The following is a 142,359-nucleotide window of genomic DNA, read 5'->3' on the forward strand; positions in this document are numbered from 1 at the left end:
TGACACCACAAGCTGACGAAACCTTATTGATCTACATCGCTGCAACCAACCGTGTCGTTAGTACTGCCATCATCGTTGAACAAGAAGAAGCCAGGCATGCCTATAAAGTTCAATGCCCTATCTACTTCATCAGTGAAGTCCTAAACTAGTCTAAGGCTCGGTATCCATAGGTCTAGAAGCTGTTGTATGCTATCCTTATTACGTCCAGGAAGCTCCGCCATTACTTTGAGACATATCATGTAGCAGTTTTTACTAAGTATCCACTGGGCGACATCCTCCATAATAAGGAAGCCAATGGTCGTATCATTAAATGGGTGGTAGAGCTCGACACGTACTCCATTGATTTCAGAGGCCGTCAGACAATAAAATCTCAAGTGCTCGTCGATTTCATCGCCGAATGGACCGACATGCAAGCTCCTGTCTCAGCCGACCGACCTAGGCACTAGGTCATGTACTTCGATGGCTCCCTCAACCTTGACGGTGCTAGGGCAGGTATTTTTTTTATTTCTCCATCAGGGGATCACCTTCGATATGTCCTCCGAATTCATTTTCTAGCCTCCAGTAACGCTGCTGAGTACGAAGCTTGTCTCCATGGTCTTCGTATTACCGTCGAACTTGGTGTTAAACGCCTCTTGGTATATGATGACTCCACACTAGTCATTAATTAGGTCAACAAAGATTGGTCTTGTACTAGTGACAAGATGGATGCTTACTGCTCGGAAATCAGAAAGTTGGAGGGCAAATTCTACGGTATTGAATACCACCACGTCGTACGAGATCAGAACCAAGCATTTGACCAGCTATCCAAGCTAGGGTCAACTAGAGTTGAGGTCCTGGCCAGTGTCTTTGTCTAGGATCTTCAAACTCCATCCATTAAGTAGGAGCAACCAGTTCATGAATCTTCCCCTTTCAAGCAATTGATCCTGATAATTCCCGCGCCGAGCAGTGATTGGCGATAGCCTTTTATCATGTACTTGACCACTATAGATGTACCGGCTAACAAGACTGAGATGGAACACCTAATTTGCCACAACAAGCATTACGTGCTAGTCGATGGCAAGCTAATGTGGAAGAATGCAAAGGAGGAATTGCTTCAGAAGTGCATACTCAGGAAGGAGTGGCATTGCTTCAAGAAATCCATGCTGGATCCTATGACAACCACGCAGCCTCTAGAAGTCTAGTCGGCAAAGCTTTCCGAGCAGGTTTCTATTGGCCATCAGCAGTCGCAGACGCCAAAACGCTTGTCCGACGGTGCGAGGGATGCCAATTTTGTGCCAAATAGATCCACGTTCCAGCTCATGCTCTGTAGACGATTCTCGCCACTTGGCCATTCGCATGCTGGGGACTGGACATGATTGGGCCATTCAAGAATGCCCCCGGTGGATTCTGATGGGTTTATGTCGCTATTGACAAATTCTCCAAGTGGATCGAGTACAAGCTGCTTGTCTAGTCTACAACAAAGAAAGCAGCGAAGCTCTTCAACGACATCATCCATAGGTTTGGGCTATCGAACAATATCATCACCGACCTTGGTTCTACATTTACCAGTAGCGACTTCTAGGATTTCTACGAGGATCGGTGCATATCCATTAAATATGTATCGGTTGCGCACCCCAGGGCTAATGGCTAGGTTGAGTGAGCGAACGGCATGATTTTAGACACCCTGAAGAAGAGGTTATATGAGAAGGATCAGAAACATCTGGGCAAATGGCTCAAAGAACTACCAGCTGTGGTCTAGGGACTAAGGACCCAACCTAGTCGCAACACCAGAGTCTCCCCCAATTTCTTGGTGTTTGGATTAGAGGCCGTGTTACCCACCGATGTCGCTTTTCGAGCACCAAGGATAGAGAACTATGATGAAGAGAACAACGATTAGGCACGACAAGACAATGTCAACCGACTTGAGGAAGAACGCTTTGTCATAAGTGTTTGGACAGCCATGTTCCTGGACAGTCTACGTAAATACTTCAACCGCAATATCTAGGAGCGATCCTTCACGGTCGGCGACATGGTACTCCGTAGGAAACAGAAGACCGACGGGATGCACAAGCTATCTTCACCTTGGGAGGGTCCATACATTGTCAAGGCTATGACCCAACCAGGATCCTATAGACTCTACGATCAAGACAGCGTAGACATCCCTAACTCCCAGCACATCAAACACCTCAGGCGTTTCTATCCTTGAGACGTCCTACTAAGATATGTACCCCTTATGTATTTATGCATTTCAATAATGATTTTCTCCATGATGTTTTCTCCATTTGTTGTTTTCTTTGTAATTTTCCTCCAATTATCTTTTGTTTTTCTCCATGCTAAACATCTTTAAGATGATGCATTCTATCACCATTCGATTCACCGACCAACCACACTTTCATTCGTTTTATCTAGTAGTAGTCCTATTCTTGATTTAGCACCTAAACATGCATGGGCAGTAGCGCTCTGCGTCACAGGTGGTCAACAGCAGCTCCTCGGTGATGCCTATATTCCTAAGCGTGCATAGGAGCTAAGCTCTTTATGCCATGGGGTGTGGGATAGCCAGGGCTGATAACAAGATAAAGGACTAACAATGCATTGTTAATACTAAATATTAACACTTTATACGTACTAAACACTAAAGTTTCATTTACAACTGCTCGGCATAATGCCGACAAGCCTGTTACATTCTAAGTTGTCTTGGTCATTGCTAGCATCGCCGAATAGATCCATGCCGTTCGCCAGTTTGATCGCCGAATTGGACACCTCCTCCTCCAGCACAGTGATTTGCTCGTCGCTCAGATTTAGGGCAAAACCACCGTCGATTCGTTTGAGCTTCACCAGGGGGTAGACTGACCGGACAACCGCCAGTGCATGGCCCACGATAGAACAAGCGATGCCATGAGCATAGTGCTTGAAGTTCTCCAACGCCGACTTGCACCTTTCCATGATGATGTCCAGCCGTGGCGCTCTGTTGGGCTCCAGCACTTCTTGGTCCATGAGATCCAGCACGAGTTTTACCCCATTGGAGATGGTCTTCAACTTTTCTTTACTAGCCTCCAGCCAGAGCTCGAAGTCACGGAACTATGCCTGACTATTGGTTCGGATCACTGCAGATAAGAAGGGCAATCATCTTAAACATGTTTCTCATAGCAAGAGGGGTATTGACATAAGGAATAACTTACTGTTTAGTTCTTTGGTGAGATGTTTTTTCACCATCAGAGCTTCATCTCTTTCTTTCTCTGCTAGCGCTTTGGCTTCATGCGCTAGCAGAGCTTGGGTCTCCACCTCCACCTTGGCATCACGTGCCAGGCATGCTTCGATCTCTGCCCGCTTCTTCGCTTCATCAAGCTCTACACCAATGAAAGATTACTACCAGCATGGGTGAATTGAGGATATGAAAGCAATACACCATGGGGCCTAAGGCCTTACTTTTCTCCCGGTCTACGCCATCGCCTAGCTGATTCATTAGCTCCTAGTTCTTGTGGCAGAACCACCCGAAATAACATGTTTTCATAGGTGCTCGTCTTCCACTAGACACTAAGCACCTCGAAAGGGAGCTATATCGGACAGTTCCGTCGAGCACACCCCAAGGGAGAACTCAGAAATCCACATTTTTTGTCAGGATCATAAATGAGAGAATAAATCTTACAGCATTCTTAAGTCATTTCTTACAACACTTTATTACAGTACCAGAATATTACCTCAATTTATTATAACACCGAAATATAATAATGTTATCAGAGTTACAGAGGAAGCAGGATTAATTTAATAACATTGTGGGGCATTAACATAGTAGACATTTTTATACAAGAGATGCTAGTAGATTTTACATCTTTTCTTATAAAAACCTTTTGTGAGGGTTATAAATAAACACTACGGTCGTAGCGTGAAAGGAATCCTCTCTGAGCCCACCAGGAGGTTTTCACACACAAGAGTCAGCTCTAAGTATCCTTCGATCACCTGCAACAGGGGAATAAAACCCTGAGTACTTGTACTCAGCAAGACTTACCCGATATGAGGAAAATAAAAGACTCCAAGGATATGCAAGGCTATCTGGATTGTGGGTTATTGCATCCGCGGAAGCATTACTAAACACGTGTCCCTATATTCAATTTTATTAGCAGTCATTATTAGTTCATTAACTAATCATTCTATGTAAGCACCTATGCTACTTTCAAGCAGGTGGTAAGCAATCAGAACCATTTTATTACCTTTCAAGTTCTAGTTCTTACTACGGTGCTATACTATAGCCAAGTCGTACTGTCTCACAGAAACGACGAATCGTGAATCAATGTATCCCAGCTGGGTACCCCAAAACACATGCCCCGTTTGTACCCCAGACACAAACAAGACCAACCAATTCCACTCCTATCATGGGGTCTAGGTCCCCGTCCAAACTTGGACTCCAAGCCCCCACACTTGAGACCCGGTCTCAGTATGGTGCTTACACCTCCACCTTTCCCCGCCTCCAATCAGTCGGTCCAAAAAGATCCGAAACCCACGACAAGAGCGTAACGAGCCTTCCCGCTCCCATAAGCAAGTATGTGCTTAGGATAATAAGTCTGTGACCTGACTACCATCCACAGCAATGAACGGTCCTCAATCGACTAGGCGGAACAAGTGCAATTCGAGCCTCGCTCGAATGCCTAACCAAGTCTAGATCCAAAGTACCATTCTGCCCGGTCTTCAATTATCATTCATATATATTCCATGTGACAGTAATATAATAACAACAATAATATCTTTCGTATCTCTCGCGAGTGACAGGTAATCACTCGACTTCTACCGCATCCTATAGCATAGCAATCTACACGATCCTGGCATACTAGTAGGACTCATAGGATAAGGATATATATATATGCAAGTGGTTTTCATGCAACTCCTTAAAACTTAATGCACAAGCATAAGATAAAGTGTAGAATAATAGGGGTTATGCACCGGGGCTTGCCTGGATAAGATATAACCAAAAGTTAGCATTCCATCATAGGGACACGATCATTAAGGCATCATTTTTTCTGCTACTTCAGTCGACTCCATGATCCATCGTTGTTCCTATTATGATATACGTGGATGCAACGTAGAAAACGTAATTAACCAACGACAACTGCAACTCTTAAAATACGATTACACTCCGCAAGCTAACGAGCTAGCTTTAATGACTAATGTACTAGTCTATGTATCCATGTTGTCGAATAAGGCATTGTTTCCCAACAAGTGTTTTAGTTCTACAATCCCAAGGTGTTTCGGCATTTTACTGATTAAATATATATTTTCAAACTAGGGCTCATTTAGCTACCTTAGAAAACTAATTATTATAGAGCTACAAAAATTACAGTGAGCAACTAATAATATTAGGAATTTACTGTGAAAATTTTAGAGCCAACACTATCACCAATTTATCACAAAAATTCCTTTAAGTTTATATCTTAACAACATTAAGCATCTTAAATTAATTAGATAACTCCTAAAAATATTATAAAACTACGTGAACAAAGTATACTAGCAGATAGATCATGATTTTAGGAACCTAAGAAAATTGGTTTCATAATTTTTGGTTAACTACACAATTTTATACTGAATTTACAAGTTTACCTTAGAAACTAAATTAAAATTGCATTAGAAAAAGAAAAGGGCCGGCAGCAACCCATTCTGGCCCAGCGCGGGTCGCGTGTGCGCCATGACAACCCAGCACGGCCCAAGGCCGGGGGCGCTCGCGTGCATTAGCCATTTTGTAGAAAAGCCCCTGAGCTTTCAGATATTAATACGACTACTATGCGCACTATTCCTACCATCAGTAACTTTGCAACCAAACCCTCAGATGTTTTTCCCTTTACCACGAGGAGGTCCCTGGGATCCCCGCGCGTGCTGGCGCGGTGGCTGACGGCACAAGGAGGTTACATTGGGCAAACTAGGCTCTCCACGACGGAATTAAGGGACCGACCACCATCTACATCTAAACGTGCAAGGATGGGTGGCGGTTTGGGACTCGGAGGTGCACTATCGCGGGCTGCAGCGGTGAGCGGCTATCCACAGTGGTGGCACGACTGTTCCGGCGAGCCTACGTATGCTCGGTAGAGTAGAAGTGGTGGATAAGCATCAATGGCTCACCGTGGTGTACGCCCTACTAACAGTTGAAGCAGGGGAGCGCTACGACGGTCTAGCCACGTGCGATCAAGCGAGGCGGCGGTGCTCTACGATGGACACTGGAGCGTCACCCCACCGACGATGAGCACCCTGGCCAAAATAACGCGAGCAACAGATGGAAGGAGTCATGGCGAACTCAGGGTTATGAGCAATTGAACTGTTACCACTCCTACGGGCCTTACCCCCAACCCTCTGGTCACGGTGGCGCACATGATTGGCGGCAAGCAAAATCCGAGATTGGCCGTGACCAGACCACCGCTAGACCCGATGAGAGTGGGGCATCTAATTAACTTCCTCTGATTCTCTCTGACGCAAGGAATTGAGCTGGGAAGCTTTGAGTTGGTTATTATGAAGGGAAGAGGATGGCGCATCGCCCCTGCTACCTCATGCGACATGGCCCCATCAGAAGTAACCCGGCCATGACCCAACATGGTACGACAACACGAGGACATGGCCACATGAGCGAGGGCAATAGGCACATTGGATAGTGCTAGATGGAGCCAAGAGCTGTGCCAGCACATGGGGCACTTGAATGCGGTAGCCAGGCCCGAGCGGCTCACCGGCGTCGGCTAGTGGAACAAGAGGAATCAGTGAGGCATCACCATCACCCTGAAACTAGGGTCGGCTAACCCAGACATGACGGGTGGTGGCACAGGCTCACAGTAGGTCAGACATAGGGTAGGGCGACTGCCACATCAACATGGTGATAATGGCCACGACCTTGGCTCGACCCCGCGCGTGGCTCAGTGGACACGGTGGCGCACGCATGCTGCGATAGTAGGGCACACAGCAACCGTATTGCGATGATGCCTCACCATGCAACCGCGCAGTGGCTGCACTGGCATAGCGCTGTGGCAACCCTCTAGCATGGCACAGCGGTGCATGCAGCAGCGCGGTAGCGAGGTGGGACAGCATCGCGATGGCTAGCAGCTACTGGGCAAAGACAGTGGCCTGCTGGGCCGGCCTTGGCCAACCCATGGCCAGACCGACTAATCGCGGAATGTGGCTAGCCGCACGAGGTGACCATGCGCCCGAGCCAAGCATATGACGTGCATGAATTTTAAAGCGAAGCAAAGGATGCCGATCATCTCAACCAAAGTTCAACCAATCCTACTAACCTAAAGTCGACACTACCAGCTAGCTAGCGGAGCAATCGCCATGACTCAAGAGCAACCAGAGAGGGAGACAGAAGGATGCTAACTTGGGTTCATCGCTGGAGTGCCGGTTCATGAATAGGGCGCCAACAACATAGTTAACAACGCGTTCCAACAAAGTTTGGGCAATTTTTATGAGAGCAACGTGACATCCAACACAACTTTGACCTAAGCCATGCTTAAGCACTCGCTTTGATGCAATCAACAATACCAAAACATGTAGCTAGTGTTTAAATATTTTTGTTAGAAATTAAATGTCGAAATAGCATTGTCTTACTACTTTTCCATACTTAGAAAAGTAAAGGATTCAATTCAAACTAACAACCATTAACACTTTTGTTACAATTTTGAAAAGGCCTAAACCCTATTAATTGTTACCAACAAGTATTTCATGCAATAGTCCACACCTTATACTAACCCGTAGGAGCAAAATATTTAAGCAACATTTAACTATTTTGCTCAATATAATTTGCCAAAAATGGTATTTTACACAATAGTTCAAGTGTTTGCCGACTTAACGAAAAGAGCTTATCTTAACGTCAAATTTGATTTTTGAGCTCCCAAAACACTAGTTAATAACATCTATTTTCCAAAAGTTAAAGTTGCCTTTCCATCAACTAAACTTGTACTTCAATTTTTATTTTAGTACTAAATACAAGTTATGTTTGATCCTTGTTCATAGAAATTGTTTTCCACCTCACGTGTGTTATAAATTTTTAAAACCCGAAAACTTATTAAGCTAATCCTTCTTGGTCCTAAATTTTGGTGCTAAGCAAGCTCGTAACACCAGGGGTGTTACAGTTCTCGCTTGCAACTTCTCCTGGTCGGCCTGCGCTTCAGCGAGCATCTTCTCCAGAGTCTCCATAGACTCACACAGCCTCTGGTTCTCAGCAATTGATGCAGCCACCTGCTTCAGCTGGCGTGCACGGTTCTCGGAGATCTTCATTAGTTCCTGTGGCAAACAACAGTTAATTCGCGTAATCTCCAACTTCAATTGGTCGTGCCTAAAAGGATCAAGATGCCCAAGAGGGGGGTAAATTGGGCTAATTCTAAATTTTTTGCTATAATTAAATCCTACGGTTAGCCCAATTAACCCCGTGTGCCTAGAAAAGTGTTTCTATCAATCTAACGCACAAAGGACTTGCAACCTATGTTCCAAACTTACTCTAGCATGGCAATTCTATGAATATAAAAACAAGTATTGAATTGTTCAAAGTAAATACTCAAAGTAATTGCTCAAAGTAAATAGAGAGAGAGGAACGCGGCGATGTTTTGCCGAAGTATCGGAGAGTCGCCACTCCCCACTAGTCCTCGTTGGAGCACCTGCGCAAGGGTGTAGATCCCCCTTGATCTGCGCAAGGATCAAGTGCTCTCTACGGGTTGATTCTTCGACACTCCGTCGTGGCGAATCACCTAAAACCGCTCACAACTTGAGTTGGGTCACCCACAAGCTCCGCCTGGTGATCACCAAACTCCCAATCACCACCAAGCCGTCTAGGTGATGGCAATCACCAAGAGTAACAAACACGAACTCTCACTTGACCACTCGAAGCCTAATGAGAATGGTGGATGCACACTTTGCTACTCTTGATTCACTAATGAGGCTACTCTCTTGGATTCTCAAATCTCAATCACCTCACTAGGACCTTGCTCTTCTTGGCACTCACAAACATGTTTCTCAGCTATTGGAATGAGCAAAAGTAACTCCACACACGAGTGGAGCTTCTATTTATAAGACAGCCTAAAAACGAACCGTTAAGTGCTTCTATGGGGTGACCGGACGCTTCGGTCATGTTGACCGGACGCTCCGATCAGTTCAACACGCACACCAATGTTAAAGTGTTGACCGGACGCTGACAGGGTCCGGTCACCACTGATCGGATGTGTCCGATCGCATTAAACCCTCACTGGATGCTTACTGTACTCGACCGGACGCTGAACCCTTAGGGTCCGGTCAGTACTGACCGGACGTGTCCGGTCGTAGATTTCCTTCTCTGGAACCTTCCTAGAGTTGACCGGATGCTGCCTCTCAATGTCCGGTCACTTGGCCACTCCAGTGTCCGGTCGCACCGAACGCAATCACCTTGGTCAAATGAACTGACCGGACCCTACGGCCAGCGTCCGGTCGCACCGGAGCCAGCATCTAGTCAGCATTTGATCCTCCATTCACTTCCAACTCTTATGTGAATGAAGTTTGCTCCATAGGATCATAGGGTTGTTGTGGAGCTACCTAGTGCTAGTTTTAATAAGTGTGCACCACACCTAACTCACTAGACTCACCTAGGTCAAGCTACCCATCCATACCCCCCTTAATAGTACGGCCAAAGGAAAAACAAAGTCCTAAACTACTCTAGTGTCTCTCCAACTCCAATCGACACTTAGAACTAGTCATCCTTAACCTTGTCGTCCATCCTTTGAAAACCGAAATGATTTCCATCGTAGGGGCATGACCACCTCGATTGCCCAATCGATCCCCATAACCATGACCTAACTTAATTGCCTCTGCAAAACACACGTTAGTCATAGTAATCTTGTATTGTCATTAATCATCGAAATCCAACTAGGGGCCTAGATGCTTTCAATCTCCCCCTTTTTGGTGATTGATGACAATACCACCTCGAGTATGTGAAAGAGTGAGGTTTTTGACATGCTTGGTTCATATAAGCTTTTGTCAATAAGAACAAAAGAGTTAGGCAAGCTTATATGACCCAAGCCAACACAATGTACTCAAAGGATATGAATTAAGAATGAGTACAAGTAACAACTCATTTGCATTGGAGTATAAGCGTAGAAGCAAAGCAAATGAGCATGACACAAGTGATATGACATATAAATAATCCAAAATAGAGAGCACACATGTCATATATCACAATCACATGGATATCACTATCACATAGACATAGTTTAATTCATGAAGGTAAACACACGAATGCATAATAGTAATAGTGTATCACACAAATAAAGCTCCAAATGTATATAATAAGCTAATAATAGATAACTAGCTCCCCCTAAATGTCGCTCCCCCTAAGTCTACATACTCGAACCCTCTCCCCCTTTGGCGTCAAACACCAAAACCTAAGGGTCGGTCGATGGGGCTGTAGCGGATGAGTCGAGCGCTGAGGTACGCGGAGCAAGCTGAAACTGGGCGCCATCATCATCTGACCCTAAGCTCTGGAGTGACTGACCCTCTGTGGCTAGAAGCGCAGTCTGGGTCTGAGCTGGGGCATGTGCTGCCTATGATGCTGCTAGTATATCTGTCGTAGGATCTGAAGATGCGACAGACGAAGGGAGCCTCTGAGTAGTCATGATGACTGGAGCTACTGTAGAAGGACCAGCGGCATGCATATGTGGTGGTGTAGGCATGCCTGTCAACTCGCTAAAAGATGCTCCAAGACCCCTGGAGACTGACGTGTCAGGCACAAATAGTGAGGGTGACTAATCCGGTGTGAAGCCCGTATGATATAGTGTGAACTATGGGGCTACCACTGGCGAGGATAACCACTAGGACACCTGTACAGTGGGAGAAGTAAACGGAGCTAAAGGCTGTCCCTGACTCTGAAGCCCACTGGGCTGTACTACTAGAGTCGTCGTAGTGGTGGCAGGCTGAGCAAGCTGGGGTGGAGGCTGTGACTGTGGAGCCCCAAGTGCCATTACTACATGCTGCATGAATCCCATGAGCTGCTGCTGCATGAGTAACTGCTACTGATGCATCTGCTACTGCTACTGCTGGAGGACCTGCTGCTATCGCTAAAACTCATCCTGACGAGCCTGAAACTGTGCAAAGTTTGTAGCGGTCTCCTGAGCCTATCTAGCCTAATCCTGCTGCATTCGCTCAAGAATAGCAATCAAAGCGGGGTCGGTCTACGGTGTAGGTGGAGCAAAGCTAGAACTACCGGCCTCTACATCATGTCTACATGGATGCATCTGAGGAATAGGTAGGTAGTCGTCATCTGAACTGTCACTAGACTCGCTCCTCTCCTGCTGAGCCTCAAGCTACTCCTCCTCAGTAGCGGCTATGCCTCTGATAATTTCATCCTGCTGAGCTGCGGACTCTAGTACATCTGGATGACGGCGAGGCTGAGTGGGTGCCTGTGGTGTGCTATGCCTGATCCTCTGTGCCATGTTATAACCTGGAAACTCTGTGGTGGCACCTCTGTACTCTGCAACCATCTCAGGTGTCCTAACCTACACACACTTGAGAATGAGGAATGTGATCCAATGTGCATATGGAAGCTGCCTGCGACCCTTGAAGCCCTCAGCTATAGTATCCTCCATCTCTGATAGAAAGAGGTCCCAAATATCAAACATTGTCTGCTGCATCAGGGCATTGAGAAGCCAAAGCTGGAGGTGAGTCAAACCCTCTCTGTATCCCAACCTGGGAAGTAGTGTCCTCCTGATGATAGCCTCTAGAACTCTAGCTGTAGGAGTAAGGTCACGAGGGTTCCTCCTTGACCCCTCACCAAAGGGCTCCTTGAAGCAATGGTGCATAAGATCTGTAGGGGGCACCATACCACCATGAGGGCGCCTAGGAGGCTCTTGCTGTCCATAACATACCTCATGTAACCTGACAGGCTGCTCCTGTAGCCTCAGTATCTCCCTAGCCCTATGATTCATCACCCTATAGTCTCTGCCTTTGAATGCAAAGTGTACAAAGTTATGGTGCAGGTCAACATAAAGTAAAGCATAGAACTGTCGAACCCAAGATGGCACATATACTCCTGTCTGGCCAATTAGATCTATCAGCCCCGACAAATATGATAAGTAGGGGCGGATATGCTCTCCGGCTGCTGCCATAATAGTCTCAATACTGTAGACTCTCTGAGATCGAAAGACTACCCCACTGTTCAGATATGCATTGTAGAAGTCTTCCTGGAGCAATGTATAGAAACCCTCTGCTGCTCTCTCATCCCTCCTCGGAGGAAACCACACCTCAAACTCTACAAACCTCAGCTGTCGGACCTGCTTGGCCGTGGCGGCCCTCAAGTCAAGGTGGGTCACTGGAGGCGGACTCTGTGGTCTACGCAGTGGGCGAGATCCCCTCCGCTGAGTCGGTGGCCTGGGTGAGACTAGAACATGGGAATGACCAGAGCGGCGTGGCAGTGGCTGGGGTGCCTGCTCAGTCTCCTCGACCTACTGGCCCTCCTCACCCTCCTAAGGCTACTGTGACTGCTGTCCCTTCTGTGTCTCTTGAGCTGGCTGCAGCTTTGCTGGTGGGGGCTGCTGCTGTGATTCCTCCTGTGACTCCCCCTGAGGCTAAGGATCCACAACAGGAAGACGTCGTCCTGCCATCATGACAGTCCCAGCTAGACTACCATGAAGATGCTCAATCTGCTCAAGTCTGCCCTGTGCGTCTGGTGCCAGATGATCTGCAATGACAACTCCACTATAGGCACCTCCTCTCTTAGCATGCTCTGCGGCCTCAGCAACTGTTGCTGCTCTTGTTGTCTCTGCATTAGGGTACTTGCACTTCTTGGATACAACCTGCTTTGTCGCCTTGCCTTTAGGTCCTACAGGCTGGTGAGGCAGGGGCCTCCGATCATCATCTCCTGGACCACCTCCAACATTCTTGGTGCGAGCCATCTGATCTGACAAGAAAAAACTGCCACTGACAAGATCAACTATCCACTGACACTTTCAAGGCTTGGCCTCGATCCATACTCACGAGCTTGGCTCCGAGTTGACTGTCAACTGCTACTGACACCTCAACGACAATGACTCACTGCACCATGGAATAGAAGGATATACAAGTAAATACGATATATCTAATAGATGCGAAAACCTATGAGAGCAAGCAATGTAGGTATGAAATTGAAGCGACGAGCTTTCTACCTAACGAAACCGGCGATCCGAGAAGAGACATCACGCGAGGAACCCACGAATCAGCACGGCGAAGTTAGGGTTAAGCGAAGCACTAGATCGACAGTAGAGATGCGGTTAGGGTTGCTGCGCTGAAGCTAGGCAGTGCGAGGAACCGGCAGTAGGGCCTTACCGGCGCTGGATGGACGACGCTGTAGAGGAGGCACGGCGGCACGACGATTGTGCAGGTGAAGCAGACGGCGCGTGGAGTTCCACGAGAGGCAGGGTGCGGTGGTGTGCGAGAGCGGTGGCTGCGGCGGTGTGGTGACTGCTGGAGCGGAGGAGCTATCGTGGTGGTGCAGAATGGCGGCTAGGGCTCGGGACTTGGTGGTGGATGAATAGGTCAGCATAGGTACTGCTCGCACGATTAAATAGGTCCCCCGACGCAACCGAGAAGGAAAGGAGAAAAGAGATTGAAAGTCGCACGAGATCTAATGACTGGACACTCTGGTGGTAGCGACCGGACGCTACCACCCAGCGTCCGGTTGATTCCAGAGAGGTCCAATTCCTCTGGAATCACGACCGGACGCGTCCGGTGGTCTATGACCGGACGCAGCCAGAGTCCGGTTAGATGCCTTTAATGCCATTTAGATCGACCGGATGCTGGAATCCTTCCTGACCGGACGCTCAAACACAGAGTCCGGTCACTCCTTCAGCTTCTGTTCACCTCCTGTGAACTGACCGGACGCTGGACTGCAGAGTTCGGTGTAGTGTCCGGTCACTCTTTTACAGCAAATCTTTAATGTTCCTCCACGCTGCCTGTTCCCAATCAAGTCTCAACTTGAATAAGATCCAAATAAACACTAATTGGGACTGATATGAGTGACCTCTCTCAAACCCTCATATTTTTCAGAATATTTTGTCTTAGGCTATAATTCTTTTTAAGAAAATAGGCAATAAGAGGGCAAATGGAACAAACCGTCAAAACAACATTCATTCATATGCAATACTTGTAAGTAAATCTAGTTGCTTGTCAAGTTTGATCCAAGGTTAAGCTTCTTCACACGCTTTTCGGCGGTTATCTTAACCATGTTAGACAAGCCCTATATGCATTACCAAAAATTAAACATGTTGTAAATTACAATGAATGCAAGGGACAACACAAGCTCAATTTTTAGTGAAGTTACTAAAATCAAGTACATTGAGCTCATTCTGCAATTTACAAAATGTAGCCTCGTCTAGCGGTTTAGTGAAGATATCCGCTAATTGATCTTCGGTTCTCACACCTTCTAGTGATATATCATTTTTAGCAATATGATCTTTTAGAAAGTGATGGCGGATATCTATGTGCTTGGTGCGAGAGTGTTGAACCGGATTGTTTGCAAGTTTTACCGCACTTTTATTGTCGCACAAGAGAGGTACCTTTTCTAGAACTACACCATAGTCTAGCAAAGTTTGTTTCATGTATAATATTTGTGCACAACAAGCACCCGCGACAATATATTCCGCTTCGGCGGTGGACAAAGCCACACTATTTTGCTTCTTAGAGGACCAAGACACAAGTGATCTACCAAGCAAATGGCACCCTCCGGATGTGCTCTTTCTATCAACTTTGCAACCGGCATAATCCGAATCAGAATAGCCAACTAATTTAAATATAGCTCCTTTGGGATACCAAAGGCCAATGCTTGGTGTGTGCTTAAGATACCTAAGGATTCTTTTTACGGCAATTAAATGTGTTTCCTTAGGACTAGCTTAAAATCTAGCACACATACACACACTAAACATGATGTCGGGCCTAGATGCTGTTAAATATAACAAGCTACCAATCATGGAACGGTAGAGAGTTTGATCAACCGGGTTACCTCCCTCATCTAGGTCGAGATGTTCATTGGTAGGCATTGGTGTCTTGATTGGCTTACATTCATCCATCTTGAATCTCTTGAGAAGATCTTTTGTGTATTTCTCTTGAGAGATGAAGATGCCTTCTTTCATTTGCTTGACTTGAAAACCAAGAAAGAATATAAGCTCACCAATCATGGACATCTCGAACTCCTTTGACATCAATTCACCAAATTCTTTGCATGAGTCTTCATTTGATGATCCAAAGATGGTATCATCAACATATACTTGACAAATGAAGATATGCCCATCAAGCTTCTTAGTGAATAGTGTGGTATCGACCTTCTCAATGGTGAAGCCCTTCTCAATGAGAAAATCCCGAAGGCGCTCATACCAAGCTCTTGGGGCTTGCTTAAGCCCATATAGTGCCTTGGACAACCTATAAACATGATTAGGATATCTAGGGTCTTCAAACCCGGGAGGTTGATCAACATAGACTAGTTCATTAATAAAGCCATTTAAGAATGCACTTTTCACATCCATTTGATATAGTCTCATTTCATGATGTGATGTATATGCAAGTAGGATACGGATGGCTTCTAATCTTGCAACCGGTGCAAAGGTCTCTCCAAAATCCAAACCTTCAACTTGAGAGAACCACTTTGCAACTAGTCTTGCCTTGTTCCTCACAACAACACCTTGATCATCTTGCTTGTTGCGGAACACCCACTTTGTTCCAATGACTCTTGCACCATTTGGTCGCTCTTCAAGAGTCCAAACTTCATTGCGTGTGAAGTTGTTCAACTCTTCATGCATGGCATTGATCCAATCCGGATCTTTAAGAGCTTCTTCTACCTTGGTAGGCTCATAGCAAGAGACAAAAGAGTGATGAGCAATAAATGAAGCAAGTTTTTGAGATCAAGTCATTACACCCTTTGATGGACTCCCTATGATGAGATCTTGTGGATGATCTTGTAGGAGAGGTGTATTTCTTCTATTGACCACTTGAGGAGGTGGTTGTGGAGCATCAACATCTTGTGCTTGTACCACCATTTGCTCATGGGAGATATGAGTATCTTCATTTTCTACTCTCCCATCTTTTTCACCATCTTGTGGCACACTTGATGAAGAGGGTTGATTAATGACTTGTACATCATCTTTTGGCTTAATGTCTCCCACCGGAATATTCTTCATAGCCTCCCTCAATGGTTCATCACCTACATCATCAAGATTCTCATGTGCTCCTTAGGAGCTGTTAGATTCATCAAATTCCACATCATATGTTTCTTCAACCAAGCCGGTGGCATGATTAAATACTCTATATGCTTTAGACTTTGATGAGTAACCAACAAGAAAACCAATATCACAACGTCTTTGGAACTTCCCTAGGTGTTGCCGCTTCTTGTAGATGTAGCATTTGCAACCAAACACCCTAAAGAAAGAGACGTCCGCCTTCTTTCTATTGAGCAACTCATAAGGTGTCTTGCCAAGGAACTTTTGAAGGAATAGGCGGTTTGATGCATAGCATGCGGTGTTGATTGCTTCCGCCCATAGAGCTTCGGGAGTGTTGTACTCATCTAGCATTGTCCTTGCAAGAGTGATCAAAGTCCGGTTCTTCCTCTCAACTACACCATTTTGTTGAGGAGTATAAGTTGCGGAGACTTCATGCTTGATCCCAACTTTATCACAATAAGCTTCAATGTTTGTGTTGTCAAATTCTTTTTCATTGTCACTTCTTATCTTCTTGAGCTTCACTTCAAATTCATTTTGAGCTCTCTTGGCAAACTTCTTGAAGCAAGATGCAACTTCAGATTTGTCATGAAGGAAGAATACCCATGTATACCTTGAATAGTCATCAATAATCACAAGACAATAAAGATTCCCTCCCAAACTCTTGTATGTTGTTGGTCCAAATAAATCCATATGTAGGAGTTCTAGCACTTTTGTGGTTGACATGAAAGCTTTTGTTGGATGGGTATTTGCAATTTGCTTGCCGGCTTGACATGCACTACAAAGCTTGTCCTTCTCAAACTTCACATCCTTCAACCCTCTCACCAAATCATTCTTCATTAGCTTCTTGAGTGAACTCATACCAACATGAGCAAGTCTTCTATGCCATAGCCACCCAAGTGTTGTTTTGGTGAATAGGCAAGTCTTCAAATTTGCATCTTCGGAGGTGAAGTCCACTAGATATAAGTTGTTGTATCTAAATCTATTGAATATCACTTGATTATCATCTACCTTGGATACAACAACCTCCTTCTCAGTGAACAAGCATTGAAAGACAAGATTACACAATTGTCCAACGGATAGCAAGTTGAAGCTCAATGATGCAACATATAGCACATTGGAGATGGAATGATCATTTGATATTGCCACTTTGCCCAATCCTTTAACCTTGCCCTTTGAGTTATCTCCAAATGTTATTTTCTCTTGTCCATCTACCTCTTCATCTAGTGAGGTGAACATACGAGGATCACCAGTCATATGTTGAGTGCAACCACTATCAATAACCCAATGACTTCTACCAGTCTTGTAGTTCACCTACACACAAGAGATTCAAGCTTTAGGAACCCAAACTTATTGAGGGCCCTTCACCTTCTCAACAAGTGACTTAGCCACCCAAATCTTCTTAGGCCTATTCTTGTTAGGGGGTCCTAAGAACATGACTTTCATCTTTCCACTAGAATCCTTTCTAAGCATGTAGTGAGCATTGAAGGTAAAGGATCTAGCATGCTTGGGCAAGGGTTGTGGCGGTGGAGTTTGGCACTCATGAGCAAAGTGGCATTCTTGTCCACACTCAAAACATCTCTTTGGCTTTGGCTTTGGCTTTAATTGTTGTTGTTGAACTTGAGCCTTCTTCTTCTCTACACTTGCCACATATCCAATGCCACTTCTATCCATCTTCATGATGGTGTTCATGATTAGCTCACTTTGGAGATGCTTGCCTCTTGCAAACTTGCTCAATCCCTGAAAGCTCTAGTTTGGTTTTGGTTAATTGATGAAACCCTAAGTGCTAACCTAGTTTATCAAGATGATTATGAGATAGGTAGCACTACTCCAAGTGATGAAGCAATAACGAAGATCATGACAAATGCTTGAACTTGGAAAAGAAGAAAGAGAAAAACAAAAGGCTCAAGGCAAAGGTATAAAATGTAGGAGCCATTTTGTTTTAGTGATCAAGACACTTAGTGAGTGTGATCACATTTAGGATAGATAGCCGTACTATTAAGAGGAGTGTAACTCGTATCGAAATGCGGTTATCAAAGTGCCACTAGATGCTCTAACTCATTGCATATGCATTTAGGATCTAGTGGAGTGCTAACACCCTTGAAAATATTTGTGAAAATATGCTAACACATGTGCACAAGGTGTTTGCAGGGTTGAGATGGGTTTGGGTCCCTCTCTCCCTCCCGCTGAGGGTGCCAGCATCATTTCGACCAACTCCATTTCAACTCTAACTTCTTCACCCTTGCTCAAATGTGCCAACCACCAAGAATTTTGCATCCGGCGCAATAGAAAATAGACATTTCATTTTTCCAAAAGCGCCGAATCTCGCCTCGGCGCTTTTGGAAAAATGAAATGTCTATTTTCTATTGCGCCGGATGCAAAATTCTTGGTGGTTGGCACATTTGAGCAAGGGTGAAGAAGTTAGAGTTGAAATGGAGTTGGTCGAAATGATGCTGGCGTCGGTCTACTGACCGGACGCTGGGTCACTCAGCGACCGGACGCTGAAAGGCTACGTCCGGTCGAGCTGTCAGACGGCACAGTGGGTAGGGTTAAGCACCGGACACTGGTCTGCGTTCGGTCAAGGTGGACCGGACGCGTCCGGTTGAAAAAACATGCCTCGGGGAGCTTACTGGAAACGACCGGACGCTGGGGCTTCAGCGTCCGGTCAGTTTTGACCGGAGCGTCCGGTCAGTTTTGACCGGAGCGTCCGGTCAGCTTCGTAGCCGTTGAAATCTGACGAACAACATTTGAAGCTGGTGACGCGTGGCGTCCATCGGGCGACCGGACGCTGAGGGCCAGCGTCCGGTCGGTATGACCGGAGCGTCCGGTCAGAGCGTGTTTTGCCCAGTGAAGGGGTACAACGGCTCTATTTGATGGAGGCTCTATTTATAGCCCCATGGCCAGCTCAAGGGACATCTCTTGCACATTTTCATTGACATAACAACCTTGTGAGCTTAGCCAAAGTTCTCCCACTCATCTCCATCATTGATCCATCATCATTGTGAGATTGGGAGAGAATCCAAGTGCATTGCTTGAGTGATTGCATCTAGTGGCACTTGGTATTCGTGTTGCGCTGCGGATTTCGCTTGTTTCTCTTGGTGGTTGCCACCACCTAGACGGTTGGAGCAGCGGTGAAGGATCGGCACGAGTTGGTGATTGTTCGTGGCCGCCTTCGGTGATTGTGAGGGGAGTTGTACCTTCCCCGGTGGAGCGCCGAAAGGTAACTCTAGTAAATTGCTCGTGTCATTGAGTTACCTCACTTGTGGGTCGGTTCTTGCGGTGTCCAATCGTGTGGACGAGGTTTGTGAAACACCTCTTAGCCGCCGAACCACCAAGTGTTGGTCGACACAACGGGGACGTAGCGTGTTGGCAAGCACGTGAACCTCGGGAGAAAATCGATTGTCTCTCTTCTTTGTCATTCTCCTGGTGATTGGCTATATATTCATCTTGTGATTGGTTCATCCCCTACACGTCGGTATAATCACTCTACTCACTCATTTACATTCTTGCAAACTAGTTGATACAAGCTCTTTAGTGTAATTAGAATTGAGAGCTTGCTTTATTATTTACATTCATCTAGTTGAGCTCTTTAGAGTAGCAAGGTTGAGAGCTCTTAGTGAGTAATTACATAGCTAGTTTGTGTGCCTAAGTATTCATTGCAGCTAGAATTGTTGGATAGGTGGCTTGCAACCCTTGTAGAGCTAGAGCAAGTTTGCATTACGCTATTTGTCATACTAATCAAATTGCTCTAGTTGATTTGTAGTTTTTTTAAATAGGCTATTCACCCCCCCTCTAGCCATATTAGGACCTTTCAATCCCATCTTGAGATGCTCTTTCTCCATCTTGAGCTTCTTGTTCTCTTCCTTGAGAACGTCATTGTTCTTCTCTTCCTTGAGCTTCTTGTTCTCTTCTTTGAGCTTCTCATTCTCAAGGATCAACTCTTCATCATGATCAAGATTTTCTAGCACAATGGTGTTGTGGCTTTTCATCTCTTCAAGATCTTTCATGAGCTTTTCATTTGCATTCTTGAGCTTGACATATTCATCATAGTTATTGCACTCAACCACTTTCTTGCCTTTGCCACTAGATCCTTGCTCAATGCTCTCATTAATTAAATCATCACATGATGTAGCTATATCAATCTTAACAACATGGTTAGTAGCATCATGTGGCTCATTTGGTAAAAATTCTTGAGCAATAACAAGGGTATCATGATTGATATTAAGAGTAGTGTATTCATCTTTTAGCTTGTTGTGGCTAGTGATGAGCTCATTGTGCACCCACTCAAGTTTATCATGTTTATCTCTAAGCTCTTTCTTAGAAGATTTGAGCTCCTTGAGTTTGGATGATATAGCATCATTTGTTTCTTTAAGCTCAACATTAGCATTTTCCAATGTATCGCATTTAGCTAAGAGTGAATCATTTTTAGCATCAAGCATTTCATTTTTTGCTCTACTTTTTCTAATGATCTTAGTGTATTTTCTTAGTATTTTGACAAGATCATCATATGAAGGTGAATCATCATCATCACTATCGCTATCATCATCACTAGCTTGCTCATCATCACTACTATCATCATTATTAGTTACCTTGTGTTCACCCTTGGCCATAAGGCATAGGTGTGTAGAGGATGATGGCAATGGTGGCGGTGTAGATGAAAGATCAATAGCAATGGCGGCCACCTTCTCATCTTCACTATCATCATCGGATGATCCACTAGATGAATCAATGTCCGTGAGCCAATCACCGACGATGTAGGCCTTTCCACTCTTCTTCTTCTTGTGGAAGTCCCTCTTTTTGCCATCTCTCTTCTTGTATGGCTTGTTCTTTTTCTTCTCATCTTCATCTTCATTGCTTGAGTAATCTTTCTTGTCCTTGTTCTTGTTCTTGAACTTGTCTTTCTTGGGCTTTGTGCATTAATGAGCTAGATGGCCAAGTTCTCCACAATTGTAGCAATCCATCTCGGAGATTGGCTTTCTTCTTGAGCTTGTGAAGAACTTCTTCTTCTTGCCATCGAACTTGATGCCACTCTTGTTGAGCTTCTTTAGCATCTTGGTGGTCTTCTTCACCATGAGAGCAAGGCTTTCATCATCAACTTCATCTTCACTTGAGCTTTCATACTCAAGTCTTGCCTTGCCCTTCTCTTGGCTAGCTTTGAATGCTAAGTCTTTGTCTTTCTTCTTGGTAGAGGATGGGCCATCTTATGGCGTGATGTGCATTTACATTTCATGAGCATTGATCTTTCCCAAGATTTGTGTCGGTGTAGCGGCAGAAAGATCACCTTGATGTAGTATGGTCACAATATGCACATATTTGTCAATGGGGAGGACACTCAAGATTTTTCTCACAACGTCGGATGGTGACATTTGAGTAAGTCCAAGCCCATTGACTTCCTCTACAAGAACATTCAAATGTGAATACATCTCATTAGCACTTTCTTTGGGAAGCATCTCAAATGAATTTAGCTTTTTAATCACAAGATGATAGCGTTCCTCACGCTCACTCTTGGTTCCCTCATGGAGCGCATAAACGTCCGACCATAGTGCATGGGCGTCTTTGTGGTTCCTCACGTGGTTGAACACATCTTTGCAAAGGCCTCTAAAGATGGTGTTTCGAGCCTTTGCATTCCACTTTTCATAATTAACCTCATCGCCTTGTAGGTTAGTAGCATCCCGAGGTTTTGGAAAGCCTTGTGAGGCGGCTCTAAGTATTCCAACGTCTAGAGCTTCTAAGTATGCCTCCATGCGGATTTTCCAATATGGAAAGTCATCTCCCTCAAAGATAGGAGGAGGTCCATCCCCGTGAGACATCTTGCTCTAAGCGATTAAGCTTAAAAACGTGAGCACAAGGCTTTGATACCAATTGAAAGGATCAAGATGCTCAAGAGGGTGGGTGAATTGGGCAAATTCTAAATTTTCTTGCTATAATTAAATCCTATGGTTAGCCCAATTAACCCCATGTGCCTAGAAAAGTGTTTCTATCAATCTAACACACAAAGGACTTGCAACCTATGTTCCAAACTTACTCTAGCATGGCAATTCTATGAATGTAAAAACAAGTATTGAATTGCTCAAAGTAAATGCTCAAAGTAATTGCTCAAAGTAAATAGAGAGAGGAACGTGGCGATGTTTTGCCGAGGTATCGGAGAGTCGCCACTCCCCACTAGTCCTCGTTGGAGCACCCACGCAAGTGTGTAGCTCCCCCTTGATCCGCGCAAGGATCAAGTGCTCTCTATGGGTTGATTCTTCGACACTCCGTCGCGGCGAATCACCCAAAACCGCTCACAACTTGAGTTGGGTCACCCACAAGCTCCGCCGGGTGATCACCAAGCTCCCAATCACCACCAAGCCATCTAGGTGATGGTGATCACCAAGAGTAACAAGCACGAACTCTCACTTGACCACTCGAAGCCTAATGAGAACGGTAGATGCACACTTTGCTACTCTTGATTCACTAATGAGGCTACTCTCTTGGATTCTCAAATCTCAATCACCTCACTAGGACCTTGCTCTTCTTGGCACTCACAAACGTGTTTCTCAGCTGTTGGAATGAGCAAAAGTAACTCCACACACGAGTGGAGCTTCTATTTATAAGACAGCCTAAAAAACGAACCGTTAAGTGCTTCTATGGGGTGACCGGACGCTCCGATCAGTTCAACCCGCACACCATTTTGTTAAACTGGTCGGCACTTCATTTTTGTTGATCTGATTACCAGTTAAACTGGTCGGGTTACCAGTCAAACTGGTCGGCACTTCATTTTGTTGATTGGATTACCAGTTAAACTGGTCGGATTACCAAATTAACTGTCTGACTAAAAGTTAAACTGCTCGGACCTACTCAAGACGGCGTTGCTCAGCGGATACAAGGCGCTCGGGGACTAGCTGTGGGGGTATAACCCCAGGTACCCACGGCAATGGACATGGGTCGCACCACCAGGGGAGGTCCATCCCATAAGATCAATGCCTATGGTGATCGGCTCTGGTCGACGTGCACCGCAAGGCAATCAACAGACATCTTGACGATGAAGGAAGATATGTTCGGATATGATAGATATCGTATCATAAAGCCGAATAGATGTAGACCTAAATTGGCATGTAACCCTACCTTCCAGACTATATAAGACGGGTAGGGACCCCCTCGAATGCATCTCATATTCAATACAATCCACCAAAGACACATGGCGTAGGGTATTACATCGATCAGACGGCTTAAACCTGTCTAAATCATTGTCTCTGTGCTCGTGTCACCATCCGGTTCCTATTACGCGCACCTCCACCGATCATCTACTATCGTGGGTATACCCCTCGATAAACTGCCGACTAGATTTCGTCGAGGTGGCCCTACCAGCAATCATGCAAAACGAGCGAGCCGAAAACATTGCCAACGTCACTTAGGCCATGCACTTAGGCCCATGGTTTAAGATTTTTAGAAATTCATCATTAAAAAAATCTTTACCCTATCACCACGAGGGATCCGGTTGCTTTCAGAATTTAGGTGATACTCCTAAGTTTAATCACTGATTTGTAGGACACAATAAAAAAATGTAACCTATTCAATACAGATAAAATTCTCTTTGAGATTGCCCTATAAACAACTTGGACAGTGACGGGTGATAGTTAGGACGAATAAATAGGGGCCATGGCCACCTCTGATTTCGATTGTTTATTTATAGAGTAATAAATGCTAACTGAGATCAATGTTACCTGATCTGAGACCATGCAACAGGGGCCATGACACCGACTCGATGATAGATCAAGAAGGGTACCTGTGGCATGGACCGATTCGATTCGAGCATTGTTCATGAATGAGTGGCTCTCGCGTCTTGAGAAGGACGTGGAGAATTTCGTCTTTTAATTATTATTGTTAGAGACGCCGCTTTACAGTGTACTATTTAGAATCTGTTCACGTGCGTACCTACAAACACTCGCCCCAACCACTCTCGGCTCCAAATCCAAAGATCACTTTCACGTCCCTGTAGTCCGTAGGCCGTAGATAGGGATATTTGGATATTGGCAAAACCAAACCGATCGAGCTCTGTATATAGACGAAAAAGGCTGCTTGACCTACTAAACATGAAAAGGGTATTTGAACAAATTTTGTAGCCAAACTAAACATGCCTTTACCTACTTCTTGAAAAAGACGTACATGCATGAAGAGGTTATTTGAACAAATTTTGTACCCAAACTAAACATGCCTTTATTGTTACTCTTGGAAAATTAAAGGGACCAAAAGCAACCAAGAGACTCTTTCGATAAAAAACAAAATCCTCCAATAGCTTTGTCGGGTACCTTAGAACGGGGTATCCCAAGCAAACATCAAACGGGTCGCTGAAATCCCATCTAAAAAATAAAGCTAGAAGGTAAGCCGTGGGCCTCTCACCCGCCACGACCGAGCCCACTGGGCCCTCCTCCACCTCGCCTCGAGCCTTGAGCAGGAGGTCCCGGCATCCTGGAACAAACTCCGCCTCGCGCGAGGCTCCCCAGGGTAGGCCTCGGCAGGGGGCGCCGTCTCCGTCTCGCCCGAGGCTCTCCAGGGAAGGCCTCGGCAGGGGGTACATTCTCCGTATCACGCGAGGCGTCTCGCGCGAGGCCTCGGCAAGGAGCCCGATCTCCGTCTCGCGCGAGGCCCCAGCCTCCGTGTCGCTCGAGGTCGGGTCGCCCGCAGCCCGTCACCCCCCGCCTCGACCGACCCTCCAGACAACGTGTCATGTCCCATTAATGCTTCAACCACTCCCGCAATCTCAGCCGGACGACGGCTCAACGCCACAGGATGGCCGACGCGACCCGAGGTCGCATCAGCGCCATGCCGGCCGGGACAGGACACGGCAGGGATTACCAGCCACTGTGTCCAAACGCTGTATCCACGATCAGCGCCATACCGGCTGGGACAGGGCACGGCGGGGATTACCGGCCACTGTGTCCTAACGCTGTATCCACGATCAGCGCCCACCGGCTGGGACAGGGTACGGCGGGGATTACCGGCCACTGTGCCCTAACACTGTACCCACGATCAGCCGCCCACTCGAGGCCTCGGCACTGTACACCAAGGTCTCGGCTATCTTGGGGTTCATGCCTGCCGAGACCCCTCCACCACGGTGCAGCCTCGACACCGACCAAGTCTCGGCCTCGCGCACAGTCCGACCACAGTGGCTTGCACGTCCACCACCGCACCCACTCCGAGGCAGTCTCGGGGTTCCCACGACGCACAAGATCTGATGGGACGGCCACGCCGCCCCAGTGCTCCAAGGACAGACCACTCCGACGGCCACAGCACCACAGGAACAGGCTACAGGGCCTGGACACGCCGCCTCTGTTCACATGGCGCCGTATAGTTAGCTCATGTACCGTCCTAGTCCTCCCTTAGGCTATAAAAGGAGAGGACTTGGGCTGTTTTAGGGAGGGAGACCTGGGAACACCCACGCACACACGCACACTCCTGCCGTCTGAGAGCAACGTCTCAAGCGGCCCGCACGACACCCTGCCGAGACCTGGGACTAGCTCCCTCTCTCCATTAGCTTGTAACCCCCTACTACGAGCACCTCGGTGCAAGGAATACGAGATCGATCTCTCAGACTGGACGTAGGGCCTCGATTGCCTGAACCAGTATAAACCTTGTGTCTCTTTGCATCACCATCCGGAATCGGGAGCACGCAGAACAAATTCACTGGTTGGTTGAGGACCCCCCGGTCCGAAACGCCGACAGTTGGCGCGCCAGGTAGGGGCTGCTGCGTGTCGATTTCGTCATCCCAGCAGGTTCCGGATGGCAGACCCCATACGACCATTGCGTCTCGGCACCGTGGTTTGGTTCGGGAGCCTAGAGTTCATGTCTCTAGAGCATGAGTACGACATGGTGCTCCTCACTCCTCGAGCCCCACTGTCCGACGATGAAGTTACGCCCCGGCAGCCCAGGCGTAGGCGGCGTCTGGGCGGCCGCTCTCGCCGCGCTCGCCAAGCACAGCACGAACAAGGCCACCCCGACGCTACGCGAATCCGGGGCGACATGCCACCCCCCGCCGATATCCTACGACCAGCTATTGGCATAGGGTCCCTGGCTGGGGACCTGTCTAGCCTGAGCTTGGACAAAGGAAAGTTGTCTGAGGCACGCGGTGATGCCCAGTCATCAAGCTCCGCTCCACCACTCCCTGAAGAGTCGACCCCGGCGGGGCAGAATCTGGCGACGGCACCGTCCCCATACCCCTTTGGGTTAAGAAATGCCGCCGCCTCTTACACCTACGCTTACACTGCCGCTCACGAGCATCCCTCGGAACACCGCCAGCGCTTTGCTCTCGACCTGAGCACCCACTCCGACTCCTCAGACGAGGACGAGGCGTGGCCCGGGGTGGATTTCTCCGGACTCCACAACCCTGAGGCTTTGCGCCAGTTCTTGGCCGCAAGCGACTACTGCTTTGGCTACTCCGACTCCGACGACGAAGGCACCTACGACCCCACTCGCGAGTGTTTTCACGTCGGGCTCGGGATACCGAGGGCGGGCGAAGAGGACGAGGGGGGCAGGTAGCCGTTCCCCGCTCCGCCCCGGCACGGGCGTTGCTACACCTCCACGCACCGTCCTGCTGGCCGCACGAAATGAGAATGTCGCCCTTGCGCGACCTCAGCGCCCAGACCTAGAACAGCTCTGTGAGCTCTAGGCCAAGGTCGAGCAAGACCAACTCCTTCTGCAGCAGCTTCGAGACTCTCTCGAACAGGAACAGCGAGGTCGCGGCAAAGGCAAGGGAGCCCGACGGAGGGCCCTCGACGTGCATCACCGCATCCATAACGACGAAGGGAGTGAGCAACCCCCGGTCTTCAATTGCGCTAGCCAGAACGTCGCGGCTGCGGCAATGTTGGTTCGCGCAATGCCCGAGCCTTCTACCACGGAGGGGCGGCGGGTCCGCGGCGAGCTCTGAGATCTCCTAGAGACCGTCGCGGTTCAGCAGGCCGAAAGTTCCGCCTCCCGACGGCACGGGGGCGTCTCGAACCTGCCCGCGGCACCGCCTCGGCAGGATAGGGAAGCCTCGGCTCGTCCCGAACCTGCTCGAGCACCGATAGCCCACAAGGTTCCCATGCTTCTTGACCGCCTCGACAATCGACACGAGGTGCAGGGAGACCACGAGGTGGTCGGCCGACGACGATGCCACGACGGTGAGGGGCCCGCCCGAGGCTACCATGTGCACCGAGGTGGCCGCTATGATAGCGAGGAAGACCGCAGTCCTTCTCCTAAGCCTCCTGGCCCTCGAGTCTTTAGCAGAGCTATCCGTGTCGCCCAGTTCCCGACCCGTTTTCGGCAACCAGCCAACCTCGCGAAATACAACGGAGAGACCAACCCCGAACTCTGGCTTGCCGACTACCACCTGGCCTGCCAGCTAGGTGGCGTGGATGATGACCTGCTCATCATTCGTAACCTCCCCATGCTCTTGTTAGACTCGGCGCGAGCCTGGCTCGAGCACCTCCCTCCCTCACAAATCCACGACTGGCGCGACTTGGTTAGGGTCTTTGTTGGGAATTTCCAGGGCACATACGTACATCCCAGAAACTCCTGGGACCTTAAGAGTTGCCGCCAGAAACTAGGCGAGTCTCTCCGAGATTTCATCCGGTGCTTCTCCAAGCAGTGCACCGAGCTGCCCAGCGTCAGCGACTCGGAGATCATCCAGGCCTTCCTCTCCAGCACCACCTGCCGGGACCTGGTGCGGGAGCTAGGTCGGAACGTGCCACGCACCGCTGCTGCGCTCCTCGACATCACCACCAACTTCGCCTCGGGCGAGGAGGCCGTCGGTGCCATCTTCCCCGACAGCGACGCCAAGGGAAAACGGAGGGACGAGGCCCCCAACGCCTCGGCCTCCCACCTCCCTAAGAAAAAGAAAAAGGGGCGCCTAGGGAAGCAGGAGGTCATGGAGGCTGATCTGGTCGGGGCCGTAGAACGCAAGAATCCCCGAGGCCCCAAAGGCCCTAGGCCTTTCGACGACATGCTCAAGAAACCATGCCCTTATCACCAAGGCCCGGTCAAGCACGCCCTCGAGGATTGTTCCATGCTGCGACGTTACTACGCTAGGCTCGGGCTCCCCGACGACGACGCCAAGCAGAAGGGCACCGGCGACCGGGACGAGGACAAGGACGATGGGTTCCCCGAGGTACGCAACGCCTTCATGATCTTCGGCGGACCCTCGGCATGCCTTACGGCATGGCAGCGCAAGAGGGAACACCGAGAAGTCTTCTCGGTCAAGGTAGCCACCCCTAGTACCTTGACTGGTCTCGAGAGGCGATCACCTTCGATCGAGATGACCACCCTGACCGTGTTCCGAATCCCGAGCAGTACCCGCTGGTTGTCGACCGATCATCGGCAACACCCAACTCTCCAAGGTGTTGATGGACGGAGGCAGCGGCCTCAACATCCTCTACGCCAACACCCTAGAGCTCTTGGAGATCGACCGGTCGAGGCTCTGAGGCGATGTCGCACCCTTCCACGGCATCGTGCCAGGGAAGCGCACGCGACCCCTCGGGCGCATCGACCTTCCTGTCTGCTTTGGCACCCCCTCCAACTACCACAAGGAAGTCCTCACCTTCGAGGTAGTCGGGTTCGGGGGAGCCTACCACGCCATTCTGGGGCGGTCGTGCTACGCCAAGTTCATGGCAGTGCCCAACTATACCTACCTCAAGCTCAAGATGCTAGGCCCTAGTGGTGTCATCACGATTGAGTCCACGTACGAACATGCATACGACTACGACGTTGAATGCATCGAGTACGCCGAGGCTCTTGTGGAGGCCGAGACCCTCATCGCCCACCTCGACCAACTCAATGGCGAGGTGCCTAACTCCAAGCGTCGCGCGGGGGCGTTCGAGCCCACGGAAACCATCAAACTCATCCTAGTCGACCCCGCCTGCCCCGACGACCGGGCGCTGAGGATCAGTGCCACCCTCGACATCAAATAGGAAGCCGTGCTCATCGACTTTCTCCATGCGAATGCCGACATATTTGCATGGAGTCCCTCGGACATGCCAGGCATACCGAGGGAAGTCGCCGAGCATGCCTTGGATGTTCGAGCTGGCTCTAGACCGGTGAGGCAACGCCTGCGCCGCTTCGACGAGGAAAAGCGTAGGGCCATCGGTGAGGAGGTGCAGAAACTGCTGGCGGCCGGGTTCATCAAGGAAGTATCCCACCCGGAGTGGTTGGCTAACCCCGTGTTAGTTAGGAAGAAAAGTGGGAAATGGATAAGGATGGCAACGGATCGGGTTTGGTGCGGATATCCGCGGGTTTCGGGTTCTGCGGGTTCGGGTTTGGGGATGGTTTTTCACCCACGGTTTTCGGGTTCGGGGCCCCGAAACCAATCGGGTTCGGTTTCGGGTTTGGTTTCCCACCCGTGGATATCCAGTGGATATCCGAAATAAATCATTTGGAATTAAAACTCATGTTTTATAATATACTAATAATAATTTATTTACTTAGATTGTTAAATTTATTTAAAGTTGACTCATGAAAATATTTATTATTTGTTGCCTCTTGTTTATACATGTGAATATGTGTATATATATCCACGGGTTTCGGGTATCCATTCGGGTTTCGGGTATCCGTTCAGGTTTCAGGTATCCGCGGGTTTGGTTTTGGTGATGGATTTCCACCCGAATCGGTTTTCGGGGCGGATTCGGGTTTCGATTTTGGGTTTCGGTTTTGGGTGCACGGAGACTCCACCCGATCCGAACCCGACCCGTTGCCATCCCTAGAAATGGAGGATGTGTGTAGACTATACCGGTTTGAACAAAGCCTGTCCGAAAGTCCCCTTCCCATTACCCCGAATCGATCAGATCATTGACTCCACTGCGGGATGCGAAACCCTGTCTTTCCTTGATGCGTATTCTGGTTACCATCAAATCAAGATGAAAGAGTCCGACCAGCTCACGACTTCTTTCATCACACCATTCGGCATGTACTGCTATGTGACGATGCCCTTCGGCCTCAGAAACGCCGGTGCCACGTACCAGCGGTGCATGACCTAGGTCTTTGGCAACAACATTGGGCGGACCGTCGAGGCCTATGTAGACGACATCGTGGTCAAGACCAGAAAGGCCGAGGGTCTCGTCGACGACTTGACAATAACCTTCAAATGCCTTAGAGAAAAGGGCATCAAGCTCAATCCCGAGAAGTGTGTGTTCGGGGTTCCCCGAGGCATGCTCTTGGGATTCATAGTCTCGGAACGCGGCATCAAAGCCAACCTAGAGAAGGTCTCAGCCATAACCAGCATGGGACCAATCAGGGACCTCAAGGGAGTACAGAGGGTCATGGGATGCCTTGCGGCCCTGAGCCGATTCATCTCACGCCTCAGCAAAAAAGGTTTGCCTCTGTACCGACTCTTGAGAAAATCCGAGCATTTTTCCTGGACTTCCGAGGCCGAAGAAGCCCTCGACAGACTCAAAGCACAGCTCATGAATCCTCCCATCCTGATACCCCCGGCCATGGACGAGACCCTCTTGCTCTACATCACCGCAATGACCCAAGTGGTCAGCGCCGCCGTAGTGGTAGAGAGGCAGGAAGAGGGGCACACTCTGCCCACCCAACGACCTGTTTACTTCATCAGCGAGGTGCTCTCTGAGACCAAAGCACGCTACCCCCACGTCTAGAAGCTGGTCTACGCCGTGGTCCTGGCCCGGCGCAAACTGCATCACTACTTTGAGTTGCACCCAGTAACTATGGTATCATCTTTCCCCCTGGGCGAAATAGTTCATAACCAGGAGGCCTCGGGCAGGATAGCCAAATGGGCTATCGAGCTTATGGGGGAAACCTTGACCTTTGCGCCTCGAAAGACGATCAAGTCTTAGGTCTTGGCCGATTTCGTGGCTGAATGGACAGATACCCAACTGCCACCCACTCAAATTCAGACGGAATACTGGACCTTGTACTTCGATGGATCCCTGATGAAGACCGGGGCAGGCGCGGGTCTGCTCTTCATTTCACCCCTTGGAGTACACATGCGCTACATGGTGCGGCTCCACTTCGCCGCCTCCAACAACGTGGCCGAATACGAGGCCCTCGTCAATGGCTTACAAGTCGCCATCGAACTTGGGGCACGACGCCTCGACGTCTGAGGCGACTCGTGGCTCATCATAGATCAAGTGATGAAGGAGTCAAACTGCCTCGACCCCAAAATGGAGGCTCACTGCAAGCTGGTACGATGCCTAGAAGACAAGTTCGACGGTCTCGAGCTAAATCACGTCGCGCGGAAGTACAACGAGGCCGCCGACGAGCTGGCAAAGATGGCCTCAGCACGGGTCCCGGTCCCCCCGAACGTCTTCGCCAAAGACCTCCACAAACCTTCCATTGGATACACCTCGGCAACAGAGGAGGGCCCACCTATGGAACCCGCGGCGAAGCTCGACGCCCTCTCTGCTGCCGAGACCCCCTCGACCAAGCCCGAGGTCATGGAAGTCAACGCTGAGCCTCCACGGACTGATCAGGACGCGGATTGGCGAGTCCCGTTCCTCGATTGGCTCGATCGGGGGAGCTTCCTGATGACAAAACCAAAGCACGACGGCTTGCGCGGCGAGCCAAGACCTACGCCCTCTACAACGGCGAATTGTACAGGCGAAGTCCCTCAGGTGTCCTCCAACGGTGTATCAGCTCCGAAGCAGGCCAAGCCCTACTTTGGGACTTGCATGCGGGCGCCTGTGGGCACCATGCGGCGCCTCGGACGCTCGTAGGGAACGCTTTTCGCTAAGGGTTCTACTGGCCGACGGCAGTCGCTGACGCTACCAAGCTGGTACACTCCTGCGAAGGATGCTAGTACTATGCCCGGCAGACACATCTCCCGACCCTGGCCCTGCAAACCATCCCCATCACCTGGCCATTCGCCGTATGGGGTCTCGACATGGTCGGGCCTCTGCAAAAGGCCCCCGGGGGCTTCACCCATCTATTGGTATCAATCGACAAGTTCTCCAAATGGATCAAGGCTCGTCTGATCAATCGAATCAAATCCGAGCAGGCGGTGCTATTCTTCACTGACATCATCCACAGGTTTGGGGTCCCCAACACCATCATCACCGACAACGGGACGCAGTTCACCGGCAAAAGGTTCCTGACATTTTGCGACGACCACCACATCCGTGTGGCCTAGTCGGCCATAGGACACCCAAGGACCAACGGCCAAGTAGAGCGTGCCAACGGCATGATCCTACAAGGCCTCAAGCCAAGGATTCACAACCGATTGAAAAAGTTTGGCAAAAAATGGCTCGCCGAGCTCCCGTCGGTCATCTGGAACCTGAGGAACACTCCAAGCCGAGCCACGGGATTCACGCCTTTCTTCCTAGTCTATGGGGCCGAGGCCATCCTCCCCACCGACTTGGAATATGGTTCCCCGAGGCTGCAAGCCTATAATGAACAAAGTAACCGCACCACCCGAGAGGATGCCCTTGATCAACTGGAGGAAGCCCGAGACGTCGCGCTACTACACTCGGCCAAATACCAGCAGAGCCTGCGGCACTATCAGGCCCGACGCGTCCGAGGCCGAAACTTGAAGGTAGGCGACCTGGTGTTGAGGCTAGCACAGAGCAACAAGGGTCGCCACAAGCTGACCCCGCCATGGGAAGGACCGTACATCATTGCCCGAGTGCTGAAGCCCGGGACCTACAAACTGGCCAACGAGAAGGGCGAAGTCTTCACCAACGCTTGGAACATAGAACAGCTACGTCGCTTTTATCCCTAAATTTCCAAGCATTGTATATATCATTTCTCGAAGTACAATTAAAAAGCGTTCTTTAGTTCGTCTAACTTTTCAAGAAACCCCTCGAGCCCATCGTAGGCCTCGGCAATACAGTAACATGGCAAGGGAAACTCGGTTCTGCCTCGGCAGAACCAAGCCTCCCTCGGCGGCTAGATAGGGGACCCCTCCCTAGGCGTCCCCTAGGTCCCATGCACCATTCTTCAGTTGTTTTTCGCAAAAAATCCTACGCCAAGTCCCTAGCAGGCTCTGACGAATTAGTTGTAAAAACCCCTCGGACCAAGGTCTGTTTCCTAAGCAAGAGGCCGGTAGAGTCGTGAGACGGCCTACGCCTCCGGGCTACGGCACTCCCTCACTACCTCTCGCTCAAGGGACGGCTTAGGCCCCAAGGGGGTGTTTTGCAAACGAAATTCGATCAGGAGCGACAGAGGGCAGAGGCTCAGAAACATAAGAAAAACAACTAGGAAACACAAGTACTTCAAAAGCAAAGGCCTCGACGGCCACAAGCGTTACGATACAAAAAATAACCCCTATTCTATTTTTACATAGCCCCCGGGGCCCAGATCAAGGCTCAGGGCCTTCAGCGTCGGCGGATGGTAGGGGAGGAACCACCTCCTCTTCGAAGAGCGTCGCCAGCGCCATGCCAAGGCCTTCCACCGCCTCCATCAGCTTCACCACCGCCGTGTCGGCCTCCTCGTCATCATCAGGCAGAACATAACCATCACTGATGGCCGGGAGGTCAACGCTAAGGTAGTGAGAGGAGATGACGGCCAGCGCTCGCTTGACACCCGTGTGCAGTGCCCCTCGGAGCCGCTCGCGCATCTGGCTGCTCAGCGCAATCAAGCGGCTCCCAAGGGAGCTACCTGATTGAACCCCCTCGACCTCCAAGGCCTCGCAGGCGGAAAGGGTAGCACGCTTCAGCGCCTCATGCTCCCCGATCTCAGTCTCGAGCACCGTCTGCACCGCGCTGGAAGCCTCGGCGGCCCGAATGATCTCCGCCTCCGACTCTGCACCGCGGAAAATGGAATGAAGTCAAGCGAGAGAAAGGACAACCTAAGTTGGGGACAGAAGCCCACGGAGCTCACCCTTGGCCTTCTGCTCCCAGCGACGGGTCTCGGCCTGACAGGCCTCGGCCTTCTCCTTCAACTGTTGGGCCTCGAACCTAGAGGCCTCGGCCAGCCTGCAAGCTTCACTTCCCAGCTCTGCGTCATACAAGGAAGTCAGGGAGCAAACATAAGGAAAAGGAAACAAAACAAGGGGACGGGAACTCACCCTCGACCGTCCCCTTCAAAACCATAGCCTCGATTTGCGAGGCCTCAACCGCAGCGAGGGCCTCGTTCAGTGCGCCTTTGGTCAGCCGGTGCGCACTCTCCTCTGCCCCCAGCTACCCGGCGAGGGCCTTGCCCGAGGCCGTCGCCTCTTCGGCCCGGGACCTGAAGGCATCCCGATCGCTGACCGTGCGGGTAAGCTCCTCCTCCAGCTCCTTGACCCGCGCCGCCAAAGGGGCGAGCTGCACCTGGACCGCAGCCGCCTCGACCTTCGCGTCGGCACAGCGAAGGCGGAGGTCCTCCACCTCCACGCTTCGTGCCGACAGAAGCTCGTTAGCATCGGCAAGAAGGCCCGTCTGTCGGTGAAGCTGGTCCCAGACGCCCCTCTCCCGCCGGAGAAAGACCGACTTCCCAAGCGACCGGGTCTCGAGCTCCTGGGGAAGCAGAGCGAGGGTCATTGGTCGCAACAAAATCAGGAAAGTAAATGTCGCACGAGAAAGGAAAACACGAACCTAGGCGACTCCGGGCAGTTCGTCGGCCACCACGGACAGCGCCGTCCGTAGCGACCGCTCCGCCAGCTGGCGGTACTGCTCGAAGGTGTTCTAGTGCCCACCCTCGGCCGCGTCCTCAAGGGCAAACAGAGGCTCCCCCTCAGGGTCATCCCGGCTCCACCACAATACCTGCGGGTGATCCCACCCGCGAGGCTTGGGCCGGACCCGCACGAGGGCCGAGCTTCCCTCGTCCAAAAGTGGCGCTGGCTGCTCCACGGCATCGGTCTCCACGGCGTCGACCACCTCCCGTGCCCGGGAAGTATCGTCGGAGGAGATCGGATAGACCAACGGCGGGCCCTGAACCAAGGGCACCACCGAGGCAGCCGCCGCCTGCATCTCCGCCTCCTGCACAGACAGCCTCACTGCCATCACGACGGTCTTGGCGACCTCGGGGGCTCCGGCCTCTGCAATTACGGCCTCGGCGGTCTCGGGGGCTCTGGCCTCCGCCATCGTGGCCTCGGCAGACGCAGAGACACCGAGCGCGGCCACCGTGGTCTCGGCGGTCGCAGGCGCCGTAGCCTCCATCGCCTCAGCCTCAGAGACCCCGGGGGCCTCGGCAACGAAGGGCATGCCGGCCCTATCTGACTCATGAGTCTCGCCCCCACGAGGCGGAAGCGCTCCCTCCCTCGTCTGTGTAGGGGCCGCCTCGGCAGCCCCTCCTTGGGCGGCCGGCCCCTTTGGGTCGACCCTCGCCGACGCCGCGCCGCGTTGGATAGCGGCTTGTGCCTCCGCCACCCAGTGTGCGGAGGAGCCGGGGCTCACCTTAAGCGCCTTAAGGGGCGCCAAGGGGAGGTCGTCCGCAGGCCGCTTCCGACTAAGGAAAATTAACCTACAGGGTCAGCACAAAACTAAAAAAGCGACTGAAAAACACCATGACCCTGCCAAGAATACACTTGCCTTGATCAGGGCGGCCCCCGCTTCGCCACGGCAAACCTCATCCTCAGCGGCGGAGGCGGCGACAGAGGTGTCGCCTCCGTATCCATCGACGCTGGTCGGTCTTCAGCGGACCCCGGCGCCCCTTTGATCCCCTGTAGGGGCGGTGGCGTCGCCTCCACCGCCACTCGCTCCACCACAGCCGCCGAGCCTACCGGGCTAACGGCGCGTTTGCCTAACGCCCGCGCCTCGGACGTGTCGGCCTCGGCCCTGGAGCGGGCAACCGCCGGCCCCGGGTCTGCTTCTCCTCCCCTTCCCGGGGGTGCCGGGCTGCTTGCCGACACCCCGAGCGCCACCTCCACGACATCAGGAAGGTGGTCCAGGGGACCTCGCCCTCCCTCGACCTTGTCGTCCCCGTCTGAGGCCTCCATCGACAACGACGTCGACGGGGATTCCTCCAGCGGAAGACCGTCCTTCCGTTGTTGACAGCGGCGCTTATCCAGCTCCTCGCGCGCGAGGATGTGCTTCGTGCGCTTCGCCGCCTTGGCGTCCTTTCGCCTCTTCTGCGCATCGGCGTGAGCGTGGTTGACCGCCCGCCGCCCCACGTCCTCGGGAACGGGCGGTGGAGAGGAGCGCACATCCCTCATCCCCTGAAGGAACGACAAACGCACATAAGGGGACAAGGGGTAAGGGGAGACTGAGGAGGTTCAGAGGCTACAGCGGCGCACGACTTACCAGCGAAAGGAACCCCCGCGACGGCCGCATCGCGATAGGGGTCAAGTTGCCGCCCCTCAGCTTCGCCTCTACCGTCTCCCCCACCCGACGAAGAATCTCCTCCTCGGAAAGGGCGGAGGAGGACATCCGGGTGCCCTCAATGGGCTCACCCGGCTTCATCTCGAACAGCCGCCGCCGCCGAGCCATCAGCGGCAGCACCCTCCAGCGGTGGAACGCGGCCACAACCACAGCCACGGTGAGGCCATGGCCCCGCAGCCTCGCCAGCCCCTCCAGGAGCGGCTCCAGCTTGGGCTGGTCGACCTTCGGGACGCCCCACTTCCACTTCTCCGGGCAACTCCCCACAATCCGCCCGGTGTAGGGGGGAAGCCCTCCGTCGTCGTTACAAAGGTAAAACCAACTCGTGTACCACCGACGGTTAGAGGTGTAGGCGGTCCTGACGCACTTGGAGAGTGCAGCCTCTGGCCCTCGCCGCCTTCCTCTTACCCGACGTGCCCGTCGGCTTTGTAGTATGCCCCGCCCGGAACAGATGGAGCCACAACTCCCAATGGGGAGTGATCCCTAAATACCCCTCGCAAACGGCAACAAAGATAGCCGCCTGAGCGATGGAGTTGGGATTAAAATTGTGGAGCTCCACGCCATAGTAGTGCATGAGCGCCCGCATGAACCGGTCCGCCGGGACGCCGAGGCCGCGCTCGTGGAAGGAGACGAAGCTTACGACGTAGCCATCGCGAGGCCTCGGCTCCGGCTCGCCGTATGGAGCAATCCACTCTGGCCTAGTGGAGTCAGTCACCGGGCGGAGGAGCCCACCGTCGACAAGCGACTGGAGCATCCCCTTGGTGATGTCCGACGGGTCCCAGGGGTCCGCCTCGACAACAACGATGTCACCGGTCATGGGTGCGATGGAGGAATCAGGTGCGGCGGTGAGTCTTTTCTCTCCCTCCCACGCTCTCGCTTTTTTCTCGCTTCGTCCCTAGGCTCGCTCTTCCTCCTCTCCTTCTCGGCACTCGCTGCTCTAGCGACGGCTCGACGGGGGCGGCGCTAATGCAGGCAAGGTAAGACGAGGAGGGGCAAAACTCCCCGAGTATTTATGCAGGGAGGAGGCAAAACGAGCGGGCGATGAAATCGGGGAAGTTTCCCCCCAATCCGGCGCGGTTAACCACGAGCCGATTTCACCGGCCCACGCGCCCACGTCTCCCGCATTAAATGCAAGGACGGTTACGTCCCATCCACCACGCCACGCTCGGCCACTACGGCAGCAGGTATCGTTTCGACTCCCAATGAAATTGCCTCAAAAGGCGCACCGCCCGTACCGGGCCAATAGGGAAGATATTCCCTGCGGCCTATTCCTTTCGTATGAAGGAATCCGGCTCTGAACCTATTACGATCTAGGGGTTCGAAGGCTGGGCCCCAAAGGGTTTCGACAACCGCCCCAGGATAACAGAGTCAGGGACGACCGCGGGCGAGCCCATATGGGGCCGAGGCCCAAGCAAGCGAAACACTTGGGACGCCCAAAGTTGTGTCCGAGACCGGAGGAAAGTCTCCGAATGGGATCCCACCGTAGGGAGGCACCGAACCACCGAGGCCTAGCGAACGGCCTCGGCACCCACTAGAGACATCCACTGGTACTCTTGGAGTGTGTCTCTGGACCGCTAGCCGTCCCCTAGCGAACGGGGTACGGGCCTCCACTCGGACTACCCGATAACAGCTCACCGGAAGTGCCACCGCTCGTGCCCATCGAGGGTAGCGAGGCACATTCCACCCATCCTTCCGAGCGAAAAGGAAGCGCGAGGGTCGCACAAAAAGTCAGGGGAGTCCCTGACGGCCCTCTCACCCGGTGCAGAGGCTAGGGGGCTCTTCCTGCAAATACGTCGAGACCCCACAACTCGGACCCATGCCCAAAAGGGGCCTCGGCAAACAAACCCTCACGCGCGAGGGGCGTATAAAAAGTCAGGGGAACTCCCGACGGCCCTCTCGCTCTGCGCAGAGGCTAGGGACTCTTCCTGCAGCCTTGCTGAGACCAGAATGGGCTCGGCAAACAAACCCTCCGTTCGAACGAAAAGGATACGTGAGGGGCGAATGAAAAAGTCAGGGGACCCCGACCGTCCTCTTGCTCCAGGCGGAGGCTCGGGGGCTCCTCTTGCACCCAAAAACCAAGACAAACGGTTCAAAGCCATGCTAGAGGTTTCATTACAAAACACGATAAAGGGCACCGAGCCCGTTACGGTCCAGGGGTTCGAAGGCTGGGCCTCCAAGAGGTTTCGACAGCCGCCCCAGGGCAACAGAGTCAGGGACGACTTCGGGGCGAGCCTACGAATGGCCCAGGCCCGAACGAACAGTCGCTTGGGGCGTCCTAAGTCGTGTCCGAGACCGGCAGGAAAGTATCCGAATGGGATCCCACCGTAGGGAGGCACCGAGCCACCGAGGCCCAGCGAACGGCCTCGGCACCCACTAGATAAATCCTCCGATACTTTTGGAGTGCGTCTCTGGACCGCTAGCCGTCCCCTAGCGAACGGGGCTCGGGCCTCCACTCGGACTACCCGATAACAGCTCACCGAAAGTGTCCACGCTCGCGCCCATCGAGGGTAGCCTGGCACATTCCACCCCTCCTTCCGAGCGAAAGGAAGCGTGAGGGACATACCCAAAGTCAGGGGGACCCCTGACGAACCTCTCGCTCCGTGCGAAGGCTAGAGGGCTTCTTTTTTTCTGCAGCCACGCCGAGACCCCCGCAACCCGAACTTACGCTTATGGGCTCGGCAAATGCAATAAGAACTAATCGCTCAAACGCGAAAATGGAGAAAGCCCCTGGAGGAGTAACTTCACTCCTCCAGGGGCTCGGGGGTTACACCCGGCGGGTGCGCTCGCGCGCACCCACTGGAACCTCAAAAAACAAACCAATTCCTACGGAGCAGGCATAAACCTAGCCTCGACAAACCCTCAGGGAGAGTGCACGCACTCACCCCGAGGCTCGGGAGCTACTGTCGGGTACCTTAGAACGGGGTACCCAAGCAAACATCAAACGGGTCGCTGAAATCCCATCTAAAAAATAAAGCTAGAAGGTAAGCCGTGGGCCCCTCACCCGCCACGACCGAGCCCACTGGGCCCTCCTCCACCTCGTCTCGAGCCTTGAGCAGGAGGTCCCGACATCCTGAAACAAACTCCGCCTCGCGCCATGGCCACCTCTGATTTCGATTGTTTATTTATAGAGTAATAAATGCTAACTGAGATCAATGTTACCTGATCTGAGACCATGCAACAGGGGCCATGACACCGACTCGATGATAGATCAAGAAGGGTACCTGTGGCATGGACCGATTCGATTCGAGCATTGTTCATGAATGAGTGGCTCTCGCGTCTTGAGAAGGACGTGGAGAATTTCGTCTTTTAATTATTATTGTTAGAGACGCCGCTTTACAGTGTACTATTTAGAATCTGTTCACGTGCGTACCTACAAACACTCGCCCCAACCACTCTCGGCTCCAAATCCAAAGATCACTTTCACGTCCCTGTAGTCCGTAGGCCGTAGATAGGGATATTTGGATATTGGCAAAACCAAACCGATCGAGCTCTGTATATAGACGAAAAAGGCTGCTTGACCTACTAAACATGAAAAGGGTATTTGAACAAATTTTGTAGCCAAACTAAACATGCCTTTACCTACTTCTTGAAAAAGACGTACATGCATGAAGAGGTTATTTGAACAAATTTTGTACCCAAACTAAACATGCCTTTATTGTTACTCTTGGAAAATTAAAGGGACCAAAAGCAACCAAGAGACTCTTTCGATAAAAAACAAAATCCTCCAATAGCTTTGTCGGGTACCTTAGAACGGGGTATCCCAAGCAAACATCAAACGGGTCGCTGAAATCCCATCTAAAAAATAAAGCTAGAAGGTAAGCCGTGGGCCTCTCACCCGCCACGACCGAGCCCACTGGGCCCTCCTCCACCTCGCCTCGAGCCTTGAGCAGGAGGTCCCGGCATCCTGGAACAAACTCCACCTCGCGCGAGGCTCCCCAGGGTAGGCCTCGGCAGGGGGCGCCGTCTCCGTCTCGCCCGAGGCTCTCCAGGGAAGGCCTCGGCAGGGGGTACATTCTCCGTATCGCGCGAGGCGTCTCGCGCGAGGCCTCGGCAAGGAGCCCGATCTCCGTCTCGCGCGAGGCCCCAGCCTCCATGTCGCTCGAGGTCGGGTCGCCCGCAGCCCGTCACCCCCCCGCCTCGACCGACCCTCCAGACAACGTGTCATGTCCCATTAATGCTTCAACCACTCCCGCAATCTCAGCCGGACGATGGCTCAACACCACAGGATGGCCGACGCGACCCGAGGTCGCATCAGCGCCATGCCGGCCGGGACAGGACACGGCAGGGATTACCAGCCACTGTGTCCAAACGCTGTATCCACGATCAGCGCCATACCGGCTGGCACAGGGCACGGCGGGGATTACCGGCCACTGTGTCCTAACGCTGTATCCACGATCAGCGCCCACCGGCTGGGACAGGGTACGGCGGGGATTACCGGCCACTGTGCCCTAACACTGTACCCACGATCAGCCGCCCACTCGAGGCCTCGGCACTGTACACCAAGGTCTCGGCTATCTTGGGGTTCGTGCCTGCCGAGACCCCTCCACCACGGTGCAGCCTCGACACCGACCAAGTCTCGGCCTCGCGCGCAGTCCGACCATAGTGGCTTGCACGTCCACCGCCGCACCCACTCCGAGGCAGTCCCGGGGCTCCCACGACGCACAGGATCTGATGGGACGTCCACACCGCCCCAGTGCTCCAAGGACGGACCACTCGGACGGCCACACCACCACAGGAACAGGCTACAGGGCCCGGACACGCCGCCTCTGTTCACATGGCGCCGTATAGTTAGCTCATGTACCGTCCTAGTCCTCCCTTAGGCTATAAAAGGAGAGGACTTGGGCTGTTTTAGGGGGGGAAAGACCTGGGAACACCCACGCACACACGCACACTCCTGCCGCCTGAGAGCAACGTCTCAAGCGGCCCGCACGACACCCTGCCGGGACCTGGGACCAGCTCCCTCTCTCCTTTAGCTTGTAACCCCCTACTACGAGCACCTCGGTGCAAGGAATACGAGATCGATCTCTCAAACTGGACATAGGGCCTCGATTGCCTGAACCAGTATAAACCTTGTGTCTCTTTGCATCACCATCCGGAATCGGGAGCACGCAGAACAAATTCACTGGTTGGTTGAGGACCCCCCGGTCCGAAACGCCGACAAGCTTCTTTATTTGGTTATATCCAAATATAGTCATCTTCTATTCCGGATTTTATAGCTAAAGATAGAAAACGAGAATTATTCTCTAGAGTGCACACAAGATATAGAAAATTCATTGGAGAGTGAAAAGATATAGAAAGTGATTTTTATACAAATCGCTCTCCAAATGATGATATCCATCCTTGAGAGAAATGTCAGTATCTTGGAGCAACCGCGCCACACACTTATAAATGTTAGACAAATCTAGGTATTGCATGGTAATCTTGTTTCTCTTCTTTGTTTTTGAAGAGATCTCCGATCTCGTGGTAAGGCTGGACAAAAAACCTTGTGACTTGTTCACTCGCTTGGCTCATTCCTTTTTTCTATTGACCTAAGCTAACAATTAAGTTTATTAAATGAGCTATCTCAAGATGGCCTTCTAATCATGAGCTAAACGAGCCATGCACTACTATATACTCAGTCACCCTAAACAAGCAACAGTTAGGTAGAACTTCTCTCTGGCTCTCTGGCTCCTCTTCTGGAGGAGTCCTACCAAAAACGTTTAGTAGAAGTTGTTTAGAGCCGATTTCCAGTGAAAAAAAGATGGCTTCTCCAAAACGGTTTTGGCTTGGAGAATAAATAGTACACAAAAAGTTGGTTTGGAGCCGTTTCTCCAAGCCGTTTGGAGCCGTTTTTCCAGAGGAACCCTCTCAAACAACAGGCTTCTTGTTATGATATATGCATGTTATTGAAGTCTACAAATGACTGTATGCTATGCATTGTATTTACTTACTCTATCCATCCCAAATAAATCAACTTCTAAAGTTTGTCTTAAGTCAGTTTATTTTAAGTCCAACAAAATTAGAAAAAAAATCAATATTTATGATACCAAATTAATATCTTTAGATACTATGAGATATATTTTCATAGAGTGTGCTTATTTGGTGTCATAGACATCTGTACTTTTTCTATAACTCAACCTACTTTTAAAAAGTTGACTTAATACAACTCTAAAAGTTAATTTATTTGATTTTTTTTGCTTGATTTTACATAGAGAAGGTTAGTAGTACAGCTTATTATGTGTTGGTTTTAGTAGTTGCTAACGTGATGATGACTCAAATAAGCTGAGCTGAGCTAAAGTTTTAGCTTATCTTTTTAATGAGCCGAGCTATCATTATAATTAACTTAACATGTCGAGCTAGCTCATTATCCATCCTCAGCTAGCTAGTCTATTAATTGTCGAGTCCACCTCTTCCTGGAGCTCGTGGGGTTGTCCTTGTTTTATGACACATTGGCTGCAACAGCATGCATGCAAATTGCAGTACCATCCATATCCATCCATGAACACGATCGAAGATCGCCAAAACATAACAATAGCATGCAGGTACTCGACGAGATGTGAATCGTGGATGCATGTCTCAGTTTGGCATAAGTCTTCTTAACTTCGCGAGTTCGACTCATTATAACATACCAACTAATAATAATGTGGCAGCTCGTGCAGTAGCAATGTCGAACGATCCTTTTTGCCCGTGAAACCAACTTTTTTTCATTTTGGGTTCACCCTCACCGGCTCCTGCCCCTCGAGCCTGTCTAACGATCCTTTAATACCAGCCGACTAAATAAAAGTTGCAGCGGCAGTGTTGAGGCCACCGATCCACCTCTCTCCTAGCACTAGCAGCAATGGCGGTGGAGATCCTCGAGTCCTGCATGGTGAAACCCAGCGACGCGGCGACGACGACGCCCTTGCACGTGGTCTGGCTCTCCAACCTCGACCTGCTCGTGGCCAGGAGCCACACGCCCACCGTCTACGTGTACCGGCGGCCCAGTCCTGACGTCCCGGGCTTCTTCTCGCCGGACGTCCTCAAGGCCGCCCTGTCCAAGGCGCTCGTCCCCTTCTACCCCCTCGCCGGCCGGCTCGGGCAGGACGGCGCCGGCCGCCCGGAGATCCACTGCACCGGCGAGGGCGCGCTCCTCGTCACCGCACGCGCCGACGCTACCCTCCAGGACCTCGCCGCCGCCGGCGGGTTCGCCCCGTCGGATGAGCTGCGGCAGATGCTTGTCCCCTCGGCTGCCGACGGCGAAGACCGCGCCGGCATCTTGGCCATGTTCCAGGTCACGTCGCGCCGTGATGATTTGATCAGTCAGACCGCACGTACTTACTAGTAGTAGTACTTTGTACGGACATGCAGCGCTAGCTGACGCTTGTTGCGTCTGCCTACGTATACGCAGGTGACGTCGTTCAAGTGCGGCGGGGTGTGCGTGGGCGCGGCGATCCACCACACGGCGGCAGACGGCCTCGCGGCGCTCGACTTCGTCAACACGTGGGCCGCCATCGCGAGCAAGGGCGTCGACGAGGCCGCGCCGCGCCCATGGCTGGACCGCACGGTCCTCCGCGCGCGCTCCCCTCCCGACGTGCGCTTCGACCACAGCGAGTACGCCCGGCGCCGCGGCGGCGGTCCAAAGACAGCGAGGGTCCCGTTCGACTCCGCCATCCTGCCCATGTCCAAGACCCAGCTGGACGCTCTCAAGGCCGGCGGTGGCCAAGGCAATAAGAAGGTATCCACGTTCAAGGCCGTGGTCGCCCACGTGTGGCGGTGCGCGTGCATGGCGCGCGGGCTGGCGGAAGACGACGACACCCGCCTGTACATAACCGCCGACGCGCGCTCTCGCGTCCGCCCGCCGCTCCCGGCAGGGTACCTCGGCAACGCCATCTTCCGCGCGTCAGCGGTGGCCAAAGCGGGCGACGTCGTCTCGGAGCCGCTCGACGCCGTCGCGGGCAGGGTGTCCGGCGCCACCGCCCGGCTGGACGACGAGTACGTGCGGTCGCTGGTGGACTGCCTGGAGCAGGTGGTGAGCGACGCGGCGGGGCTGCGCAAGGGGGAGTGGGTCATGCCGGAGACCGACCTGTGGGTGATAAGCTGGCAGGGGCTGCCCATCTACGACGCCGACTTCGGCTGGGGCCGGCCGGCGTTCATGGGACGCGCGTGCCTCCAGTTCAGCGGCCTCGTGTACCTCGTCCCCGGCCCGGACGGCGACGGCCGCCTCGACGTTGTCGTGGCCATGGAGCCCAAGAGCCTGGCCAGGTTCAAGGAGCTGTTCTATGAGCTCATCAAGGGTGCAGGTGTTCCGTGCATGGCCGAATAACATGAAGTTCTGTTGTACAACATCTCTGGCAAAATAAAGAGATAGAATGCAGCTCTATTGTACGTAGTAGTTTTCTACTGGATCAGTTCTATGAGCTCAAGTGCTAGCTATAGCCGCATAAGCTGCTGTCTTTGTGCAGGTGCAATGCAACTCCTGAAATTGGTTCCTTGGTGTTCATGCTGATGTTCGCCGGACTTTTCCTTGCAATGCATTGCGTTTCTACTTTTTTACTGTACTACTGTACTCTATCATGCAACGGTACGGTATGCTATCATGCGTCATGTCAGCGTCCAGAGCTGGTTTGGACCCGTTTATAGACCTAGATGACGCCCGAAGCAAAGCTCATAGACCCAGAATTGATATTTTAAAAGTAGAGGGACCTAAATAACACTCCTTGCCAAGTTGAACAACCGCTCGTGAATTTTCCTCTTTAAGATTAAGGAATAAAAGTGTTCTGGCTTTCAACATCTAACAAGTGAATGATAGTACTACCTCCATCCCCGAAAGAATGCAATTCTAGTACAGTGTCACGTTTTAGTACCTTAAGTTTGATCAATTATAGATAAAAAGTATACATGTTTATAATACCAAATAAATACCATCAGATTAATTACGAAATGCATTTCCATAATAAATTAATTTAAAGACATAACTGTGAATATTACTTACTAAAAACTTGGTCAAACGTGAACCACTTTCCATGGCACGTAATCCATAATTACATTCTTTTTAGGACGGAGGTACTAGCTCCGTTCCATTTTATTTGGCGCATATATCAAGATTCAAACTTTAAAAAGTTGACCAATGATTAGACTAATAATTTTTTATTATTATAATACAAACTTTATATGATTAGATTTGTAAGGAATTATACTATCCAATGATTATAAGTTTATAAGCATAAATAATATAATATAAAGCAAATGAATGGTCAAAAGTGTAATCTAGGAGACCATGTCATTCTAACTCGTGTCAGATAAAATGGAACGGAGAGAGTAGTGCTTAGCCGTCCAATACAAGTATCTCAGCTACTAAACCAATCTCGTTAAAAATGAGAAAAACACACCGAAACAAAGCTCAATAATGCGCCGACTAAACCACTGTGAAAAAACTTGATCTTCAATCTTATTTTGGTATATCTCCGCTCAACCGAAGACGTCACCGTGACCTCCATCAGACGACATCCTTCTTCCTTCCTTCGTTTTCGGTCTCTCTGTGGTGATCACGTGCCCACGATGCATGCATAATGCACTGCTGCTGTGCTAGTACTGCAGCATTAGGCAAAAGTAGGAGACCGAAAAGGTGAGTGGGGTGGGGGGTGGTTGCAACTTTATTCCTTTTTTCATGACACTCTCCTGTGGCCCTGTCCGAACAATGTAATCCTTGTTTTTTAAGAAATCAATTGACTTAAAATTTGACTAAAATTATATAAAAATTTACTAACAATTATACTACAAAATAAATACCGTTAAATTAATTACAAAAATATATTCGTAATAAACTTATTTAGAGATATAAATATTAATATTATTTATTATAAATGATTGCATTCATTATTTTATGGACAGAAAATATCGACAACGATTATTTTGATTTGATTGGCTGAACTTTATTTTAAAAGAAGCATAAGATTCAGGTACGATTTGCAGAAGTCAGGCGAGTGGCAGACAGATCAAAGGAGAGAGGGACGCTAAAAAGGAGCAAGAAGACAAAAACACACACAAGGGCACCACGGAGGCTAACCCTCCCAGTCATTCTAGTACGAATAAAGTGATTCATATGGATTAAAAAAAATATTGAGATTACTATTCACATAATATAAACTATCATTACTCGTAGTTTGCAAAAAAAAATTTTTTTTCTTTCATCATATTCATACCTCATCTTTATTTTCTCCTCCTCTTATTTTTTTAGCATGGATCATCTTTTCTCTCCCTAAGCTTATGTAACTTCTATAAGCCACCGTAACGAGTATAGAGCATCTATTTTTTTATCCGATTTTACTTGGCACTTGGGACTACTAGTAAAAAAAAATTAGGAAAGCCTTAGCTAATTGCATGATGACAAAGCTACGTAAGGAAGAAAAGGCTCCACGCTTTCAGACTAATAGCCACGATGCTATGAGAAATCGATAATGTAAGCCTCGGGTCGGGTCATAACATTATTACACAGAACAATGCTCGGTAGAATGTTGGTTCGCATCGTCATGAGGACATGAGGTGATATAGCATAAGTTTTTTAGAATCTACTCCACCTGTGACTAGTCTAAAGACGCGGAGGAGTCAAAACCGGTGACCTAAAAATAGTGGCTTTATCATTCCCTAATTTATTTTAACGAAGAGAGATATAAAAATGATTCTTTCTGGCCTGTTTAAAACGGTATATATGACAATTGATTATAATCTTATCAGGATTGTCTAACAAGTTGTGGTCCAAAAAATATAAGCACGAAATATCAGGGTGTTTGACAATCTTAATTATTATAACAACACTAAGTGTAAAAAGACCTTTATGTCATTCTTCTTCCTCAAACCACAGTTTGTTTCCTCCACCACCAGGGTTGCGTGGCTTTTATATGTATGTCATTAAAAAAGTTTGTAATTATACATAAGTCATTAAAAAAATTGACCGTACACGAGTGCTATCGTTCTGAACTTCTTTGCTCTCCAAGCCATTCCGTCGATATTCTGTTCGTTTTCACCGTTTGAGAGTCCTGACAAGTGGATCAGGTCAGTCAAAACGTCCATAATACCCCACTCATCCCTATCCTCTCTCTCTCTCAAACTCTCTCTCTCTCTCTTCTCGTGCGTGCGGGGCGGAGCTCGCTCGCGCCCGCGCCCGTGGCGGCTGGCCGAGGCCGAGCTCGCCCCCGCGTGCCCGCGACGGCCGGGGTGGAGCTCGCCCGCGCCCGCGGCGGCTGGCCGGGGCCGAGATCGCCCCCGCGCGCCCGCGACGGCCGGGGCGGAACTCGCCCACGCCCGCGCCCGTGGCGGCTGGCCGGGGGCGGAGCTCGCCCGTGCCCACGCTCGCGGCGGCCGGGGCTAGGCTGACGGCGGCACGGAGCAGCGGCGCCAAGGCGGTCACCGCGGCCGTGAGCTCGCGCGCGTTAGCCTGGATGAGATGGCGTTGTGGTCGGAGTGGAGCTGCCCCCCGCGCGGCTGCCCCCCGAACACGGCGACGACGCCGACGGCGGCGGCCACCTTGAGGATGGCCGCGACCAGAGCGGCCACCATCAGCAGCACCGCCATCTCCTTCTTGGCTGCGGCGGCGCGGGAGGCGCGCCTGCACGTCGCCTGGGCGCGGAGCGCGCGGCGGCACAGCGCGGCGGGCACGCCCACGGCCGCGAGCACGAGCGCTGACGGAGGGGATGGCGGCTGTGAGCTCGAGCGCGAGCTCCGACGAGCGGGGCTCTACCGACCGCAAGCGCGAGGGGAAGCCGGGCGTGGACGAGGACGTTGCTGCCGGAGGGGATGGTGGCCGCGAGCGTGAGCGCGAGGCCGGACGTGGACGACGCTGCCACTGCCAGAGGGGATAGGCAGCCGCGAGCGCGAGCGCGAGGCCGGGCGTGGACGCCGCCGCCACTGACGGAGGGGATGGCGGCCGCGAGCTCTGTCGATCGCGAACGTGAGCGCGGGCGCGAGCTCCGCCGAGCGCGGACGCGAACGCGAGCACGAGCGTGAGCTCCGCCGGCCTCGGACGCGAGCGCGAGCGGTGTGGACTAAAGAAGCAAGAGGATAGGACGAGAGAAAGGGTATTTTGGACCTTTATACTGACTGGACCCACATGTAACGGTGAAAAACGAACAAAACACCGACGAAATAGCTTGGAGAGCAAAGAAGTTCAAAACGATAGCACTCGTGTGTGATCAATTTTTTTAATGACTTATATATAATTACAAACTTTTTTAATAGCATACATGTAAAAGCCTCGGGTCTCCTCCACTCTTTCGACTCCTATGTCATGCCCTTTAGAGCACCGCTCCTCCATCGACACCGCAACAGTTTGCTAGGCCCCGACTGCAGCACTGCCTTCCATGCCCCACCACTGCCACGGAGTGAAAGGGCGAGCATGGAGAGGACGGGCGGGCGGGCGAGCGGCTGCTGGCCCCGGCGCCGCCTTCCGCGCTTCGGGCCCTGGCTCGGCGGATCCCCTGCACTGGTTTAGAGAGCACTAAGGAGGGCCGGCTGACCGCGCACAGAGAGGATGGGCGGGCAAGCGAGTGCGGAGGGGCGGCAAGAGGAGGAAAAATCTCTGCGGTGGAAGAAAACGCGAGAGTGTACTGAAATGCCGATTCTTTTCATCGTTGCGGTCCAAACAATCGAGAAATAATCATGCGTTTGGGTGAGATTCTCACTGATGTTGATCTAGAATCCGTTTATAATAAAAAAAACAAACAGGGCCTATCTTTTGCTCTTTGATTGTAGCATCTATAGGTCCAGAGGACAAGAGCATCATGACAGCGATGCTATATTTAAGAATTATTAGTCTCATCCTTGTGACTGAAGACTTTAGAATTCCTAGGCTTCCATGTGTTCCACGGGACATAATAAGTATATTTAGAAAAGCGAATAATCCCAGCCTCTATAGCATACACCAGTGAACTCTTACAAAGTTTTTTCAGCATAATTGTTAATTATCAAATAAAGGGAAAGAGCACATTGTAGAAGGAAAATTATAAGCAAAGTCCATGGGACGCAAGTTAGCACAGCACTCTTGATCGTAGGGTCCTCCTTATCGTGTACAATACAAGACACAAAAAGATGCAAGCAATGTTTCAGCAACACCAAGATCTCCTTTCGCCATGGGGAGGCAAACATCCTCCTTGCTAGTACTTTACAGTTTACGCTGTCCACCTCAACGCAGCTTTCTTCAGCAGTGAACAACAAGCTTTTTTCACCAGTCAACAACATGATCATGGCAAGCTTTTCTCATCCTTGTGACTGAAGACTTCGGAATTCCTACACTTCCATATGTAGTGAACACTCGTTGTTTCTTTTTTTCACAAGGGCATATATGCATACAGAAGCAGAGAACTCATGGCAAGCTTTTCTCATCCTTGTGACTGAAGACTTCGGAATTCCTACACTTCCATATGTTCGACAGGGGACTCAAGTTTTTAGGAAAGCGAATAATTCCGGCCCTCTATAGCGCACAGCTAAGTTTTAAGGGGTGTTTGGTTTGGTTTGGTTTGCGCTGCTAAACTTTAGTCTTTTCTAAATGGTTTAGTCATATTTAGTCACTCCAGAGTTGCTAGAGAGGACTAAAGTCTATTTAGCCCCATTTAGTCATAGTGTTTGGATAAAAAGTGACTAAATAGGACTAGATTTAGGAGCTCCTAGCTGAACCAAACACCCCTTACTAGGATTTTTCGATATAAGTGCTAATTATATTAAATAAAGAGAAGAGCACCAAGGAAAATTATAAGGAAAGTCCACGGGACGCAAGTTAGCACAACACTCTTGGCCTAGCTCGTTTGGTTAGTAAGGATTCATTTCCAGTCAAACAGGTCCTTCGACAATTTATACTACACGGAAACCGTTGCGGACGTGGAACGGCCCGTTCCTGCCTAACCGAATGGGACCTTAACGAGCGTTTGTACTCAATCTATGTAGGTGGAGTAACCACAGAGAAAAATATATTACTTTTTTTGCAGGTACATATGGTTACTCAAAATTTTGTTGAAGCAACAAAGTTACCATCTTCACAAACACTGGATCAAGTGTTCTTTTGTGTGTGTGGGGTGTGGGGGTGGGTGGGGGGAGGGGGGGGGGGGGGGGGGGGGGTGGTGGCGGTCACGGTCATCTTAGATGAAGGGAGAGGAGTGGCCCACGTTCATCAAAGCTCACGAGTAGCACTGTAGCAGACTGGGTCAATGAAACATCTAGGTAAGAGTGACTGACTGACTGACTACGTGAGGAACCCAGGAGGACACTACACTAGCGACATAGGTGTCCGGTTTCAAAGTATCTGGCGCCGGAAAAATAATATGATCCATTATTAATAAGGTGTGAGAGCCACACCGAATAATGAACAGTGAATAATGAAGATCAGCCCAGAAGTGAGAAGACAGCCATGCATGCTCTGAAGTTATCTGCTGACGTGATCAAAAAAAGAGCCGATCTCAGTACCGTATATGAATCAGCTAATATCGAACCTTACGCAATCGATTCTTTGATGACACAATTCTAGAAGTTTTGAGTTCCCGTGTTCTTCTCAAATTTTGGTGTAAACAGATGCCTCCAATTTTAGGATAAAAATAATTTTATTCCAAAATTTCATTCATCTGTTCACCGCGTTGCAACCACTTATTCCGAAACAAACGCGTGACTCCTTGACTTTTCGGGCCGAACTCTATATAACATCCAGCAATATCATCTTCAATCCACCCGGCCGATTTACTTCCCCCTTCTTCTTCGAACAAACCCTATCAACCAAAGCCGCCACCACCAGAGCTCCAACTCTAGCAGTTTCTCCCTTCTGCTCGGGCTGCTTTTCAAGTCACTCTTCTGCTACCCTTTCTCAGATTCATATCTATCCCAACTACAATGGTGACCAGCGACTACATCCCTGAGGTATGTCTCGAAATTTCCTCTTCTCAACTATCAGTTGCTGCTCTGTATTTCCTTTTCCTTAAGTTAATCTCATCTGACTTTCTAGGAAATGAAAAATAAAATTTTGATTCCTTCGTCTGTCATTCCAAATGCTTATTACCTTGGACCCATAGGAGATACTAATCCTTCGGATTTTATTAATTAAGAAATCAATCAAATTCCCTTCAGACAGTCCTTGGTAAATTTATCTTCTTGGAACACCAAAATTCCCTTCAGGAATTGGCCCAAAATACCCAAGGAATGGAGGGACTGGTTCCGAAGAGTGTCAGACAAAAAAGGCGGAGATTGGAAAGTTTACGATTTAAGCCAATGCCTAACACTTTCACTGTTTGGGATGGAAAGGAATGATTCACTCCTAATTGCTGCTTCTTACTTCTGGTCCAACACCTTGAACGCTTTCATCTTTGGTCACGATCCAATGACTATTACCTTAACCGATGTTCATATGTTGACTGGCCTTAGAATAACAGGACCAATGCAGCCATATGAACTCTTAGGTGCTGGGTCGAAGAAGCTAGCCAAAATATCGGACTGCACAAGATGGGCAAGCTATATCCAGAACCACATTGGGAATGAATCAACTGTTAGCGGAAAAGAACATATGGCTTTTCTAAGCATGTGGCTAGAAAGATTCATATTCTGCGGGTCATCTTGTGGTCCGACTTACAACCACAAACTCTTGGCAGAGCATCTAGCAGTAGGCGCTGATATCCTCTTGGAAAATATTTGTTAGGATCAGCTTATCACTTGATGCACCAGGTGACTGCCCAACTGCTGAAGAATGAAGAAGTGAACACAATCAGCGGCCCTTGGTGGTTAATAAAAATGTGGTTAAATCTGTATATGCATAGGATTGTGAAGCCAAATCTCCAAAATTTGAGTTTTCCCTCCTCCAACTTTGATGAGGAATACAAAGGCAAAGAAGGAAGAACTCGCTAGTGTATAAACTATGGTGAAGCTGCATCGGTCATAACAATTGTTATCGATGTGGGCCACATCTTCAAAAAGTTTTATAGAGGGTTTAATGTAGATATTCTGACCTGGCTACCCTATGATGAAGATAAAGACAATGAGTTGGTCTTTCCATTCAAATTTTGATTTGAATCAGGCTGCTAAGACGAAACGACAGCATCTTCAATTCTTTCATCAAACCTTGTGTTCTACCAGCCGAATTTCGTCATGGCCACGGCAAAATGTCCACAGGTTCTTTTCTTCCAGACAACCTTCCAACCTATGAGTTTTACAACCCTTCTTTCGTAGCTCATCAATTTGGTCTTGGTCAACTGCCCCCGGCTATTTTTTAAAGATATACTGAAACCAAGAGAAGACATCAGTGAGGCAATGGAAGCTTCCAGAGTCTTCCAGTTAGGATCAAATCTTCCTTCCCTTTATCTACATGAATGGACCAAAGCCACCTTCACTTTAAATTTATATGATTCTTGGTGGCAAGAATGGCACTCCTATCTCTTTTGTAGGCCAGTCCATCCTAACTGCATAGCTCTAGATGCAGATTTCGCTTCTGACAGTGAGACAACTAATTAACTCTTTTCTTCCACAAAGATCATCTACTAAAGTCCCTCTATCAACTCATCTAACAGAACTCCCTTGCAGGATGTTGAATTCAATCCCCCAAATATAGACAGAAAAGGGCATGCCATAGAATATTATCCACCATGTCCAATCTCAAGAATGGGATCAACTACACCCACACTGAAGAAACTGATGAAAACCAAAGTTGCCCCTACAATTGTAACATATCAATCTTCAAAACGCAAAGCAACCCAAGGGGTAACCTAGAAAACCATTACTGGCAAAAGACTTCGCAGAACGAAACCATCAACTGCTCAGGTAAAACAATTCATCCCCTTCCCAAAATGATATTCAATTTCTAATTTCGATTCATTCCTCACAGTTATCAACCATTGCATTCCAATCTGCTTTGGGTGCTGAACTATTATCATTACGATTGAAACAACTAATGCTTCCAAAACAGTAGAAATGATAATCCTTCCACTTCACCTACTGATGATGTCAAGGTATCTCCTCAAAATTCTTGATTTTTCATTCAATTTTCATCTCTCCCTAACCATCTCACCTCATTAGACACTACCTAAGGAAATATCCACGCAAGAACAGAAAATTGACAGTCCATCAGTCGAAGGCGACCCTATTGATGTTAACACCCAGACTATCAATTCCCCAGTTCAGCAAACAATCGATGGTAAGAAAATCATATATTTATTTATCCTTCTGCAACAAACATGAATTAAAAAAATTTTCTTGATGTTTGTAGATACCAGTGTTGAAAGTTTAAAACCGATTCAACCAGATACCATTGGTGCATCATCAGTTGTTCCTTCTCCTCAGATAGAAACTACCCCAGAAAAGGTATTGTATCTCCTCATTCTTCTTATTTTCAAACAACTTGTTATTTCTTAACAAAATTCTTCCTTACCTACCTACAGGCACTTAACTCTCTAGCTCTGAGCTACTCTTTCAATTTTGAAGAGTATATAGATGAAGATGAAATCAACTCATCAGCCATCTCCTCCAAAGAAACTTTGTCAGAGGAGATAAAAAATCAGCTAAAAACATGCTGCCAATGCTAAAAAAGAATATAGCCGATTTGGTCCAGGATATAGATCCGATCAGAAGAACTTTCCTAGCCATTAAGGATAACTTGCCTTCAAATCTTGCTGAGGTTCTAACACCTTTGTTCAACATTGAGGATCAAGCTCCAAGAGTGAAAAGCGCTCAGAGAAACCTAGCTGATCATGAAGCTTTATTGGCCAAGAAGAACTCCAACAAATAAGAGGCTAAAGAGCTGGCACAGCTAATCGATAACTTGAAGAATTCCTCCCTTAGGATCGAACCAGAGCTTAACCAACTAAAAGCCAAGCGTGTAGAACTCGAGAAGGAACTAGAGAACATGAAGGTTGCCATCGATTGCCATGAGTCCAATCTGACTCAAATACCTAATGCCATTAAACAGAAGAAACAGGAAATGCTAACCAAGGTCAAAGAAGGTAAAGCCATCCGCAGCAACCTCAACAACATCCCTAGATCAGCCGAAGAAGACAAGCAACAAATCACAGAAGTCGATGCTATCTGGCTAAAAGCATTGAAAGTAATTCAGGATGTTCTAAACTTGTAATCTGCATACCAACATTTATAACATATATTTTGTCTGGAACCAATGACAACCATATTTCCATTGATCTATTGTATCTCTTATCTCGGCTAAAGAGTTGATTTGAAAATACTTGATTCTAGACCTCTGACTTTAATCTAATTAAGTCTGAAAACATAGCCTCCACTAAGAAAACTCCTCAATCTTCCATCCTTAGTTATCAACGCCGTATTCTCTTCGGCATTAGTGAGGTGGTGCTTCACCTTCTATTAATTGCGGTTACCTTTTGCACATCCTGAGATATCTACTACCTTGCTTCATGGCTATAAATACCACCCAAAGGCTCCGACCTCCAACACATCTACACTTGCAACTGCTTCTATTCTCTCGCAATCTTTCCATCTTCACAAAACCTGTTGTGGTTCCCTTTTCTCCTCTTTTAGATCTAACCAAACCCTATGGCTGGCGAGGACAACCGGGGCAAGCATGCGGCAGCGGAGGTCCCGAAGGAGAACCTACCAATGAGCCAGTGCCTCTGCCGTATGAGGTAAGATCGACATCTTCTGCTCATGGCAATGAATTTTTCTAACTTGTTTATATGTTCGTCTTAAATGATAGCCTCCGACCACTTCCTCCCAGGACCGACGAGCCTTTTGTCGCCGCATCTACAGCTACCGCACCAGACTTGTCATTGGACTCCTCTGACTCCTACAACGGCGATGATGCCCAGCGTTTCCTCCAGGAGTGGAGGGCGGCCAAGGACCGTTACTCGGAGGCAACTCGGGAGAATGGTCAGCTTGAGAGCTGCCTCGAGGCCTATCAAGCCGCCCTCCTCACCGCCGAGGAAGAGGCCAACGCCATCCGAGCATGGTTGGTAAAATCCGACGCCACAGTGATGGGTAAGATGATCTTCAAGAAAACCCTTATTTCAATTTCCACTATCTTTGTCTTGATAGCCCCTTTATTTCTGTGATTGCCAGCCCTAACGGTGATGTTGGATAACCTCCAACTAGCGACGAACACGGCTACAGTGGCCATCAATGCCCGGGGACCTCTCCTCAACAACTGCCTGCATGATGTTCCGGCACGTGTCTAGGAAATCACCCTCCATGGCATTCACCACGACGCAGCGGTGGCCCTGGCCGCGGCGCAAGTCCAGACCGGGCATGACCTTCGCACCATGGAGCCAGGCTTCCCGTTGGTCGATGATCTCGACATGCATGAAGACTTGATCGAGGACTTCGACGATGACACAGCGGCCATTGTGGACATCACCTCAGCTCAGGACGTTATAAATAAAGTTTTTGAGTAATTTGTACTAGGAACAAACTATGAATAAAGTCCTACCTTCTTCATGAAGTCGTCTTTGAGACTGGCATAATGTTATGAGGATTGTCTTTGTGCCTGTTTTTGCTCTATAGGCAATACATATTGTATCGGCTTTTACCTCTCTGGGTTAATTTTTGAACTAAAGGCGATACCTTTCTGGTACCGGCTATTAGAGCCGACGACTAAAAAATTGGCTATCAAGTATTAACCTAGATGCTAGGATAATACTTCTTTAGATATTTTCCATTTATCACTCTATCAAATTCTTCTCTCCCTTCTAGCATTTCCAAAATGTAAGCATTGCCAAGCGCACAACGACTAATCCAGTAAGGACCTTCCCAATTAGGTGACCATTTACCAAACTTGTCCTTAGACCCAATCGGCAATTTTACTTTCTAGACTAATTCTCCTTCACCAAACTGCTTATTCTTGACCTTTTTGTTATAATGCCTTGCAACCCTTAACTTATTGGCTTCAATATTCTCAAGAGCACGCAGCCGATGATAACTTAAGTCCTCTAAATCGCCCTTCATTAGATTCTTGTAAACTTCGGCTATCAAATCATTCTGTAATATAACACATCTTGATCCACTCTAGATTTCCCAAGGAAGAACTGTATTATGTCTATATACTAACTCATAGGTGATGATTTAATCGACCCATGGCAAGCCATCATGTATGCCTACAATGCCTCATTGAGTGTTAAGTACCACTTCCTTGGTTGCTCCTCAATTTTCTTATTAATCAATTTAATCATAATTTCATTAGACACCTCTACCTGGCCATTAGCCTGAGTATAGTAAGGAGAAGAATTTAATAACTTAATTCTCATACTGGCAGCAAAATCTCTAAACTCTTCTAATGTGAACATTGTCCCCTAATCAGTAGTAATAATTTGAGGAATTCCAAAATGATAATAATATGTTCCTTGACAAAATCAACCATATTCTTTGAGGTTACTGTCTTCAAAGGAATTGCCTCAACCCACTTAGTAAAGTAATCTGTTGCTAGCAATATAAACTTATGTCCTTTACTTGAAGGTGGAAAAATCTGGCCAATTAAATCAATTCCTCAACCTTGAAATGGCCATGATTTAATTATTGGATTCATGGCCAATGTAGGTGATTTCTGAACATTACTAGATTTAGAATATTAGAACCAAAATAAAATATTCTTTTCTTTGCTCCTTTCTGTAGATCTTGGATGTATAACCAAAACCAAATATACGAGGCCAAATATGCTAATTGGCCGCACATGCATGAGTATCCCTAATAGCCAATCATACAAGTCTGGTGATCACATTTCTCCAAAATTAAATGATATTTCCAGGTCGGCTCACAAATGTTCCTCAATCAATAGATATTTTCTTGTTTTTGACACCAAGGGCTAATTCTTTCTATTCCTAGGTAAGCTTACCAAATTTTGGTGTCAACAGACAGTAAAGAGGGAGTGGTATCGCACCCCCGTGGAGCCCCCAAGCGACCCAGGCTGAGAGTGCTCTGGCTGGGGTGCTATAGGAGCAAGTTTTAAATAGAAATGAGCGGTAAAACCAAGCTTAGGGAAAGAAACGACATAACTGTTCGATGTTCCATGTGTTGGTGAGAACGTTGTCATTGTCGTCCTTCAGCCAGTAGGCGCCCAGTCGGATCACCTCAGCCACCGTGTATGGTCCTTCCCATGGTAGAGAGAGCTTGTGCTTGTCCTTGGTTGACTGGGTCCTCTGGAGTATGAGATTACCGACCTCGAGGGTCCTCCCCCTAATTTTTCTCTTATGGTACCTGCGGAGAGTTTGCTGGTAATGAGCAGAGCGGATGACGACCGTCTCACAAGCCTCCTTGAGCAAGTCGACTGTGTCCTACTGAGCCTCCATGGCTCGGTCTTGGTCAAAGGCCCTCACTCTTAGGGCACCGTGATCGAGGTCAAATGGCAACACAGCTACAGCTCCGTACACCAGGAAGAAAGGGGTGAACCCCATGGATCGGCTTGGAGTCGTTCTTAGGCTCAAGAGGACTGTCGGGACCTCTGCAACCCATCGCCCGGCATACTTTTTGAGTCAGTCAAAAATGTAGGGCTTGAGTCCTTGGAGGACCATGCCATTGGCCCGTTTGACCTGACTGTTAGTACGCTGGTGTCCGATGGAGGCCCAATCGATCCTGATGCCATATCCATCACAAAAGTCTAGGAACTTCTTACCGGTGAAGTTGGTTCCATAGTCGGTGATGATACAGTTAGGAATACCAAACCGATAGATGATGTCGAGGAAGAACTTGACCACCTCTTTTGAGCGAATGTTGGTGGTGCGCTTTGCCTCGATCCACTTGGTGAACTTGTCCACCGCCACGAGTAGGTGAGTGAAGCCACCTGGGGCCTTTTTGAGGGGCCCAAACATGTAGAGTCCCTAGACCTCGAATGGCCAGGTGGTAGGGATGGTTTGTAGCTCTTGTGCTGGCAAGTGAGTTTGCCGAGCGTAGAGCTGGCATCCTTCACACCTATGGACAACCTTCTCTGCGTCTCGAAGTGCAGTGGGCTAGTAGAAACCTTAGTGAAAGTCTTTCTCGACCAGTGACCTTGGGGCCGTGTGATGTTCGTAGATTCCAGCATGGACCTCGAGGAGGAGTTGTTTCCCCTAGTCGGTCGGTATGCACTTCATGAGTACTCCCGATGGACTTCGCTTGTAAAGTTCCTCACCAATGGCAACGAACGTCTTGGCGCGTCGAGCGACTTGTTGTGCTTCAGTCTTTTCTAGTGGGATGACTTCTTCGAGGATGTAGGTGAGCAGCGGTTCTCTCTAGTTGGCCAAATCGAGCGCCATCACGGTGGTGTCGCCTATCGACGTTGCGATAGGAATGTCAGGGCCTGAGCCCCCAAGCGCCTGGTCGGGGTCGGATCATGTCGGAGCGGTGGAGCCCCTAAGCGCTCGGTCGAGGTTGAGCCACAACGAAGTCAGATCCTCCATAACATGGGCAGATGGCTCATGAAGGTCGTTGATGAAGACCCCATCTGGAGACAGAACCCGCCTGGTAGCCAATTTCACAAGGAAGTGAGCGGCATTGTAGTCCTTTTGGGAGACATGATGTAGCTCAATCCCTTAGAACTTGCCCTCGAGCTTGTGCACCTCTTGGCAGTACACCACCATGAGAGGGCTCTTGTAGGAGGATTTCTTCATGACTTGGTCGATGACCAACTCCGAGTGGCCACAGACATACAGCCGTGTTGCGCTGAGCTCGATGGTGATGCGCAGCCCATTGATGAGAGCCTCATACTCCGTGGCATTGTTTGAGGCTAAAAAATGGAGACAGATTTTGTTGTAGAGCTTGCTCCTATCCAAGGAGATCAGAACCACTCTAGCCCCTAAGCCGGGTGCCATGACTGACTCATCGAAGTACATCATCTAGTACTCAAGGGTGACATTCGGGGTCAGGAGATGGACTTCCATCCATTCGGCGATGAAGTCGGTAAGAGCCTGAGACTTAATAGCGGTGCGGGGGACATACCTGATGTCATGGACCATGAGCTTGAGTGCCCATTTGGAGATTCATCTTGTGATGTCGTGATTGCGGACGATGTCTCCCAGCGGGTACGAAGTGACAACTATGACCTCATGATCGGTGAAGTAGTACAGGAGCTTCCGGGTCACCATCAACACGGTGTATAGAAGCTTCTAGACCTGGGGGTAGCGAACCTTAGTGTCGGCGAGTACCTCACCGATGAAGTACACTAGTCATTGGACCGTCAGGGGGTGTCCTGGCTCCTCCCTCTCGACGATGAGGGTGGTGCTTACCACGTGGTTGCTTGCCATGATGTAGAGGAGGAGAGGTTCTCCCCATTTGGGAGCGACGAGGATTAGAGCCGACATTAGTGATGCTTTAAGGCTTTCCAAAGCCCGTTGTGCCTCCTTTATCTAGACAAATGCATCTATCTTCTTGAGAAGTTTGTAGAGAGGCATACCCTGTTCGCCTAGTCAGGAAATGAACTAGCTCAGGGTGGCCAAGCAGCCAGTGAGCCTCTGCACGCCCTTGATGTTGCATATAGGGACCATATTGGAGATGGCCATGATTTTTTTGGAGTTGGTTGCGATGCCGCTCTCGGACATGATGTATCCGAGCAGCTTCCCCTTCGGAACCCCAAAAACATATTTTTCAGGATTCAATTTGACGTTGAATCTTTGGAGGTTCACGAATGTAGCGGTCAAGTTTGCGATCAGGTCGCTAGCTTGAACCATTTTCACCACTATGTCATCTACATAGACGGTGATTGTTGGTTTTGGCCGCTCAACTTGGTTAGGTTGGTCGGATGGGTCAATTTGGTCGGTGAAGCATCACTGCATGCACCGATGGTAGGTGGTGCCCGCGTTCTTTAGACCGAAAGGCATGGTTACATAATAGTACAAACCATACAGGGTGATGAATGAGGTCACGACCTGGTCAGACTCTTTCATCGTGATCTGGTGGTAGCCTGAGTAGGCATCCAGAAAGAAGAGGATTTTGCAATCTACCACATGACCCAGAATATAGGGTGTATCCGCAGGTAAACAACGTATAAGCACCACGCTTACACAATGTTGACCACTCACCCACGGTACCTTAGGTTGAGCTCTATACAAACTTATGCATGAACATGATGATAAACTAGCTATACCAAGTATATAATCAAAGTAGACGATGAACATTATAATGAAGAACATAAATGAGATGAATACTAATAATGGCATAACAATTGTAGCAAGCATATAAAAATAATGGAGATATAAAAGAGAGGGGGTACAAAGATTATACCAAACCATGCTCTTGACATGATCGAGAATCCAAGCGAAGCCTGCTTGCCTCCCTCTAGACCTAGCCTAACTAGCTATGTCCTGGAATTGCTAGAGCCTTGAGGATGATTAGGGTTTCTATCTTCTCAAAATGACTTATTGCCTCAGGGGGGTTGCCAGTGGCTGGTACATAAAGCCTGGAGCATCCAACATGAGCCCTTGGATCAAACCGACTTAAAGAACGGCGTAGATGCAACCTTGGAGGCGATGAAAGTTGATAGGTGGGCCTAGGGGCTAGGTGGCCTGCAGGTCTCGCTTCGGTGAGGTGTCCTCTGGAGTCCCCTAGAACCTTCTGATGTCCGTTTCATGGTGGATAAGGGCAATTAAATCTGACATGTAGGTTCACCTTGATAGTTTTCTGGATAAACCCTGTAGAAATCATAGATTCACCAAAACTCATGGAATTTGTTAGTTTATACCCCTAGACCTTTGTTGGTGATCATATTTATGCCCTTATACATGTTTTATTGACGGTTTATAATAGTTGTTAACTACCATCAATAAGCTCCCCCAAGCTTAACCTTTGCTAGTCCCTTAGCAAAGCTAAACTTTAGCAAAAAGGATTAGGAGTTGCTTCAATGTTTTCACTCCTCAAAAGTACACATGTGTTCAAACAAGAATTCTCCTCCGGGTTAGAATAAATCGATCTAACTTTCAAACTTACCCATATTACCTTCAACCATGGGGCTTCTTAGCCTTCACTTGGGTCTTGAGCAATTCAAAGACAGAACGATCAAGTCAAGCACTATGTCTCAAGTTATTTGCTCAACCATTATTCCAGAGTTTTTCATAGATTTTCAAAATAAAACTTAGAGCCTTCATTGTATGACACTCTCAAGTCTCTCAATATGTGTGGTATTTATGGATCCTCACCAAGGCAATAATAATGTTATGCATTTCTCTTCCTACAACTAAAGCTTATGTGGAGCTCATAGGAGTGAAAAAACATGAAAGAGCATACTTGCAATACATATATTGTAAAGTCAAACCTCGGATCCAAAGAGAGTTGAGTCATATAATCAAATCAACATGTGTATGTGTGTGGATGTATGGTGGATATATATGGTGGATAACCTAATTTTACTATGCTCCTTGAAAACTTATCTCTCTTTTTGAAACTTAGAAACAATTTTGCAAGAAACACATGGGCTATCTTATTTATCTCTTCATCTTTTTTCAGATAGGCATCTGAGTACCCATTGTTTTAGATATCTCGGACACTTATCTATTTTTTCTCATCTCTCTTTTTTTATGAATAACTTTTGCATAGCCCCATGTCTCTTTTCTGCAATAAAACTTTTCAGAGATATCAACAAGAATTTTGAAGCATTTATTTGGTGGATATCCTATAGGGTATATTTTAGGTGTTCACTCCTAGTGTAAGAGTAAAACATTTTTAGGTGGATCTAGATGAAATAACATATTTTTGCGCCTACCCCTAGTGTAGCAGTAGTGCATATGTGGGTGGTGTGTATGTGATCTTGATTTTAAGAGCATAACAAACCTCTCATAAGGGTCAACAAAGCTTGATTAAACTTAATGCAAAATAAGTAGCATATATGTGGAAGTTTTTCTAGTCTAAATAACATATATGGCTCTGGTAGGAATTCAAGCTTTATCATACAGGAGCTCATCATGTAGAATTTTTATGTTTTTCAAAAGATAAATCTCAAAAACTTTAGTATCACTTGGAACAAGATAAACGACAGCTCAGACTTTCTCATATAATATATGTCAATTACCTAGACTTAGATCAAGTATATGCTACCCACGAGTTTTAAGTTCAGAGCAAATTCTTATATCAAAACAGTCTTATCCCAAACTCGGAAGAATTCAAGACTAAAAACGATGTACTTGAAAGGAATTATGATAGAGCAACTATTCATCATTTCCATTGCAAGAAATTATCCTTAGAGTCCATTTTATTCATTCAGCTCTTAAAAATCAGACTCAAAGAAATCTAAACACACCTTTATATTGTTTTCAAGATTTAAGATCACACCTTACTAATATATATAACTAGCTAGGATAAATTTTTATTTGGTTTTAGTTTGTTATGCATCTTTTTATTTTTAACTAACATGAAGCAAACTTAATAATAATAAAACCAATAAGGAAAGAAATGCTTATCTAGATACATGGGGATGCTTCTCCCCCAAGCTGGATGTTGTCGTAGCCTTTCTTAGAGCGGGTCTACCAGTAGAAGTCTTTCTCATCCATCTAGAAGTTAGGTCCCTTATGTAGCGAGTGTAGTAGTAATTCGGGAAGATGTACTTTAGGTGAACGAAAACAACGGGTGACATTGCTCTTGGTCATATGTACCATCCTGCAAAACACCCCAACAAGAACACCAAAACTCGTGGCTTGGATTAGGATAAGTGGTTAGCGGCCAGCTGTCCAAGGATTAGCTATTCTTGTGGGTTTAGATAGATTTTCTAATTGGCAAGTTCTAGCAGGATGTCTATTTAATATTTTTGAATTTTTTTATTTATATATGTAGGAAAGAAAATATTTATGTATAGTATTTTTATGCCACCACAGTAAATATTTCCGTGAGTGTTTATACACCGTAAAAATTACTCACATGGGGCTTAAGATTTTACAATGTGATGATGATATGCAATAATGAAACTTTTTATTTTTTTATTTATGCAAGACAAATGCAGAAAAGTAAATATGATAAAGTGAGAAATAATTCATGCAATGCTAGAAAGTAAATATGGATAATTACCGATGTTACCTCACTACGAGGGTTCGGATTTTTAAGTCCTCTGGACAGAACTTGACTAGAGAGAATCCTTTATTCTTTGGGTGCATCATCTGGTCTCAGCGGTGGAGACTCAGATGGCTGCACTTCTTGTAATGGTGATTTTGATGATGATGTTACCTTCTCTTTCCATACCTTCTTGGACTGTGGGTTTGACTTAGACGGAATAGGTTAATCTTTCATAGGCGCTTTAGGTTCTTCATTTTCCTCCCATTCATTCTATAGGGGCTGGTTCCTTTGACGTCAGGATGATCGATGTCTCCTCCTGGAGCAGCTCTTCTTCGGATGTTCATAAGTGGTATAACTATTAAAATAACAGTGTACCTTTTCTCTAGGGAATTAGAAGTGGACTTGTCTAGATCCGACGTAGATGATCGCGTTGGTAGTGTTGAGGAACGGTTTTCCAAGGATGATGGGTGTATCGTCTTCTTCTTCTCCCATGTCCAGAACCATGAAGTCAGTAGGGGCATAATGATCTTGTATCTTGACCATGACGTCCCTTGCTATTCCCTCCAGAAATCATATTGTTTGGTCAGCCATCTGCAACTGAATGTATGTAGGGAACAAAGGTTCGTTATCAAATAAGTATTCATATGTTACTTTTGACATTATATTGACACCCGATCTAATGTCGTAGAAGGTCTTGTGAAAAATTCTTTGTCCAATGGTACACTCGATCGTTGGTACATCAGGATCATCCTTCTTAGCAAGGAATGGTGAAGCGAGGAGGTGATCGTACTTTGATCGGAGTGTGTTGATCATGTTGACTGTTTCTTTTTGTGGTTGCCCAGTCTTGTTCTCCCTCCTCCTCCGATTGTTCTTCTTCTTGCTCATTGTTATTTCTTCGGGCAGGTATGCCTTTTGTGGATGACTAGGAGATTGCAAGATGCGGTTCTTGAACGAGAACTTCTCCTTCTTGTCCTTGATTGTAAAATAGATCTTGGCACTGTTCGTGTAGATGATGGCTTTTACGATGCTTAGGAAAGGTCGACCCAAGATGATGGGTGCCCTTTCATCTCCACCTGCTTCCAAAACCACAAAGTCTACGGGGACGGGAACGTATGATTGTCCCACTCGAATGATAGCATCTTCAAGAACTCCCTTGGGGTAGCAGAGTGACTGATCTGCAAGTTGCAAACACATATTTGTGTACTCCCATGATGTTGACACTTGCTCCGAAGTCACAGGCAGCTTCTAAGAAGATGTGGGGTCCAATGGCAATGGGGATGACAGGTCTCCCTGGATCACCTTTCTTGTCGGGTAGGGTGTAATCTATCCACCTTCCCTCCGATGATTGCATATAGTAGTAAGCTGCATTATGAATATCAATAAGATTTGCAATTTCTAGATCTTCTGGCTACCCTAGAATCTTACCTTTGTTGGATGGAGGAACAGCAGCCGCCGGCTGAGCTATTGTGATTCTATCATTTTATTAAAGCTATGCTAGTTTTTAATGGCAGAAGTAAAGCTATCCATTCTATTATTTATGTTCTCTAATATTTTATCATTGGTAGCTACCTTCTTAGATAATCTCTCCATAAGTTTGGATTGGCTAGCAATTAATTCTCTCAAGGGTGGCTGATTGAAATTATTATAAATATTACCTTGATAGTTACCTTAGAAGTTTGGCCTCTGTTGTTGGTTCCATCCTTGATTCTATTGAGGACGATAGTAGTTGTTGTTGTTGACAAAGTTCACATCCTCTTGGGTTTCAAGACAGCTATTCCCTGAATGCCTAGTGTTTTCACATACTTCACATGTCATGCAAGAATCATGAATGTGCATGACTTCTTGCTTCTCATTAGCTCGATCTTCGAGCTTCTTCATCGGCAGGTCTATCTTGGCAGACAACACGTCTACCTCCTTGAGTTGATGCATACCTCCACCTCTCTTGCAGGTCCAAACACATTCTTCATTTCAACCTTGGTTGAAGGCCATCTCCTCTACAAGAGGTGTTGCAGCTGGAACTGTAAGTGACAAGAATGCACCTCCAGCAGCAACATCCATAGTCTCACGGGTGCTGTTGGTCAACCCGTGGTAGAAAGTCTGCATGAGTAACCAATTCTCCATCCCATGATGAGGACATTCTGATATGTAATCTTGAAAGCAGTCCCATGCCTCAAGGACAGATTTGTCGTGTTGCTGCTAAAAAACTTGAAATTCTCTCACGCAGAGCATTGGTCTTGCCTGTGGAAAAGAACTTTGCGAGGAAGGTAGTGGAGCAGTTATCCCATGTAGTGTTTCTATCTTTGTTGGCATAGAACCACTACTTTGCCTTCCCCAAGAGTGAGAAGGGGAAAGGTGAAGTAGTATGGCGTCTCTGGTCACTCCTTTGATAGTGAAAGTGCTATAGATTTCTAAAAAGTGTTGAAGATGTGCACTCGCATCTTCATCTATCTTTTCGCAAAACTGGCTGGCTTGCACCATGTTAATGAGAGTTGGCTTGAGCTCAAATCCATTGTCTCCAACGTTGACTGTTGGTCTAGTACGGATGTTGGCGGTAGTTGGAGCAGAGAATTCATGGAGAGTCTTGTTAGCCATGTCTTCAAATTCTAGTGTTAAGCTTCGCCTTATCTGGTTGTCTTCCGACTCTAAAGCTAAAACTTTCTTGAGTTTAGCCTTAGTCCTCTTAAGTAATGCTTTAGGATCGTCAACATTGTTTGTCGGAAGGTCAAAACCGGTCATACATTACCCTGCATAAGATACACAAGTAGACAAAACAAGGGTAAGCCTGTTTGAGTAGAGGTCAATCGTTATTTCGATCACATCAATAAGTATAAGTTTATCAATACTTCCTTTGCCTAGCTACCTTCTCCGACAACGGCGCTAAAAATGTTTATTGGTATTTATTAACGTAACACTTGTTTAGGTAGTCACCCTATGTTATTGACATTTCTTAGCATCACTTTTACTAAGTTGTCATCCCTAATAATGGTGCCAGAAATGCTTGTTGGTACTACCTAGTGCCACTTCTTGAATGACACTAAGAAGTACTTTAATATTGCATGTGACTAGAAAGAATATATAAACGAAAAAATCTGCAAGCGTACAGATAATATACCATTGTAGCACATTACCCGGGAGTATTCCATGTATCGTTATTTATATTTTTACCATAGTGAAGGTCTAGCATGGACATGTATTGATGACTTATACTATTGATGGAGAAGTAAACTATAACCAATGTTCTACTCATAACAGGGGTAAGTCATAGGATAATATATATATATGATAAGTATTGATCAATGATAATGATAAATCACTCAGAGTACTCCTTTCTATGGCATTAGCATGGTCAGGTAGAATATTAGAGGAATAATTTCTATATTACTCTTAATTACAAGTCAAAGCATACATTGATTAGTGCAATTACACCTAGTAGTCATTGCTAAGATCATCTTCATATCTACACATAAGGGATATTACTCAGGGAGATTAAGAACAAAGCTTGTCTCCCTTCGTAACTAGATCCTACGTGTTACCTATATTGGGGAGTGGACTACAAAGGACTCAACGAGAGTGTCACGTCCGCGATCTACCACATGACCCAGAATATAGAGTGTATCCGTAGGTAAACAACGTATAAGCACCACGCTTACACAATGTCGACCACCCACCCACGGTACCTTAGGGTGAGCTCTATATGAACTTATGCATGAACATGATGATAAACTAGCTATACCAAGTATATAATCAAAGTAGACGATGAACATTATAATGAAGAACATAAATGAGATGAATACTAATAATGTCATAACAATTGTAGCAAGCATATAGAAATAATGGAGATACAAAAGAGAGGGGGTACAAAGATTATACCAAACCATCCTCTTGACACGATCAGAAATCCAAGCGAAGCCTTCTTGCCTCCCTCTAGACGTAACCTAACTAGCTATGCCCTAGAATTGTTGGTGCTCTGAGGATGATTAGGGTTTCTGTCTTCTCAAAATGACTTATTGCCTCAGGGGGTGCTAGGGGCTGGTATATATAGCCCGGAGCGTCCAACGTGAGCCCTTGGATCAAACCAACTTAAAGAACAACGTAGATGCAACCTAGGAGGCAGTGGAGAACCGACATTGCGATGCGGAGGCTGGTAGGTGGGCCTAGGGGTCGAGCGGCCTGCAGGTGGGGCCGGGCGGTGTCTCGCCTCCCGCTTTAGTGTGCTGTGCTCTGGAGTCCCCTGGAACCTTCTGGTATCCATTTCGCGGCGGATACGCGCAATTAAATCTGGCAAGTAGGTTCACCTTGACAGTTTTCTGGATAAACCCTACAGAAATCATAGATTCATCAAAACTCATGAAATTTGTTAGTTTATACCCCTAGACCTTTGTTGGTGATCACATTTATGTCCTTATACATGTTTTATTGACGATTTATAATGGTTGTTAACTACCGTCAACATCCACTATGCAAGTATGTAATCATGTTTATATCTATGCTAGACTCTTATACCTTGCCCTCATTTGGGAAAATATAAATAACGATACCATGAATACTTCCGGGTGAAATGCTACAACGATAGATCCGTGCGTTTGTGGATATTTTCTATAATCATTAAGAACTATCGTAGTTGGTGTTTCTTGGCAACGTCGCTAAGGTTAACTCAATCTTAGTGATTGTGCTAAGAAATACCAACAGACATTTCTGGTGCTGTTGCCGAGGATGGACTTAAAACATCCACACTTAGTGATTTGCGCTAAGATGCCAACAAGCATTTCTGGCGCCGTTGCCGGGGATGTACTTAAAACCTCCTCACTTGGTGATGACGCTAAGAAATGCCAACAGTGGTGGGCGTGGCCACCGCCAGCGATAAGGATAGGGGCTGTCATCGGCGTAGTAGAGAGGAAAGAGAAGATGTGTCAATTCCTGTTAAAACACATGGCATTAACGAGGGGTAGCATGGTCCAATGTATTGAATTAGCTAGTGGATATGTTCAAAAAAAAAGAATTAGTTGGTCGATCCAAACACCTCTAGCTAAAGTTTAGTACCAATTAGCTAGCTAAACTTTAGCTGGAGTGAATCCAAACAGGCCCTGAATAAGGTGCGTGAGTGGGCTTAGATTCGGTCTCTTGACCTTGACAAATTCAACATTCTCTCCGTCTCAAGTCTAATACTTATATAACAGTTCTTTAATATAATAATATTACACTAAGACCGAACAATTAAAAGAGCCACTAACTACTGTTGAACCCAATAACTACATTACACCATTCCATCTCAAAATGGTCATTCTTAGCTTTTTTGGTTAGCAATTCTACTAGCATTTCTTTTGTACTTATTGAAGGGACCACGTTGCTCGGGAGAGAATTAGGCAACTTAGAATTAGTGGCCTTTACAACCTAGTTATCAAAAGTACGCAAGATATCTATCTAGTTGTGCAACTAAGATTTTGATAAGTGGTTGCTATCTTTACCATAAAAATGCTTTGCACCTTAGGTTCCAACCCTATTAATTAACCTAGTAAGCTAAATTAAACCTTGTTTGAACACGTAGTCGGCTACCAGGTAAGCCTATGGACAATTGGAGAGCCGATACGTGACTTGGGATTGGTCGGCAGCTGCTCTGCCAACATGCTACTAGTTTCACAATTTCATTAAAGTACCATCTGGATCTGCAATTATTTATTAATAAAATAATATTTTAATAAAAACAGCACTTATCCTAGAAATGCGTTATTTGAGTAAAACATAACAAACATAAATGATAAAACCAAGTCTACAACCCAAATGTCATTTTATTTTGTAACTAGGAATAAGTATGTTTACAAATGCCAATCGATTGAATAATAATTTCCCCCCTCATTTCAAGCTCGACCATATCTTTAAGGGCCAGTTCCCGTGGTGTTTTTTAGCCGTAGCTGCTGCCGCTAGTTGTTGCATCTCTCACGTGTTACTGTAAAAATACTATAAACTGTGCTAGCTGCAGCCAGCCACAACACCTGATAATGCTAGCCGAATGGGTCCTAAATCTCTAACATCTCAGGATGAAAACGGTACGGGTTTTTTTCGACCGTATTTGAGACCGAATTTATTTAGAGGGATTCAAATCTGTCCGTATTTGAGTCCGGATATTCAACATCCGATACCGTATCTGTATCCGAATACTCAAATCGCATATTTATGATGTCGATATCCAATTGTATCCTATCCGGCATGGCTGACACTATCCGCATTCGAATCCGAATCTGGACAGAAATATGAAAAACAAATGTAATATCATCCGTATCCGATCCGCTTTAATCCCTTCTAAAATCCGAAAAAAAAATATTCCAAAGAAAGACTAAACCTATCCTATCAGAATTATATGTGCTTTCTTATAACATATACTACTGTATGCTTCTTTCGCATTAAAAAAAATCTTACCTGTGCGGCCTTGTCGGCCGTCGGCGTCTGCAGTGTGGAGGCTGGAGCAGACCGTCCAGTCGTCCACCACCTCATCAACGCCGGATGCATGCAGCTGGCCTACGAAGTGCCCGTACCGGGGCACCATTTTACACGGCGTTCCACCCTTCCAGTACGCCGCCATCTCGCACGGCAACACGGCACGCCAAGGCGCTAGCCGCTGGGCAACACCAGCCTGGCCAGTGGCCAGGATCTGTTGCGCCATCGCGGGCGACGAGAGTGGCACGAGTGCACCGTGCACGACCGCACGGGGTCGCCTACGCCCGGCAGCCCGGGGGGTGATGATGTAAAGTTATAAATTCCATTCCTTATCGCCCGGAATGGCAGGAATGTCTCAGTCCAGCATACTCTATTTGTCCTTTTCAAGTATTACTGATGCTGGTCAAATATATTTATTATAAAAATCTTAGCAATATTTATATATCCAAATAAATTTTCTATGAAAAATAAACTCAACGTTCTATCTAATGATATTTCCTCCGTCCTTAAAACAATAGATTTCTAGGTTGAAAATTTGTCATAGAATGAACGAGTCAGCCTTCCATGCTACTCCATCCGTTATAAATTATAATATGTTTTGACTTTTTTAGATTTATAGTTTTTGCTACTCCATCTGTTTTTAGTATAGTATTATGATATCTTGCTTATCTTATTTTTGTTCTTTTGGTACATCTTTTATTGTACATCTTAGATTAGAAAAAATCATAACATATAGTATAAATATGGAACGGTACACCTGTATTTACCAGTACTTGAATATACTATTCCGAACGCTAGACCGGAATGTCCTCGGCATTGAATTTAAGTTCTGGACGAGCGCTGAAGGGCACGCTCAACCCTCGCACACATACCTGTTAGCTTCAGTAAAATGTTGAGATCCACGCATGCATCAACGGGATAAAGACACAAGACTCATATTGCAAGATACTTGGTTGGTGACCAAAACGTGTCACGACAAAGATTCGGCATGTCACAGTTTTTTCGGCAGCTGTTTGATTCACTGTGTCACAGCTATAGCACACCACACTTTTTTAGCACCGTGTCTCATATATTATAGACTCATTTTCATGCCAAACTTTATCACAAGTGTGGCTTCGATTTTGTTCGTCACACTTTCTATGATAGCTATAGTTTACCAAAGGTTAGGCGTGCCATGTTTACCAACCAAACAGGCTTGTTTTTTTTTCCTGTAATATGCATGTCGCTTTCAATGTTCTCTCTCCTCTCTTGTCCCCTTTCCCACTCTCTCCCTTGCAAGTTGCAACATCTTGTTTGTTTCGCTGAAATTTAGTTTATGCTATTGTTTATGTTAAATTATTAGGAGAGAAAAATATTATTGGGACCTGGAAAATATCGCTACTAAGAACGTGGCGATGGTCCCTCACGAACCTGTTTTGGGGCATCTACTATTTGCCTCACAACGTGTACTTCACTGTGTGCTTTGCAGTTGTGTCAGGTGAAACCACCGGTGTCTGCAAGGCACCGTCAGACTCTGCGAAGACATGGAAGCCTATCTTAGATTATTTATTGCTGACAGATTTAGTGTATGATCATATATGAACAAACGAACAGGCCCAAAAGAGTGGTGCGCTAGGGCTGGCCTAACTGTTCAGGCTCACCCGGATGCCGCCGTCCGCGCGCTCCAACACGAACACGTAATGTACATGTTCGACGAGCAGGGGGCAGGACAGGGTTTGCTTCGCCAGTCGCCAATAAGGCAGTAACGCCGCCGTCGCGCATGTTGGAAATCACTCACTCACTAGTGGTGGGAATCTCTCTCACTCCGCAAGTGTTTATCATAAACACTCGTCTACTCTCTCGTAGATGAACACACACAGGAACAATAAAATAGAGACAATTTTGTTGACGCAAGCCACACAACTCCTATCGTTTTCCATTCATTTATAGACTTAACAACAATGTGCATGCAAAGGATAACAACCGGTCAATTCCAGCCTAGCAGCACATCTCGTGCATGCATCCATCCATGTTTGACCGATTCAGGTCACTCCTTTTATGCATCATGCATTCACGCCTGACCGATTCACTCGGCTTTTCTTAACCTTTCTCAGCCTACAATCCACCTGCTTCTCGTAGCAATTCACATGCAGCACGGGGCGGATTCAGATCGGGTGGAGTCTCTGTGCACCCAAACCCGAAACCCGAAACCAAAACCCGAAACCGCACCGAACACCGATTCGGGTGATAATTTGTCCCCAAAACCGAACCTGCGGATACCCGAAACCCGAATGGATACCCGAAACCCGCTTTGTATGACAACATAGTAAGAGCAACAAGGACTTTCTATAAACATATGCATGATACATATACACATATTCACATGTATAAACAAAAGGCAACAAATAATAAATATTTTCATGAGTCAACTTAGAATAAATTTAATAATATAAGTAAACAAGTTATTATTAGCATATATAAAACATGAGTTTTAATTCCAAATGATTTATTTCGGATATCCATTGGATATCCACGGGTGGAAAACCGAACCCGATTGGTTTTGGGTCCCGAACCCGAAAACCGTGGGTGAGAAATCATCCCCGAACCCAAACCCGCAAGACCCGAAACCCGTGGATATCCGACCCGAAACCGCCCCGTTGCCATCCTTACTCCTTCCATGCATCACGCCTGACCAATTCACTGGGCTTTCTTGATCTTTCTCTGCCTACAATCCACCTGCTTCTCGTAGCAATTCACATGCAGCACTGCTTCACACGGCAACACCTGCATCACACAGCATGTCAACTTCTTAGCCATGAGCCACCGACACTGGCATCCCTGCCATCACGGTGCATGAGCATGACTGCATGATATTGGGATCGCAGTGCTCACGAAGTTATCTCAAACCACATCCAGCGCCAAGAGCAGTTCACATTCTTGTTGACCAATCCAATACAGGTTTATTTAGAGCTTTATATCTCCATACTTTCCCTTTTATTAGTATTATATCAGTACCAGTGTTGGCGAGATGAATGGTGTATTTTCGTATTCTCCAAGATTTTTCTGAATTACTGCATCATCCACCATGAAATTTAGAGAATGCGTTATACCGGGTGTTTAGCACATTTTGCTCATCCTCCGTGGCAATGTATGTATTATTACATAGTACTGGAAATACATTCTTCAAGTGACACTACGAACCAAGACATTTTTAAATAGACATTTCATCCGAGTGGCACTTAAGGCAACTTAAATTTTGCTTCGCGTACTGAGCCCAAGGGATGATGGCATTACTCCATCCTAGATTTTACGAATAAAACAGTTCCAAGATTATATTTGGTTGGAGGGACTGTTTATTTTTTTATTTGGTTGCAAGAATGGTGACAAATAGGATGACAGCTCCGCTAGCCACTGTCACATGGAGCACACCTAACAGTCAAACATCCATATCTTCTTCCCCCACCATACCTTCTCTCCATCTCCACCCACTTCTCTCTATCTCCGTGTTGCTCCTCTCTCGCCCATCCACGCTGGTGCCTCTCTAGCCACCTTCGCTCATAGCTCTGCCCTACGCGAGCGTCTCTCTGGCCACCTTCGTCCATGGCCCTGCGAGCTGCGACGCTGCTCTCTTGGTCACCCCACCCCGCACTAGCTCCTCCTCACTGGGTCTCGTTGTGTCCGCTCACAACATCCATTCATCTCGATGCGCTGCCGCCCCTCCACACCCACTGCAATCCAGTCGCACAACCCCGCCCACGCCATGACTTTGCCGCCCTCGACCATGCTGGCACATCTCTAGCAACACTAGATTCACTTGTCCCCGGTAACGTTGACTCTCCACTTGTCCCAACTGAGCGTGCGTGCATGAGAGGGAGACGACACTCACACCGTCTAAGTGAGTGAGAGTGTGGCCATTTTTTAGAGCGAGATGGTCCAACATCTTAGAGGAATATTCGCACTAGAAGATATGGCCCCATTTCCTATATCTATAGACCAAATATAGAAACTGTTCCCTCCGTCCCATAAAGAATGACATTCTCGCTTTTCGAGAAATCAAACTTTTTTTAACTTTGATCAATTATATATAGAAGAATATTAATATTTGTAATGCATAATTAATATCATTAGATGAATCATTAAATATATTCTTATAATAAATTTATTTAGTGATACAAATGTTGCTAATATTTTCTTAAAGCTCGTCAAACTTAAGAATGTTTGACCAACACGCATCTCATAGTGTCTTTATTTTTTGGACAGAGGAAGTAGGAAGGATGGCACCATTCCACCTCCTAACACCAACCAAACTCATCCTAACTAGCGACCTAAAATCTAACAAAAATAGTGATAATGAAAAAGCTTTGTTGGTTTGACATCAAGAACAACGTCAATGTACCAGCAACATACAAAGAACAGAAGTGGGTGGCAGTTAATAGAACTAAGGCCCCGTTCGCTTCGCTAAAAAAACAAGCCGAAACACTGTTCCGATCGATTTGTTGTGAGAGAAAAACACTATTTTAGCTGAAATGTACGGATTATAAGAGAAGCGAACAGAGCCTAAGCATGAATAATAAGGGCACTCTCAATGCAGAAACCATCATAGTTTCTATGAACATTAATTATACTGCCACCTAAGCATTTTGTTGATGTGGCAAGGTAGTTATCGAAGAGAGAGATAGAAACCAGGTCTAAAAACCATGTCTACACGAGAACCAAGACATGAAGCGATGCGATTGGTAGAGAATGGAGAGAGAATGTATGTGATTGGATAAAAAAATTTTATGTAGAAACTATCTATTGAACCATGGTTTCTATATGTAGTGTCTGTAAAAATTAATAGGTATAATAGTTTCTAGCATTGGGACTGTCCTAAGTAGATTAGCAGCAAATGTGTTAAGACCACCAGCGCATCAAAAGAGTAAAATAATCAAACTTTAAAAATTTAAGCAAGGCAGACTATGCCCCAAGGCCTCATTTCAACTTTCCCTTCGCTCTCCACTTGCACGCTTTTTTCACGTGTATAGTTGTCCTTTGTTCCTGAAACAGAGAATTGCCTAGCTTGTAACAAAAGACAAACAATACAAAGATGAAAAAAAAACAGAGAGAGATACTAATCCCCTTACCAAAATTCACGCCGGCAACAGGTGTAGATATGATAGATAAGGCTACAGGGGCCAAATACCGGTCCACTTAGGATGCAATCGTCCATAGACCGTGACCAAGTGTTAGTATTAAGGTGGTACTGTTGGCGGCCCAACTACCACAAACACTTCGGATGAGGAGGCCCATGGACCTCGGGTCGGGTCACGTGTCCGTCGGCCCAATATTCGCTTGGCTGGCGATGAGTGGAAGTGAGAACGTGCCTGCGTGCACCTACGGGCAATTGCCGTGTAATAGATATAAGAACCAGAGAGAGAGAGAGAGAGGGGGATTATCATCATTCATGTAACAACTCTAAACTCTCAAGCACTCAATCCTTCCTCGCCTACTCTCCCTAGCCCAACTTCTGTGCTGTTCGTCTGATTTCCTGCCTCCACTTCTCCTAACCTGGCCCTTTCTGTTAACATTTGGTATCAGAGACACCGATTTTGGGTTCTCCTCTTCGATCCGCTCATATTCCATCAGTTGATTTGAGCAATTGATACGGTTGGATTGATCTGATTTCTAGCAGTGAGCTACTGCTAGCGATTCGGTCGCTGTAAATCCCTTCTCCGCTCGAGTCGACTTGTGGCTGCGGTCGATCTGGATCCGCCCCAACCTCTCGGCCACGACCATTTCACCAGACGATAGCACCGCCTCGGAGTCATGAATCCGGAGACCAAGCTCATCATCGACGAGATCGCTCGCCGCTTCACCGAGCACGATTTGAAGTGGGATGCGCGTTTCGCGGATCAGGACGCGCGCCTGTCCCGCCAGATCCGCGACCTGGAGCAGGCGCACGACGACCGCATGGCGGCGCTGGAGAAAGTCACCGCATCGCTCGATGGGTGGCGGCCATCCATCGAAGGAATCGTCGACGACTTGAAGCTTGATGTCTCGAAGTCCAAGCTGGAGGTGTCGAAGATCTCTCGCAACTGGGAGCGTGCAATCCTGGATCAGCCCGCTCCTACGCAGGGCGTATTCGCATCTGCTCCTGAGCGTTCGTTCATCGACGCTCCATCTAACACGCCCAACGGGCCCTGCGTCGACAACCACCACCGGGAGAGTGGATTTGGGGTAGTCACTACCCAGATTCATTCCCCGGTCAAGGGTATGCCATTGATCCCTTCCCCTCCCTCTCCGCGCTCTGTTTTGCAACCTAATGATGATCCTGGTCCGCATAGTGGTACCACTGGGGTGGGGCATAATGGTTTCCAATCACCTAAACTTCCCAAATTTGATTTCCCAAAGTTTGACGGATCCCAACCCAAATACTGGCTTAGCCAATGCAAAGATTATTTCGAACTCTATGGTACTGACCTTCACCTGTGGGTTCGTGTTGCTAAGATGCATTTCACCCATGCTGCTAAACGTTGGTACCCTTCTGTTGAGTCCCAACTCCAAAATGCTGCTTGGCCTACCTTCACTCAATTGATACTTGCTCGCTTTGGCCAGGACGAGCATGAGCTCTTGCTCAGACAGCTTTTTCAAATCCGTCAAACTCATTCTGTTCAGGAGTATATCGATCAGTTTGTTGCTATCGTTGATGACCTCTCAGCCTATGGTGGTACCACCGACCCACTTTACTTTGCTATGCGATTTGTTGATGGATTGAAAGATTCAATTCGAGCAGCAGTAGCTTTACATCGCCCACCAAATTTGGATACTGCTTGTTTGCTTGCCAAATTGCAGGAGGAGGTCACCGACCCTGCCAAGAAGAGGGACTACCGGCGTGGCGAGCAACTGGGTGGTCCACGACCATTTGCTCCGCGTGCACTCCCTCTTCCTCCACCACCACCCCGTCCTGCATTACCGACGCCCAAGCTCAACAGGCCGATTGCGGATGGGGGTCGTGGCCCAACAGCTGAAGAACGTTGGACCGCTCTCCGTGCGGCCCGACGTGCCCAAGGCCTCTGTATGAGATGTGGCGGCCGCTGGGCTCGAGATCATCAGTGCCCACCACAAGTGCAACTACATGTGGTACAAGAACTTCTGGATATTCTCCATGTGGATGAAGATGTGGACGCTGCAGTACCAGCTGAGGCACCCCCTATAGACCAAGTATTTCTTCAGCTTTCTTTGGCCGCTATCTCTGGTACAGTCCAACCAAGGACCATGTGTTTCTGGGGCACTATTGGTAATCAACATGTCAAGATCTTGCTGGATTCTGGTAGTTCTCACACTTTTATCAGCACATCTGTTGCCGATCATTGTTCTGGTATTCAGCAGTTGCCTGTTCCACTACAAGTTCAGGTAGCCAATGGTGCGGTTCTCACTTGTTCCTCATACATTCCAGCTGCTTCTTGGTCTATTCACAACTGTCAGTTTACTTCAGATTTGAAGGTTTTGCCGTTAACCTCTTATGATATGATACTTGGGCTTGACTGGTTAGAAGCTCATAGTCCTATGGAGGTCCATTGGGGACAGAAATGGATTTACTTGCACCACCAGGGCAGTTCTGTTCATTTAGTTGGGATATTGCCTGAGTTGCCAGTGGGTGCTGTGCTGCAGTTGTGCTCGGTGGAGAACCAGCAACAGTCTGCCAATGCCACTCATGCTCCTGAAGTTCAACAACTCCTCACAGACTTCTCTGACTTGTTTGATCCTCCAACTAAGTTGCCTCCTTCACGCAGTTGTGATCATTCCATTCCCTTAATTCTTGGAGCAGCTCCAGTATATTCTCGGCCCTACCGCTTCTCGCCTGCCATTAAAGATGAAGTGGAGAATCAGGTTAAGGAGATGTTAGCCTCAGGCATTATACAGAAGAGCACCAGCCCTTTTTCATCTGCTGTGTTATTGGTCAAAAAGAAGGATAATACCTGGCGTTTTTGCGTCGATTATCGGCAGCTCAATGCTATTACTGTCAAGGGCAAGTACCCAGTTCCTATCATAGACGAGTTACTCGATGAACTCTCAGGTTCCTCATGGTTCACTAAATTAGATCTACGCTCTGGATTCCACCAGATTTTGCTCAAGCCGGGAGAAGAGTTCAAAACAGCATTCCAGACCCATTTCGGACAGTTTGAGTTCCGCGTCATGCCCTTTGGTCTTACGGGCGCACCGGGAACTTTTCAGGATGCAATGAACTCCACGTTGGCTCACTTTCTCAGGAAGTTCGTCTTGGTTTTCTTCGACGACATCTTGATATATAGTAAATCCTATGAGGAACATCTTCATCACCTGGCTTTAGTATTTCAGCAATTACAGGCTCATTCCTGGAAGATTAAAATGTCAAAGTGTGAGTTTGCCAAGCGCAGCGTTGCATATCTGGGCCATGTCATTACTCCTGAAGGTGTGACAACTGATCCCCAGAAAGTGAGTGCTATTGTTAATTGGCCTCTACCTCAGACTGTCAAAGATTTGAGGGGATTTCTAGGCTTAGCGGGCTATTATCGCAAATTTGTGCGCCATTTTGGCATTCTCGCTAAACCATTAACTGAGCTGCTCCGAAAGAATACCCTGTTTGTGTGGACACCAGCTCATGCTAGTTCCTTTGAAGCCCTGAAACATGCACTCAGTACATCTCCGGTGCTTTCGCTACCCTAGTTTGACAAACCTTTCAGCATTGAAACCGATGCCAGCGGCAATGGAGTTGGTGCAGTGCTTACCCAGGACGGACACCCATTGGCATTCCTCAGCAAAGCCTTGGGGCCACGCTCTCGGGGTCTAAGCACGTATGAGAAGGAATACATGGCAGTTTTGCTGGCAGTCCAACAATGGCGCTCTTATTTGCAACATGCAGAATTCACCATATTTACAGATCAGCAGAGTCTTGTCCAACTTACTGATCAGCGTCTTCATACCATTTGGCAACAGAAACTATTCTCCAAATTGGTGGGCCTTCAGTTCCGTATTGTGTATAAGCCAGGATCTTCAAATCGGGTGGCAGACGCTCTATCACGCAAAACTGTACATGATTCCACCTGTGCAGCGCTATCTGTCATTACACCAACTTGGATTCAAGAGGTTATAGCTGGGTATACATCAGATCCAGTGAGTTCAGACATGTTGATTAAGTTATCTATCAACCCAGATGAGCTGTCGGGTTTCTCTCTTCGCAATGGTGTCATTCGTCATGGCTCTACAATCTGGATTGGTGATAATATTCCATTGCAGTAGAAGATATTGCACGCTACACACTCGAGCGCTCTGGGCGGGCATTCTGGATTCCCAGCCACATACACTAGACTGAAGCAGTTGTTCTCTTGGAAAGGGATGAAAGCCTCTGCCAGAAACTTTGTGTAGTCTTGCTTGACTTGCCAACAAGCCAAACCTGACCAAACCCGCCTCCCTGGTCTTCTTCAACCATTGGCTGTTCCCACAGGAGCTTGGCAAACTATATCCCTCGATTTCGTTGAAGGCTTACCACGCTCTGGTCATGTCAATTGCATTCTGGTCATTATTGACTCTTTCACCAAGTATGGCCACTTTGTGCCGCTGTTACATCCTTTCACAGCGTCTACAGTCGCGAAGTTGTTCCTCAACCATGTTTATCGCCTCCATGGACTACCTTCGGCCATTGTTTCTGACCGGGACAGGATTTTCACAAGTTTATTCTGGCGTGAGCTCTTTCGTCTGGCCGATGTGACTTTACAGATGAGTTCCAGTTATCATCCGCAGACTGACGGACAAACTGAGCGGCTCAACCAATCCATGGAGACGTTTCTGCGGTGTTTCGTCAATGCCTGTCCAGCTAAATGGTCTTCTTGGCTTGCCCTGGCGGAATTCTGGTACAACGCCACAACTCACTCGGCTCTGGGGCGTTCACCTTTCGAAGCACTTTACGGCTATCTTCCTCGGCATTTTGGGATCTCTGCTTCGGATGATGTAGCTGTTCCAGAGCTGTCCACTTGGCTGCAGAATCGTCAGGTTATGAATGATCTGATCCTTCAACATCTCGCCAGAGCCAAAGAGCGGATGAAAAGGCAGGCTGATAAAAAGCGTACTGAACGCCAGTTCCAGGTGGGAGACAAGGTGTTCGTGAAGATTCAACCATATGTGCAGTCTACTCTAGCACCCCGTGCTAATCAGAAGCTGTCCTTCAAGTTTTATGGTCCCTTTGAAATTCTGGAGCGCATCGGCGCTGTTGCCTACAAGCTCCTTTTACCACCATCTACTGCTATCCATCCAGTATTCCATGTCAGTCAGCTGAAGGCCGCTGTTATGCCTACTGTCCAGGTATCTTCTTCCCTACCGTCTGCCATTGAGCTGCCTCGCATTCCTCTCAAGGTTCTGCAGAATCGCACTGTCCCTACTGCTAATGGCTCGGTGGAGCAAGGGTTGATTCTCTGGTCTGGATGGCCGGCTGACATGGCGACTTGGGAGAATTTGCTCCAGCTGCGTCAAGATTTTCCAAGAGCCCCGGCTTGGGGTCAAGCCGGTACTCAAGCCCCGGGGAGTGTTGGCGGCCCAACTACCACAAACACTTCGGATGAGGAGGCCCATGGACCTCGGGTCGGGTCACGTGTCCGTCGGCCCAATATTCGCTTGGCTGGCGATGAGTGGAAGTGAGAACGTGCCTGCGTGCACCTACGGGCAATTGCCGTGTAATAGATATAAGAACCAGAGAGAGAGAGAGAGAGGGGGATTATCATCATTCATGTAACAACTCTAAACTCTCAAGCACTCAATCCTTCCTCGCCTACTCTCCCTAGCCCAACTTCTGTGCTGTTCGTCTGATTTCCTGCCTCCACTTCTCCTAACCTGGCCCTTTCTGCTAACAGGTACTGAACAAGTGACCCATCTTTCATGCTGGGCAGAACAATGGTGTCGCTGACAACAGTAGGCAATGCCCCATTAGAGGAAACAGATAGACACCTATCATTAATGAACAGAGCCTTATCTCCAATGCTTCTTAACGGAATCAGCCTTTTCAATTTAAGATCTGCAAGTCTATGAACCACCATATGAGAAAGCGATCTATCAGTGTAGCCACCCACAAGGATCTGCGAGTTGCATTCTACTAGGAAGATTGGTTTGGCAAGCTTGTCACTTGGAATTGTGGCGATCAACTTGGGTTCTGGCAATGAAGAACCTAAGCCTGCGACATGGTCCGCGTCCTCCTGTGGAGGATCAACTTGGAATATATCCGAGTTCTCTTCAGGTATAAAACTCAATCGCACCATGTATAGTTTGCCTTGGAACGACAAGGGTCTATCACACCGTAATGTCCAGGTTGAAATGTGCCATTGCTGATCCAGGGTGGTAGCAAAGGCTACAGAGCTCATCCGATGAAGTGCGAGCATGACAGTGACGACTCCAGCGGCACTGACACTGAACGAAGCGCAGACTCCTCTGAGGTAGACGAAGCGATGCGTCGGGTGCGAAGCCCCGGGCAGGTCTTGGTTAAAGATATGCGGCATGAGGGTCACGAGCGGCGGCAGGTCGACGACGTCGCCGGTTAAAGGATGGAGGAGGCGGATGGCTGTGTCCTGGTCCCGGTGCATGACCAGGAGGCCGTCGACCGAGTTGAGGACGCAGTGGTCCTGAAACACCGGGAGCTTGGCGCGCGCGAACCTCCCCGTGTCGAGGTGGAAGAAGCGGATGTAGCCGTGGAGCTTGCAGTGGGCGGGGTACAGGCCGTGGCCCTCCGGCAGCATCATCCAGCGGCGCGGGTGGAAGCGCGGGTCGGTGACGCCGTGGCCGCGCGGGCAGACGGTGCTCGACCGCCAGTGGGCGCAGACCGCGCGGAAGTGGACGTAGTCCAGCAAGTCGCCGGCCAGCACGCGCCAAGCTATCAGACGAAGTGAGTCTTCGTTCATTGACGCCCAAGGGGAGGATGCCACGGCCACCGTGCCCGCACCAGCAGAGACAGTTGGTGTAGGTGGCGGGAGGCGGTGGCGGCGGCGTTTGCTGCTGCTGCTGCAGGCAGTTAAGGAACATTGAGCCGATGGTCGCTTCTGATGCCCCGGCAAGCGACATTCTGGATCTGGTTCGCCCAGCACAGAATTAAGATGAAAACACTGTCTTTTACCGTCTTTAGCACTTCAGAGGAGATTCGATGTCACAAATCTCGAGCCGGAAAATCCAGTCGAACCTCGTGATTCGATTTTTTTTTTTTTTTTTTTGAGAAAATCGTGATTGGATTATTGTGTCCTGACTCCTGAAGGCACAGCTCAATATAAAGTCCGGTACTGATGGAATTCGAAGCTGAGACGAAATCCTTGCTGGCCCAAAACGTAAGTGAACTTATCCTCAGGCTCAGATTCCGCCCAACAAAATGGATTCACCACCCAGGCCCATAACACCAAGGCCCACACCCCCATTTCCCACGTCACGTCGCCCAAACGGCCAAACCCCCACCAGGGTCATCCTCTCCACTCCACTCCACTCGTTTCTTTGGCTTCCCGCGGCAAAACCCCCGAACCAGATAAGGCCGGCCGCCGTGCCCGCGCCCGCGCCCGACCACCGCCGGCCATGGTCGGCGTCGCGGCAGGCTTCGCCCTCGCGCCGGCAGTGTCCCGCATGCCTTGCCGTCCCGGCGCCGTCTTCCACGCCGCGGGCCCCTCCTCGTCGGCGCGGTTCCCGGCGAGGCCGTGGGCGCGGGCGCCGCCGGCGAGGCTCGTGGTGGTCGCGCGGTACTCTCCCTCGTACGAGAGCGAGGAGGAGGAGGAGGAGGATGAGGGCCTCGGAGGCGGCGGGGGCTGGGGGAGGAGGGACCGCGGGCCCGACCCCGACTACGACCCCGCCCTTGACATTGAACGCATCGAGTACGTCTCGCGTGCCTTAGATTTTTTTTTATGGAGCCGTCGCTGCAAATCTATAATACCTGCTGCTTCACGTTGCGTGGTGCTTCTCTTTGTTAGGTCATCAACTGTAAGGCTCTTGGATGAACAGAAACGAATGGTAATACTCCGTCTCTAATTATGCTGCTTCGCTCATTTTCGACCATTATCTGTTCATCTGGCCATTCCACTCCTTTGTTTTCCTATAGGTTGGTGTAGTATCTGTAAGCGAGGCAGTTCAAATTGCTGACGATAATGATCTTATACTGGTACACTTCTTTTCCTCCAAAAGCATACATTTCAGCATAATGCTGTACAGAGAGTAACTGAGAACTGTTCGCTACCAGATTTGAATAATAGAGTAGTCCACCTTGGCTTCCAAGTTCTGAAATAGGAAAACAAATACTTTGGCAATGCAATGATGACTGTAGCAGTCGTGAGTTGTCATGCAATGGCTAAAAACTCTGGCCCTAACACTGCTACTGATTCAACAAAGTGTACATGATTGTTTTTCATTCCTTGCTCTGTGCAATCTCTGCAGGTGCATGAACTAGCTTTGCAAACTACCTTCATAAACAGGACATATGCTTACCTTAAACCAGATATTCATCAGATGACACTTGTTATCAGTGCAGTAGTAATGTACACCAATTAGGATTGCTGATATTTTCTAAATTTAGGCAATATTATCATTGGATGGAGATCCCCCAGTACTTCGACTCTTTGAGGAGAGAGATTACAAGTATGTTCACACCAACCTAGAGTTTAAATGCTTTCAGAAAAAAATTGTATAGTCACATGGTTTATCTGATTCATACTTCTTCATGTTAGGATCATATGAATGCATATTTGTTGGTTTTGTACAGAAAACATAGGTATGAACAACAGAAGAAGAAAAAGATTCAGCAGAAAAGATCTGTCGGTATGCTTATTGAACCTTTCTTTTTCTGCCGCCTTTGTTGATAAAGATTCAAAGGCATTGAGTTTGATGTTTATTTGTGTTTATTCCTTGCAGCAAAACGCATGGGCTTGAAGGAGTTGAAAATGGGGTATGAATAATCTCAATTGACTTTTATTTCAGTTCCATTGATTATTGACCCTTACGTCTAAATTGCTGCATTTTCTGGAAATTTTTTATTAGACCAGTAGGATAAGTCTTATTTTGCTTCCACCTTGCATAGCTATGTAACTTCTAACATGTAAGAGATAAGAAAACTTTTGAGGCAGACATGGCTCGACCTGTTTTGAGCTATTTGCCATATTGGAAATGCAAAAAATCATAGATAGATTGATTGGTATTGTCATGATCTATTTCTGGTAATTGTGTAATAAATTATTGATTTGTTTGTGGCATCATAAGGCTCCTAAATTACAACAGACATGTGTGTTTAGCTCTTTATAACTTAATAAGTTGGTGTTGAATTCTGTGTGTATTTGCCTGCCAGATACAACATTGACATCCATGATTACAGCGTGAGGCTTAAAGCTGCAAAAAAGTTTCTTAAAGCTGGCGACAAGGTGATGAGAATGCTGTTTGTGCAAGCACGTGACTGTGTGTATTTTGTAGTATAACTTATTGTTTGAGACTGCCTTTTTCAGGTTAAGATAATTGTGAACTTGAAAGGACGTGAAAACTTGTATAAAAAGGAAGCTATCGAAATCCTTAGAAGATTCCAAAATGATGTTGGTGAGGTAATTTGGTCCTAAATCTGTGTTAGACTGTTAGGTTTTCATTTTGCAATCAATTCATCTTCAGTGCAAATGTCTTTGTTTGCAATATTTGGCTATCATACCTATTTTCCCTGTTGTTAGAATCATCTTTTGCAAGCTTTAAGTTTTGTTGTCATACTTCAGCTAGCGACAGAAGAAAGTAAAAATTTCGCGGAGAGGAATATATATTTGGTTCTTGTTCCCAATAAGATAGCTATCCAGAAAGAACAGGATGAATTGAACAAAAAGGGTACTGCAAAAGAAGAGAAAGACCAATCGGACAGTGAGGAACCAGAAGAGAAAGACCAATCAGACAGTGATGAACCTCTGACAGGACTGCTGGAGGAAAGTATGGAGCCTGAGGCAGAAGTCTCTGCAAATGTTTAATTTGAACTGTAAAGGCCAAGGTGCTTGCTCAGATCGAAACAAGGTATCATACACTCGAAGACAGTACTATCTTTACTCCATATCCCTTGTTTCTTGTTTACTGAGTATATATGTACTTTCCAGTATTACGCAGGTACAGTTGCTGTAGAATTGCAGTTCTCGTAAATACAAGCCCTGGTGCTTTTGTACAACAATTATTACCTATTAAACTTCATCTGCACAAGCTATCTGTTAGGCGCCAAGGCGTCTGACAAATAAGGCTTGATGGTGTCCTCCAAGTCTCCAACATCTCAGCATCGAAGGATGATACCTGGCAACTAGAAATCACCACCCTTGCACAAATGGATTGAGACAGAAAGGCTGGATCTGATACCAATAATAAAGTAATTGATAGGACAGACATTTTTCTGGTATCGTCCAGCACGGTGGACTTGGCACCTTTTTTTTTTTTTTTTTTTGCCTCATTTCAAATCTTTTTTTTTTTTTGGTTCTTGTAGAGAAGAAAGCTAAAATGTATCTATCTGACAAGTACACATGTTATTGCGAGTTTTAGACCTTCGCCTGTAAGAGCCTAGCATTACAAATGTGTTCTAGAAGAGTTTTCTGTGTAAAGAAGTGATGTTTCTTTTACCACTTGAACCGATGTTCTCCATACAACAACAACAACAACAACAACCGATGTTCTCCATCCAGCAACATTTTCTCCTACTGATTCAGTGCTCGAGTAAACCATTTTAGCAGTGGAAGTGTGCAGTTGTGCACAATAGCACACCGTTGCTGCTGCGCCCAACGCCCCTTCACCTGCACTTGCTCATGTGAGCCCAAGGACGCCGACGTCTTTAAGCCGCCGCCTGTGCTCCTGCCCCTGCTGCTGCCACCGCTCGCCGTGCCAGAGGCAAAGGCCGAGCTCGGGGCTCGCCGCTCGCCGGTAAGGCCGAGCTCGGGGCTCGCCGCTCAAAGGATCCACTGTTCAGGTTTCAGAACATCGGCCTCCCGGATAGCCGGCTACGATTTTGCGAACAGATCGCGGCCTGCGGCGAGAGGCGAAGCAGCAGACCAGGGCGTGCCGCGAGCAAAGCCGCGAGGACGATGGTAGGCGCGAACTACCTCGCGCGCGATGGATTATGGCGCGAACTACCAGATTCAGAAAGCTGATCGGTATTGGGGACTGTTTAATCAATGAAAAAACTGGTCCTGGCAACGGGTTTTGGGAGTTGCTGAAGATGCTAGTCTATTACACTGTTATCTCCGTCTCTAAAAGAATGTCATTCTAGATTTGAATTAAATTCATTTTTTTTAAATATGACTAGATATATTAAAAGCATTAAAGTTCATCCAATGATATTTATTATACATCATATATTAGTATTTTGTATATATTTAATAAAATTTTAAATTCATTGACTCATCGAGAAGCGAGAATAGCATGGGGAGATGGAGAGGGTACAAGTGCATGCACCACACATCTTTGTGAGGTAAATACAGTGATACATATCTATTACTAGAACCTCTGATTCTAGTACCGATCATAATTTACAGAAAGCGGCCGTGGCACAACATGCAACAAAAAGCCGCACAGAATGGTGACTGCACCAAAGGTATGATCAATACAGTAAACTATACAGCCAAAGTCAAAAGATGAAAACGTCCTCGCAGAAATAAAAGAAAGTAGGAAGATGTGCTGCTATCTCATCATGCGCCCCACGCCTCTAAATTCTAATAAAGGGTGACAGAAAATTAATAGGAGCTAGCCATCAGCCTATGCAATCCACCATGATGCCGTGAGGCCTAAACCAGTCCCATTCTCTAAGGACCAAATTATATTCAGTTTAGCTATCGACATCAGGCTGTGCATGCGACCCACGATTCACCCATGCACTGGAGGAGACCACAAAGCTTACACTCTTGCATGTGCAGCAGCATAGCACATGCAAATGAGAGCTATAGCGAAAACAGCTTGCTGTATGCCAACAACACGGCATGACAAGGAATATGATTCCCATCAGGGTAAGTGGAGAAGAACAAAACATGGTATTCTCTTGACAGGACATACAGTACTTACAAGTGCTAGCAACGAAGTCAGTATTGGATACCTGTCATCTACTCTGTAGTGTCGGTTAGAAGTTTCTAAGGTGATGGCAATCTAAGAAAGATACACATCTAAATAACCACTAAGATTTACAAATTACAACAAAGCTTTCAGTTTTTGGCACATTGGTGGAGGATGCAATAAAAGACCACATTGACAGCTTTGTTCATGGAGTAAATCCATGATTTCGTGTTGCTTGCCTTCTCTTCCATGTAACTTGTTCGAACAGAAAAGAACATGGGGGAGTAGAAATGTAGAGAAATATGGGCTAGCTAATAAGTGGGGAAAAAAAAGGAAGAGAAAAAGAAAAACAAAACGACATCAAAGATACACATATGCACCGCAGTCACTGAAACTAATGAATGGTGTTTACCTCTATCTTCCTAGTTAGAAATACAGGACCTTAACCTGTTCACTCTGTTTGTTGTATGAGCTGTGTCCTTAGGCTGGACTCTTGGACCTGTTCAGAGGAAGATGGCTATTAATTCAAACCGAGCATCAAACCACGCTGTTTCTTTTTTGTATACTCAAAACATCTATTATGATTGCAGCTTGACGCATGGAACTCAGAAGTAACTCGTTTTATAGTAGGGCTGTGGCTTCAGAGTTGTTCATACAGAAAAGCTAACATGCAAGTTATAACCAGATGGAAGAAAAACAACCATTTGTGATATTTTTGTACATGGTAGCGAAACAGTAGACAGATGTAATCATCTGCTCAACAAATATTAGTATTAGCTACAAAAAAGACAGAGGATGCCCAGAAATAGGGTAACATTCATTCTAGTGGATCCCAGTGACCCGATGAAAATATTGTCAGGGACACACAGCCACAATATTATTCTTTTTAAACAGAAAGATATCGTTTCTAGCCCAATGTACTCATGGAATCATTTGTGGCCATATAACATAATCTTTCTCCACAGGCACTTATCTCAATTTAAATGTCATGTCTTTTTTCTGTATCCTTGATAAGTCTACAAGAACAAAAGAAATAAAAACGACAAAGCAAATAAAAAACCAAGATTGTACCTGTAGTGCTGCTGCTGTTGCTAAGAATTCTCTGTACTCATTGAGTAAGGTACTTTCTTTAGCAGCAACAGCTGAAAGTTCTGTAACCAGAGAGTGTGAAGCCTGTAACTGCAGAACAGAAGTCAATGGTTAGACCTGAAGGTCATTGTTCCTAACTGTGAATGTCTAATAACCAAAATAGGTCATCGTTCGCGTGCCACTACCACGAACAGGCTCTAGATCCCCCAAAAATATCCTTATTATTGACGTGTTATAAATATATTCACTCATAAATTTATTTCTTTTTTTTCTCTTTCTTTCCCCTCTTTGTTGGTGGTTCACGGTGGGTTTCAACTCTATCCTACCCCAACTTGCTTAGGACTAGAAGGCTTTGCTGTGGCTGTTGAAGGTATTAAAAGTTAATAAACCAGTCTACACACTATCAAAGCACAAATCACAATCAAAACTACCAGGGTGATGGTAGAGCTGTTACGCAGCAATAGTTATAGAAATATAAGGACCTTCATAACTAACCTTTGATAGCAAATGGCAAACGGATGACCCCATTGCTTGCATAATGTCAACTGCTGAGCTGACAGCATTCTTAACAGTAAGTACATCGGCCTGCAAGAGAGAACATAACAACAGAATAACCATGACTTTCGCATTTTTGCTAAAAGAGTAAAAAGGAGTTCTCAATGAGATGTTGAGAACTTATTTAGCATGTAATAACTTGTAATTTTCCCAGGAGTCATGGTTCCCAAGTATTTACCCTAATTTCAAGACTACTACATTAGATCTATTTTTTATCTTTTTTAAAAAAAGAGAATTTTGGATACCTTAGCTCCTCCTGAAACTGGAAGACGCAATGTGCTTGCTTTAAGAGCTTCAGTTGCGCTGGATAAAGAAGAAGAATACTCTGTTTGCAGCGCTGCCCAGTGATCAAGGTAATCCATCTACATGATGCAACAATCAATGTTCAGTAACAGATAACACAGACTAGTACATGCATTTTTCAAGAAAATTGGTTCAAGAAGATTTATTGAACATATTAGCACATAGGGATTCCAAAAGGTGCTGGTAGCTCACTTATAAGGAAGGTATCTCCACAAACAAATCAGAACATCTTTGGGACGAAAATATCTAAACTAAAAAAAACATGGTAAGAAAAAAATGCTTTTGTCCTCTTATATTTATCAAAGAGGTTGGATAAAAATATGAATATCTTCTTGTGCCTCTGTAGCGACTATTGAACATGCATATGTTTGAACATTAGTACTCAAGTAATCATTTAAACATAAAACTGCATCCTACATTCAGCTTGAATATCTTAATGTAACCATCAAATCCAAGTAAGTACATGCATGATCATGATGATCAAATAGATCTATTTCTGCCAGCTGGCATGAAACAATGTATTTATATATGCAAAAAATCAACAGAACTTACTTGCTCCTTCAACACTATTCCCAATTTGACCTCTTGCCTTAGTCTTTGTACATAGCTCCTTTTCATAACCATAGAGTCACACATCCTTGAGTTAGCATCCCATATACTGTACAACATAGTCTGTTTCAAATGAATAAATAAAGTAAGAAATAAACTCATGGTATTTACGGATTGACCACATATTAGAATTAGGGAAATAAAGAACAAAAGTATCTTAGAATGAGGTAACCCAGCATAAGATTTTAGGTTTGCACAATACATTTATTCCATTTTCTTCAACTTCCTCGATATAAGATAAACAGCTATTTTCTTCCACTTCCTCAGTATAATATAAGATAAATGGCTGATACTACACACATATATGAACAAGGGTACAACAGAATGAAAATAAAAAATAAAAAAAGAGCTTGGGTATATATAAAGCATTTTTTTCTCCCGCTCCCTAACAGGTTATGGTAAAATCTAGATCTAAGATGGATGGGGAGTTCAGCAATCAGCACCATACTATCAGAAAGTTAACGGGAAGAAGTAAGGATATGGAATTTACCTCAGCATTTATTTTCTGAATTGACAGCATTTCATCAACATAAGAATTGGTAAAACGCCATTGTAAGTTTCTATTATGCAGGAGGCGCAACTGATGGGCATCTTCCATGTGAGCTGGGCTCTTCTTCCCTCTTGTAGCATCACCAATGTAGCTAAGAATTGAAGAGGCTGAATCAGATCTGGCAGAACTACATGGTGAGACAGGTGTTGAGGGTCTAGTCCTTGATGGGCTTGGTAATCTCCTAGAGGCAAATGATGGTGTCGATGAAGCATTGGATGGTGATGAAGGGCGTATTAAAATACGTGATGGCGAAGGTGATCTCCTAGCTAGCTGCTTTGGAGGTGTAGATTTTTCAGAATTATTTGAAGGTGCATCTGGACTTGAACTGGCATTCTCCTCTTGACTTTCATTTCCATCAGCAGAACCAGGGCTCTCAACACCACCTGATAAAACTTCAGGGCCTTTTATTCTGTTATAAGCAGGAGGTATTTTCCTTGGTAAAGCTCTGGATGATTGCACAGTTGAAGATATTTGCTGTCTAATTTTATCAGTTAGATCCATGCTTCTTGACATGGCATTAGCACCATCCGGTCCTAGTACTCTTCTTGTAGAAAACACCCGTGAAGGAACCATGGAAGATATTGGTCCATTACATTTATCAGCAAAATCCATACTTTTTGATATTATATTAGCACTGTCAGATCTCGCTGTTCTTCTTGGTGACAATCCACGTGATGGAACTGACACTGTCATGGGTTTCTTATCTTTCTCAGCAAAATCCATGCTTTTAGATATAGTATCAATACCATCGGATGCAAGTCGCCTTCTTGGAGAAGCTCCTCGAGATGGAACCTTCACCGATAATGCTCTGTTACCTTTTTGAGTTGCATCAACATTCTCTGATGCATTCTTAACGTCATCAGTAACAGGTCTTGGTGATACCTCTTGAGATGCAAGGGATGATGAGACTGCACTAGTAACTATGTCACTAGAATTCATTCTTCCTGGATCGTCACCATCACCACCATCATCCGTTGACACAATAAGTTTCTCAGTGACATCTATGCTTTTTACTAGAGCACCAGTGCCATCAAGTCTATTGTCTGAAGTGCAACCAGATACCGTCGATGAGATCTCCACATCTTTTGATAGGGTATTAACACCATCAGATTCAAGCCTACTGCTCTTCAGAGTCTGACATGACGCACTTGATGCTGTGGACGGTCTGCTGTCTTTTTCAGCAGAAGTCATGCCTGTTGATATGGTATTAGAGGCAGACCTGCTTCTGGGAGAAACCCCTCGTAAAGCAGCTGATGAGGAAGATGGTCTACAGTTTTTGTCAGCAAATTCTGTGTTCAATACAGCATTGATACCATCAGAGGCCAGCCGTCTTCTTGGTGACATCCCTCGTGATGACATTGACGATGTTGAAGGTCTGATACTTTTTTCAGTAATGTTTGTGCTCTTTGATATAGATTCTATACCATCCGAGGAGAGCCGTCTTCTTGGTGAAGCCCCTCGTGCTGCAGCTGACATGGCTAAGGGTTTGTTACTGTTTTCAACAAGATCAATGCTCTTTGATATCACATTGACACCATCTGAGGCGAGCCGTCTTCTTGGTGAAACCCCTCGTGCTGCAGCTGACATGGTGACAAGTTTGTTATTGTTTTCAACAAGATCCATGCTCTTTGGAATCACATTGACACCATCTGAGGAAAGTCGCCTTCTTGGTGAAAGCCCTCGTGATGCAGCTGATGAGGTAGTAGGTCTAGTATCTTTCTCAACGAGATCCATACTTTTTGATATAGTTTCAACATCATCAGAGGCAAGTCGTCTTAATGTTGAGACCCCTCTAGGTGCAACTGAAGAGGACACAGTTCCAGAATCCTTTTCGGTGAACTTGATCCTTTCTGAAGTGGCATTGCTAGCATCAGATGCAACCCTGTGTCGTGGTGACATACCTCGTGGTGTTGCATATGAGGTTGATGGCCTGTCCAGTCCATCAGCAAGACCTGTGCCTTTTGATACAGTGCTAACACCATCAGAGGCTAATTGAAGTCTTGGTGAAATCCCTCGTGATACTGCTGAAGAGGTTGATGGTCTGTTAGCGTTATCACCAAAGTCCATGACTTTGGTTACAGCACTTATGCCATCAGAAGCAAGCCTTCTTCGTGGAGACATCCCATTCCCACGTGATGTGGAAGATGAGGTGGATGGCCTGTTATCCTTTCCAGAAAACTCCGAGCTCCTTGATATAGTATCAACACCATCAGAGGCAAGTCTTCTCCTTGGAGAAACCCCTCGAGATGGAATTGACAGGCTGACTACTGTGCTATCCTTTTCAGCAAAATCCATATTTTTCACAATATCATTAACACCATCAGAGGCAAATCGCCTTCTTGGCGAAACCCCTCTTGATGAAGATGGTCTCCTATCTTTTCCAGGCTGAAAATCAACATTTTTCATTAAAGCAGCAATGCCACCAGAAGTTGTTCTTCTAGGTGAAAGTCCTCTCGATGAAGACAGGTTGGAAACAGGTCCAATTAATCTCTCGGATGATTTTGTAGTAGTCTGCGATGCAGCATTAGACACACTTGATAATGATGCACTTGGTGAAATGCTGGGTGATGAAACTGACGAGGAGAGTGTACTGTTATCCTTTTCAGTAAGATCCATGCTTTCTGATAGGGTCCTAGTGCCATCTGATGCAGCTGTTGTTATTGGTGACACCCTTCTTGATGAAATTGCCAAGGATGAAAGTTTGAGATCTTTACGAACACCGACCTTTCTGGACACATCATCTGCACCATTAGAAGAAGGTGACTTTTTTGGTGATCTCCCTTGTGATGACATTGACGAAGAGACCAGCCGGTCAATTTTATCAGCAAGATCAATACTTCTTGACAAGGTATTTGCAGCGGAGGACATTGTAGTTCGCTTCGGTGAAACCCCACGTGACGGAACTGATGGAAGAGTAGACCTACTGATCTTATCAGTGAGATCCATGCTCTTGGACATTGTGCTTGCAGACACCTTGCCCCCCATCATAGCAGGCCAGCGATGATGATCAATAACCTTGGCATGTGGATTCTCCGATTGCTCAGGAGTAGCTCTCCCTCTCAATGGGCTCCTCTTCCTATCAGCTGGTGCTGCATCCCTCGTCTTGGCCTGGTCTGTAGAAGAGCTACTGGAAATCCTTTTCCCCTTTGATTCGGGCTGGAAAGAAGAAGACAGACTCCGCATTGAAGGCCACAACCCATCAGGAGCCCGGCCAGTCGACAACCTCCTTGGGGCGCTTTGCGTTTCAGAAACGGCATCACGCACCGGCGTCGACGAGCTGGAGGATGAGGAGGATGGGCTGGAAGGCGCAGACGATGGCGACGCCGGGGCAGAGATTCTGGATGGGGTAGTCGGCCGCGAGCCGCCGGAAGACGCCCTCGACGGAGTCGCCGGCCGCCGTTCGGTGGACTGGGACCTCTTCGCCTGTGACCCAGCCGGCGTCGGAGACGACGCCCGACCGCCGGCATTCGGCGACGGGTGCCTCCTCGGAGTAGTAGGTGCCGCTGCTGGCATCGCGGCTACCTTGCGCTTCACCGCGGCATCAGCATGGCCGTTAGTGTAATTCTTCTCCGCCGGCAGGTCAGATTTCCGGAGCAGCACTGCCCCGGGCGCCCGGATTTCGCAGGCGTCCATCCGCGCACCCACCGCCCCGGCTCAAATCCACCCGCATTGATAGCGCCACGAAGCCACCACCAATCTACCGCCCGTCCCGACCTGCCAACACAGCAACAACACGAACAGCAATCCAATGTCAGGACACACAATCCATGTGGCACAAGACAATTCAGAGGCTCGGAATCACGCAGCAAGCGAACCAGATCGAGGACCCCGGCAACGGGATTCGGTAGGTGAAGAGGAGAAAAAGAAAGGGCAGGGCGATGAAGAAAGGAAGAGAGGCGGTGATTTTCTCGAATTCCTCCTCTCCTTTTTCCTAGTTATGCATAGGAATCGAAGCGTCTCTTTCGGGTGCGGGTAGGGGCGAGCCAGTCATGGCTTGGTCTCCACCTCACGGGAACTCCACGGCCAGCTCCTGCAAGCCAAGTAATTAAATGGTGGTGGAGGAGGGGTGCCCGCTGCCCGGTCGCCCAGGCCACCGCGGTTAGGGACGAGGTCGACTAACTAGTGGCTTAATTATGATGATTATTACAGGCAAGTCCCCGTTAAAAGTACCGTCTCTCTTGTGGCTGCCTGCTTCTGTAGTGGAGCATAAACTAATGCAGCTGGGAGGGAGAGGAACCAACTTTTCTTTGCGAGGTAAAAGATGACATTTTTATTTGTTTATTTTTATAATTACCTCCGCTGAAGCCGCTCCTGGGCCAGGAGGGAATGTGCCCGTTGGTGCGACTCCAACGGCTAGCCAGAGCGCGGCAGATGGCGGCGCCTCGTCTCATCTCCTCGCCGTCGCCGCGAAGCAAAATGGCCAAAAAAGAGAGGAAAAGAAAATTGGCGCAAAATTCTCTTTCCGGCTCTCCGAATTTTTCAACGCAGGGAGAGAGCCGCGTTTGAGCGTTTTGCTCCCTGGTTCTTTCTAATGCCAAAGTCAGAAACTCTATAAAGGCAGGGCAAAAAAGAATTCGGCGGTTGGAAGATTCCAAGGGCAAGCAACAACAATTGGTGCGCCCCATATTATTGGAATTTGAAATCGATGGGGGAGAAGTGGAGAAAAAAAATGGCGGTTTTGTTCTCGAGCTCTGACGCCGGGCACGACAAGCGTCTAGTCCAGGGAAACGGCACAGCATCCTGCGCGAGCTTTCGCCGATTCCAGCCGTCCCGACAAGCGATCGAAACAAAAAGCAGCTTCGATTCTGGAAACCATTCGGCAAGGCAGCGACAAATGCCGCCGTCCAGGGACCAAAATTCAAAGAGAAACGATGCGATCCTGACCTCTGACCACCTCGGCGCCGGAGAACCGCCGCACGCCGCCGCCCGCGCCTGAACGCAGCGAGCCCTCCCCAATCCGATTTCGGGGGCAGGGATCCGGCCGGAAAGACTGGAGGAGAAGCGCTGCGGAGGAAGGGAGGGAGCCTGGGAGCACGAGGAGGTGGGAAAGACGAGGAGAGAATTTGTGACGACGGAGCTCCCGGTTCCCTGAGAAAGCGACGGGGAGGAGCTTTTGTTTCCGCGTAGGAGAGGAGGGGTAACAAACAAAACAGTAATAAATGCAAAAGTTAATTAGGCCCCGTTTAGATGCGAAAAATTTTAGCTTTTTTGTTACTGTAGCACTTTCGTTTGTATTGGGTAAAAATTGTCCAACTATGGACTATTTAGGCTTAAAAGATTTGTCTCGCCAATTACAGGTAAACTGTGCAATTAGTTATTCTTTTTACCTATATTTAATGCTCCATGCATGTACCACAAGATTTGATATGACAGGAAATCTTGAAAATTTTTGGATTTTAGGTGGGATCTAAACAGGACCTTAATCAGAGGTTAAAAAACACAAAAGCCGGAAACTAACCAAACAGAGGTACGTACGGTTTTCACTTTCCGCCTCCTCCCTCCTTCCCTTTTAGTATACTTTTCTTGATGACTTGATTGCTCCTTGTCCACCGGATGGGCTAATGAAATCATGGTGTACATTTCTTTATTTTTATAGTCAGCCTACTCGCTTCCGGCTGATGCTGATTTGATGTGAGAGAAAAATATTATATCATAGTTGATAAGTTCTAGTTAAAATCAACAAGCAAACAGACTGAGTATCATAACAAAGGCTCTGTTTGTTTCTCTTATCATCTATCTTTTTCAGCTTGTTTTTTTTAAGGATTACAGTATTTTTCTCTCGCAACAAATCAACAGAAACAGTGTTTCGATTTGTTTTTTTAGTGAAGCTAACGGAGCCAAAATGAAAAAAGGGAAATCGCTGCTTGCAGACATGAATTAATATGTGGAGATGGATTAAGTACTTGTGACGAGTGATCGGACGAACGCCGTGGAAGCAACGGCACGGCCAGGGCGCCCCAGCAGAAGCTGTGACCACCCCACAACCACTGCAATTTGTACGCTGTTTTGCTGTTGGGGAGAAAGGAGAGCCTAATGTCAGCGACAAGCTCTCTCTTTCCCCATACTCTATTTCCCCCTTGCCCCCAGTGAGTTCTTCGCTTGGTTTTTTCGCTCGAAGAGTAGAGAGAATTTCTTATTTAACACCAGACAAATGACACGTTTTTTTCTTGGCCCTCAAAAATTTTTCGTTCCTTATTTGACACCGAGTTCATCTTTCATTCCATATACGACACTCCGTTCGATTTTCCATCCGTGAACCGTTAACTGCCATGCGAAAAGACGATTTTGCCCCTGTGGGCCCTACCACCCTTCTCCCTCCTGTCGCGTCGCGGCCCCCGCCGGCCGTCCCCGCTGCTGCGGCCGGAGCCCCCTCCCTCCTTCGACGAGCCGCGCCACCCTCCTCCTCCGCCGAGGAGGAGGAGAAGAGGGTGAGCTGCCGGCAGATCTGGCCACCGAGGTGCGTCGCCGTCGCCGCCGACGGAGAAGAAGAGGCGACGCGCCGCCGACAGGGCCAGCCATGGACCGGAGCCGCGGGCGGGGAAGAGGAAGAGGTGACCACGCATGGCAAAGGGGCTACGGCGGCGAGCAGCGCACACGGCGCAGTGAGAGAGGAGCAGGGGCCCAGCAGCGGAGGTGTAGTGAGCCGGGTACCGGCTCCTCCCGGTGACCATACCTGCGGCGGCGTAGGCGATCGTGCTGGGGGTGCCGCTCTAGGGGGCCGCCCACGGCAGTGCGCCGCATGCGCAGGGGCCCGACGCGCTCAGGGCGCCCGTGCTAGGGTTGTCGCTCCGAAGGCCGGCCGCGTCGACGGCTTCCCTTGCGGCGCCGGCGCGCCGCCCGAGAGGGGCCATGCCTGCGCCGGCGCGCCTCCCGCGTGGGTGGCCACGTTGGGAGGGAGGAGAGAGAGAGAGAGAGAGAGAGAGAGAGAGAGAGAGAGATGCGCGCTCGGCAGGGGGAGGGGAGGCGGTTTAGCAGCCGTGGCCCCGTCGTTGCCGACATCGGCGGGGTCCGGCCGCGCCGGAGGGCGGCGGTCGCGGGGGCCCGGCCGCTGCGCCGCTCGATCTGGAGGAAGAGGAAGGAAGGGGCATGCTGCCCACAGGGGCAACGCTGACAGGAGGGAGAAGGGTGGTGGGGCCCACAGGGGTAAAATCGTCTTTTCGCATGGCAGTTAACGGTTCATTGATGGAAAATCGAGCGGAGTGTCGTATAAGGAATAAAAGATGAACTCGGTGTCAAATAGGGAACGAAAATTTTTTGAGGACCAAAAAAGAAACGGATCATTTGTCTAGTATCAAATAAGGAATTCTCTCCTAAGATTATTACTGCCTAAACTGCATTACTTGAATAATGCGGTCTTGCCTTCCGGTTGCACTGTGACGCTGACTAAAGCTTGCCAACCCGAACTGTATTATCAAGAGTTTGGGTTTTGGATACACAAAATCGTCGACAAATCTCGATTTTGTGGCTGAATATAATAAAGGCTCTATAATAAATCTTGATAAAAGAAGATTCTGTGAATTACCAAAAGCATGCTCTAAATTCCTCTAGCAAAATAAACGACCTTACCCGATCTATTTGATATAGCCAGATAATATCATGACCGCACCGAACCTAGCGACCTTACACGATTAAGTTTGCACAAGAGCCTTAGCCTTTATGGTCTAGCACCAAATCGTCACTAGCGTCCATAAGCGCGACTTGCTTGCTTGCAAACCTAGCAAGTGAATGTTTTCGCAAGCTGTTGCAGTGTCACCACCAGGCTACACTAACACTGGTACTGCACATACCGGGATGCTTTGCCATTGCCGCGACTGGGCAAAGGAAGCAGCGTCTCTACTCAAACGGGGGGCTTGCTCTTCCAGGCACATGAAGTGAAAGGGAGAAGAGAAAGCAGGAGGGACTTGTACGCACCTTGTCAGTGGGCAGACTGCGAAGCAGTTGTGAATTGTGATCGGAGGGGACTGGGACGGTGGACAGTTCAGGCCAGCTAAAAAGAGCAGCTGCAAAGATGTCAAATGGAAAGTTATATGAACCCCACGAGAGCCGGTGGCCCGTAATGGACGGATGCAGGCACAGCAGTGGCAACTCACCAGCAATCAACATGCCACGATGGCAACCGAGCAGGGCAGGACCGCAGGAGCTGCAGCTGCAGCTCTAGGTGTGGTAAACCGGGCCTAAACAAGCAACAAGTCCATGGGGTAAGCAGTTAGGTGCACAGTCATCGTCTATGAGATCGACTCCTGTTGCCAACAATGTTTAGATCATTTCTCCCAAAAAAAACAATGTTTAGATCAGCAGAATCATCAGTGGCTTCATCAGCTTTTATACACATCTTACATGTATGGAAGGAAGCTAACAGCTAACAAGAACAAGGTATGAATGCTCTTGCTTACACAGATTCCATATCTTGCAGGCTGTATTAACTTCATCCAACAAGATGTGCATGACCTTGCTCGCAGATTCCAACGGCTTTGCGAGTTTAGTGCCTTCACTGATTGGATAAGGACTCCAGCAGGCAACGCGTTGCCAGCACCTGCAGGCTCAGTTTCAGGAGTGGAAGAAGCAGAGTAGCAGACTGCCAAAGTGGAGCTCCTGGGTGTACACGAAAAGGGACAGGGTATCTCATGTATAAAGGTAAAACGCGGTAGATACAAATGATTCATACATCACCTTACTGGCTGCTGGCCTGCTGTATGATAATGACGTCTAGCATTCGCCAGCATGATCGATCACTAGTATCACTAGTCACTGTCATCAATGTTACAGGATGAGAGGCATCATAAATCATAAATCAGGAAAGAAGGCTGAGACTGGTTTTGGCATGTGTTGTTGATATAGCTACTGGAATGCAGAAGCTGAACCTTTAAAAAACACAGTGTTGCTCTGAAAATCACTACAACTGACAATTGAGGGCATAAGGCAATAAACTTTACCCTTGAAGAACCACTGAACAGAATTTTCTCAAATGTGAGGTGTCTATAACATGATCCTTTGATAGTTCATGCTCTGCCTAGCTTAAAATGGAACAGACATGGTACAATTTAAGGCCATAATAACTAGCAGGATTTTAATAGCATATCTGGACGGCTTCATTGTGTCCAACAGAACCATGTAATGTAACTGGGACCATCTCCTGCAAAAAAATGGAAATGTAACTAGGACCATAACATTAGGAAATGGCAAGTAAAGGAGAAGAGGTTTCACGAGAGAATCCGATGAAGTTGTCTAACTCATCAGTCTGAAAGACGAGATGGGCATTGTCCAGAAAATTGAGAAAATAACTGATAATGGATTTTTCTTCCAATCAATAAATCAGATAATAAGATACTAAAGTATGAGGACAGCAACCGGGACAAAGTTATCTGTCATTAGTTTAGTTACCATTTTCCCCCACACCTTTTTCCTTCACAGAGGGGGGAAAGTAACTAAGAGCATCTTGACTGTCAAGGGGGTGTCACTGCCGCATCAAACAAAAATTGCTAAATGGACTGTGTTATGTGAGTGTAGGTTAATTCAATAAAAGATACTGCAGTGTTGATTATATAAAATTTATAATTATCGACTTAATACACCATACTGTAGATTTTTAGGACGTCCGCCTTCTTTAATAGAAAAAGGACTTTAGGAGTTACGACTATGGTTACTGCCTTACTGGGTACCCATGCAATCATTAGCATATAGCCTCTAGAACATTGTTATGTGATATCAGGAACAGCCTAGATAGGCAATAATAGAGACCAGGGGACTTTTACTATTCCAACAAACTAGTGCATGTGACGATGTGTACTTGTTTTCTTTTCAAGAATAGCGACAATAGAGACCAGGAAACTTAAAGAAGCATCTTAGTCACCCTTCACCATCACTGGCAACGCAGATCATGAGACAAGAGTTAATAATAATGCAATAGCTTGCACTCACCTGGAAATAGCTACACTGGAACACAAATTTCTTTTAAAAGACCACCACTCTACATCACTGCCATTGCCGATAATTTGTGATTGCCTGACTTGCCATAAAGCAAACTTTTGTATAGCACTAATACCCTTGAATCCCGTGACAGCCTGAAAGACATCAAAGTTACTAGCGTTAGGAATAAGTTATAACCAGCAAAAAGGCAGTTGTGGGACACTTGTACTTGATGAGTGGTAAGCTCCATAGTTTGTACACTTTGAGACATGATAATGCTCATTAACATGACTAAGTGAGTAATACGGGCCTCAACAGAGAGAAAGACACCCAAGCACTTGAATGATCAACTGCTGCTAGGCTGCTATACACAAATGCTATACAATACTGCTTTAATAAGTGGGTCAGCCTGGCTCCCCCATCAGTGCCATTTCGGTCAGAAAATGGGATTTAGCACTTCTGCAAACTCCCGCTTCATCGACCTGCTCAACGACTGGCCTGAACAGCCTTACTGCGAAATCTAAAGCAGTACCATATTCGACCTAACTTTCAATCCCCGATAGATCAATCACATACACACGGTTGAATCCGAATAAACTGACATGCCACGAGCAGGGATTCGAATCAGCGTCACTCTGGAATCTCGAACCCCGCAACAAGGGCACCGCACGAACCGCCCTCCACTCCTCCCCAAGCGAACCAACCTATGCAACGGCGCCTCACCTCACCTCACCTGAACCCTCCACGCGGCCACGCTGGTGGGGGGAGAAGTCGCCGATGCAGCGGTGCTACTAATTCTGGACGGCGCCAAACGCCGCCTCGCGCCGTCGCCCGCCTCCGCATCAGCTCGCCGATTTGCCGCGCGTGGAGATGGAGGCCCGCCACTTTTTTTTGAGAGGACACTGCTGGCTCGGCTTTGCGCACGTTTTGCGACGGCCCATTACCTCAGATCTGCTTGGAGATGTCGGGGCTGATGGGCTTGCGCCTCGGCCTGCACTGAACATATCTTGTACTATGGGCCGGAAGAGGTCAATTTTTATCTTGTTCGACTATGGTCGTAGTCTAGTTTTCTTCTTCAAACTCCAAAACTAAGTTTTTTTTTCATCTTTCAAAATCATTTAAGTTACCTCCTGTTTCAGCAAGAACTGGTTCTCATGGGATTGTAATATTTCAGAAAATTATGGTAAGCACTTAAAAAAGTTTTTAAAACATGAAAATATCTCTAAGCTTTTAATAAATTTGAGAAAAAAAAACTTATAGATAGATTGGGACATGATGAATCCGGATAAAATATTTAAAGATCGTGAAAATATATATATAAGCTTCAAAAAATGGATTTAGCTTTATAAAAATAGAAAATAATCAAACAATCTAGAAATTTTCCAAAACACTCTAATCAATGTCTAAACGTGTTTAAAAAACCTTCCACATTGAAATCATGGGATGCAACCAGTATGAATACATCATACATTGATGCTGAGTATATTCAGCTAGATGCATTCATGTTGGTTGAATATCGAGTTTTTGTTGTTGCTGATCCTTCCAAAAATCCACGTGTTGCGCACCTTTTTGCTTTTTATTAGAGGTTGACAGGTTGTTGAGCGTAATAGTCTCATCATTTTGATTTAGTACCTACTCATACTCAATGTAACATGTTAGTACTTTAAATAATTGAATTGTCATTAGTCACCCTAATTTATTTGTGCGGCATAGGTGCACTTGTAGTAGATTATTATTATTAAAACTTTACATAACTCTTTTTCATGTTTTTCAGTTATTCACGTATTATAAAACAATACTCCCTCCTAAAAAAATATAAATTATAGATGTATTTCAAAATTCAAACTTTATTGTCATTGACTAACAACTAGTCTAGTAATATAAAAATTTTATAGTACAATAGTGATAACACTAGATTTGTCTTTAGAAATACTTTTGATACTTTCCTTGTTGCCATAAATTATATATAATGTACTAGAAATTAACAGTCAAAGTATAATCTTAAATACCACAAGTCAAATCACGTCTTCTATTTTTTGAGATAGAGGGAATAACTATTATGGGCTTCTTGTTGACATCCTATAATAATATAATACTAGACCATAAATAAACAATATTAGAACAAGATCGCCAAACGGATGCCAACATCGATCTGCATAGAAAATACTCACCCTGTTCGCTTGTTGGTTTCAGCCAGGCTTATCCAACCGGCCAACAGTGTTTTCCTCTCACAAAAACCAGCACCAACTAGCCCAAACCAGCACCAGCACCAACCAGCGAACAGGGTGACTATGGGAGGTCACCCATGTTCAACCTAGTCCATTGGTAATCACTGTTTCAGCTGCATCTACCGTTACCTTTATTCGTGTATACCAAAGTTGCACGCTTGCGAAAAACACGTCATCCCTTTCCTACCTCCGTCAAATCGTGTGTACATCCTCCGCCCAGCCGTCCGATCCCCTCGCTCCTTTATGGCTCGCTGTTCCACTTCTGGAACCATCAATGCTGTGGTATCCGCAGTCCCACGAAACTTATCCCTCTCCTCCCTCTCCACCAGTCTCTGAGACATAGGCAAAAAAAATCCTCCTCCACCACTGCTCCCCTGCGCAGTCCTCCTCGCTTCCCCGTACGTCGCCTCCTCACTGTGCGCACCTAGGCTACAAACGCGTTGTAACGCCCCAGGCCCCGCACATGGCCCAAGCCCACTCTACCGAGAGGTGGGCCCCACCTATGTAGCAACCTGTAACAGAACCGACCAATTATACGAAATTAAGTAAGAAAATCATCCACCAGAGCAGACGATTGAGCAAACTTAAGCCCGTATAACCCGGTAGTCCGTGAAATCACGAAGGATTTTTCAAACCAACTCGTGTCCCAGCCATGATCGTAATAAGTTTAGCGGTCACCATCACATATTACATAAAAGTTCGCGATCTCAAATACATCAGAGTTTCAACATAGTTATTACAAACCAGTTCGAATGAAAATAGCGGAAGTCACTTGTTCAAACTACACACACACACGGAGTTTAAATAGAGTGCCAGCGAATGATCATCTCCAACAAAAGCATCAGATGAGACATAAGGAACGACCATGCCCATGGTCCTAAGCATCACCCATCGCAGGATAAAGGCAGTTGATACAGTAGCCGTAATACATCTGCCCATCTGCAACAAGTGGGAATAAAACCCTGAGTACGAGAAGGTACTCAGCCAGACTTACCCGACATAACCGAAAATAAATGACACCAAGGATTATGAAGGGCTTTATAGTAGGGTAGCTAACTCATTTGCAAAAAGAAGCATTTTTAGCATTTCAAGAACCTTTCTAAAAGCATTATTGCCAAGTTAATTATTATTAACCTGTCAACTAGATTTGCACCTATACTAGAGTAAACATGTGATTAAGCAGATAATGATAACTAATGATCATTAAGCAACTTCCATACTGTCATATTCATTATAACTGTCCAAGTGTTCCATAACATTTACTACGATGAAGTCACTCAAGTCAAGTGCTCACTATCCAGGAGCGATGGCGATTCGAATCGATTCCTAACCAGCTGGTGATTTATTCCTTACACAAACCTCACTCACCCGCTAAAGTGAGATATTGATCACCGAGTCAACTTTCCAGGAATCTCGAGTTTGCCAGGAACCACATGTACCCGGGGGCCGACCGACTGCACTTTGGTCTTATCATCTCGCCCCCGTGTCCTACCACACCTGCTCCGGCACAGTGCGCTGCGGGCAATCTACTCGGCCCAAAAAATCTCCCAGCTTCGCGGTCGGAAGGTACTTTATCCGGCCAGCTAAATGTAAGGCATGCGTTCAACATGACTCGAGGCCCAACAACGGTCGGTCCTTAATCGACACAGATGGAAACACTACAGTCCAAAACTCTGCAAGTCTCCGTCCGGTCTCAACTTCATTTAACACTTAGTTATACCATGACTTCATAGTCATCCAAGCAGATCCAGGTAACCACCTATAGCTCGCAGATGACAGGAAATCACCCGACTTCTACCGGTCTAAGCCAGCTAAGCATTGACTCGACTGCGGATAACAGGGTAACAAGGATGTGGTATAACAAAGGTAAACAAAGGTATAATGCAGCAACGGTTGCAAACAACTCCTGAACGTAATGCATCAATTAAAGTAAAGCATTTAATTAAATAATTGCAAACCGGGAGAAAAATGCTCCGGGGCTTGCCTCTCTCGAAGGAGCTCGGACGGTGATCGGGGCACTCCGGAAGTTCCTCAACGTCCTCCTCGTCGGCTTCTGGCACTTCCTGCTGCTGCACCTCGAGCTGCTCCTCGGGCTCCTCGGTTATGACGACGGGGTTCTCAGTTTGCGATCCTTGACGACGGCAGCCGCGAGTGAGCGCAAGCGAAGGAGCTAGGCGAGGCGGAGCTCCGGGCGAGATGAATCGAAGAATGAAGCGCTGGCGGTGGAGCACGTCGTCGGCGGGGCAGCGACGGTGGCGAGCGCGTGCGCTGCTGCTGCTGCGGAGCAAGAGGCAGGGAGACAAGGCGGCAAAAGCGAGGAGTGCGGGGAGAGGAGCGCGCGCTCGGATAGCCTTGAAGGCGGAGCTCTGCCGGTCGGAGCGGGCACCGCCCCTCGCCGCCGGTGTACGGGCGCCGCGTGGCGGCCAGGCAGGCGGTGAAGGCGGGTGCGGCGCGGCGGGCGGGAAAGCGCGGCGTGGGCCTGGGCCGGCGAAGCAGTAGCTGGGTCAAGCGCGAGGCGAGTGAGCGGGCGGCGGGCGCGGAGGCAGGCCGGGCGCGGCGCGGTGCTGGGCTGGGCCGAGCGAGGCGAGGCGCGCGCAGCGCGGGAGGCTCGCTGGGCCGGCTTCGGCTGGCGGGCCAGAAGCGAGGCGGCGGCCCGCTAAAACAGAAAACATTCTTTTCAATTTCCATTTTCAATAAATTTTCAATTAACAGTTTTCAAATATTATTTTGAGCAAGAAAATGACCTCTTTTGAAAATGTACCAAAAATAAAAGTTGTTTAGAATTTAATTCTCTACAACTTTGCTTTTATGACCAAAGTCCAATTCTATCTAGATTTTAAATTATACAATCAAAGTTAAATTTTTAACTCAAAACCCTAATTTTTGAGAATTATTTTTAAAGAAAAATTTGGCAATAATTTAAATACAAACCTTGCTCCAAAAATTATGCTAAACAATTCTAGATGATTTACAATCATAACCAAACAAGTTCTACTAACCTAGCAAGCAAGAATCAGAGCAAAACAACTCTAATAAGTGTATGCATCATTTACTTTTCACAAACATGTTTCGTATGTTTCGAAGTAATGTTTCAGTTGTTATATGCAAGATTACGCATGTATGAATAGGATGCTTGATGATGCACGATATGTATGATTAGCAATGCCTAAATGCAGGCATAACACCGGGGTGTTACACAACCCGCTTGCGCTTTCGTCCTCGCTTCGCATAAAACGGTTAACCGAAGATTACTAGGTGTCCTTGACCTGACTATTTAAGTCGGTCTTGCCGCCCCTCAGTTTCCTGATACTAAACCTCGGGTGAACAGTGTTCCATGATGCTACAATGTCCCGCGTGTATAGTGCCCGAACGTAACCCGATTGTGGCCCGGCCTAACTCGCCGCCGTGCTCGCGACTACGGTACCCCGCAGCTACAGTCGCGCGGCCCATCACTATTCAGTTCGGCCTAACTCGGCCCATTTACGCGGGGATGTTACACGCGTCGCCTCGCAACCTCCTCCTCGCATGCCTGCGCAGCAGCTCCATCGGCGGCGGCCATCTCCCTCGCGCGGGCTCCTAACAACTCCTCTCGGCCGGACGACGCTGGCGACGTCGTCGATGAGGACGCCGGCCACCAGCTGCAGTCGCCCCCGTAGCGCCACCAGGACATGGACGACAACGCCTAGGACGATGAGGACGACGACGCCCGCAGCCACGCGCACGCCCGCCACGGCGGATACCGCTCCGTAAGCCTGCCCGTCTCCCTCCTCCCTGCGATTCCGATTCGTCTCGGCTGCTTTGTTGTTCCCCGTCGGACCTGCGGCCTAAGGTTAGGTTTTCGGATTCGTGTAGGATGAAGCTTTCTTTCTTGGGGAGGTATACAGTCCGTGCAGATTTGTTGAAATCCAACTAAAATTTGGAATCGCGCTTGATTTTTATTTTGAGTTGAGTATGCAGAGAGAGGTTGATGAATCGAAATTTTCATTCGCAAAAAAGAGAGAGGTTGATGAATCCATGATTTTTTTTTTTTTTTGCCTCATTTTGGCCCCACCAGGTCCACTCCTCTGTACTACGAGAACCAAACATTAGGAGAAGAAAAAAATCGAGTTTCAGGTTCACAAGGTCTAGGCATGTGCTTCATCGCATTTACAAGAGTATATGTTACCAGCATAGTTGCAATGTACTCACCTATGCTCAATCTTTCTAGAGGATTTATCTTATCTAACCATGAATCATATGACTCTCCACAGCAAAGGTTTATTTTTGTACTTATTCATCTTTTTTTTTTTTTGCGAACTCATTTCCTTCCTATGTACTGACATGCAAATATGGTTGTTTAATTGGATTTCTTTCCGCTGTGCCTTTCGACTGATGCTTTACCTCATCAACAGGTCTATTCATCTGCTTAGTTAATCTTGGCCTCACGATGATAGCAAAATGAACGGCTTCTTTAATGGTGCTGTTGCAGTCTCAGCTTCCTCTGGATGCCAACAAGGTACATCATTTCAGTTTGATTTTGTGTGTATGGTCAGATTTAAGCACTAATGTTTTCCTCTCTGCTAGAAACTTTGCCATTCTTATTGCCCAGTGTTGTTATTCTTGATCACATATTGGGATTCTCTAGATATCGCTCCCCAAACTATGTTTGACACTACTTCCTAATTTCTTTCCAATTCATTGCATTTGCCTGACCGCCGTCCTCCATAAATTTATATATGATGTTACAGATGATGTTCAATCTCATTTCGCATGAATCCTGTGTAAAAAATTTGAATGTTATACTTCTTCCATGAGTTATTTTACATATGCACATCGAAACCATCATGTACGCCTTTTAAAACATAAGCAACTTGCCTTTGCATTCAACCATACTTTGAGGACTCAACTCATTACTTTGCTCATAATAAACAGGTTTATCGGTTATTATCAACCGGAAACGTGTCCACCAGTCACAGATTTCAAGTTTACTAAATAAATCAAAGCTACTTTACACTGCTATTTAATACCACTCCATACAATGTTCATTTTGAGGTGACCCATTAGCAGACATCTTCAAAAGTGTTTTAGTTCATTCTCCAAAATTTCACAATCCTGAAATCAGTCTCCCAGTGTCACTAGCTCAGATAATTCTGCACTCTTTCTCTCTAAGAATGATATCAGCTGCCAAGATCCTTCTATCATCTGACTCTCATATAAAAGAGATATTTGTTTTCCAGTGCATACTTCATGCTTCTTCAGATTAATAAGGCTATACCACTTGAGACAGCCTAGCAGACCTTTTTTCAATTTGGGGCTGCTTCATTGGTAACCCAGCTTGGACTACCTGATCATATTTTCCTTTCATATATGTTTGCTCACATTGACAGTTAACTTTTTAGGTGAATTTCCTTCCCTTTCGTTTTTTCAATCACCTTTGCAGCCTATTCCTGCTTGGGGATCATTTCCCTATTAAGGCATTTGCTTTGTAGACTTAACATTTATGCTCCCAATTCCTAAGGTTAATTTCTCAGTTTCCAGTTCCCAAATGTGTGCAGGTTCAAACTGATATTGATGGCCTCATGGAAAACACCAGGAAATGATTAGTTGTCCTGTCGTTTGGTCAAATGGCAGCAAAGATACCCACAGAGATCCACCTACAGTGCCTTCGGATTCTGACTATATTGACAAGGCTTACAACGATGCCAAGAAAAATACCGCATTTCACTCGGCCAGAAAAAAATACCGCATTTCAGTTTGAATGGCGTAAAAAAATCAAAGGAACTATGAAGAAATGATATCTAGCTTCAGTAACGGCATTGCCATTTAAATCAATGCAGCCAATGCACTTCCAACGTTAAAACTTGAGTCTTGATTACTTTATAATTTCTCTTATGAGGACCATTTCACTGTGTGTAGTCCTTACTCTTGCTCTTTATATATTTATCCTTTACACATGAACATGCTGTCTGAAATCATGTTCGGCCCATTGTCAATTCTGCAATACGACCTTTCCCTTTCAACTTCACGTGTTGCGTCCCGCGGCAACGCGCGGGATTCATGCTAGTTCTAAGTGGCCCGTTTCGCTAAAAAAAGTTGAAATACTGTTCCGGCTGATTTGTTGTGAGAGAAAAATATTTGTTGTGAGAGAAAAATACTGTTTCGGCTGAAAAAACAAGCTAAAAATGACGGATTCTAAGAGAAACGAACAGGGCCAGTATTATTGCATGTGCTAAGCCCGTGTTTAGTTGCCAGGCTAAAATCCAAAAAAGTGCTACAGTATCCATCACATCGAATCTTGCGATACGTGCATGGAGCATTAAATGTAGGCGAAAAAAAACTAATTACACAGTTTGGTTGGAAATCGCGAGACGAACGTTTTGAGCCTAATTAGACCATAATTAAACACTAATTATCAAATAAAAATGAAAGTGCTACAGTAGCCCAAAATCCAAAATTCACCCCACTAAACACCCTTTAAGTCACCTGCACACAGATTCTTTTGTTAGGTTGAAAATTCTGTCGAGAAAAAGAGGTTTGGGCTCGAACGAATGGACACAGGAACCACACCACCCTGTCTGTCCCCGTTTCACCTCCACATGGGCCCTACACCGCCCCCGCCCCAGCGCAAGAGCTCGCGGACCCATCGGCACCTGAGCCGTGGGCCCGGCGCGCACGCCTCACGCCGAAGCCTATATAACCCGGCACCTCCTGCCAGCCCCCGGCTTCTCCCCTTCCGCTTCCTCCCTGCGAGATTAGTGCGCGAGCCGCGCGAGAGGAAAAGACGCCTCCTCTCTCCCCTTCGCGACAGAGAAGGGGGCAAAAGAGAGAGAAAAAAAATCTTAGGGCTTTCTCCTCGATCCTCTCCGCGATTGCCCCACCGATTCGTCAATCCAATGCCGCGCGCCTCAGGGGTCTCGAATCCCCCGGCAGCCGCCGCCGCCGCCGCATCCTCCAGGAACGGTAAGGGAGCGGCCCCGTCCCGTGGGGGGGTTTTCGGGTGTTCTTAGCGGGGGTGCTGCTTCATATCGTCTTCAGGCGAATTCCTAGGGTTCCGGGCGGGCGATTCCGTTTTTCGGCGCAATGCGATGTCCTTGGTCATGAAACGGTGGCGGCTTGGCCTGGGTTTGGGGTTTCGTGGGGGATGCGGCCCTGGCTCGGCGTGCCTAGTTGCGCGTGTGGTGTACGGATCGTCGATGAGACCCTTGATCGAATCCACATGTTGCCTGGATCTGGCTGTGAGAGTACGCGTGGAATTTGTTACCCTGGAACGCACAGCTGAGAGCTGTTTTAGCCCCCCGAATTTTGGCACACCTCTCTTGATGATAGGGGGTTTGTGTTCTTGCTTTGGGTAACACCAGAGGCTCTGTTTTGCACCGGGGTTCTGCAAAGCTGGGCGAGGGTTTCTTGAATTGGACTGCCTTGGGATTGAGGAACGCAACAGAAAAGAACTTCCCATTTAGATGGTTAATTCTTTCTTTTGAAAATCCATGAATACCGATTTGTGCCTTTGCAGTTGGATGTGATTTGTACTGTGGGAATGTTTAATGGTTGTCGGATCCTTTATAAGTTCTTATTGAACTGTTTCCCCACTTGATTGGTTGGTCTTGTCTAGTATTGTTAGGTATTATTAGGTCCTTCTTGCTTTCCATTTTCTACTAAATCCAAGTGCGCAGGTGAAGAAACGCATTGGTGCTTTAAACGGTTGATTTGTTTCGGATAGGATTGCTTGGCCTGACGTAATGTTAGTCCAGATATTTGGCCTCATACGGAGACTGGAGCCCCCATCAAGTTATCTGGTCTGATATTGAACTTACATATGCTGATTTTCTTTATTTGGCATATCCACATATCCCCAATATGTAACGGTGCGACAATTCCATTAAATATTCTAAGTTGGTTATGTGGTATAGTTTATAGAAACGCACCTTCCGTGTGTGCTTGGATGTTACTCCTGAAAGATACTTAGCTGCTGGACTGTTGATTCATTTAACAAATGTCACAAGATGGAGTTGTACATTTATTTCTTCTGTTCTATGTTCCCTGTCTTGGCAATCTGCATCATACTGCGTGTTGACTGAATTGATATTTAGTGTAGTCTCTTGCTATAGGTCCATTCTGCATGATTTTCTGCATGCTAACACTACACCCCCAAAGAATGCTTTCTGCTTAATCTTGTACTCACTTGTTTTTTTTTTTACTACTTTGCTTTGCATTTTCAGTGAGCAGAAATGCTGGACACTCTGGCCCATCTTGCAGTGCACCTGTGTATCAGTTGTTTCGCCCTGTTACTCGTTCTATGACCCATGGGTCTGATCCTATCGTGGCTTCACCTGGTTTCAAGGCAGGAGGATCTGCTAGTACAAGCACAAGAAGAAGTACTTCAGATGCTTCTTTTAGCACTCAGTTAGCTGCTTCACGGTCGACTGCCACTCATGCCCGGACCCCTCTAAAAGTGACTTCATCTGGTTGGAAGCCTCTTACTCAACCTGTTGCTCTGAATGAAGAGAGGAAATGTGCAGGCCTTACAATCAACCCTACTGCTAAGCGTTCCAGAGTTGCTTCTTCCCGAGCTGTCAAAGATTCAATCAACCATTCAGCTTCAAAAGCTCACTCAAACGTTGCCAGTGGTGCTTACTTGATGCTTTATCAACATAATTTTACTAGTCATGTTCTGAATCCTAACCCTTGATAACTTCATCTTATTCCAGGCAAGAAGTACAGAGATGAAGAAATTGTGAGCCTGGGCGATCAGTCAGATGGAGCTGTCATGCCATCTCCCACAAAGAAGCTACAAATATGCAAAGGCCTTTCAGATGCACCTTCAATAAGGAAATCAACTATCAGAATCCTGGGTGTTAAGGGAGCTGCTCTACCACCCACAGGGAAATCTCAAATTGAAACTGGGAAAAGCTTTGCTAATGCTCCAGCAGAAGTGATTTCTGCTAGTACAAATGAGATCAGTCAGTCAGATAATGCAGCTGTCCCATCACTTGCACAGCAATTGCAACCTGACACTGCAAAGAACTCCAGTGTCACCATGCATATCCATGAAACAAGTAAAGTCAATCAGTTGGCTGCTACAGTTGCTACATTACCAAGGCCGATCCTTCAAAATGATTACAATAAGAAGCCTTCCTATGTACCAATAATGGCTAACCAGGCCAGTGGGTTGGCTGGTGCGACTGCTCCCTTGATTACACCAAAGTTAGAAATCGGAAACATGAAGGACAGTTCCAATCCTCTCTCAAATCCTGCTTACACAAGAGCGCTTTTAATCAAGCAGCAAGAGCAGCTGCTTCAGCAATTTAAATTGGGTAGTTCACAGCAGCAGCGGCAGGAACAGCAGCTCTACATAAAAGGGCCAGGTAAAGTTCTACCAATTGGAGTATGTTTTTCAATCTTGTTTTCTGTTAAGTTGGTGATTTCCTGTCTCTTGGCCTCTTCGTAACTGCCCCATTGCAATTTCAGCTCTGTTTGAGAATGATGACCCGCCACCGGTTGAGCCGCTGGGAACAAGGTGCCAGCTCTGCAAGCTTGATATTGCTTTCCGGCCACAAGGGGATGCTGGCCGTGATGCCAATGCTCCTCCAGTCGTTGCGGTTCTGGCATGCCACCATGTGTTCCACAGCAGGTGCATTGAATCGGTTTACGGACTCGCTGAGCCCACCGAGTGTCTTGCCTGCCTGGAGCCTGGGGCAGCGCACTGATCACTAACCAGAAACACCAGTTTAGCTTGATTTGAGCTATGGTATAGGATAGAATTTCCTCTTATATTGCATATAGAGAGGGTGAGTATCATGATCATCTGCATTGATAGAAGTTTCCGTTGGTATAACGGTGCAGACCAAAAGTCTGAATGCCCCAGTTCTGTGGGCCTTTAGATGGTGTAAGTAGCTACCATTGGAGTTCAATAGGGAGCTGAATCATGGAACTTGCCTGATATATTTCTTCTCCTGTTGTCGTCATAGTTACATTTTGAATAAATGATGCAATCTGCGCTGGTTGTCTGGTGATTTGTTGTGACTTGTGGCTTTCTGAGTTGCGACCGCACTTGCGGTTGATTGGTTGGTTGGTTGTACCAGCTGGTGGACATCTGGGCTGAAACTGTGGCCTGGGCTTGTGCCGCTAGCCTGCTATAAACCTGGCCTGCGCATAGGAAATAGAACAGGCGCAGCCTGCAGTTAGCTATTGGGCTCAGGTTTGCGATTAGTGGCCCAGCTGTTGATGTCAATGCCTAATCGTCATCATTGAAGGAAAAGCGTTGTACCTGAGGGCTGAGGCCGAGTACATGGTGTTCACATGATCTCTGGCTGCTTTCGCATTCATGCGCTGCATGCAAATGCAGGTGGCACTGTGCCAGTGCAACAGAAATGGACAGACGACGTGTTTAAATCCAGAGGCTAAAGTTTAGGGGTGCCATATGGAAGTGTTTGATAGTAATAATAAAATAAATTACAGAAGTTCTCAGTACCCTGCGAGACGTAATCCGGCAGTAGCACATGTTTACTGTAGCTTTACTGTATCACCACATTGTCAAATCATGAACTAATTAGGTTTAAAAATTTTGTCTTGTAGATTAGTCGTAATCTGTGTAATTAATTATTTTTTAGTCTATATTTAATACTCTTTACATGTGTAACTTTAGGACGAGGAACTGAACAGGACCTTAAAAAAGAAATAAAAATGGGCGGACGAAGCCGGAAGGCAGTGGTTGGCGTGCTGCGGGACTGTGCCTCTAATTTCTAGCTGTATACAGTGAGATTTTGGTAGTCGATTGTTCCTTTCTTTCTTGGCGTTTAATTAGGCTTTTGTTCCTTTCTTTCTTGGCGTTTAATTAGTCTCTGATTGGATCCCATGGTCTAAAACACCAAACAAAAGCTTTACACCACACTAGTGAATGGTCTGAAATTCTAGTCATCAACTTTAGCTACTAAATTTTAGACCAGAGAATCCAAGAAGGCCATTAATCTGTTGCCGATTTTGCGTTGCTGTCTTAAGCCATTGCAATCGGTTCAACAATAATATTTCAAATGAAGGTTATTTCAACGAGTCTGCTGCCAAACCAAGTTTGTAAATTAACCTGACAAATGGAGCTTAGCACTGACTGACCGACCGGTTCTGATGTGGGCAACAATACTGGCGTGTGTGGCAGCTGGCCACAGAGGATCCGCGTCTCCGCGAACATGGCTACGGGAGAAGTGGTTGTTGGTGGCGGGTAATCCATGCCCCGCCCCCGATCCGTCAACCGACGGGAGAAGTACGCCGTTTCCGCCATCGTTACGTAAAACCAAGTGCTGAAACAATCCGGTAGTAGACCAGCCGAACGCAGTGAAAAACCAAGCCAACGACGACCAGGACGACACGGCCAAGAAACGGGAGTGTCTTCCAAGGCGACCGCCCCCTCTCGCACTCCAAACAGCACACATCCATCCGTCAGCCCAGAGCCACAAGATAACGCAACCAACAAGACACAGCGAGCGAGCGAGCGAGCGAGAGGGCGGGGAGAAAAAAGTAGAGCGCGCGGCGCGGCAACCAGGTCCAGGAGAAAGGAAGCCCAGCTAGCCTGGAGCCAAGAAGCCGAGGTGAGATTTTGATTGACATGGTTGCTGAGGCCTGGAAGCGAGGAGGAATTCGAGGCGGAAGAAGCAGAGATTTAGCGGCTGAAAGCTGATGGGTGCAATTTGTTTTGTGCTGCTGCTGCAGGGAGCGAGGGAGCAGCCAGGCATGGAGGAGCCCGTTCCGGCTGACCCCCCCAGGATTTTCTGGAAGTCAAGGAGATCAGGTGCCTGCTGTCTCAATTCCTGTTCCTGCATACAAAATCTTGCTGATTTCAAGTGCTTTGATTTTTGCCCCCAAGAATCGTCTTCTCGTGACTTACCCCTCCTTATCTATTTCTCTGTTCTTGAAAAATGGCTAATTTCAGCTCAGTTCTCTGCGAATTTCTCTGTAATTCTGCCCAAAAGAAAGTAATACAGACATACAGTTCATACAGCAACATAATTAGATTCACACCAACACTATTAATCTCAGCTACTTTGTTTCCCTACACAAGCACCGGTTTCTTTTTTTTCTCTCGACCAGAACATTTTCCTTTTTGTTCATACAAGTTTTGGTACTGATGCCCGGGAATGTGCCGTTGAGATATTTCGTGTGGGGATGAATGATAGCCAGCTCACTGGCGTGACGTACCGGCAGGCCAGTACTAGTTAACAATTAACATAGCACGTTAATCACGCACCCGTGCTACTTAACTGCTGTTGATAACTAACCGCCCATTTGGTGGTTCACGTGAGCGTAGCTGGTCATTTCAATCCCTTGTCAGCTACAGGTAGAGCAGACGTCTCAGTCTTTGCTTGTCTTCACCGCTAAGATGTAAGATCCCAAGCCTGCAGCTGCCAGTGTGGTGCTTAGTAATAGTGGTCTCAGGAATATGCTTGCAGCCAGAAATCATATTCCTAGACACCCTTTGCAGCAAGAGTAATTTCTGATTTTGCTACCGTGGGATTAGATTTCTGTGTGTTTTCTTGTCTGTTTCTGCCTTTCAATTATTTCCCCCTCTTTGCCGCGGTGAAGACAAGGCCAAAGACTAGTAGTATGCAATCGGTGTAGCGTCCTAGAGTTTCTAGGTATGGCAGCAGACAAGTATGAACAATTCTAACCGAGTAGCCGTCTAGGCATGGTCAAGTATGGAACAAACAGATAAACTACAATCTAGTCGTATATGAGTATATTGTAGCATATGTCCAGACGGCAGTATGGTCGTGTCTCATGTGGGTCAGATTATGTAGCGTCGTGGAATGCTAATCAGGTCAATCTGATGCTACATCTAGTTGATACTGACCAATATGTGACGCTGACAGATTAAAATAAATCTGCCTTGGAAATTACTCTCTGACAGACATAAAAACGATGTCTCAGTCTTCTTTTCAGAGCTTGCCGCATTGTTCATGAATAGATCTTTATGTTGAATACAGTGTGTTATTTCGGTCCCTTGTTACTTTGCTTCTATGTGAAGGATGGTACATATACATATAGCATACTTGCAAGACACTGAAGGGATGTAAAGAATTAAAGAAATCCCACAAAAAAATGAAAGCAAGGGCTATAAAAATCTCACTAAGAACTGAATAAAAGCATCCCTTGGCCTCTCCATAAGCTGTTCACATGACAGCCAAATGCATCCTCACAACTCACTAACTTATTGGTTGTCAAAGTGAATGAACTTCCAACTGATCTTATTGTAGAGCCAATGGTCATGTGTGCATTAGATTTTAACTGGGGAAGTGCACTGGCTCTTGATCTGACTAACAATATGTATGTTCCAGCCAATGGCCGGAGCTTGCAACAAGAACCTGACAAAGATGCTACCGAAGAAACTAATGAGCAGGCTCAAGAGGAACCCATGAAGACCGACGATGCAACAGATACAACAGCTACAGCTGAGGATGTACAACCAAACCCAAAAGCTAACTTATCTGAGAAGCGGAAGGCTCTCTTTGAGCCTCTCGAGCCGATCAACGGCAAGCGCAGTGCTGAAATGCTGCTTCCACCACCGGACTTTGAGCCCACATCATATCCAAAGGGATGGCTGGTGGGCAAGAAACGCAAGCTCGTCAATGTAGATGTTGTGGAGAGCATGAGGAGGATTGCAATCCAAGAAATGAACAGAAAGGTTTATAATCTTTCTAGTGGTCTGATTCTACATACCTGCATGATATCATGCGGCATGCAATGCTATTTTTCTAGTAAATGCATCGATGATCAAGCTGAAAATCCTGAAATGTTAGCTTCTGCTTTTATCTGCGATAAGAGTATCATGCTTGTGTGCCGCCTAAGGTAAACTGTAGGCAATTTTGTTGCTGAATGTGCATCGAAGACTGACAAATGTTATTACTGTGGAAACTGTGTGGCAGGACCGTGAGATCAATGGACTGAACGAGCAGTTAGAGGAAGACTCCCGTGTGCTGGAGCTTCTACAGAAGCAGCTTGCCAATGAGCGCAAGAAGCGGGCAGAGATTGAGAAGGAAAATTCTATGCTTCATGAGCAGGTGACCATGCTGATGAACATGCTGGACGAAAATGAGGGTTTTGATGAGGACGGAGAAGCTCCGCAGCCCGATTCCTTTGATTAAGCATTACATTACTATCCATTTTCCATCAGTATCAAATCATACATCTCTAGGTACCAGTTTCAGAGTATCCAAGAGATATATGCTGTGTAGAATTTCATTTATCATATTGCATTACATGGCTTGTTTTCTGTAGATAAAGGGTGCATGTCTGTTGCACCAACTCCTTTCTAGGCTTCAAATGTATGTGAGAAACTAGAACATATTATATTTGAATCGAAGTGTATGTACATGTTATATGAAATTCTTCCTTGCTATGAAAATTGCAATGTCTTCTCCAACATTCCACATAGCAAAAGTCACAACTATGTCATATATACTACTCGCATGCCTGATAAGATTAGTATACTTGAGGGGCATATCCCTCGTATAGTCATATATGCAAGTAACACAAGCTGAGTATGATGAGAAACAAAAAAAAAATGATATCTAACAAGGGAGAGAGTACCATTTAAAAGGAAAATGCCATCAAAATGTAAACAAAATGTAGTTCCAACATTGCATGTGGAGTTTCTCGGCGAACAGACATTTTTGCTGCACCAATCTGCTGAATTATTTACAGGGAAGAAGTAAAACAGAATTCTGGCGTGGCTGATTTATTGCTCATATTCACAATTTGTACAGCTGCTGCTTTAGTTCTAGGAGTAAAGAGTTGATTGCACGATTTATTTATCAGAATTTTCTGCTATGTTGAACAAGAACTGTGGAATAGAAGCTACTGGGGGAAGGTTTAGCAGCAGCTCCCCGAAAGAATCATTTCTGGAAATGGTGAGCGGTTCTTTGGCTCCTGCAAGTGATGAGTTGAGCTCCTCCTCAAAGCCATCAGAATCCACTTGGTTTATGCCTATGTCATCACTGCATTCAGGCTTGCGCATGGTGGCTGGCACCGTGTCTTTCTCAAGCAAAGAGTAAAGGGAGTCAACCCTTGCCATCAAATATTTATCATCCGAGGCTGGCAGACTCTGTGTATCGCTGAAAAGGTATTGAACAAGATCTTCCAACACTTCTTTGGTTTTTCCATCATTAATGGTCAAAGGAGGATCACCTACACTCCTTTGATCAGCTTTGCAGTTACCAAGATGGTTAACCAAATCTTCCACAGATATGGATGCCTTCAATCCAGGCACTTTGAATTGATTCCACTGATTGCAATTCTTTGGTTCCTCAGAAACAGTGCCCTCAAAATCTCCAGCACCAAATCCTGTAAACACCTTGGCATTAGACATGGTTATATCAAAACATCACATATAGAAGCCTTGCAGTCTATACTAAATTGTGTGGCTAGAATTGATTACCTATGTTTATTGGTTGTCCAACATTCTTGGAGAGTGATGAAAAGACACATGTTGAGACGGGATCAGTGAACTTGGGCAAAGTAGCTTCATGTTCATACTTCAAGCCATTGAGATCAAGGCAGTCTTTTGATTCATTTGGATTTTCAAAAATAGATCGCTTAGGTTCAAAACTTGGAGTTTGCAATATGGCATCTGGCTGCTGGCTCAATTCATGTAGACGTTGATCACATTGAATGAGCTTTTCAAAATTCTTGCTTAACAAACTTGAGGGGCACTGCAAGGTATGTCTCCTGCACGCATAATCCTTTTTAGTATGTAGTTCCTTAGGCAGGCAACAAAAATAATAGTATATAAATCAACATGTAATAGAAGGTAAGTTACCAAAAACATTCATGAAAATCAAAACAAGCAAATCTAAATAGGAAGCTAATCTATTAGCTGAGTAACTAAAACAATATGCACATAAAAAGTTAAACATGTTTACAAAACAGAGTAGCAGCATAGGTCACAACTCCCCACTAAAAACATTTCTTTATGTAGAACATTGCCTTGCAACATGGAAAATGCATTTTGCACTGGTTCTTCACCTGTTGAAGCTTGCCTGTCCATCAGTAAAATCTGATGCAGCCTGCCATAGTGTATGTTTCCTTGGCTGAGGATCAGTCTCTTTGAAGAAAAGGGGTGGGCGAGCCAACTTCACAAAAGAAAACGGAATGTTGTTAAAGGAACTGATGATGAGATGCAAAGGACTACAACAAAATATGTCATTCTCAGACTCTCAGGAACTTACCACTAGATTTAAGATCCCTTCTTGTTCATTATCTGGGCAGGTTGCCTTCAAAGCAATAATATCTGACCACTGAATTTCTATCTTACTCTTGAGACCATCATGTAGGACCTCCCAAACAAGCTTATGCTTTGCAAAGTAGCACTTTGCGACCAAGTCACCTTCATAGTGTGAAATGTACTGCTCAGAAATATTATTAGTGTTAGGGTAACAGGGTGGGTTGTTCGGAAAAGCTGCAAAATAGTTGCTCAAATATGCACTCCTCTAGTGTCATATAGTACAATAACAAAATGGAAATCCACATGGTCTTAGAAAAAGAGGAAACTGGAATTTTGTTACCTCCCAACTACCAATTCTCAAAACATTTGCAGGAAAATTTGAAGCTTTCAGTCGTTCCCTAGCTGCAGGAGCCCCAGATCTAACCTCTTTCTTCATGGGTGTATCAGAAACATTGTTGTGCGCATCAAACTGTTCGCTGGCAGATTTTGCCTGAGAAAGCTTCATCTGAATAAGGTCCAGCAGAGACGGACTTTTTCTTAGTCGCAGACCCAATGGGCTAGGTTCATCAAGCACATCACAGGACAGGTCCTGCAACAGGTTATGTTGGAATCAGAGAACGAATTAAAGGGCCTTGTACAGTTGTAGTTTGGATACTAATTGAACAAACCAATAATACTTGAACAGAATATATAATCTATGAGGTGTTTTTGCAAACACCTTAGAACTCTCAAGAACCTATAGCAGACATGAATGGCAAAGGCAGGCATCTGTCCTGAAAAGTTAAATCATGTGCTGTAGATTTGAACAAACTAAAAGGACCTGACAGTCCTGGACAAATTTATCACGCCAAGAATACATTCTCTGATTTTTACAAGGAACCTTTATGTTTTCTAGACTTCCACTCTAGAAGCAGGGCAAAGACTAAGCAAGTAAGCAACGGTCAAGATTTCAAGTAGTCAAACCATATATCCACATGAAAGGCTCAAACAAAATTTAACTTGAGATCTCATTTAACTTCGTGTCAGCGAGTCGATGTATCATGAACTGAATAATGCCAATGCAGCATCGAACCAAACACAACAACGTGGCACAACTTCAGCAGATTTTTAGCACGAGAGTGGCAATGAGGCCGTTCAGACTTCACCACGCCACCTTCTGTCTCGCACGAGTATATGATCCGCGCGACACGGGGAAGTGCAGAATCGAAAGCATACTGTAGCCTTCAATCTCAACGCGCGCCGTCGTAAACGGAAGAACCAAAGCCACGCGAGGAAAAAAAAAAGGCCCAATTTACCGATCTACGTGCCTGAGGCGGCGGCGGCGGCAGTGATTTGACGCGTTTGTGCGGAGCACCGCCGCAGCCGAAAACCTCCATCTCCACCTTGACGGTCGCCGCCGTGGCCGGCTCGACGCGCCGCTTCCCGAAGCTCGGAAGCTGCACCATTGGCACCTCGATGATGATGGGCTAATCTGCCAGGCGCGCGCGATCACGTCCAGGAGGCGCGAAGGCGAGAGATGCGGCGGGGGAAGGTTTTGGTTCGGCCGGCAGGCGGGCTGGGTTCGGCTGGCTGGAAGTGCGATTCCCGGACCTGCGGAGTATCGCGGTTGGTTGCTGGTTACCGAGTCAGATCCGGCCCCGGCGGTGCGGCCGAAAGCCTGGCACACGCATGCTTTTGTCAAAAAAAATGTGATAAGCATATTTTCCCGATTTGATACCTACCTTATACACAGAAAACCATCATATAGTCCTTTATCCATATATATAACAGCGGTATATAGAAAGATTTTATTCTGCCATATAGGATATTTGTTCCTAGTCATATGGGTTGCCAATTTAGTTTATAATAAATTGTTATTCACCAGAATACATCGGTTGTCTATTTATTTTTTGTCTATTTTTGTTGGGCTGAGGTCGAATATACATATACTCCATTTATTCCAAATTATAAGACGGTTGAATTTTCTAGATACATGATTTTTACTATGGATTTAGACATACATTATGTCTAGATGCATAATAAAAGTAATGTATCTAGAAAATCAAAATGTCTTGTAATTTAGAATAGAGGAAGTAGTTTTTAAGGCTTTGTATTGACTTGATATAATGCTATTGATGATTTAATAAAAAAATCTAGGGTTCATTTTTTCTACTCTCAGGAGTAGTTACTCCTATCTTTAATAAACAACGTTACGTATGTGTGCATACTCATTTATTAATTTGAGTATGTTTATATACTCATTTTATGATACTCCAAATCATACTACGTGAAAAAGTTTCAAAAGAACCCATATTTTTTAATATATTATTATAATACTATGACAGTAGTATACAAAATAAGTATAACCATATACTCAATGTATACTTGCATACTTGATGTATATACTATCATAGATCGTCTAGGATCATATACTTCGTCAACATACACTTTGTCAAGCCATATACACCCTAAATCTAAAGATATACACATGGAAAGTAGCTACTCCCTAGGAGTACGAAATAATTTTTCAAAAAATCTATATCTATATCTATACCTACCTAATACTAAACAGGCAAAAAAATTTACACATCTAAATTTTCGTCCAACCTAATCATTAGTATTGTATCCGTGTCTAATATTGTTTCTGTTTCCCTCTCCAGTTCCATCTCCCGTTGGTTTATCTTTCTTTTTCCTCTTTCCGCAGGGTAGATTGGGCTCCCTACGTTGGGGTCTAGGAAGGTGCTGCCTCCCCGGGATGTCCCCGGGATGTCCCTTCCGTAATGCCCTTTCCATGTCTTATTTTTTTCCTTGATAAAGTAACTCTGCTTTTCCTTATAAATCTCTACACCTAAAAAAAAACTCTAAAGTAATCATTTATCGGGTGATACCAAAAATCATATACTATTCGGTCACTGTTCCTCCACACCAGAAATCCAAAGTCCACACACCTCCACGCCGCGTCTGAAATCCAAAATCACAATACAAAGTCCGTGTCGAAGCCAATTCTCTAGAGTTCACATCGGGGACTATCTCCGGCCTCACATTTATCTATACACCTAAAAAGGCTCAAAGGGGCTCCGTACGAATCTAAAAAATCTCCTTTTTGGTAAAAATAATAATAAAAAGGGAAAATTGTGTTCTTGCCCTTATGCAGGTATCTAATTGTGATTTTGCCCTTGCTATTTTGAATATAATCATCCGTTTGCCCCTGGTTTGGATGCCGTCAGATGGTCATGGAATAAATGAATTAAAAAAATTCAAAATCTGAAAAAACAAAGGCGAAAAGACCAAATTGCCCCTTATCCTTATGTTCAGCCTCCATAAGAAAACTGTGCCTTTCTCACGGGCCGGCTGCATCGACCGGGGCGTCGGGGGCATCCGGCGGCGGCGGCGTTGGCAGCGCACAGCGCGCGGTGCGGCAACGGCTCCCGGCGGCGGGGCTCGTCGCGCGCAGGGCAGCTCCTCCTCCCTCCTTCCTGCTCCCCCCCCCCGGCGTGGCTCATCCTCCCTCCTTCCCGCTCCCCCGGCGCGTCTCCTCCTCCCTCCGCCACACTCCGGCGCCCGCTCGTCCCGGCGTTGCCGGCTAGGGTTGCGCGAGCTTCCTCCGGCGAGCTCCCCTCCACGTGAGCGCGAGCTTCCTCCGGTGAGCTCCTCTCCAGATGGCTTCCTCCAGCGAGCGCGAGGCGCTCTCCACCCCAGGCGCTGCCACCCTCCTCCACTCCACCCCAGGCGCCGCCGCCCTCCACCCAGGCGCTGCTCCCCAGGGCCACGAGGTCGGCTGCTCGTTGCCGTCCCCCAGGCCGTCGTAGCCCTCCACCGCCCTGCCTTGGATCTGTCCTGCCTGGGATCCATGAGGGCCGCCCGTCCTGCTCGCGCTCTCGCCTGGGATCTGAGCGAGAAAGGAGTCCGCGGTGGACGAGCAACTCGGCGACGACGCTTCCTTGCCGATGTTCCTGGCTCCGGTGTGTGCTCGATGGACGAGCAGCCTGGCGGTGGCGTCTATGAGCATCTCAACGGACGAGCAGATCCCCGTGGCTCCCATTCTCCGCCAGCGTGTCCCCACCGGCCGCTGCCGGGGCCGGCCGCGCCTCTCCTCCGCCCCTCCTCTCATCCCCGGCCATGGCCCTCCTCTTATCCCCGGTCACCCACGGAGCTCCGTCCCCGCCCGCTGTGTAGTTCCCGCCGGCGCCGCTGTTTCTTCAGGCCAGCAGAGCAGCCAGCTAACGAGTTCAGCAGAGCCTTGTGTTTGATTGGAGTAGCTCTGTTCTTTGCCAAATTTCTCTGAATTTTGCATGTAAAAATTTTAGTCGACCCTAATAAAATTTGTTCTTGGTATATAACTCTACCAGTTTGGTTCAAGGGCAGAGATCGAATTCTTGGTATATAACTCTACTAGTTTGGTATATATCTCTGTCGGATGGCGCCGCTCCTCCTTCCTCGTGCTGGTGCTGCCTACGACCCAGAGCCGTCGCCCTCCCGCGCCCGCGCACGCGCCGACGGCGAGGAGCCACCACGGGGCCGACCTGCCGGCTCGTGCACGCTGCTGCGAGCCTGCTCCGGCCCGCGCACGCTGATGCCGTGGACCGCCGCCGTTGCCAACTTCCCACCGCCAAGAACCGGCCAACCGAGTTCGCGACGTCGCCCTGGTGCTGTAGAGCCTCCCTGCTCGCGCTTTCGTGGACCGGAGCACGAGATCGAGAGCTGCCCGTGCGCTATCCACGCGCCTCCCCCGGCGGCGTTCGCGTCCTCGGCACGACGCACAGGTGGCCCAACCCCGCTCCCCGCGCGCCCCGTCCCTGTACCCCCAGCGGCCATAGCCTGACCCTACGCCCCAGCGGCTAGGCCCCAGCACCGCATCTCTGGTGGCCGCGCCATGGCCGGACGGTCGACCCCGCGCCGCGCGCAACCGAGCCTCGGTCAGACAGGGGCAAAATCACAATTAGGCATAAAAACAAGGGGCAAAATCGCATGGGCATTCATGTCTTTTGTACAAAGTTTAACACCGTTAGAGGTGAATGACGGAGCAGGGGCAAACTGGTGCTTCGTGAATGGCACAGTAGGGGTAAATTCATAAAGTCAAAAAAATAGGGGTAAAATCATAATTTCGATACAAAACAAGGGTACAAACACAAGAGCCCCTAATAAAAAAGTAAAGGCTCTATCCACAGGCAGACCGAACGGAAATAAAAAACGAGCGGGCTCTGTATGAATCCTAAAAATTCTCCTCTCCAGTAAAAAAAAACAATCACCAAATCTCCGGCAAAAAAAAATACTCGACCAGATTTAAAATTTACCAACTAAATTGGTGAGAGTAGTATATTTCTGTGATTTTAGGTACGGGTAATAAAATTTATAAAAGTTGAATGAATATTTACACTTAAGAAGATTGTAACGTCGCCATCTACCCGATAATATCAAGTCTCGATCCCTACTCACACATCCGCATCTGATACTATACGAATCATCCTCCACTCAGAGCTCACGTGTTCGCGTTCAATACGAAGTTCTCGGAGCTAAAACGTTCGCGTCCTATTATTCAGGTTCAGTTAAAAAAAATTATGACCCCAGTGCAACGCACGGGCACATATCTTGTAAAGAAAAAGATAAATACTAATACGTATAGGTCTTTGAAAGTTTGAACTTTTACTTAATATAAAAAATATTTCTATCAAGATGTTGGTTTTAATTAGAAACAAATTATTATTATAACATGAATTAGTCATGGTCTAACTAATCAATATGCAAACTCAAATCTTGAGTGGTTTCACGTCCAATCTAATCAAAACAAATGTTTCTCCAAGCTGTCTACATGTATCAGTGCAAATCTCTGAGCTGTCCAAATATGCTCGTACTGACATGTGGAAATCGAGACACGACAACTAGATATTAAAGTTACATATTTTTATGGATCTTTTATTAAAAGAAGTCACGTAACTTAGGATATCTAACTCTACCAACACATGGATAATATGAAAACTAAAGTTATGATACTTTTGCGATTAAATATTTTGTTCTTTACAATGAAAGAAAAAATATATCAAGGTTGTATTTTAATTCAATCTATACCTAATACTAAGGAGGCAAAATTTCTTACACATCTAAATTTTCGTCCAACCTAATCAATAGTGTTGTATCCGTGTCTAATTTTTTTTTCCGTTTCCCTCTCCAATTCCATCTCCACCTGGTTATTGCGGCCGCTGCAGTTGTGCAATAAGATAAAGCGAAGAAGTTAAGTGTTTGATAGGTTTTTCTCCCCCGTTGCAACGCACTTTCCTAGTCTTTTATAGAAAAACACCCTCACAAAAGTGATGTGCCTCATCCTGATTTTTTTTAACGTAACGTGCCTCATCCTGATTTGGCAGCGTCATAGGTAGTGTTGTGCTTGTCTGCTTGATGGTAAATAGGTAATCTCGTTTGTAAGACTTGAACAGATATTTCGAAAGTACTGAATTATTTTTGCACGTGCAAGTAACTTGAGATCTTAAGCAGGAAGATCAACAATAATCCATTCGACTGTATTCTGATTCGGGCTCAAAATAGTTACCCATGTTGTCTTCCATGAATCGGTGGCCAAGATGGCTTCAAAAATCAAAACCTTTAACAACTCAATGGGATATTGAGATCCAGAACCAACAATAAACAAGATCTTGCTCATGAAACCACATTTCAACCATCCGCAAAAAACAATACCTACTGTGCGGGTGTTTGGTTGACGGCCATTGGCCGCCACGCCATAGCTGTGACTCGTCACCAGAATCTTGACGCTTGTTTGGTTGGTGATTCAACCGAGGTTGCCACAGCTTTTTACAGCACAAAACCCACAGAGTGTGGCGTCCAAAAACCATGTCACTGCCGCAACTCACCGCACTTTAGGTGTGGTTATCTGTGGCCGGTTCAAACAGCCTCTATATCTTGTATGTTTCTCGCCGCCCCTGAAATCTATTGCTGGTGAATCAGCCTAGACGGAGATGGGTAAGGTGGCGGCAAGGCTATTGACTTGCCCTCCTTCGTTCCTATTTTCTCTCCTTGTTCTTATTCATCGGCAAACAACCTAACAAAACTTTCAAGCCAAACAATGTGAAATGAACCAATTTCAAAACCATCATGGGTTCTATATAGTTGCTGGTCGGGAAGTGTGCATGCTTTCAAGCAGATATATACTTACAAGTTAAGTCAAACACTTCCTCAAATTACAAAAAAAGTTAAGTCAAATTCCTTTCCAAAAAAAAAAGTTAAGTCAAACACTACAACAACCTAATATATCTGAAATCTGGCGGCAATTAAAAAGGGACACCAGCTCCATACATAGAATCGCCACAGCAGGTCCTACCATTCAGATCATAGCATAGGTCATTATGTAGAAACTAGGAAGCAAGCACATGTCCTCACTGACTAATCCCAGTATCACTGTACCTAGGGACGATAGGATTTAGGACAAGAACGATGCTTAGCCAATAGCCATGGTGGAGGGCTGTGGCATGGTGGTGATATATCATACGGTACTTCATCCGTTCCAAATTATAAGACGTTTTGACTTTTTTATATTCATTGCTTTTGCTATGTATTTAGACATAATGCATATCTAAGTGCATAGCAAAAGCTATAAATATATAAAAGCCAAAACGTCTTATAATTTGAAATGGAGGGGGTAGGATATAATAAGATGAGGTGCCTTGAGTCGGCGACTGATGATGTGGATGACGGCTGACATTTTGGTGTGTACGATGTGAATTGTGATTATGTTGATGGTATGTCTAGGAATATCTGACTGCGCATCAAAAAAAATGCTAACCAAAACTCTATGAAAATGAGCCTACCGGGAACAACACTTGTATGGTTGGATATTATCAAGCCCTACATCTTAGAAAAGCCAATCGTATACGAGATACTGCAATTACAAAGCCACTCAGCTCCATAATACAATTATAAACCAACCCCATGTTGGCTCTTAAGATCGTCTAGGCATAGATTTAGTGGGTGTGTTCTTTCAATTCGGGATAAATAAGCATGTAGATCATCCTAGAGCACAAACCAGAGAGAGGGAGGGAGAGAGGGAGAGAGAGGTAAGGGTACTGACCATCGGCGGGCTTGGCGGAGGTGGAAGCCATGTCATCGGTGGCGTGGAGCGTTGGTGGAGTCTGGCGGGTGTAGACGTTGGGCTCGCGGTGTCCGGCGAGAGCAGGGGCAACGAGATCCAGTGGCGACACCGGTGGAGCTTCCCGTCGCCTTCAGCGCTACCCTTTGGATTGGATTAGGGTTTAGGTGGGCTTCTGTGGGTGGCAGCGAACCTCGTGTCATGAGCCCCCAGCCCCCACCTCCTATTTATAGCGTTGTGCGACGTGGGCCCACCAGTCAGGAGTACGGCTGGGCGCCCCCGATCAGGGCACGAGTTAGGGTCCGGCTCGGTCGTTAGACCGAGTCGGGTGGAGATCAATCTAACATTCTCCCCCTTGATCTCACCTTATGACTTAAAACTTAGTTCACTTTATCTTTTTCCCCATTCCATCACAGATTAGTGCATAGAGCATGTCTCGTCATAACAGTTAGTACCGTTAGATTAACAGCTACAATACACCTCTCTGTTTTGAAACAGATTCTCAACTAGGCCCTTAGCATCTAGAAATTATAGGCTTTCCCATAAACCCATGTCGACTGTGTGTTCTCTGAACGCACTGGGTGGTAAGCCTTTGATAAGCGGATCCGCAAGTACTTGCCTGGTGCTTATTCGCTCAAAAGCTTTTAAAATGATTTTAGATTTTCTCCTTTACAATATGTAACTTAATGTCAATGTGTTTGGCAGCACACTTGACCTGTTGTCATAGGAGTGATTTACTTTAAATGGTTATTGTTGTTGTCTACCGTTGTTAATTCTGGGTACAAATTCTCTTAACCACTTTTGCCTGTCCCTGAAGCCTCATAATAAGCTATACTATGTGTATGCATCATTGATGATATCATAACTGTTTCTTTAGAGCTTTTCCACAATAAAACTTCAACTGTGAGTGTTAGCAACTACTGTGGATTTTACTACACATCTTGCTGAAGTTTAACATTTGTACCCACAACTATTTGAGAGTACTTTATCTTCCTTACTGAGCATGAGGCCTTTAATGTTTTGCAAAATTGCAAGACATTCTTAATTCTATTCCAGTGATCTATATCTGGACTGGACTTCTGCCAAAACATCCTGGACACGTGAACTACGTTAGGGTAAGTTATTACTTGTGCACTCATTAAGCTTCCAACAGCTAAAGCATATGGAACCATATTCATTTGATCGATCCCATATTGGTTTCTGGAACACTGAAAGTTTCCAAATCTATTACCATTGACTATAGGAGCAGGCATAGGTTTACTCGCATGCATACTTTATTTCTTTAGAATCTTTTCTAAGTATGCCTTTGCTATAGTCCTAATACCCCTTTTCTTCTATCTCGGTGAATTTTAATTCCTAGAACGAATGACGCTTCACCGAGATCCTTCATATCAAAATTCGAGGACAAGAACTTCTTCGTTTCTAGTAGAAGATTAACATCACTACTAGCGAGTAAAATATCATCCACATACAACATTAGAAAAATGTATTTCCCATTCTTGAACTTTGCATAAACGCAATTGTCCTCTACATTTTCTTGAAACCCAAACTTCCTTATTGTACTATTAAACTTTAAATACCACAATCTTGATGCTTGTTTTAATCCATAAATAGATTTCTTCAGGCGGCAACCCATACATTCTTTTCCTTCCACAATAAAACCTTTTGGTTGTGACATGTAAACATTTCCCTCCAAATCCCCGTTTAGGAACGTCGTCTTTACATCCATCTGATGTAATTCTAAATCGTAATGTGTTACAAGCGCCATTATAATTCCAAAAGAATCCTTACATGAGACTGGAGAAAATGTCTCATTGTAATCTATGCCTTCTCTTTGCGTGAAGCCTTTCGCCACAAGTCGCGCTTTAAATCTTTCTACATTCCCTTTGGAGTCATATTTAGTTTTATAGACCCATTTACAGCCTACTATCTTGGCTCCTTTAGAAATTGTTTCTAAGTCCCAAACACCATTGGTATTCATTGATCTCATTTCATCTTACATGGCTTCAAGCCACTTTGATGAGTGGGCGCTTCTCAGGGCTTCTTTAAATGAGGTAGGATCACCCTCCATTTGAAATTCTTCACATTCATAGACTTCGTAGTCATCAGGAATGGCTGGTTTCCTGACTCTTTAAGACCTTCTAGGGGCCTCGTTAGTTAACGCTTATTCTATATGAGGCTATTGTTGCTCTTACTCATGTGTGACAACGGGTTCTACAGGATCCTGAAGGACAGGTTCTGTAACACCCCGGTGTTATGCCTGCATTTAGGCACTGCAAATCATACATCTCATGCATCATCAAGCATCCTAATCATACATGTCTAACCATGTAAATAATAATTGAAACACTACTTCGAAACATTTGAAACATGTTGTGGAACCGGAATGTTGCATACCTTTGTTAGAATTGTTTTGCCCTGATTTTGCTTGCTAGGTTAGTAAAACATGTTTGGCTACTATTGTAAATCATCTAGGATTATGTAGTTCAATTTTGGAGCAAGGTTTGTATTCAAATTAATTCAAAAATTTTCTTCCAAAGTAATTTCCCGAAAATTAGGGTTTTGAGTTAAACATGGACTTTGATTTTACAATTCAAAATCTAGAAAGAATTTGGCTTTGGTCATAAAAGCAAAGTTGTAGAGAATTAAATTCTAATCAACTTTCATTTTTGGTACATTTTCAAAAGATGTCATTTTCTTGCTCAAAATAATGTTTGAAAGTTGGCATTTAAAATTTCCTTAACAATACAAATGAAAAAGGGTTTTTCTCCTTCGCGGGCCGCCGCTCAGCTTCCAGGCCCACGGCCGAAGCCGGCCTGGCCCGCGTCCCCGCCTGCCGCGCATTTCGCCCTGGCCAGCTACGCTTCGCTGGCCCAGGCCCACGCCGCGGCCGCTCCTGTGCGCAGCCCGCCTTCCCCGCCTGCCCGGCCACCACGCGGCGCCCGTACACCGGCGGCGAGGGGCGGTGTCTGCTCCGACCAGCCGCGCCCCGCCTTCAAAGCGGTCCGAGCGCGCGCACGCAACCCCACTCCACCACTCCACTTCGCCTGCCTCCCTGCCTCTTGCCCCGCAGCAGCAGTAGCCGCGCCCGAGCTGCCAAGCTCGCCGACGTGCTCCGCCGACGTCGAGCTCCCGCACCACCGCGCCATTCCACGATTCGCGCCACCCGTAGTTCCGCCTCGTCGACCTCCATCGTTTGCGCTCGCCAGAGGCTACCGTCATCGAGGTGAGGGCCGAACCTGGCGCCTCCTTCCTCTCCGGCGAGCATGCCGCCGTGGCTGCGCGGACCCCCACGCCGTCGGGCCAGCGCCGTTGTGCCAGTCGATGCGGCTCCGCGCATTGAGCACGTTGGCACCCCTCGCGCCATGGAAGGGCTCACCACCGGTGAGCACCGGCCGGCGGAGCACCTCCCCTGCCACTGGGTCACTGACCCGCGGGGCCCAGCCGCAGTGGCTGGCGAAGGCCCCAAGTGGCTGGCCAGTGGGTCGGTTGACCCGCTGGGTCCCACCTGTCTGTCTCTCTGGCACGGGTTTTGGGTGGATAACCCGGTGGATCTAGCAGATTTGAGCATGAAGTTTAAAAGGATTTCAAAAATGGTTTTTCAGAATTCTATTTAAATGCTTTAGAAAATGTTTGTGTACTCCTTTTAGCTCCAAATCTGTTGGAATAAATTTTGATAGGATCCTTATCACCAGATCTACTTGGAAAAATTATTGCATGTCATTTTTGAGATACTTTGCTGTAGAATTTTATTTAATCATGTATATTGCTGATAACTTGAAAAATATGTAGAAAAATCTATAGGCTTCAGAAAAATATGATTCCAAGTTTGTTAATCTTCTTATGTCATGTACTTCCTAGGAAAAATATGTTTCATACATGTGCTGTGGGAAAATTTTGAGGTGTAGTTCAAGTACCTTTAATGGCTGATTTTTGTTATTTTAGTTAGAGAGCAAACTTTGTATAAAACATGCATGTGATAATTTTTGTACAGTCATTGTATGCTATGAAGAACCTAGGAAAAATACTAACTCTGTTGTTTGACACTTTTCACAGTTCAAAGTATTTTTATGTTCATAATCCTACCATAGCTTGTTATTTTTGTGTAGGCTAATCCACTCATTCAAATACCATGAAAATCTGGTAGTAGACTACTTAGGGTAGTAATGTGCTATGGTAATTTTCTAAGATTTTTCTAAGCAATAAAAATAGAGGTTACTATTCAAACCTATTATTAATTAGGGTTTAATTAAGGGTTGCTTTAAGTGTGTTTAAGAAATTAGTAAAGCTTTGGTGTATCTTTGAAGCATTTAATAAGATGTGTTGACTTAACATATTAGTAGTAGAAGAGAATGCAGTAGATGACATGTGCTTGTAGTATATTTTCTTGAATGATGTTGACTACCTTGTATTCAAAATTTTCCAGTGTATTCATCTCATCCGATGCACCGATTGCATAAGCACTTACGCACATTGCATCATACAGGATCGCAAACCGAGAACCCAGTCGTCATACCCGAGGAGCCCGAGGAGCAGTTCGAGGTGCAGCCGCAGGAAGTGCCAGAAGCCGACGAGGAGGACGTTGAGGAACTTCCGGAGTGCCCCGATCACCGTCCGAGCTCCTTCAAGAGAGGCAAGCCCCGGAGCATTTTCTCCCAGTTTGTAATTATTAATTCAATGCTTTACTTTATTTGATGCATTACGTTCAGGAGTTGTTTGTAACCGTTGCTGCATTATACCTTGTTTACCTTTGTTATACTATATCCTTGTTACCCTGGTATCCGTAGTCGAGTCAATGCTTAGCTGGCTTAGACCGGTAGAAGTCGGGTGATTTCCTGTCACCTACGAGCTATAGGTGGTTACCTGGATCTGCTTGGATGACTATAAAGTCATGGTATAACTAAGTGTTAAATGAAGTTGAGACCGGACAGAGACTTATAGAGTTTTGGACTGTAGTGTTTCCGTCTGTGTCGATTAAGGACCGACCGTTGTTGGGCCTCGAGTCATGTTGAACGCATGCCTTACATTTAGCTGGCCGGATAAAGTACCTTCCGACCGCAAAGCTGGGAGATTTTTCGGGCCAAGTAGATTGCCCGCAGCGCACTGTGCTAGAGCAGGTGTGGTAGGACACGGGGGCGAGATGATAAGACCAAAGTGCAGTCAGTCGGCCCCCGGGTACATGTGGTTCCTGGCAAACTCGAGATACCTAGAAAGTTGACTCGGTGATCAATATCTCACTTTAGCGGGTGAGTGAGGTTTGTGTAAGGAATAAATCACCAGCTGGTTAGGAATCGATTCGAATCGCCATCGCTCCTGGATAGTGAGCACTTGACTTGAGTTACTTCATCGTAGTAAATGTTTATGGAACACTTGGACAGTTATAGTGAATATGACAATATGGAAGTTGTTTAATGATCATTGGTTATCATTATTTGCTTAATCATATGTTTGCTCTAGTATAGGTGCAAATCTAGTCGATAGGTTAATAATAATTAACTTGACAATAATGCTTTTAGAAAGGTTCTTGAAATGCTAAAAATGCTTCTTTTGCAAATGAGTCAGCTACCCTACTATAAAGTCCTTCATAATCCTTGGTGTCATTTATTTTTGGTTATGTCGGGTAAGTCTAGCTGAGTACCTTCTCGTACTCAGGGTTTTATTCCCACTTATTGTAGATGGGCAGATGTATTACGGCTACTATATCAACTGCCTTTATCCTGCGATGGGTGATGCTTAGGACCATGGGCATGGTCATTCCTTATGTCTCGTCTGATGCTTTTGTTGGAGATGATCATTCGCTGGCACTATATTTGAACTCCGCGTGAGTGTGTGTGTGGTTTGAACAGATGGCTTCCGCTACTTTTATTTGAACTTGTTTTGTAATAACTATGTTGAAACTCTGATGTATCTGAGATTGCGAACTTTTATGTAATATGTGACGGTGACCGCTAAACTTATTACGATCTTAGCTGGAATGGAAGTTGGTTTGAAATCCTTCGTGATTTCACGGACTACCGGGTTATACGGGCTTAAGTTTGCTAAATCGTCTGCTCTGGCGGATGATTTTCTTACTTAATTTGATATAATTGGTCGGTTCTGTTACAGCTGGCATCAGAGCATGGTTTAGCGTGTTACTGTTCACAAGTATATTTAAAACAAAAAGGCATTTGAAAAACGTGATTTCCAAACTATAAAGTGTGCCAGTGGTCATATCCTTTATGCCCAGTTAAAGACTTTAGGTGGCTTAATTAAGTACTGACTGGGATTCTTGCATCATATTTCTCTTTTGTCGCTCATACGGCGTGCTATTGTATGAGTGCCACTTGTTTGAGTGGTAATGTATGGATCATTTGCCTCTACGCCTCGGTAAGTGTGAGTTGTGAGAGCATGATCGGATACACCGCCGATCTAGGGTGAATGCTTATATGATGCTGGAGTAAGTACATGTTCTACGCATGTTTTATAAAGGTATCTCATGTATGGGTCTTTCGTATGTGGAGGCGATGCCGTCAATAGGACGATAGTTCGGGTAGTTACTACCGTTGTACACGTATCTGGGGATTCATGTAGAGCGTGTAGATAAAAAAATTTACTGCTTTTATGCATTCATTGGGAATTGGGCTGAAATGAATCTTCTGCAGGTACATAACAACGCTATCGTGTAGAACGTATTAGCTACGTATTTGAGAGATCGTTTATATGCCACCGAATTCGTTGTTAGAAATTATTTATTTTCTAAGTTTGTGAGAACATACGGCACGTACATACATCATGTTACTTGTGCATTTCATTCATGTCATGCATTCCTCCCCTTATAAATTGATTATCTCATTTTGATAAAAGTTGTATCGCCTAAAATATGTTTCCCCGAGGTAATAAAAGAACTTTTGCTATAGATGGCCCGCACGAAGCAGACCACCCGTAAGTCCACCGGAGGAAGAGCACCTCGACGTTCATTGGCCCTGAGGGAGCACCGCACCACGGACACCTTCTTGAGCGAGTTTGGCATGCCGACCTTGCTTTGGAGAGTGCTCCATGATGTGGGGTACCCAGAGGGTCAAGAGCCGGTGTACTCTTGGAATGAGAGCCAGTTAGTAGAGGATGGACTTGCAGTGGTGGAGATCACGGTTCCTGCTCTCGGTGATGCTCTAGATTGGGATGGTTGGCATTTGGAGTTTGAGGGTCGCACTCCAAAAGAGGGTGCAGTGGGAGCAGCCTTCCATGTCATCAGGGACATTAGGAGCAGATTTTCTAGTGAGCTTGCAGCAGCTCTGGCTGGCACTTTTCCTAGGGATGATCCTTATGATGCCATTTGGGTTCAGCCTCAGGGAAGTGCATTGGTCAGAGGTCCAGCTGAAGGACAGGCTAGCGACAACCAGGCAATGAGTGCTATGTTCGCCGCCATCAGAGCGTATGAGGGTCTCGAGAGTACCTACTAGACTTTGACTGGCTTGTGTGGTGAGGATAAGCTCAAGGGTAGAAAGCAGAAGAAGAGACAGGCACGTGCTATAGCTAGCTTGCAGGAGTAGTTGGCTGATATGAACTTACAACGAGATCAGGCGGTTGAGAGAGGTGATAGAGCTATGCAGCGAGTGCATACGTTGACTCAAGCCAACAACAATGCAGGACCGCATGATAGGACATTTGGTTCAGGAAAGGAATGAAGCCTGGAACGCAAGAAACCTTCTGCGACAGAGGGTCGATGAGCTAGAGGAATACAACGACAACCTACATGAGGAGTTTCACGTGCTCTACAATGGGGTTGGCCCATATGCTCCACCAGACACCGCTGGCATGGACATCGACGACGACAACGAGGACGAGCCTGTAGTTTCACCTAGGGGCGATGGTGACGTCTCTGATCCCGACGATGGCCCCGAGGAGTAGGCTAGTTGCCTTGCGCTAGTATCTAGGTCCTGTCGTGATGACCTTTCTTTTGTTGGCATGTAACCTATTGTATGTTGCTTCAAACGTATGAGACTTAGCATGTGGTTGGAACTTGATTTCGAATGCGATATCTGAACGCATAAAAGTCTAGTGTATGTATGCTGGCAAATTGATTGTATGGACGCGATGTTTGCCGATTGAAGTAATTTGATTAAGTGCTGTTGTTTTAATTGGGATGCGATTGTTGTGCCTCTGTTTTATTGTATGAATTTATTCTCTCCAGTAAATTCAGTACGGCATAATTTTTCCTTTACTCACAATTATTACAGCTTCACTCAATCATTACTTGTTGCTGAAATATGCAGATGACAAACACTCGCCGAACCACGTATGAGGCCGCTGAGACCGGTGCTAACGGTGCGGGGACCGGTGGTGGTGGTGGTGGTGGAAACCACGGCAACAACAATGAACCTCCCCATGAACCGCATTTGCCACCCCCTCCCCCATTTACCCCCGAGATGTTCCTTGCACAGCTGCTCGGGAGTCAGCGCAACGCGGAACAATCCCAGAAGAACATGGAGGATTTTCTGTGCACCATCGCCAACAATGTTCAACGTGGTAACAATCAAGGTGGTGGCATGGGAGTGAACTAATATAGCAGCTTCAAAGATTTCATGGACACCAGGCCGCCAGTATTCAAGGAAGCAACAGAGCCACTCGATACTGAGGAATGGATCAACACGATAGAAGATAAATTACGTGTGTTGAGGATGACTGAGGTGCTGAAAACGGAGTATGCTGCACTTCAATTGCAAGGACCGGCGGGAATGTGGTGGAAGCACCATCTCACCACCTTCCCTCCAAATGCTCAGATTTCTTGGAGAGAGTTTGCTGAGGCCTTCCGTGGAGTCTATATTCCACCCGGGCTGACCGAGATGAAGTTGGGAGAGTTTCTGGTGTTGAACCAGGGCACCAAAACCGTGACGCAATACCTACATGCCTTCAACAACTTGTGTCGCTATGCTCCCGACATGGTTGACACAGATGCTAAAAGAATAGCCAGTTTCAAGAGGGGACTCAATCCAAAAATGATGAAGCATGTTGGTACCAACAACCGTGTCAGATTCAATGACTTCATCAGTGACTGTCTGAAGCAGGAGAAGAATAACAACGCCAGCACCGTAGCCAAGACACGCAAGAGAGCCCTTGAAGGTGGTCCGTCGCAAGCTAGAGCACCTATGGGAGGTCGTCCTCCATATCGCCCATCGACACCTGGCACTAGGTTCAGGCCACCTCAGCAAAGAAGTCAGAATTTCCGTGGACCCCAGAAGCCTTACAAGATGGCAGTACAACCCAACAAAGCAGCCGCAACTGTGGTACAAGGCAGTTCCAAGGGAGCTGTGGGATCTGCCGGGACAGTGAGGGGACCCTGCTATAACTGTGATCAACCCGGCCATTTTTCGAGGTTTTGTCCGTATCCGCCCAAGAAGAAACAACAGACTTATAATGCTAGAGTGCATAGTACGACAGTGGATGAAATTCCTAAGGGAGAGCTCGTCACTGCTGGTAAGTTTCCTGTCAACGAAAACCCTACAGTTGTTCTATTTGATTCTGGATCATCGCATTCTTTTATGAGTCAAGCATTTGCACAGAAACATAGACAACTATGCACAGAATTGGGTTATGGGTACCGTATAAGTTCAGCAGGGGCTGATGTTTTGACCAACCGGATGGTTCGAGGGGCAACCCTTGAATTAGGTAGCAGAAAGTTCCGAGTGAACTTAATAGTTATGCCTGGATTAGTTTTGGATGTCATTATAGGGATGAATTGGATGAAGGATTAGGGAGCAATCATAGATACTGGAAGTCGAGTACTTACCCTTAAGGATCCCCTAGGTGAGGGTACTTTCCAAGTACCATTGCCTCAGAGAACAGACTTTATAAGTGTTACATGTGCTACGGCAGTCATTCCTATTCATCAGATTCCGGTAGTGTGTGAATTTCTGGATGTATTCCCGGATGAGCTACCTGGTCTTCCGCCGGATAGGGAGATTGAGTTTGGAATTGAGTTAGTCCCCGGAACAGCTCCGATTTCAAGGAGACCCTATCGGATGCCTCCAGATGAGTTAGCTGAGCTGAAGAAGCAATTAGAAGATTTATCAAAAAAAGGATTTATACGGCCAAGCAAGTCTGAATGGGGATGTCCCGCCTTGTTTGTGAAGAAGAAGAAAGAGGGCACATTGAGAATGTGCGTAGACTACAGGCCACTCAACGCTGTAACCATAAAGAATAAGTATCCCTTGCCTCATATTGATGTTCTGTTTGACCAATTATCCAAGGTCAAAGTGTTCTCAAAAATAGATTTGAGATCCGATTATCATCAGATCAAGATTAGGCCACAGGATATACCAAAAACTGCATTTTCCACCAGATACGGGTTGTATGAGTATCTTGTCATGTCCTTTGGCTTGACAAATGCTCCTGCATACTTTATGTTTTTGATGAATACAGTTTTCATGCCAAAATTGGATAAGTTTGTGGTAGTGTTCATCGATGACATTCTGGTGTACCCCGAGAACGAGAAAGATCATGAAGAGCATCTGAGAACTGTCTTGACCAGACTTAGGGATCATCAACTGTATGCTAAGTTTAGCAAATGCAAATTCTGGTTGAAGAAAGTTCCTTTCCTTGGTCACATTCTATCAGAGAATGGGGTTTTAGTCGATCCAAGTAAGGTGCAAGAAGTTATGAATTGGAAAGCACCGACCACAGTTCCTGAGATTAGAAGTTTCTTAGGACTAGCGGGTTATTACCGTTGCTTTATACCAGACTTTTCGAAGATTGCCAAACCGATGACGAGTCTCCTACAGAAGGATCACAAGTTTGTGTGGACAGAGGAGTGTGAAGCAGCTTTCCACACTTTGCGGAAACTGTTGACCACTGCTCCTGTTCTAGCACAACCAGATATCGAGAAACCATTTGATGTGTTTTGCGACGCATCGAAAACTGGATTAGGCCGTGTTCTTATGCAAGAAAGGAGAGTCATTGCTTATGCATCACGTCAATTGAGAAAGCACGAGGTCAACTATCTAACACATGATCTTGAACTTGCTGCAGTTGTGCACGCCCTAAAAATTTGGAGACATTATCTACTTGGTAATGTGTGCAATATTTTCATGGATCACAAGAGTCTTAAGTATATCTTTACCCAACCAGAGTTAAACATGAGACAGCGTAGATGGTTGGAATTGATCAAGGATTACAACTTGAATGTACAATATCATCCTGGAAAAGCCAATGTAGTGGCAGATGCTTTGAGTAGAAAGTCACATTACTTGAATGTGCAGCCATTACTTGAAGATGAGTTTGATCTAATGCATCCTGCTGTGTTACATAGTATTCAGATTAGTTGCTCTTTGGAGAGTAAGATAATAGAAGGCCAGAAAACCGACAAGGGGATATTCCACATCAAAGAGAAAATAAAAGAAAAGTCGTCTCCACACTTTAAAGTGGATGAACAGGGCGTGTTGTGGTTTGACGACCGTCTTGTGGTTCCCAAGGATCGAGAGCTTAGGAATAAACTCATGGATGAAGCTCACCTTTCTAAGCTATCTATCCATCCCGGAAGTAGTAAGATGTATCAAGAACTAAGATCTCGTTATTGGTGGACCAAAATGAAGAAAGAAATTACAGCATATGTTGTCAGATGTGACACATGTTGTCGAGTGAAAGCCATTCATATGAAACCTGCCGGTATGTTGCAACCCTTATCAGTCCCTAGTTGGAAGTGGGACGATATCAGTATGGATTTTATCACGGGTTTGCCCACTACTCAAAAAGGACATGATTCGATTTGGGTAATTGTGGACCGTCTTACCAAGACCGCTCATTTCTTGCCTGTCAAAACAGATTATCGACCACCTCAATATGCCGAGAAGTATATCGCAGAAATTGTGAGGTTGCATGGTATACCAAAGACCATAGTATCTGATAGAGGCTCACAGTTCATGGCTCACTTTTGGGAACATTTACACAAAGGCTTAGGAACTAGTTTGATTCGCAGTACCGCTTATCATCCTCAGACAGATGGTCAGACTGAACGAGTGAATGCTGTTTTGGAGGATATGTTAAGAGCCTGTGTATTGTCTTCTAAGGGATCATGGGAGTCATGGTTACCGTTAGCTGAGTTTTCTTATAATAATAGTTATCAAGAAAGCATCAAGATGGCTCCATTCGAAGCTTTATATGGCAAAAAATGTAGAACACCATTAAATTGGGTCGAGCTTGGTGATAGAAGGTATTATGGCATTGACTTTGTAGAAGAAGCCGAGAAGAGAGTTCAGATTATTCAGCAGAATATGAAAGCGGCCCAATCACGTCAGAAAAGTTATGCAGACAGAAGAAGGAGACCCCTTGTGTTTGAAGTTGGTGACTATGTTTATCTGAAAGTCACGCCAATGAAGAAGAAAAGGTTTGGAGTCCGAAGAAAGCTTGCCACGAGATTCGTAGGACCATACAAGATCTTGGAACAAAGAGGTCCGGTAGCCTACAAGTTAGAGTTACCTGAGACAATGAGTACCGTTTTCCTAGTTTTCCATGTATCACACCTCAAGAAATGTTTGCATGTTCCGGAGGAAAGAATAGAACCTCGAGGTATCCAACTCAAATCAGATTTGGTGTATCGTGAACAACCAGTCCGAGTGTTAGACACTAAGGAACGTGCTACTCAGAATAGTGTGGTGAAAACATACAAGATACAGTGGGATCATCATGATGAGGGAGATGCAACTTGGGAAACAGGAGAGTATCTACAAAAAGCTTATGAAGATTTTTATAACAAATGGTTCGTAACCCAAATCTCAGGACAAGATTTTTATAAGGGGGGAGGGCTGTAACACCCCGGTGTTATGCCTGCATTTAGGCACTGCAAATCATACATCTCATGCATCATCAAGCATCCTAATCATACATGCCTAACCATGTAAATAACAATTGAAATACTGCTTCGAAACATTTGAAACATGTTGTGGAACCGGAATGTTGCATACCTTTGTTAGAATTGTTTTGCCCTGATTTTGCTTGCTAGGTTAGTAAAACATGTTTGGCTACTATTGTAAATCATCTAGGATTATGTAGTTCAATTTTGGAGCAAGGTTTGTATTCAAATTAATTCAAAATTTTGCTTCCAAAGTAATTTCCCGAAAATTAGGGTTTTGAGTTAAACATGGACTTTGATTTTACAATTCAAAATCTAGAAAGAATTTGGCTTTGGTCATAAAAGCAAAGTTGTAGAGAATTAAATTCTAATCAACTTTCATTTTTGGTACATTTTCAAAAGATGTCATTTTCTTGCTCAAAATAATGTTTGAAAGTTGGCATTTAAAAATTCCTTAACAATACAAATGAAAAAGGGTTTTCTCCTTCGCGGGCCGCCGCTCAGCTTCCAGGCCCACGGCCGAAGCCGGCCTGGCCCGCGTCCCCACCTGCCGCGCATTTCGCCCTGGCCAGCTGCGCTTCGCTGGCCCAGGCCCACGCCGCGGCCGCTCCCGCGCGCAGCCCGCCTTCCCCGCCTGCCCGGCCGCCACGCGGCGCCCGTACACCGGCGGCGAGGGGCAGTGCCTGCTCCGACCAGCCGCGCCCCGCCTTCAAAGCGGTCCGAGCGTGCGCACGCAACCCCACTCCGCCACTCCACTTCGCCTGCCTCCCTACCTCTTGCCCCATAGCAGCAGCAGCCGCACCCGAGCTGCCGAGCTCGCCGACGCGCTCCGCCGACGTCGAGCTCCCGCACCACCGCGCCATTCCACGATTCGCGTCGCCCGCAGTTCCGCCTCGTCGACCTCCAACGTTTGCGCTCGCCAGAGGCTACCGTCATCGAGGTGAGGGCCGAACCTGGCGCCTCCTTCCTCTCCGGCGAGCATGCCGCCGTGGCCACGCGGACCCCCACGCCGTCGGGCCAGCGCCGTTGTGCCAGTCGGTGCGGCTCCGCGCGTTGAGCACGCTAGCACCCCCCGCGCCATGGAAGGGCTCGCCGCCGGTGAGCACCGGCCGGCGGAGCACCTCCCCTGCCACTGGGTCGCTGACCCGCGGGGCCCAGCCACAGTGGCTGGCGAAGGCCCCAGGTGGCTGGCCAGTGGGCCGGTTGACCCGCTGGGTCCCGCCTGTCTGTCTCTCTGGCACGTGTTTTGGGTGGATAACCGGGTGGATCTAGCAGATTTGAGCATGAAGTTTAAAAGGATTTCAAAAATGATTTTTCAGAATTCTATTTAAATGCTTTAGAAAATGTTTGTGTACTCCTTTTAGCTCCAAATCTGTTGGAATAAATTTTGATAGGATCCTTATCACCAGATCTACTTGGAAAAATTATTGCATGTCATTTTTGAGATACTTTGCTGTAGAATTCTATTTAATCATGTATATTACTGATAACTTGAAAAATTTGTAGAAAAATCTATAGGCTTCAGAAAAATATGATTCCAAGTTTGTTAATCTTCTTATATCATGTACTTCCTAGGAAAAATATGTTTCATGCATGTGCTGTGGGAAAATTTTGAGGTGTAGTTCAAGTACCTTTAATGGCTGATTTTTGTTATTTTAGTTAGAGAGCAAACTTTGTATAAAACATGCATGTGATAATTTTTGTACAGTCATTGTATGCTATGAAGAACCTAGGAAAAATACTAACTCTATTGTTTGACACTTTTCACAGTTCAAAGTATTTTTATGTTCATAATCCTACCATAGCTTGTTATTTTTGTGTAGGCTAATCCACTCATTCAAATACCATGAAAATCTGGTAGTAGACTACTTAGGGTAGTAATGTGCTATGGTAATTTTCTAAGATTTTTCTAAGCAATAAAAATAGAGGTTGCTATTCAAACCTATTATTAATTAGGGTTTAATTAAGGGTTGCTTTAAGTGTGTTTAAGAAATTAGTAAAGCTTTGGTGTATCTTTGAAGCATTTAGTAAGATGTGTTGACTTAACATATTAGTAGTAGAAGAGAATGCAGTAGATGACATGTGCTTGTAGTATATTTTCTTGAATGATGTTGACTACCTTGTATTCAAAATTTTCCAGTGTATTCATCTCATCCGATGCACCGATTGCATAAGCACTTATGCACATTGCATCATACAGAATCGCAAACCGAGAACCCAGTCGTTATACCCGAGGAGCCCGAGGAGCAGTTCGAGGTGCAGCCGCAGGAAGTGCCAGAAGCCGACGAGGAGGACGTTGAGGAACTTCCGGAGTGCCACGATCACCGTCCGAGCTCCTTCGAGAGAGGCAAGCCCCGGAGCATTTTCTCCCGGTTTGCAATTATTAATTCAATGCTTTACTTTATTTGATGCATTACGTTCAGGAGTTGTTTGCAACCGTTGCTGCATTATACCTTGTTTACCTTTGTTATACTATGTCCTTGTTACCCTGGTATCCGTAGTCGAGTCAATGCTTAGCTAGCTTAGACCGGTAGAAGTCGGGTGATTTCCTGTCACCTGCGAGCTATAGGTGGTTACCTGGATCTGCTTGGATGACTATGAAGTCATGGTATAACTAAGTGTTAAATGAAGTTGAGACCGGACGGAGACTTGCAGAGTTTTGGACTGTAGTGTTTCCGTCTGTGTCGATTAAGGACCGACCGTTGTTGGGCCTCGAGTCATGTTGAACGCATGCCTTACATTTAGCTGGCCGGATAAAGTACCTTCCGACCGCGAAGCTGGGAGATTTTTCGGGCCGAGTAGATTGCCCGCAGCGCACTGTGCCGGAGCAGGTGTGGTAGGACACGGGGGCGAGATGATAAGACCAAAGTGCAGTCGGTCGGCCCCCGGGTACATGTGGTTCCTGGCAAACTTGAGATATCTGGAAAGTTGACTCGGTGATCAATATCTCACTTTAGCGGGTGAGTGAGGTTTGTGTAAGGAATAAATCACCAGCTGGTTAGGAATCGATTCGAATCGCCATCGCTCCTAGATAGTGAGCACTTGACTTGAGTTACTTCATCGTAGTAAATGTTTATGGAACACTTGGACAGTTATAGTGAATATGACAGTATGGAAGTTGTTTAATGATCATTGGTTATCATTATCTACTTAATCATATGTTTGCTCTAGTATAGGTGCAAATCTAGTCGACAGGTTAATAATAATTAACTTGACAATAATGCTTTTAGAAAGGTTCTTGAAATGCTAAAAATGCTTCTTTTGCAAATGAGTCAGCTACCCTACTATAAAGCCCTTCATAATCCTTGGTGTCATTTATTTTTGGTTATGTCGGGTAAGTCTAGCTGAGTACCTTCTCGTACTCAGGGTTTTATTCCCACTTATTGCAG

The 142,359-nt window shown here is 46.7% G+C and overlaps 9 protein-coding genes, 1 long non-coding RNA gene and 1 other non-coding gene across 14 annotated transcripts; 7 read left to right on the top strand and 4 right to left on the bottom strand.

The window, feature by feature from the left end:
• Positions 1-42,955: 42,955 nt before the first annotated feature.
• Positions 42,956-44,850, top strand: LOC136475308 (putrescine hydroxycinnamoyltransferase 1-like). Its single transcript, XM_066472851.1, has 2 exons — positions 42,956-43,592; positions 43,710-44,850. The coding sequence occupies exons 1-2, from the start codon at positions 43,161-43,163 to the stop codon at positions 44,622-44,624; spliced, it is 1,347 nt and encodes a 448-aa protein (XP_066328948.1). The 5' UTR covers positions 42,956-43,160; the 3' UTR covers positions 44,625-44,850.
• A 20,492-nt stretch (positions 44,851-65,342) lies between these two features.
• LOC136478733 (small nucleolar RNA R71) lies at positions 65,343-65,452 on the top strand. Its single transcript, XR_010764447.1, has one exon. It is a non-coding gene; the product is annotated as a small nucleolar RNA R71 (small nucleolar RNA).
• A 9,987-nt stretch (positions 65,453-75,439) lies between these two features.
• Positions 75,440-78,319, top strand: LOC136470787 (uncharacterized). The gene has a single exon (XM_066468516.1). The coding sequence runs from the start codon at positions 75,440-75,442 to the stop codon at positions 78,317-78,319; it is 2,880 nt and encodes a 959-aa protein (XP_066324613.1).
• Positions 78,320-80,391: 2,072 nt separating this feature from the next.
• LOC136470788 (uncharacterized) lies at positions 80,392-82,191 on the bottom strand. Its single transcript, XM_066468518.1, has 2 exons — positions 82,140-82,191; positions 80,392-81,701 (listed from the first exon to the last, which is right to left on the bottom strand). Exons 1-2 carry the CDS (start codon positions 82,189-82,191, stop codon positions 80,392-80,394), a joined length of 1,362 nt encoding a protein of 453 aa, XP_066324615.1.
• On the top strand, positions 82,085-85,228 carry LOC136478492 (translation initiation factor IF3-4, chloroplastic-like). Its single transcript, XM_066476968.1, has 10 exons — positions 82,085-82,482; positions 82,579-82,618; positions 82,707-82,766; positions 83,178-83,239; positions 83,364-83,419; positions 83,513-83,546; positions 83,943-84,015; positions 84,097-84,189; positions 84,352-84,637; positions 84,718-85,228. Exons 1-9 carry the CDS (start codon positions 82,190-82,192, stop codon positions 84,592-84,594), a joined length of 954 nt encoding a protein of 317 aa, XP_066333065.1. The 5' UTR covers positions 82,085-82,189; the 3' UTR covers positions 84,595-84,637; positions 84,718-85,228.
• Positions 85,229-86,649: 1,421 nt separating this feature from the next.
• On the bottom strand, positions 86,650-94,821 carry LOC136478491 (uncharacterized). 2 transcript variants are annotated; one of them, XM_066476967.1, is made up of 7 exons: positions 94,635-94,821; positions 89,691-93,464; positions 89,144-89,263; positions 88,534-88,650; positions 88,229-88,318; positions 87,716-87,823; positions 86,650-87,143 (listed from the first exon to the last, which is right to left on the bottom strand). In XM_066476967.1, exons 2-7 carry the CDS (start codon positions 93,381-93,383, stop codon positions 87,096-87,098), a joined length of 4,176 nt encoding a protein of 1,391 aa, XP_066333064.1. In that variant the 5' UTR covers positions 93,384-93,464; positions 94,635-94,821; the 3' UTR covers positions 86,650-87,095. The 2 variants fall into 2 exon arrangements, with proteins under 2 accessions (XP_066333064.1, XP_066333063.1); XM_066476966.1 differs by lacking the exon at positions 94,635-94,821 and adding an exon at positions 93,566-93,924.
• A 408-nt stretch (positions 94,822-95,229) lies between these two features.
• On the bottom strand, positions 95,230-102,003 carry LOC136470789 (uncharacterized). The gene is made up of 7 exons (XM_066468519.1): positions 101,990-102,003; positions 100,390-100,570; positions 99,669-99,811; positions 98,144-98,883; positions 97,841-97,924; positions 97,662-97,750; positions 95,230-95,365 (listed from the first exon to the last, which is right to left on the bottom strand). Exons 1-4 carry the CDS (start codon positions 102,001-102,003, stop codon positions 98,766-98,768), a joined length of 456 nt encoding a protein of 151 aa, XP_066324616.1. The 3' UTR covers positions 95,230-95,365; positions 97,662-97,750; positions 97,841-97,924; positions 98,144-98,765.
• A 3,386-nt stretch (positions 102,004-105,389) lies between these two features.
• Positions 105,390-107,764, top strand: LOC136475309 (uncharacterized). The gene is made up of 3 exons (XR_010763150.1): positions 105,390-105,630; positions 106,276-106,379; positions 107,419-107,764. It is a non-coding gene; the product is annotated as an uncharacterized lncRNA (long non-coding RNA).
• An 836-nt stretch (positions 107,765-108,600) lies between these two features.
• On the top strand, positions 108,601-111,866 carry LOC136475310 (uncharacterized). Its single transcript, XM_066472852.1, has 4 exons — positions 108,601-108,823; positions 110,083-110,490; positions 110,572-111,228; positions 111,332-111,866. The coding sequence occupies exons 1-4, from the start codon at positions 108,757-108,759 to the stop codon at positions 111,568-111,570; spliced, it is 1,371 nt and encodes a 456-aa protein (XP_066328949.1). The 5' UTR covers positions 108,601-108,756; the 3' UTR covers positions 111,571-111,866.
• Positions 111,867-113,193: 1,327 nt separating this feature from the next.
• Positions 113,194-116,189, top strand: LOC136478494 (protein HEADING DATE REPRESSOR 1-like). The gene is made up of 4 exons (XM_066476972.1): positions 113,194-113,445; positions 113,567-113,645; positions 115,189-115,535; positions 115,777-116,189. The coding sequence occupies exons 2-4, from the start codon at positions 113,588-113,590 to the stop codon at positions 115,993-115,995; spliced, it is 624 nt and encodes a 207-aa protein (XP_066333069.1). The 5' UTR covers positions 113,194-113,445; positions 113,567-113,587; the 3' UTR covers positions 115,996-116,189.
• A 189-nt stretch (positions 116,190-116,378) lies between these two features.
• Positions 116,379-119,692, bottom strand: LOC136478493 (uncharacterized). 3 transcript variants are annotated; one of them, XM_066476970.1, is made up of 6 exons: positions 119,381-119,692; positions 118,414-118,662; positions 118,078-118,254; positions 117,875-117,981; positions 117,288-117,577; positions 116,379-117,193 (listed from the first exon to the last, which is right to left on the bottom strand). In XM_066476970.1, exons 1-6 carry the CDS (start codon positions 119,516-119,518, stop codon positions 116,658-116,660), a joined length of 1,497 nt encoding a protein of 498 aa, XP_066333067.1. In that variant the 5' UTR covers positions 119,519-119,692; the 3' UTR covers positions 116,379-116,657. The 3 variants fall into 3 exon arrangements, with proteins under 3 accessions (XP_066333067.1, XP_066333068.1, XP_066333066.1); XM_066476971.1 differs by having other exon boundaries at positions 118,498-118,662; positions 119,369-119,692; XM_066476969.1 differs by having other exon boundaries at positions 119,369-119,692.
• Between the last annotated feature and the right edge of the window lie 22,667 nt (positions 119,693-142,359).

Source organism: Miscanthus floridulus, chromosome 8 (genome assembly GCF_019320115.1).
Source record: "Miscanthus floridulus cultivar M001 chromosome 8, ASM1932011v1, whole genome shotgun sequence".
Taxonomy (NCBI): domain Eukaryota; kingdom Viridiplantae; phylum Streptophyta; class Magnoliopsida; order Poales; family Poaceae; genus Miscanthus; species Miscanthus floridulus.

Coding starts and splice junctions, on each gene's coding strand:
- LOC136475308 (XM_066472851.1), top strand. CDS start 43,161: ATGGCGGTGGAGATCCTCGAGTCCTGCATGGTGAAACCCAGCGACGCG. Junction 43,593..43,709: donor GCATCTTGGCCATGTTCCAG/GTCACGTCGCGC, acceptor ACGTATACGCAG/GTGACGTCGTTCAAGTGCGG.
- LOC136470787 (XM_066468516.1), top strand. CDS start 75,440: ATGAATCCGGAGACCAAGCTCATCATCGACGAGATCGCTCGCCGCTTC.
- LOC136478492 (XM_066476968.1), top strand. CDS start 82,190: ATGGTCGGCGTCGCGGCAGGCTTCGCCCTCGCGCCGGCAGTGTCCCGC. Junction 82,483..82,578: donor CTTGACATTGAACGCATCGA/GTACGTCTCGCG, acceptor TCTCTTTGTTAG/GTCATCAACTGTAAGGCTCT. Junction 84,190..84,351: donor TCCAAAATGATGTTGGTGAG/GTAATTTGGTCC, acceptor GTCATACTTCAG/CTAGCGACAGAAGAAAGTAA.
- LOC136470788 (XM_066468518.1), bottom strand. CDS start 82,191: ATGGCCGGCGGTGGTCGGGCGCGGGCGCGGGCACGGCGGCCGGCCTTA. Junction 81,702..82,139: donor ACGGCGGCCGGCCTTATCTG/GTTCGGGGGTTT, acceptor TGGGCGAACCAG/ATCCAGAATGTCGCTTGCCG.
- LOC136478491 (XM_066476967.1), bottom strand. CDS start 93,383: ATGGACGCCTGCGAAATCCGGGCGCCCGGGGCAGTGCTGCTCCGGAAA. Junction 89,264..89,690: donor TTCAGAAAATAAATGCTGAG/GTAAATTCCATA, acceptor CATTTGAAACAG/ACTATGTTGTACAGTATATG. Junction 88,651..89,143: donor GAATAGTGTTGAAGGAGCAA/GTAAGTTCTGTT, acceptor TGCATCATGTAG/ATGGATTACCTTGATCACTG.
- LOC136470789 (XM_066468519.1), bottom strand. Junction 99,812..100,389: donor TGGCCGCGTGGAGGGTTCAG/GTGAGGTGAGGT, acceptor GATGTCTTTCAG/GCTGTCACGGGATTCAAGGG. Junction 98,884..99,668: donor TCCAGTGTAGCTATTTCCAG/GTGAGTGCAAGC, acceptor ATTTTTTTGCAG/GAGATGGTCCCAGTTACATT.
- LOC136475310 (XM_066472852.1), top strand. CDS start 108,757: ATGCCGCGCGCCTCAGGGGTCTCGAATCCCCCGGCAGCCGCCGCCGCC. Junction 108,824..110,082: donor CGCCGCATCCTCCAGGAACG/GTAAGGGAGCGG, acceptor TTGCATTTTCAG/TGAGCAGAAATGCTGGACAC. Junction 111,229..111,331: donor GCTCTACATAAAAGGGCCAG/GTAAAGTTCTAC, acceptor TTGCAATTTCAG/CTCTGTTTGAGAATGATGAC.
- LOC136478494 (XM_066476972.1), top strand. CDS start 113,588: ATGGAGGAGCCCGTTCCGGCTGACCCCCCCAGGATTTTCTGGAAGTCA. Junction 113,646..115,188: donor CTGGAAGTCAAGGAGATCAG/GTGCCTGCTGTC, acceptor TGTATGTTCCAG/CCAATGGCCGGAGCTTGCAA. Junction 115,536..115,776: donor TCCAAGAAATGAACAGAAAG/GTTTATAATCTT, acceptor ACTGTGTGGCAG/GACCGTGAGATCAATGGACT.
- LOC136478493 (XM_066476969.1), bottom strand. CDS start 119,518: ATGGTGCAGCTTCCGAGCTTCGGGAAGCGGCGCGTCGAGCCGGCCACG. Junction 118,663..119,368: donor CGCCTCAGGCACGTAGATCG/GTAAATTGGGCC, acceptor AACCTGTTGCAG/GACCTGTCCTGTGATGTGCT. Junction 117,194..117,287: donor TGGACAACCAATAAACATAG/GTAATCAATTCT, acceptor AGGTGTTTACAG/GATTTGGTGCTGGAGATTTT.